General features: G+C 42.6%; 1 protein-coding gene across 1 annotated transcript; it reads right to left on the minus strand.

Annotated features, from left to right (window-relative positions):
• Window positions 1–5567: 5567 nt before the first annotated feature.
• On the minus strand, window positions 5568–74690 carry qsox2 (quiescin Q6 sulfhydryl oxidase 2). The gene is made up of 12 exons (XM_029638547.2): window positions 74271–74690; window positions 35496–35596; window positions 35359–35407; window positions 26044–26149; window positions 25754–25844; window positions 25464–25609; window positions 25029–25178; window positions 24621–24750; window positions 24386–24508; window positions 9926–10076; window positions 9517–9705; window positions 5568–9291 (listed from the first exon to the last, which is right to left on the minus strand). The coding sequence occupies exons 1-12, from the start codon at window positions 74542–74544 to the stop codon at window positions 8786–8788; spliced, it is 2016 nt and encodes a 671-aa protein (XP_029494407.1). The 5' UTR covers window positions 74545–74690; the 3' UTR covers window positions 5568–8785.
• Between the last annotated feature and the right edge of the window lie 27991 nt (window positions 74691–102681).

The following is a 102681-nucleotide window of genomic DNA, read 5'->3' on the forward strand; positions in this document are numbered from 1 at the left end:
ACTGTACCTGGATATTGAAGAGGCTCCCATTAAAAGAACACCCTCTGCGTTCTGTTAGACAGGTAACTCTATCCACAACATAGGACAGGGTGTAAAGCCATAACATCTACGTTTTTCAATTGAGAGACTATGATCAATAATATAAAAAGCCGCACCGCAGTCTAACAAAACAGCTCCCATAATCTTTTTATCATCAATTTCACTCTTCAGTCAATCTTCAGCCAATCTTCAGTCATTTGTCTGAGTGCTGTGCTTGAATGTCCTTCTATAATCTATAAGCGTGCTGAAAGTCTGGCAATTTGTTTACAGTAAAAAAGCATTGTATTTGGTCACACGCATTTTTTCCCAGAAGATTACTAAGGGTTCTTAATAGGCTGATAGGTCGGCTATTTGAGGCAGTAAAGGGGGCTTTACTATTCTTGCTTAGCGGAAAAACTTTTGCTTCCCTCCAGGCCTGAGGGTACACACTTTCAAGTAGGCTTAAATTGAAGATGGGGAAAAATTGGTGTGGCAATACCATCTGCTATTATCCTCAGTAACTTTCCATCCAAGTTGTCAGACCCCAGTGGCTTGTCATTGTTACAGACAATTTTTTCCACTTCTTTCACACTCACAATTGACAAAATTCAAATTTCATAATTTGATCAGTTATACTTATGCATGTCATGCCTAAATTTGATAATCTTGCCAATGGAAAATAATCATTAAGTAGTTGGCAATATCAGTGGGTTTTGTGAAGAATGAGCCATCTGATTTAATGAAAGGAGATGAATTTGCATTTTGCCAAAATTTTAAGGTGTTCCAAATCTTTTTATCATTTTTTATGTAATGTCTTTGTTTCATAGCGTAGTTTCTTCTTTTAATTCAGTTTAGTGACATGATTTCTCAATTTGCAGTACATTTGCCAATCGGTACTGCAGCCACACTTATTTGCCATTCCTTCTGTTATTTACAGTTGAAGTGGGAAGATTACATACACGTAGTTTGGAGTCATTAAAACTCATTTTCCAACCACTCCACAAAATTCTTGTTAACAAACTATAGTTTTGGCAAGTCCGTTAGGACATCTACAATGTGCATGAAAAGTAATTTTTCCAACAAATTGTTTATAGACAGATTATTTCACTTAGAATTAATTCACTGTATCACAATTCCAGAAGGTCAGAAGTTTACATAGACTAAGTTGACTGTGCCTTTAAACAATTTGGAAAATCTTGTGTCATGGCTTTAGAAGCTTCTGATTGGCTAATTGTCCTGTACTCAAGCTCCTGGATAGCACAACATTTTTGCTCCAGGATCTGAGACATTTCTCACCATTGAGCTGCCCAATACAACGGCCAGAGAAAGGAGTGGAGAAATCCTCCTATTCCCACCCCTTAGACAATTTGTTGAACCTTTCACCAGCCCACGAGAAGCAGGATAGCGCACGCTCGCTGCTCCCGGCGATAGGTCCAGACCTCCCATAGCAGGCAGTGCGCTGTCAGCTCCAGAGAGAGGAGCGAAACTCGACAACGAAGCCGCTGCCGGAGTCAATATACACTGCTCAAAAAAATAAAGGGAACACTAAATTAACACATCCTAGATCTGAATGAATGAAATATTCTTATTAAAAACTTTTTTTCTTTATATAGTTGAATGTGCTGACAACAAAATCACACAAAAATTATCAATGGAAATCAAATTGATCAACCCATGGAGGTCTGGATTTGGAGTCACACTCAAAATTAAAGTGGAAAACCACACTACAGGCTGATCCAACTTTGATGTAATGTCCTTAAAACAAGTCAAAATGAGGCTCAGTAGTGTGTGTGGCCTCCACGTGCTTGTATGACTTCCCTACAACTCCTGGGCATGCTCCTGATGAGGTGGCGGATGGTCTCCTGAGGGATCTCCTCCCAGACCTGGACTAAAGCATCTGCCAACTCCTGGACAGTCTGTGGTGCAACGTAGCGTTGGTGGATGGAGCGAGACATGATGTCCCAGATGTGCTCAATTGGATTCAGGTCTGGGGAACGGGCAGGCCAGTCCATAGCATCAATGCCTTCCTCTTGCAGGAACTGCTGACACACTCCAGCCACATGAGGTCTAGCATCGTCTTGCATTAGGAGGAACCCAGGGCCAACCGCACCAGCATATGATCTCACAAGGGGTCTGAGGATCTCATTTTGGTACCTAATGGCAGTCAGGCTACCTCTGGCGAGCACATGGAGGGCTGTGCGGCCCCCCAAAGAAATGCCACCCCACACCATGACTGACCCACCGCCAAACCGGTCATGCTGGAGGATGTTGCAGGCAGCAGAACGTTCTCCACGGCGTCTCCAGACTCTGTCACGTCTGTCACGTGCTCAGTGTGAACCTGCTTTCATCTGTGAAGGGCACAGGGCGCCAGTGGCAAATTTGCCAATCTGGGTGTTCTCTGGCAAATGCCAAACGTCCTGCACGGTGTTGGGCTGTAAGCACAACCCCCACCTGTGGACGTTAGGCCCTCATACCACCCTCATGGAGTCTGTTTTGGACCGTTTCAGCAGACATGCACATTTGTGGCCTGCTGGAGGTCATTTTGCAGGGCTCTGTCAGTGCTCCTCCTGCTCCTCCTTGCACAAAGGCGGAGGTAGCGGTCCTGCTGCTGGGTTGTTGCCCTCCTCCACGTCTCCTGATGTACTGGCCTGTCTCCTGATAGCGCCTCCATGCTCTGGACACTACGCTGACAGACACAGTAAACCTTCTTGCCACAGCTCGCATTGATGTGCCATCCTGGATGAGCTGCACTACCTGAGCCACTTGTGTGGGTTGTAGACTCATGCTACCACTAGAGTAAAAGCACCGCCAGCATCCTCTCCGAGTTGGGCATCTCCGGCGCGGCCCACGCTTGGATTGCGTCCTACCTGACAGGTCGCTCCTACCAGGTGGCGTGGCGAGAATCTGTCTCCTCACCACGCGCTCTCACCACTGGCGTCCCCCAGGGCTCTGTTCTAGGCCCTCTCCTATTCTCGCTATACACCAAGTCACTTGGCTCTGTCATAACCTCACATGGTCTCTCCTATCATTGCTATGCAGACGACACACAATTAATCTTCTCCTTTCCCCCTTCTGATGACCAGGTGGCGAATCGCATCTCTGCATGTCTGGCAGACATATCAGTGTGGATGACGGATCACCACCTCAAGCTGAACCTCGGCAAGACGGAGCTGCTCTTCCTCCCGGGAAGGACTGCCCGTTCCATGATCTCGCCATCACGGTTGACAACTCCATTGTGTCCTCCTCCCAGAGCGCTAAGAACCTTGGCGTGATCCTGGACAACACCCTGTCGTTCTCAACTAACATCAAGGCGGTGGCCCGTTCTTGTAGGTACATGCTCTACAACATCCGCAGAGTACGACCCTGCCTCACACAGGAAGCAGCGCAGGTCCTAATCCAGGCACTTGTCATCTCCCGTCTGGATTACTGCAACTCGCTGTTGGCTGGGCTCCCTGCCTGTGCCATTAAACCCCTACAACTCATCCAGAACGCCGCAGCCCGTCTGGTGTTCAACCTTCCCAAGTTCTCTCACGTCACCCCGCTCCTCCGCTCTCTCCACTGGCTTCCAGTTGAAGCTCGCATCCGCTACAAGACCATGGTGCTTGCCTACGGAGCTGTGAGGGGAACGGCACCTCAGTACCTCCAGGCTCTGATCAGGCCCTACACCCAAACAAGGGCACTGCGTTCATCCACCTCTGGCCTGCTCGCCTCCCTACCACTGAGGAAGTACAGTTCCCGCGCAGCCCAGTCAAAACTGTTCGCTGCTCTGGCCCCCCAATGGTGGAACAAACTCCCTCACGACGCCAGGACAGCGGAGTCAATCACCACCTTCCGGAGACACCTGAAACCCCACCTCTTTCAGGAATACCTAGGATAGGATAAAGTAATCCTTCTCACCCCCCTTAAAAGATTTAGATGCACTATTGTAAAGTGGCTGTTCCACTGGATGTCTTAAGGTGAACGCACCAATTTGTAAGTCGCTCTGGATAAGAGCGTCTGCTAAATGACTTAAATGTAAATTCAAAAGTGACCAAAACATCAGCCAGGAAGCATAGGAACTGAGAAGTGGTCTGTGGTTATCACCTGCAGAACCACTCCTTTATTGGGGGTGTCTTGCGAATTGCCTATAATTTTCACCTGTTGTCTATTCCATTTGCACAACAGCATGTGAAATGTATTGTCAATCAGTGTTGCTTCCTAAGTTTGATTTCACAGAAGTGTGATTGACTTGGAGTTACATTGTGTTGTTTAAGTGTTCCCTTTATTTTTTTGAGCAGTGTAGTTGGAGTCAGCATAACCAGGAGATGGTGAGGCAATTGTAACCTGTGACAGATTGTAAGGTGCCTATCAAGGTTGCTACAATATTAAAGATCCTGAGTATTAAAAGATTTCAAGTTTTTTTGCCGCCACCTCGTTCTATTTTTCAGCATTTCCTTGTACAGTAACTAATCACGGCCTATCTCACGTTGATGATAGATTGAACTGCACTCAAAAAAAAAGACAGACAATCGCATCCGACATTCTGTAGGGTGAATGTGAGGCAATATTACAGTCAGGCAACAGTCCTTCTCCAATCTTCTAATATTACTGTAATGTACACAATTAAATAAAAAGCTATTTACTCAAAAGGAAATGTGTTTTTACAGAAAAATGTACGCACTCAAAGTAAATCATAACTAGAAATATTTTTAACTCGAATAGGGCATAAGGTAAAGATTAACACAACAACTATCTACTTGGGGCTGTTCCAGGAAGTAGGATTAATGAGACAGCCAGTGAACTGTACCAAATCATCTTAAATAACTTATTTTCGAGAAATATACTTGAAATTGGCATGGTATAATTGACTCGTCAAAACAACAATGCATATTCAAGTTTAGCTTAAATCAGAAAATCAAGAGTTAATTTGACTGCATATCAAAGTTAGCTGGCTTTATGGAACACTCCACCAGCGTTGTGGTTGTTTGCAGGTAGGCCTAAATGCTTGCTGGACAACAACCTCTTCTCACGTCTAAACGGGATCCTGGGACGTCACACCATTGACATAAAAAATGTCAACAGTTAATGTAAGGGAATGTAAGGGTTAAGGTTAGGTAAGGGTAGTAGTTATGGTAGGGACGTCCCACGGATCCCTGATAGCACTAACCATTCTCAATCTGGGTTGGTCCGGAATACGTGAATATTTACCCTGTGTTAAATTATACTTAACAGTGGTTGGGCCAGTATCACTAGAGTTTCAGAGTTATTATAATGCCAGATCTTTTATTATTCAAACAAAGTACAATTTCAAATGATCTATTATCAACTCTTGAAAATAAATGACAAAATAAGAATGCACAGAGACCAAAAATAAATGAAATAGTAAGAAATGTAAATTAAATGCAATGATTTCCAGCAGCTCAAAAGTAGTATGTGCCAAAACGGTTTGTGCAACTTGTCCATCACTTTTTCAACATGAAGTAGCAGTGACAAGTCTTGACACATTTAAATGCATTTTCTCCACATTAAGCGAGAACACACACGAGAAGTAACAAACAAATTAACACATATTTACATAATTTGTTTTTATTTTCCAGTTCGATCAGATCCTGGTGACAATCTGACCGAGCTACATTGTGTAGCAAATTGTACAATTAATTGAGTTGCAAGTCTTCAAGTAAGCTTTGTCTTGGTTTATGTGTCATAATATTATTTATTTCACAGAATTGATCAGGGAAGTCAATTTACATTTAAAATGTTCAAGTATACCACCAATCTATTGTGAATTCAAAGTTCCAATACAGTTACTGTTGGCAAAAAAACTAACAAAAAACATTATCAAGGACCAGCACCTGGAACAAAACATATATGTTCTATTCACAATATTGTAGAGCATTCTATTTTGAGAAGCACTAAGTCTAACTTGGTTCAGAGCTACAGTAAGTGGTTCCATTCCTACCTGCATATCACATGCATTGCATTAAGTCTCAAATTAGAGGAACATTGCAGTTAGCTGAAGAATGTGCCCAATTTCAGATATAGAAACACACAACATTTCATAAAACCAGAATGCAGATTAGCAATATTGTGACTCAATCCTATTTACTCAATCATGTCACCATCGGACAAGTTTCTATCCAATGTTTCTGTCATTTTATGCATCAAATAAATCCATTTTAAGTAGAGAAATAAGCTTTTCAAAGACAATGAACAATAATGTACGGGCAGATGAACCATCAGATCACCTTTTATTAACACAAGGGTATTTGAGTAATATTGGGTGTCAGTTTTGTTCGTGTAATGTACTATGACCTATACATTCTGAAGATAACTGGCTACCGCCCTATTTGTAGTACATTACATGGCCAAAAGTATGCTCGTCGAACATCTCATTCTAAAATCATGGGCATTAATATGGAGTTGGTCCCTCCTTTGCTGCTATAACAGTCTCCACTCTCCTGGGAAGGCTTTCCACTTTGTTGCCACAAAGTTGGAAGCACAGAATCATCTAGAATGTCATTGGCCGCTGTATCATAAAAGATTTCCCTTCATTGGAACTAAGGGGCCTAGCCCAAACCATGAAGAACAGCCCCAAGCTATTATTCCTCCCCCACCAAACTTTACAATTGGCACTATGCATTGGGGGAGGTAGCATTCTCCTGGCAACCGCCAAACCCAGATTCATCCGTCGGATTGACAGCCGGTGAAGCGTGATCCATCACTCCAGAGAACTGCACCAGAGTCCAATGGAGGCGAGCTTTACACCACTCCAGCCGATGCTTGGCTTTGCGCATGGTGATCTTAGGCTTGTGTGCGGCTGCTTGGCCATGGAAACCCATTTCATGAAGCATCCGACGAACAGTTCTTGTGCTGACGTTGCTTACAGAGGCAGTTTTGAACTCGGTAGTGAGTGTTGCAACCGAGGACATTAGATTTTTACAAACCTACATCACTCGGCGGTCCAGTTCTGTGTGCTTGTGTAGCCTACCACTTTGCGGCTGAGCCGTTGTTCCTCTTAGACATTTCCACCTCAGAATAACAGCACTTACAGTTGACCGGGGCAGCTCCAGCAGGGCAGACATTTGATGAACTGACTTGTTGGAAAGGTGGCATCCTATGATGGTGCAACATTGAAAGTCACTGAGCTCTTCAGTAAGGCCATTCCACTGCCAATGTTTGTCTATGGAGATTACATGGCTGTGTGCTCGATTTTATACACCTGTCAGAAACAAGTGTGGATGAAATAACCGAATCCACACATTTTAAGGGATGTCCACATACTTTTGTATATACACTACTGTTAAAGTTTGTCCATTAAAATAACATAAAATTGATCCGAAATATTGTAAATGAGAATTGTAGCTGGAAACAGCTGCCTAGAAGACCAGCATCCTGGAGTCGCCTCTTCACTGTTGTACTATTTAATGAAGCTGTCAGTTGAGGACTTGTGAGGCGTCTGTTTCTCAAACTAGACACTAACGTACTTGTCCTCTTGCTCAGTTGTGCACCGTGGCCTCCCACTCCTCTTTCTATTCTAGTTAGAGACAGTTTGCACTGTTCTGTGAAGGGAATAGTACACAGCGTTGTACGAGATTTTCAGTTTCTTGGCAATTTCTCGCATGGAATAACCTTAATTTCTCAGAACAAGAGTAGACTGACGAGTTTCAGAAGTTTTTTGTTTCTGGCCATTTTGAGCCTGTAATCAAACCCACAAATGCTGATGCGTCAGATACTCAACTAGTCTAAAGTCCAGTTTTATTGCTTCTTTAAATCAGCACAACAGTTTTCAGCTGTGCTAACATAATTACAAAAGGGTTTTCTAATGATCAATTAGCCCTTTAAAATTATAAACTTGATTAGCTAATACAACATGAATTTGGAACACAGGAGTGATGGTTGCTGATAACGGGCTTCTGTACGCCTATGTAGATATTCCATATAAAAAAAAAGCTGTTTCCAGCTACAATTAGTCATTTACAATATTAACAATGTCGAAACTGTATTTACGATCAATTTGATCTTATTTTAAATGGACAAAAAAATATATATTTTCTTTCAAAAACAAGGACATTTCTAAGTGACCCCAAACATTTTAACGGTAGTGTATAGTGTATCATACCACATACTATCTGGACTAGAATGAATGATGAAATCACGTTAAGGCCACCTAGGGTCTGGGAGAATACAGAGGACTTCAAATGCACACCAAGTATTTAAACAACAAGCACTTGGGTAAAATAAGGCTGTACTTGCTCCTCTCTTTCTCAAGGTTATGGATCGACATTAATAGGTTGTAATAAGTGATCGCCTTGATACGTCTGGAAAATAATACATTGAGGTTGAAAATCATAAATTCACACAGTAAGATTTTAGTAGTAGTCAATACAAATATTCCAGAGGTTCACCGTAGTCCATTAAAACATGACCAATACCGTTGAATTAGATAGAAAGATATAAAAAACACTTTAATTGGACTCTGCCATGGTTTTATACTAAAAACAATTCCTTACCATCATAGCTAAGAGACATTGTATTGGGAATGAATTGTGTACAGTCAAGTCCTTCCCAAGACAATGTTATGGGGTTCTGTTATGGGACTAGAACGGTTTTAACCAGTCACTATTGTAAAATACTTCATCTGAAGACTGTTGCTTCACAGCAAATATTATACAGAACATAAACAAATAAATAAAAAATGTGACCTTCTAATCTAACTTAAAAAAGAAAACTCAATTCCAAAAAAAACCTCTTTGCTCAGTCAAATGTGCAGACCTGGACCAGTAGACTGCTATACATATGGACGATTGTAGCGGATCTTCCACCTTTTGGAGCGGACTCGGAAAAAGAAGAACATGACCATGAGAAAGACACAGGAGAAAGCGTAGAGCACAACGCACAGACTCATGTCCACACTGGAGAAGCCCAGACCCAGGAAGCTCACCCCCGGCCTGGTCTCCCTGTGAGCCCCTGTGCCCGCCTGCCCTGCTCCCTCCACTTCACTCTGCTTGGCATGGTTGGCATGGACTAGGGAGCTCTCAGTGGCCACTGTCTTTACCTGTGTGGCTTTAATGGGCATGCTGTCAGGAGATCCGACAGCCTCCTGGTTTGGCTCATGCCGACTGCTGTACATGTGTTTGGGGGAGATGTTGGCGGCCCCGTAGTGCTGCTTGAGGAACATGAGCACCTTGTCTTCGTTCCACACGTGGATGCCATCCTGCTCCTCGTGGCAGATGGGGCAGAGGTCCGGGCTGGGCCACTGGGTCTTGGGGAAGTGAGGGTCTTCACTCATTGTTCCTACAGAGAGGACACAGGGTCAATAGCACAGGTATAACACCAGGTCAAGTTATTGTTGGCCCCACCAGTCATTTTGACCGGCCAACTCAATTCTAACAGACGTTGCTTACTAACCTATACCACAGTATATATCTACTATACGGATTATATACTTCTAATGACAGTATATTCTCCAGGTTAGGTTTGAGATCTCAAACGATGCCGATATAGATGTAGGTTCCCCACCTGCGAGGCGTCCATTGACCTGGTTGTGTTTCCTCCAGAGCCACAGTACCGCCTGGTCCACAGACTTCACCTGGGGCAGAGACGCCACGGCCATCTCCTCAAAGTGCTTCCCACACTCCTGGCAGCCGAAGAAGTTCACAATGTACTTGCGCATTGTCTGCAGCACTGCCTTGGGATTCTCCTCCAGGCCTGATGGGACAGAAGGGAGGTGGTCAGGGGAACGAGAGAGAGAAGCACAGTCGATTTCTTGACAAGGCACACATTTCATAATCAACCCACAGTTGAGATATTCATGATGGTACCAATCATGATGTTGTAATCTATTTTCAAAGGTGTGCAGTGTCGCTATGACATGGATGTTTCTTAATTACACAAGTATTTCGCTGCATGTATGTGCATGCATACATACCGGTGTTGGCCAATACGTCAGGCCGGCTGGCTGCCTGCACAGTCAGCACATGGAACAGGGTCCACAGTGAACAGGGGTAGCCCCTCAGTCCGACTCTGCTTCCCTGGCAACCCACCCATTGCAGCTGGTCACTCAGGAACATCCCTGAAATCTGAAGGTGGTCAGGTTCATGGTTCACTGGACTAAACAAAACTGGTCTGTCACAAGCTGCCAGTTTCGGTAATGCAGTTTGCGAAAAGTGGACCGAGGTGTTTCCATCTACTTCATACTGTATTATTAAGGCTGTAATGACATGTGTATTTGAACAGGACCGTCGAGTATGGGCCATCGGTTCACAGGATGTGCTATGCATGAGGTGAACCAAATGACAATTTTAAACACAATGTGCCAAATAGGAACATGGGAGAAAAAAAATTCTGCCACGGCGCATGTACTACAGCTGTCCACATTAAATTTCTCAGCCAGCAATATGAGTGACGTTACAGAACAGCAAAATCAGATATCCCCAGAGTGGTAGGCTAAACCATTCCACTGGTATTCCTCCGGAGGCACTTTCAAGTTGCTAGTCCCACATGGAGAGAAACTTGCATTCTGATAAGCCCAGTCATTGCGAAACATTTCTAAATGCAAACATGGTAAAAACACAGTTGAAAAAAAAGAGGCCGCCCGTCAATTTATGGGGAGTTTCTCCCATTCGTCTCAAGCTCTATCAGGTTGGATGGGGAGTGTCGCTCCACAGCTATTTTCAGGTCTCTCCAGAGATGTTCGATCTGGTTCAAGTCCGGGCTTTGGCTGGGCCACTCAAGGACATTCAGAGACCTGTCCTGATGCCACTCCTGCGTTGTCTTGGCTGTGTGTTTAGGGTAACTGTCCTGTTAGAAGGTGACCCTTGACCCAGTCTGGGCTCCTGAGTGCTCTGGAGCAGGTTTTCATCAAGGAACCTTCTGTTCTTTGCTCCGTTCATCTTTCCCTCGATCCTGACTAGTCTCCCAGTCCCTGCCAATGAAAAACATCCCCACAGCATGAACCTGCCACCACCATGCTTCACAGTAGGGATGGTGCTAGGCTTCCTCCAGACGTGACACTTAGCATTCAGGCCAAAGAGTTCAATCTTGGTTTCATCAGACCAGAGAATCTTGTTTCTCATGGTCCGATAGTCCTTTAGGCAAACTCCAAGCGGGCTGTCATGTGCCTTTTCCCGAGGAGTGGCTTCCTTTCTGGCCACTTTACCATTATGGCTTGATTGGTGAAGTGCTGCAGAGATGGTTGTCCTTCTGGGGGGTTTTCCCATCTCCACAGAGGAACTGGAGCTCTGTCAGAGTGGCCATCGGGTTTCTTGGTCACCTCCCTGACAAAGGCCCTTCTCCCCAATTTGCTCAGTTTTGCCTTGGTGAAGTCTTTGTGGTTCCAAACTTCTTCCATTTAAGAATGATGGAGACAACTGTGTTTTTGGGGACATTCAATGCTGCAGAAATGTTTTCGTACCCTTCCCCAGATCTGTGCATCCTCAAAATCCTGCCTCTGAGCTCTACGGACAATTCCTTTGACCTCATGGCTTGGTTTTTGCTCTGACATGCACTGTCAACTGTGGGACCTTATATAGACAGCTGTGTGCCTTTCCAAATCATGTCCAATCAATTGAATTTACCACAGGTGCTCCAATGAAGTTGTAGAAACATCAAGGATGATAAATGGAAACAGGATGCACCCGAGCTCAATTTTGAGTCTCATAGCAAAGGGTCTGAATATTTCTGTAAATAAGTTTTTATTTTTAAATTTTGTAATACATTTGTAAAAGATAAAAATATTTTCAGTGTCATTATGGGGTATTGTGTTTAGATTGATGAGATTATAATTGATTTAATCCATTTTAGAATAAGGCTGTCACGTAACAAAATGTGGAAAAGTGAAGGGGTCTGAATACCTTCAAAATGCACGGAATCTCGACGATTTGGTTCTACCGTACCTACCTACACGTAAGACTCTGTCTTTACCTTCAAGTCTTTATTGATGATTGAGTGTAGTCTGGCCCCACAGTGCGAAGGCAAACGGCAAGGCACTGGAGTGACAAACCACCCTTGCTGTCTCTGCCTGGCCAGCTACCCTATCTTCACTGGGCTCTGCTGCCTCTGACCCTATTATCGGGGCTGAGTCACTGGCCTGATGGTGCTCCTCTTCCATCCAGCCTTCCTTCCTTCCTTCCTTTCCTCGGGCTTGTGCGGTGGGGAAATCTTTGTGGGCTATACTCAGCCATGTCTCAGGGTTGTAAGTTAGTGGCCAGTTGATTTCCCTTTAGTGGTGTGGGGGCTGTGCTCTGCCAAAGTGTTATATCCTGCCTGGTTGTCCCTGTCTGGGGGTAACTTTGGTCTGGGCCACGGTTTCCCCGACCCCCCGTCTCGGTCTTCTGTATCTATACTACAATAGTCTATGTTCCCGGGGGGCTAGGGTCAGTCTGACATATCTGGTGTAATTCTCCGGTCTTATTTGGTGTCCTGTGTGATCCCAGATATGCTTCCTCTAATTCTCCCAACTCTCTCTCCCCTACCGAAGGACTTGAACCCTCGGATCATGTCTCTGGACTACCTGGCAGTCCCCCCAAAAAACCCTCCCCCACACATGCGGTCTCAACGTGACAGCATGTGATTACTATTTGAACATTTTATTTGACTCTTCTATGAACTTTTGAAAAACAATCTGGCCATATACTCAATTTAATGGCCATATACTCAATCTCTACCTGGCACAGTCAGAAGAGGACTGGCCACTCCTTAGAGCCTGGATGCTCTCTAAGTTTCGTCCTAGGTTCCTGCATTTCTAGGGAGTGTTTCCTAGCCACCGTGCATTCTACATCTGCATTGCTTGCTGTCTGGGGTGTTAGGCTCGGTTTCTGTATAAACACTTTGTGACAACTTCTGTTGTAAAAAGGGCTCTATAAATTCAATAGATTGATTGATTAAATTATTGAAACGGGGAGCCAGATACTTTCATAGCAGGAATCAACAATGTATAGGCTATTACTGTTGACCAAATTAAATCTACAGGAAACATGCAAAACCACAGAAAATTACTGACATAAACAAAATGCGTCAGTAAGAGGGAGGCAATGCAATGTCTGTCAGTAATTTTCTGTTGATCGTCCCAGCTCTACACTGAGGCCTGATACAGTAGCCTATAGGCTTGGGCTGTATGCCGTACAGTGCATTCGGAAAGTATTCAGACACATTCCAGTTTTCCACATTTTGTTACGTTACAGCCTTATTATAAAATGTATTAAATGAAAGGTTTTCATAATCTACAACCAATACCCAATTATGACAAAGCGTAAACAGGTCTTAGAAATTGTTGCAAAAGTATAACAAAATAAAAGAAAACAAATACCTTAGACCCTTTCTAACAAGACTCGAAATTGAGCTCAGGTGCATCCTGTTTCCATTGATCATCCTTGAGATGTGGAGTCCACCTGTTGTAAATTTAATTGATTGGACATTATTTGGAAAGGCACACACCTGTCCATATAAGGTCCCACAGTTGACAGTGCATGTCAGAGCAAAAATCAAGCCATGAGGTGGAAGGAATTGTTCGTAAAGCTCAGAGACAGGATTACGTCGAGGCACAGATCTGGGGAAGGGTACCAAACATTGAAGGTCCCCAAGAACACAGTGGCCTCCATCATTCCACTTAAATGGAAGAAGTTTGGAACCACCAAGACTCTTCCTAGAGCTGGCCGTACGGCCAAACAGAGCAATCGGGGTAAAAGGGCCTTGGTCAGGGAGATAGCCAAGAACCCGATGGTCGCTGACAGAGCTCCAGAGATCCTCTGTGGAGATAGGAGAACCGTTCAGAAGGACAACCATCTCTGCAGCACTCCACTAATCAGTCCTTTATGGTAGTTTATAGACGGAAGCCACTCCTCAGTAAACGGCACATGACAGCCCGCTTAGAGTTTGCCAAAAGGCACCTGAAGGACTCTCAGACCATGAGAAACAAGATTCTCTGGTCTGATTAAAGTCACTGGAGGAAACCGGTCACGATCCCTACGGTGAAGTATGGTGGTGGCAGCATCATGCTGTGGGGATGTTTTTCAGAGGCAGGCACTGGGAGACAAGTCAGGATAGAGGGAAAGATGAATGGCGCAAAGTACAGAAAGATCATTGATAAAAACCTTCTCCGGAATGCTCAGGACCTCTGGATGGGGGAATGGTTTACCTTCCAACAGGACAATGACCCAAAGCACACATCCAAGACAATGCAGGAGTGGGTTCGGGACACGTCTCTGAATGTCCTTGAGTGGCCCTTCCAGAGCCCGTACCTGAACCCAATAGAACATCTCTGGAGAGACCTGAAAACAGCTGTGCCGTGACGCTCCCCATCCAACCTGACAGAGCTTGAGAGGATCTACAGAGAAGAATGGGAGAAACTCCCCAAATACAGGAGTGCCAAGCTTGTAGCGTCGTACCCAAGAAGACTCGAAGCTGTAATCGCTGTCAAAGGTGCTTCAACAAAGTACTGAGTAAAGTGTCTGAATACTAATGTAAATGTATATTTCAGTTTATTTTTGATAAATTTGCAAAAACATATTGTGTGTTGGTTAGAATAAGGCTGTAACATAACAAAATATGGAAAAAGTCAAGGGGTCTGAATACTTTCCAAATGTACTGTTTCAATACCGTTGAAACTATTTGAAATATTTTCATGAATTTAAATATTTGTAAATACCTGCAGTCAACTTGCACAATACGTTAGGAGATAAAGAACATTGTTTTCTTCACAACATTGTTTACCTGTCACATTATTATGAAACTTACGGTAGTCCCCAGTTACGTTGGGTCTGTTTACAAGCACACAACAAGAGACAGGAGCCTTGTGAGTCACTTACTGTTGTGCAGCATGCGCCAGGTGATCGAATTACAGTATGGAATTCACAACTAAATGTTTGCCAGCTAGATATCTTCTAACTATTAAGTTTACTGTCTAAAATGTGCCAAATGCTCTGCAGTTGTGCATTTGGTTTGCTAATTTAGTAGCTAGTTTAGTGGTTAGATTCTTCCGTAATCAAGCCTTTGCTTGATAACAGCAGAGAATCCCCTCCTGGATCAAGAGCCTTGCTGGCTAATATTTATTTAGTGCAAGTAGCATTTGCGTTACTTGTATAGTTTACGTGAAACTGTACAATATGTTCGGAATGCGCTCGTTAGCATTTAGTTATCATTCTCTATGGGATTTGACATGAGGTTGTTACCATTGCTAATTTGAAAAATTGTCCCTCCTTTTGGACTGAAACCCCCCGACAGAACAGTGGCCCAAGAACAGAGGTACATAACAAACCATTGATTTAGTGAACCATTCTGTGATCTTCAACAAATCACAGAACGGCCCGTCTTCGCCAAAGTACGTGAGGTCACATGATATCACAAAATAGTTTCAATAATGCTAGCTATCTGCTTAAGGTGGGGTTTTACCAAGTGTTTTTTCTCTTAATTTATGCTTTGGCTACAACTACAAGTTGATAATGTATGTGATATCAACAGGGTGATTTAAATATTGACTGGCTCTCATAAAGCTGCCCACTCAAGAAAAAACTGCACTTGACACTTGTGAAATTGCTTATTCCAGTTACTAATAAGTATGCACCCATTAAGAAAATGATTGTAAAAACTGTAAATCCCCTTGGATTGATGAGGAATTGAAAAATAGTATGATTGAGAGGAAGGAGGCAAAAGGTATGGCAAATAAGTCTGGCAGCCCAACTGATTGGCAAATGTACTGCAAATTGAGAAATCATGTAACTAAACAAAAAAAACAAAAAAATATGAAAAAAAAATACTATGAAACAAAAATAAATCAAAAGTAAAAAGCTTTGGAGCACATTAAATTACATTTTTGGAAAAAGGGTAACTCGGCTCCATCATCACAAAACCCACTGATATTGCCAACTACTTTATTCATTGGCAAAATAAGCAAACTTATGTATGAAATGTCAGCAACAAAACGCTGACACTATACATTCAAGTATATCTGACCAAATTATACTTTTGAATGACATAAAGTCAATGTGGAAGAGGTGAAAAAAAGTATTGTTGTCTATCAACAATGACAAGCCGCCGGGGTCTGACAATCTGGATGCAAAATTACTGAGGATAATAGCGGACGATATTGCCACATCTTCAATCTTCAATTCCTACTATAAAAGTGTGTGCCCTCAGGCCTGGTTGGAAGCCAAAGTCATTCCGGTACCCAAGAAAAGTAAAGCCCCTTTTACTGGCTCAAATAGCCGACCAATCAGCCTGTTACCAACCCTTAATAAACATCTGGAAAAAATGGTGTTTGACCAGATACCATGCTATTCACAGTAAACAAATATACAGACTTTCACCACGCTTACAGGGAAGGTCACTCAACAAGCATAGCACTTACACAAATGACTGATGATTGGCTCAGAGAAATTGATGATAAAATGATTGTGGGGGCTGTCCTGTTATACTTCAGTGCAGCATTTAACATTATCGATCATAATGTGCTGCTGGAAAAACTTGTGTTTTATGGCTTTACACTCCCTGCTATAATGTGGATAAAGAATTACTTGTCTAATAGAACACAGAGGGTGTTCTTTAATGGAAGCCTCAAACATAATCCAGGTATAATCAGGAATTCCCCAGGGTAGCTGTTTAGGCCCATTACTTTTTTCAGTCTTTACTAATGACATGCCACTGGCCTTGAGTAAAGCCAGTGTGTATGTATGTGGATGTCAACACTATACACATCAGAAACACTCAGACGTTTCTAAAACTGGTTAAATCACGACTGTGGCTATAACATAACGTGCGTTTCATTCGAAAGCGCAGGAAAACCTGATCACTGAAAATGGAAAAATATATTGCTGCGCGGCTTGAACCCATTGATAAAGGTGAACCACAATTAATGAGGCTGAGGTTGCAGTACCTACAGCTTCCACACGGTGTCTAGAGTCTTGTCATTTGCCTACGAGTTGTTTCTTGGTCAAACACATGCAAGGCAGCGCATTTCTTCAGGTCTAGGACCGGATATTTTGGTTGAGTTTCTAGCCGGACATTTTTCCAGACGGACAGCTATAGAATATACTTCGTCTTGTGATTAATTTGATCGCTTATTAACGTTTACTAATACCTAAAGTTGCATTACAAAAGTATTTCGAAGTGTTTTGTGAAAGTTTATCGTCGACTTTTTGAATTTAAAAAAATGACGTTACGTTATGAAACGCTGTTTTTTTTTCGTTTATCACACAGTCTACATAGAACGATATCTAGGCTTTATATGGACCGATTTAATCGAAAAAAAGACCCAATAGTGATTATGGGACATCAAGGAGTGCCAACAAAGAAGATGGTCAAAGGTAATGAATGTTTTCTATTTTATTGTGCGGTTTGTGTAGCGCCGAATATGCTAATTATTTTGTTTACGTCCCCTGCGGGTCTTTTGTGGTGTTACATGCTATCAGATAATAGCTTCTCATGCTTTCGCCGAAAAGCATTTTAAAAATCTGACTTGTTGCCTGGATTCACAACGAGTGTAGCTTTAATTCAATACACTGCATGTGTATTTTAATGAACGTTTGAGTTTTAACTAATACTATTAGCATTTAGCGTAGCGCATTTGCATTTCCAGAGCTCTGGATGGGACGCAAGCGGATCAGGAGCAAGAGGTTAACTGCCTGTTCAGGGGCAGAACGGTGGTTTGAACTCGCAACCTTCCGGTTACTAGTCCAACGCTCTAACCACTAGGCTACCCTGCCGCCCCTTAAAAGTACAGAGAGCTAACATTAATGACATGCATGTCAATCTCTCATGGCTCAAAGTGGAAGAGAGATAGACTTCACTAATTGTTTTTGTAAGGGGTGTAAGCTGAATGTACCGAGCTGTCTGTTTAAAATACAGTACTACATAGAGCCATGACTACATGGAACTATTCCACATCAGGTAACTGATGCAAGCAGTAGAATCAGATATAACATTAAAAAAAAGGTAATAATACACCTTATGGAACAACAGGGACTGTGAAAAGACACACAAAGGTACAGACACATGCATACATTGTGATATTGTTGCATTGTGGTATTACATTTTATATTGCAGATATGTAGTGGTGTTTCTGTATAGCAGTGGTAAATGACAACAGCATGATTTGGGTATGAGTTGACAGTATGACTATTTCGAAATGCTTTTATTTTTCAGTTTACGAGTGGCCAGTGCAAATTTTTCTTCATGTCTATCCCTGCTATACAGAAACACTTTGTTTACAAACGATGGAGTAAAACGTTAACACATTTTTGTGGTCGTTTTGGGCTCCCAGGTGGTGCAGCGGTCTAACGCACTGCATCTCAGTGCTAGAGGCATCACTACAGACCCTGGTTCGATTCCAGGCCGCATCACAACCGGCCGCGATTGTGAGTCCCATAGGGCGGCACACAATTGGCCCAGCGTCGTTAGGGTTTGGCCGGGGTAGGCCATCATTGTAAATAAGAATTTGTTCTTAACCTCTTGGATTTTGGGGGCGATATTTTAATTTTTGGATGAAAAACGTTCCTGTTTTAAACAAGATATTTTGTCACGAAAAGATGCTCGACTATGCATATAATTGACAGCTTTGGAAAGAAGACACTGACGTTTCCAAAACTGCAAGGATATTGTCTGTGAGTGCCACAGAACTGATGTTACAGGCGAAACCCAGATAAAAAGTGGAAGTGCCGCATTTTTTGAAACCGCCTCATGCCAATGACTCCTTATATGGCTGTGAATGAGCTACGAATGAGCTTACGTTTTCCCCAAGGTGTCTACAGCATTGTCTTTTTAGGCATTTCCATTGAAGAATGGCTGTAAGGGACCATATATGGCATGTGGTCACATGGTGTCTCCCACAGAAAACCTTGTGTAAAATACTGAGGTAGCCATTTTTCCAATCGCTTCTTATGAGAAACCAACTGCCTCGACGGATATATTATCAAATATATTTGTTAAAAACACCTTGAGGATGGATCCTAAACAACGTTTGCAGTGTTTCTGTCGATATTATGTAGCTAATTTTGAAAAAAGTTTGGCGTTATAGTTGAAGTACTTTTCGGTCGATTTCTCAGCCAAGCATGATGAAGAAACGGGAGCTTTTTCGCCTACAAAAATAATATTTTTGGAAAAAAGGAACATTTGCTATTTAACTGGGAGTCTCCTGAGTGAAAGCATCCGAAGTTCTTCAAAGGTAAATGATTTAATTTGGTTGCTTTTCTTATTTTCGTGAAAATGTTGCCTGCTGCCAAGCAGAGCATAGCATTATGCCATGATAAACTTACACAAATACTTGTCTAGCGTTGGCTGTAACACATATTTAGAAAATCTGAGATGACAGTGTTGTTAACAAAAGGCTAAGCTTGTGTTTGAATATATTTATTTCATTTCATTTGCGATTTTCATGAATAGGAAAAGTTGCGTTATGCTAATGCACTTGAGGCTATGATTACGCTCCCGGATACGGGTTTGCTCGTCGCAAGAGGTTTTAACAGACTTGCCTAGTTAAATAAATAAAATAAAACCGAACAAGAACCAAAAATCAAGGGACTTAACTGAAAGTGTTGTGAACCGTTTGTTACATCGGTTGTTTAAAAGGATAGTTTAACTAATTTGACTTCCTTGGGCTGTGGTTGTTTCCTCTAAACTGTTTCTACATTTGATTACTGGTTACTTAGCAATGTTAAGTGTTATGTTCTGTTAATTACTGATGTCCCCTTTAAGGCGGGAGCACCCTTGGTCATGCGCAGTGTTGTTCTATGTTATTCTGGTACTAACTCGTTTGAGTAAATGTGAAGCTCCAGTTCAATTGCTTGTATTCCGAGTCTTTCTTATTACATAAATAAGTACTAAGTGTTAAGACACTACAATGGCGACGAGGATGATTACCTGCAGTGTGCATCACGAATACAGATGGAGTTCGTAGGAAGAGAGGAAGATTTTGGCCCTGTAGCACAACAGCTAGCAAGCAGTGAAGACGAGGGGAGAACTGACGAGAACAAGGCGGCAGATCAAAGACCCGTGGAGCCGGAGGTAAAGAGAATGGCTAGCATCGGGAAAATAGATGTGTTTGATGACACGCAAGAAAACTGGGCAACTTACATTGAACGACTGGAACAGTACTTCATTGCAAACGACATTGCTGATAACAAAAGAGTACCAGCGTTGTTGAGTTTAATTGGCCCAAAAACATACAGTTTGCTAAGAGATCTGACTGCCCCTCTGAAGCCCTCAAATAAAACATTCACAGAGGTTGTGGAGATATTGCAAAATCACTTATCACCTAAACCACTCCTCATCGCGGAACGTTTTAGTTTCCACAAGAGAGATCAGAATGAGGGGGAGGGTGTTAGTACATATGTAGCAGTGTTGAAGAAACTGTCCGAAGAGAGAACCTAAATGACACATTAAGGGATAGATTTGTTTGTGGACTGAAACATGAACACATTCAAAAACGTTTGCTCACAGAATCAGAGCTCACGTTTGCAAAGGCTGTTGAAATTGCTGTGGCTATGGAAATCGCGACTAAAGATGCATTTGAGTTGCAAAGTAAAAGAGGTACTGACCTGTCACAAATTTCCCTGCACAAGTTTTCACGCAGTCGACAACGCCCCCGTGTGGCCGAAAAATGCAACAGGTGTGACAGAGATGGTCACAGAGCAGAGGACTGCCGTTTCAAAGACGAAATTTGTCACAAATGCAGTAGAAGGGGGCACATTCAAAGAGAATGCAAAGCAACATTCAGTCACAACAGGAAAACTGAGAAAATTAAAGGGTCTGTGAATGCACTAGCAGAGAACAGTGGCAGTGATTCAGATGAACGATTAATTGGTACAATGGAGTTAAACACAGTGACTTCTCCCAGCAGTAGCATAATATGGGTGACACCAGATATCGAAGGCAAACCCCTCAAAATGGAGCTGGAGGCTATTAAGCTGAAGAACACAAATGTGTTGCTGAAGACATACTCAGGAGAGAGATTGAGCCCAATGGGGGCGTTGCAGGTCAGAGTGCATTATGGGGGGCAAACACAGCAGTTACAGCTGTATGTGGTGCCTGGAACTGGCCCCCCATTATTTGGCGGGGAATGGCTTTCAAAAATAAAGCTGAACTGGTGTGACTTGAAAATGCTCCACACGTTCCAGTCCAAAGAGAATGGTACAGACCAAACACTGGAACACTTGCGGAAGAAATACAACACAGTTTTCAGTGATCAGATGGGAACAGTAAAAGGCTTCACAGCAAAACATGTACTAAGAGATGATGCAACCCCCAAATTCTGCAAAGCCAGATCTGTTCCATACTCCCTGAGACCAAAGGTGGAAGCGGAAATTGATCGCTTGCAGGATACAGGGATCCTGACGAAAGTGGACAGAAGCGAATGGGCCACACCCATAGTTCCTATTGTGAAGAAAGACGGGTCTGTTAGAATGTGTGGGGACTTCAAGGTAACTGTGAATTCAATGTTGCATGTGGACAATACCCCCTTCCACGCCTGGATGACATCTTTGCTGCACTAGCTGGTGGGAAACACTTCAGTAAAATCGATCTGAAACAGGCTTACCTGCAGCTACCGGTTGAAGAGAGCTCCAAACAGTATCTGACAATAAACACACACAAAGGTCTATACAGGTATAACCGCCTGGTTTTTGGCATTGCATCGGCCCCAGCCATTTGGCAACGAACTATTGACCAGATTTTGCAAGGAATCCCAGGAACCCAGTGTATCCTGGTAGACATGATCATAACAGGACGCACCGACAAAGAGCACCTGGCTAACCTGGAAGAGGTCCTGAAAAGACTGAAAGAGTATGGTCTACAGGCAAACTTAAAGAAGTGTGAGTTCTTCAAAGACAATATTGTCTTCTGTGGACATGATTGACTGAAATGGATTGCACAAAACACAGGACAAAATCGAGGCAGTGGTACAGGCACCACGACCACAAAATATCACCGAAGTGAGATCTTTCACGGGACTGATCAATTACTACAGAAGATTCCTCCCAAACCTTTCAGCAGTACTCCAGCCTCTAAATCAGCTCCTGGAAAAGAATAGGACATGGCGGTGGACAGAGCAGTGTGAAAATGCATTTTTGGAGGCAAAATGGCTCATAACATCTGAACAGGTCCTGATGCATTTACGACCCTGAAATGCCAGTGAAGTTGGCTTGTGATGCGTCCCCTTATGGCTTAGGTGCCGTCCTTTCACACACACTGAAAGATGGGTCAGAGAGGCCAGTTGCATTCGCGTCACGAACATTGAATGATGCAGAGAAAAACTACTCACAAATCGACAAAGAAGCACTGGCACTAGTGTGGGGCGTCAAGAAATTCCACCCATACCTATATGGCAAGCGTTTCACACTGGTTACAGATCACCAGCCGTTGCTTTCCATTTTCAGTCCAAAGAAAGGCATTCCGGCAATGACAACAGCCAGGTTACAGCGATATGCCCTGTTCCTTGCCAGTCATATGTATGACATTGAGTTTAAGCCGTCATCCCTCCACACAAATGCAGATGGATTATCCAGACTGCCCTGTACAAGAGAAAGACAAAGGAGGGTGGATGCAGTGGACATGTTCCACACCGCTCAGCTCGAGGCCCTACCAGTCACAAGCACAGTTATCAAACAGGAGACAAGGAAAGATGTGACCTTGTCAAAAGTGTACACCGACACCATGTCAGGATGGCCAGCTACTGGCAGAAAGGAGCTGACTCCGTATTTCCAGATGAGAAACGAAATTACAACGTACCAAGGATGTTTGATGTGGGGAATGAGAGTCATGATACCCCAGAAATGCCAACATCTAGTCTTGCAGCAACTACATGAAGGTCATGTTGGAATTGTCAAAATGAAGGAGCCACTTCTGGTGGCCAGGTCTGGATCAACAGATAGAAAACATGGCGAAGAACTGTAGCGGACGTTTGGAAACCCTTCACATGCCTGCTCCTGTCCCAGTCCACCCATGGGAATGGCCTGCAGAGTCATGGCAGAGAATTCATGTGAACTACGCTGGTCCCTTTGAAAAGCACATGTTTCTGGTTATAGTGGATGCCCTTTCCAAATGGCCAGAGGTGTTTTGCACCGACTCCTCCACCTCAGCTCAGACAATAGAGTGTCTCAGAACAACGTTTGCACGCTTCGGTTTGCCACTGCAGCTGGTAAGTGACAACGCGCAAGTTTTTGTAAGTGACGAGTTTACAAGATTCATGTCAGTAAACGGAATCAAATACTCAACCTCAGCTCCGTACCACCCTGCCACCAATGGGTTGGCAGAACACTTTGTGCAAACCCTAAAGCAAGGACTCCGTGCAGCAAAACGAGACGAAGGGACTTTGCAAACAAAACTGGCCAAGTTCCTGGCCTCCAACGACAAATGAAAGCCCAACCGCACTGATGTTCGGGAGGCCTCTCCCCACACAGCTGGACATCATGAAGCCAAACAGGCGTAATGAAGTGCTGAACAAACAAGCCAAGATGCTCTCCGGTGGCCGAGAGCGCCATCTCCAAACAGGACAGGAAGTGCTGGTGCGAGACTACAGAAGAGGAGGGAAATGGACAAGAGGGACCGTACACACACAAACGGGACCCAGAACTTACCAGGTTCAAGTGAGCCCAGACATAATGTGGCGGCGTCACATTAACCAAATGCATTCCACGGAAAACAGCACAACAATCGAGAGAGAACAGGCACAGAGAGATCCTGAGAGTGACACACAGGGAACTGTAGAGGACAGTGGGGCAGTAAAGAGACCCCAGGCTGAAAGAAGGGAACGTGTTGATGAAGTTGCTGCTATAGCAGAAGCTATAATGGAACAAGCACACACTGAGGATGTTCAGGAGCCTCCAGACAATCCGAGGCGCTACCCAGAACGAAGGCACCGTCCACCAGACAGACTAGACTTATAAACAAACATACAAAAACTAACTGTTCAAGTTCAAATTAAAAGATGCAAAATAACTACAACAAGTTCTGGGAAATGTTTCAGTTGTGGTTTGGTAAAAGTAACTCTGATTGTATAAGAGAAGGAATGTTATGTTCTGTTAATTACTGATGTCCCCTTTAAGGCGGGAGCACCCTTGGTCATGCGCAGTGTTGTTCTATGTTATTCTGGTACTAACTCGTTTGAGTAAATGTGAAGCTCCAGTTCAATTGCTTGTATTCCGAGTCTTTCTTATTACATAAATAAGTACTAAGTGTTAAGACACTACATTAAGAATAATCTGGCTAGCATTTTTGGTAAAAGTACCAGTGCTAGTGGAAATGGATCGTTTCCATTAGAAATGCATTCAAGTACACCCCTTCTGCAAAAAAGGACACCCTCCCCCACTTTACCAATTATTCCTGAAGGGCCCTTTAAACTATGCCAAAAAGCTATTTTATTTGAGCACTTGATAATGAAATATAACACAAATGCCTTCCTTACCCGCATCTTGTTGTTGACCAAGTCGAGGATAGCATCAAAGGGTATTTTCTCCAGGGGAAGACTGACCAGCCATTCCAGAAGAGTCTCTAAGAGTTTTACCACAGACTGGCGACCCGGGAAGAGCTGGGATTCAAGAATCAAAGAAAAGATAAATGTTACTTCTCTAATAGAAACAAGAGGGTAAATATTGTTTACTTGTTTGTGCGGACCCACAACAGCCTTAGGGCACTTATACCTTAGCAACCACTGTCACAAAGTCTTTGAAGGTCTTGAGCTCTTCTCCCTCCAGGGTTTGATGGGTAGCCAGCTCTACTCTCAGCAGGTAGTGCAACCCTGACTCAAGGTCCGCCATGTACACCTTGGACCTGGAGAAAATCAGGGAGACAGGTAGCCTAGCGGTTAAAAGCATGGACCAAGCAGACTAGGTGAAAAATCTGTTGATTTGCCCTTGAGCAAGGCACTTAACCCTACTTGCACCTGTAAGTTTCTCTGGATAAGAGCGTCTGCTAAAATGACAAAACTTTTAAAATCAGTGATGGGGCCTCGAATCAGACATGGTGACACACAAAGAACGCACGTGCGCACCCACACATACCCACTCGTATCATGCATATATAAGATACTGTGTTAGCATCAGACTCACTTCTCAAAGTCCTTCAAGGCCTCAGCCGTCCCGGGACCTCGTGGCCCCTCCAGTAGGGGCTCCTGGGGTGCTCCAGAGGTGATTAGCTTTCTGTGGACCCCTAGGAGAAGCTTGAGGAACGAGGAGAAGAAGAAGCGCAGTCTTTTCTGCCTGGTGAAATATCAGAGGAACATTTCAAATGCCTGGATTTATAAAACAGACTACATAAAGAAGTCAAACATTTCACTGACAATTGGGATGAAATATTATTTTTTAAATAATAATTACAAGTTTGTAAAAAAAATATATAAAATAATAACAACAACACTATATTCTGTTCACATACAACCCACTAAAAGGGGATGCTATGCCAACTACAACAACACATTTGTTGAGTCTCCAACATTTGAACCAGAACTCCTGGGGAAGTAAATATAGTAGAGGTTGCCAACTTACACATGCAGAATGGCATGTGTTCCATTAGGGTAGAGAAGGTATGCTGAGGGGAAAGAGTTGATGCCAAGCTTCTCTGTGAGGCTCCTTTCTGAACTCAATGCCCTCTTCACTGTTAGCCCCTGATACATCATCAGGTCCAAGATAACCTATAGAACAGTTGACGTTACATTATATATATTTAAACCCCCCTATAAAGCAGCATTTAAGTTAAATTACTTTGATGTTTTGAAGTCTGATAGTATAAGAATGCCATGAAAGGTACAGTTCAGTTTAATTTGAAATCATCATACCTCTCTGCCAACATAGGAGTCCTCGTTCTCAACAATGACAGCTGTATATTGGTTGGATTTCTGACCAATCAAAGGCAATATATCTGCAGAGCTGAAAAGAGGAAATGAGACACTCGATTTAATATGATAATCACCCGTATTGTGTGCCACTCACTTTTCATTGAGCGATTCAAAAATCAACCTGACAGTGGCCGATATTAGCAGACATAAGGCAGTAGCAAACCATGGATTTGGCTAATTGTTCTGGTCGCAAGACTGTGTTGAAGGCCAAGATGTGCCACTGGACAAACCTATAAGGCTCAAGTGGAGGACAGCTGACAGGCCAGTCCTGTCTTGTGTGGTTCTGGAGGAAGTTGACCATCAGCTGTCGCACTGTCTGTAGCTCCCTATCTGCACCTAGGGAGAGAGATGAGAATTGAGCATGGCGATATTGATAAAAACCCATATCTCGATAAATGGACCCGATAAATTGACCCATAAATATATTCATCCACAATCTGCTCTGGATAAGTCCAGTCCTCCTGGACTGTCTTAACAAAATGAAACCAAAATATTTAGACTGACTTCATCCAGTGTCCAGAAAAATGTATTTGCACTATATAAAATACATCATTAATTATGCACCTATAGCCTAATATTTTTGACAATTTTATACAAAAAAAACTATTCGATTTTAGTCTACCTTCAACTGATAAAAGGTTGATTGTGATATGATTAAGGGAAAACAATTACCCTGAGGATGTGGTGCCTGGCCTTAAGATATGAGAAATAAATGACATACTCACAGAAATGTGTGACTCTCCCCTCTGTAACTAAAAACAACCATAGTTGCTTTGAAAACTATTTTACAGCAATTGCATTTTGACCAACGGCCATATGCTTGTGCTTCTCAGAATGCATCTGTGAGAGTGGCACGCTCACACAGCAGCTGCTAGTGAAACGGGGACAGCCAGTTACTTTCATAGCAGGAATCAACATAACGAACAGACATTACTGTTGAGATGCATTGTTTTACAACAATCTACAGAAACTTTGTGTAGCAAAAATCACGAAAATTCCCAACGCAAGCTAAATCAGTCATTTTCAGGTTTAATGTCCCAGCTTTAGATGAGAGGTTGACATCTGCACACACTCTGGTCCTTTATACAGGAGAGAACACAGTAGGCAGGGCTGTGAAGGTCATGGAATTCTTTGGATGACGGTAATTGGCCAGCCATATGACCGCGGTCACCGTAATAACTGTTCAAATGTATATATACACTCTACATGGCCATAAGTATGTGGACAAACTATCAAATTTGTAGATTTGGCTATTTCAGCAACACCCGTTGCTGACAGGTGTATACAATCGAGCACACACCCATACAATCTCCATAGGTAAACATTGGCAGTAGAATGCTCTTACTGAAGAGCTCAGTGACTTTCAACATGGCACCGTCATAGGATGCCACCTTTCCAATAAGTCAGTTCGTCAAATTTCTGTCCTGCTAGAGCTGCCCCGGACAACTGTAAGTGCTGTTATTATGAAGTGGAAAACTCTATGAGCAACAACGGCTCAGCCGCAAAGTGGTAGGCCACACAAGCTCACATAACGTAACCACCGAGTGCTAAAGCTCATAAAGAGTCTCTGGGAACAACGTCACCACATGGGTTTCCATTGCCGAGCAGCTGCACACAAGTCTAACATCACCATGCGCAATGCCAAGCGTCAGCTGGAGTGCTGCAAAGCTCACTGCCATTGGACTCTGGAGCAGTGGAAACGGGCTCTCCAAGAGTGGTGAAGTGATGAATCATGTTTTACCATCTTGCAGTCGAACGGCTGAATCTGGGTTTGGCGGATGCCAGGGGAACGCTACCTGCTTGAGGTGCCGACTGTAAAGTTTGGTGGAGGAGGAATAATGGTCTGGGGATGTTTTTCATGGTCAGCATCCTTAGTTCTAGTGAAGGGAAATCTTAACGTTACAGCATACAATGACAGTCTAGATGGTTCTGTGCTTCCAACTTTGTGGCAACAGTTTGGGAAGGGCACTTTCTGATTTCAAGTTGCTTGAAAAGGTATGAGCTCTGCTTTGTCTTTTGCGCAGCTGTACACACTTCAGTCATTCACAATTTGACAAGCACTTGATAATGTCTTGAATTTCTCCGCGGCATCCCATTTGTGCGGCCATAATGCACCCTAAAAAAATACATGCCTTTCGCGACCAGTGGCCGTTGTGCCCTTCTCCTTGAGTGCTGCACGCTCTGAAGCACCTCTCACCCACATGGCTCTCTCTCACGTGATCGGGTATTTCTCAAAGGCTACAAGTGAAGACAGACACATCGGGGACGCAACTGCACGCTTCCTTATCCAATTCCGATTGCATTTTGAAGATAGAGGACTGTCCACTTTTACTTTTCGTCAGCCAACAAGATGAGTAGGCCAAACGAACAGCAAAAGCCTCCAGCCTATCTCAATATATTATCCACCATAGTACAAAAGTTGAGCTATTCTATTCTTGGCTAGAAATAAATACACCAAACAGTCTGGGACTGTTTTGGGATGTGATAGAACCCCCCTCCCTCCCTCTTTTTACGCTGCTACTACTCTGTTTATCATATATGCATCGTCACTTTAACTATACATTCATGTACATACTACCTCAATTGGGCCGACCAACCAGTGCTCCCGCACAGTGGCTAACCGGGCTATCTGCATTGTGTCCCGCCAACCCCTCTTTTACGCTACTGCTACTCTCTGTTCATCATATATGCATAGTCACTTTAACCATATCTAAATGTACCTACTACCTCAATCAGCCTGACTAACCGGTGTCTGTATGTAGCCTCACTACTTTTATAGCCTACTGTATAAAGCCTGTCTTTTTACTGTTGTTTTATTTCTTTACCTACCTATTGTTCACCAAATACCTTCTTTGCACTATTGGTTAGAGCCTGTAAGTAAGCATTTCACTGTAAGGTTGTATTCAGCGCACGTGACAAACTTTGATTTGAAATACCATTATCAAGTGACCTCAAATGCGATTATGCATGTAATGCTTTTATTATATGCCAGTTAGGCTCTACACCCATCGTAAAGCGGATTAATTTGCTTAATTTGAAGAAGTTATTTGGCCACTTTAGTTGTGATACAAACCTCATCAAAACATATATGCCTATAGGCAGGCCTACATGAGGTGTGCAACTATGATTAAAAAAAGTCCTTGTTTCTTGCTTTACGCTGGGCATCATTCATAAGTGACGAAACATAATTCACAAGTGATAAGCTAATATTGTCACCCACCAGACTACTCTTGATTTAATCTGGTCTTTATATAAACTTTGTTTTGATTTAGAATGGACCATTATCATGCACCTGTCTCAAAACAGGGGCAATGGGAAAAAATACATGTCATCTATGCACTTAAATGGAGGACACTTTTTCTGTCGTTAAATGTCATGCCAGCCAGGTGGGCTATACTCCTGTTGTAAAGACAAGCAATGTGCTTAACATTAGGAAAGTCATGAAATTAATATAGTAGGCCTAGCCAATAGAAAGCTGATTGGATCCTGTTGTGGAAATTTAGTACTGAGAAAGACTTAATTTCTTCAAACAATCATATTTAATATTGCAATAATGAAACAGTCAGCCCAACAGTCTTGACTAATAATGAAAAAACAGACATCTTATATAGGACGACTAAAATGCTTTGTCATGCAGATCAAGGGGCATCATAAGCCACACTGGACTTATCCTGTTTTTATCTGTACCTGGCATTATCTTAACCCTGGCCTAATTTACCAGATGCCAGGATGTCTAAGAACCATTGAGGCCTTTGTTCTACTCCTCTCTACCAGCTGTAGGTTTTTATCATCAAGTCAATCAATTGTCAGCTCAAACCACACAGGCCCAACTCGAACCACAGACACAGATGAGAGAGTACTCATCAACCCTTCTAAACTTGTAATTTTCTGTCACAATGCTTCTCTTTTTAAGAAACTGTTTTCTTGCGCAATTGACTAGCCTAAAGAAATGTTGTCCAACATGACTCTCATGAAGTGTTTGATTTGATTTTTGATTATATTTGCATTGATGTCAGAGTGATTAGAGGGATAATAGAGTGCTGAGTACCAGGCAGTTAGCAAGTTTGGTAGGCTACTAATGACCATCAGCAGCATCAGAGCTTGGGCTCCCAAATGGCACTGCATCTCTGTCAGTGCTAGAGGCGTTACCACAGACCTTGGCTCGATTCCCAATCGGCCATGATTGGGAGTCCCATAGGGCGGAGGAGAATTTGCCCAGCATCGTCTGTTAGGGTCTGGCCAGGGTAGACCGTCAATGTAAATAATAATTTGTTCATAACTGACTTGCCTAGTTAAATAAAAGGTAAAATATTAAATAAATAACAATAATTAGTGACTAAATTGTCATGTGGAGTTTGACTGCCTTGACAGGTGTGGCGGTAACACGGTCACCGCAACAGCCCTACTCCAGACGTGACACTTGGCATTCTGGCCACGGAATTTAATATTGGTTTCATAAGACCAGAGAATCTTGTTTCTCATGGTCTGAGTTATTTAGGTGTCTTTTGGCAAACTCTAAGCCGGCTGTCACGTGCCTTTTACTGAGGAGTGGCTTCTGTCTGGCCACTTTACCATAAAGGCCTGATTGGTGGAGCGCTGCAGAGATGGTTGTCCTTCTGGAAGGTTCTCCCATTTCCACAGAGGAACTCTAGCGCTCTGTCAGAGTGACCATCAGATTCTTGGTCACCTCCCTTACCAGTGCCCTTCTCACCCGATTGGTTCCAAACTCCTTCCATTTAAGAACGATGGAGGCCAGTGTTCTTGGGGACCTTCTATGCTGCAGAAATGTTTTGGTACCCTTCCCCAGATCTGTGCCTCGACCCAATCTTGTCACAGAGCTCTACGGAAAATTACTTCGAACTCATGGTCATCATCAACCGGATGCACCTGAGCTCAATTTCGAGTCTCTGAATACCTATGTAAATACATGTTCCGCTTTCTCACTATGAGCCTATTATTGTGTGTAGATTGGTGAGGGGGAAAAAAACACTTAAATCCATTTTAGAATAAGGCTGTAATGTCACAGAATGTGGAAAAAGTGAAGGGATGTGAATACTTTCCGGATGCACTGTATGTATTGAACTTGTCTGATGTTTTAAGCACACTGTTGGATTAAGTTAAGACATACAAATGACTCAAGCAGGAGCAATAGATCAAGATAGCCTAACCAGAAGAAGAAAAAAAATCCCGAACCACCTCCTCCCACTGCTGCTTGCCTTTGCAGAATCTGCCATTATGCTCCTGAAGTTGCTGGTGGTAGGCTACACCAGCGGTCGTCAACCTTTCCCATTTGGAGTGCCAATTTATCTTACAATTTCTACCAATAATTCCACATTCACTTCCAGCATTGAGTTTTTTTATCTTTTTTTTTTACACACTGTGTCACGTTTATTTTGTGTTAATATGCCTCCATTTAAAAACGTAAAAATCCTTAATTATTCACAATAATTATTCTCCTCTGACTGTGCAATTGTTTTTTGTTTTCACCACTAGTGGGCGACAAGACGATTTCCGGGGGTCTGTACTCCCGAAGTTGACGACTGTTTTTGTGCTTGCCAGTTAGCTAGCAGTTCTCAGCTGTCAACAGCTAATGGCTAGCAGCTTCTTACTGGGCATAAAAACAGATGATTGCCATAATTTCTTCATGACATTATGGAATTATTTAATGTAACAAATCAAACATTAAACCTTGTAACAATTCATGATAACCTCGTAAATATTTAATTTAGACGCGACACTTACTTGAAACGGGTGTTTATTTGCTGAAATGTGTGCCATTGCCCGGCTATTAAGAGAGATAGGCGGCTATTTGAGACTCAGCGTTTAATTATAGTTTCACGATATTGTACAAAACATTACGAACACCTACCTGCTCATTCCAGAACATTGACGGTTCTGTTCAGATGAATCCAACATGTAAAGTGTTGCTCCTATGTTTAATGAGATTAAATAAAAGATCTCAGAAATGTTCCATATGCACACAAAAAATTATGCTGAGGAGTATTTCTGTCTGTAATAAAGCCTTTTTTTGGGGAAAACTTTATTATATATTATATATATTATAAACACACACACCAAAAAAATTAAGCTGCACATTTTCTACTCTCCTCTGCCTCTGACCGCATATGCTGCCATTCAAACAATGATGGCATAATGGAAACCGACATTACAAAAAAACACATTCTATTGCATGAGCCACATCAGTTAACAACATTTGAATGAATATGCTATATTACCTTGAAAATGATTGCATCAAAATTCCCGGGCAGCCATACAAAGTGTACCCATGAGTTTAGGGTTGTGACTAGAGAGAGTACAGCTACGACCGAAAGTTACTTATCGTAGCAGGTTAGGAGAGCATTTTAGCTAACCCTAACCCTTTTCTTAACCCAAGTCTCATAACTTGCTGTGTAAATTCTCCTGTAAATTCTGCTACGTCACTTCCGGTTGTAGCTGTAGTCCCTCTAGTCAGAACCTGAGTTTTCCAGTCAAATTGCCAGGGTTAGAGGTTCCAAGCCTATTCTATTGATTCTACTTCCATGTAGGCGACAGAAAGGCGACAGAAACACTATTTTGCTTGTTTCAGCAAGGAGTACAAAAGTTTCATGTTAAGAGACCATGTTACGGCCGAAACGGAATCAACCGCACGAATGCCTGGCCTTCCTGTCCTCAGTCAGCTATTCATTTCACCCAAAAATAAAAATAATAATAATAATAATTATTATTATTATTAAAATGGTACACGTACTTGGGGACCCCGGTTCGGTCCACACTAAACCTGAATTAATACATTTTTTAAATTATATAAAATAGAACCGAGGCCTCTTGGCTTCTTGAATAAATATCAGCTTTAAAAAACATTTCAGGCTATTCCGTTAAAACTAGAGCCTTCGCACAAGTTGTAATAAAAATGTATACCTTAATTGGCACATTTTCTGAGGCGCAGCAAGGAACTATTTCTGTATGATGGCGAGTGGCGAGGTCAATAAACCAGGAGGATTCTCCATTGTCGAAATCTCCAGTTTGGGAACATTTTGGCTTCCCATTGGATTACAACAGTGACACACAGAGAGAGAATAGCCTATGCAGCTGCCAACATCTAAAACATGTTGACACATTTATACCAAGATCACCCCAGTATTCCTACCAAAAAACTTTGTCTCCCCTCTGCATTCAAGCAGCCCTTTGCAGCAGACTTTGACCGGGCCAAATAATTTAGAAGACCGATAAGTATGTTTATAGCCGCGTATATGCGCCGATTCTCTGTGGAGAAGAAAAGTGCCCGAGCCACGTTACAAACATCGCCCTCTTGCACCCATTTCAGCAAACAAGTAGCACCCTGTTTATATAAGCAAGCTAAAGCTGAAGTTGTCAATTAATTGGCAACTTACTACAGATGGATGGACCCTCCAGGGCTACAGAGAGCTACTTTTAACAGTGAAAGCCCATCACATTATCCCAGAGTGGGAAATGAGAAGTACTGTGCGAAAGACACACTGCCTTTATGAGAGTCACAAAAGTGTGCATATGTTTCTTTATGTACAGTACCAGTCAAAGGTTTGGACACACCTACGCATTCAAGGGTTTTTCTTTATTTTTACTATTTTCTACAATGTAGAGTGACAGTGAAGACATCAACCACTTGAAATAAAACATAAGGAATCAAGTAGTACAAGGGTTTAACAATTCCCCCCAGAATTATATTTGAGATTCTTCACAGTAGCCACCCTTTGCCTTGATGACAGCTTTGCACACTCTTGGCATTCTCTCAGCCAGGATTCATGAGGTAGTCACCTGGAATGCAACTCAATTAACAGGTGTGCCTTCTTAAAAGCTAATTTGTGGAATTTCTTTCCTTCTTAATGCTTTTGAGTCAATCAGTTGTGGTGTGACAAGGTAGGGGTGGTATATAGAAGATAGCCCTATTTGGTAAAAGACCAAGTCTATATTAAAGCAGAAACAGCTCAAATAAGCAAAGAGAAATTACAATCCATCATTACTTTAAGACATGAAGGTCAGTCAATCCGGAAAATTTCAAGAACTTTGAAAGTTTCTTCAAGTGCAGTCGCAAAAACCATCAAGCGCTATGACAAAACTGGCTCACATGAGGACCGCCACAGGAAAAGGAAGACCCAGAGTTAACTCTGCTGTAGAGGATAAGTTCATTAAAGTTACCAGCCTCTGAAATTGCAGGCCACATAAATGCTTCAGAGTTCAAGTAACAGACACATATCAACATCAATTGTTCTACGTGAATCAGGCCTTCATGGTCGAATTGCTGCAAAGAAACCACTACTAAAGGACCAATAAGAATAAGAGACTTGCTTGGGCCAAGAAACACGAGCAATGGACATTAGAGACCGGTGGAAATCTGTAATTTGGTCTAATGAGTCCAAATTTGAGATTTTTGGTTCCAACCACCATGTCTTTATGAGATGCAGAGTAGGTGAATGGATGATCTCTGCATGTGTGGTTCCCACTGTGAAGCATGGAGGAGGTGTGATGGTGCTTTGCTGGTGACACTGTGATTTATTTAGAATTCAAGGTACACTTAACCAGCATTACTACCACAGCATTCTGCAGCGATACGCCATCCCATCTGGTTTGCGCTGCTGGGTTCTGACTTATTAACTTTAAAATATGAAATATTCTCATTCATGACACTGAGGGAGAGAGGGTAATGTAAAACATTTACATTCTGTCAGAATATGTTATTGTTAGACATCAGGGATCTTATAGGGAGGAGTAAGGAATTTGGGCAGAGGTCAGGTCAGATGACGTGAGGAAGAACAGATATCACTAAGGTTCTGTCAAGCAACAGAGATGTATTGGCTTTTCAGATGTGTAGGAGGAGACTCAGCATAGGAGAAAGGGTTACATACCAGAACTTATGTGAATATGTTCTGTCTTGTGCAGCTGTATGACCCAGTGGGTGAATAAACTTCGTTTGAGCTTTACTAAGCGTTCGTACGTTTTTTTTACTCTGTTTATTTAGAGCCTAACAGTTGGCGCTGCAAGCAGGGTTCACCGCAATTTACAGTCGAACTAGAGATTCCGAATCAGTGAAACAAGAGCGGGTACCAAAAACAGGATTGGCACAGATCCTACACCTGTTACCACTCATTCATAAATCTTGGGAAGATTTGTAGCATACGGACCTAGAAAGCCTGAACTTATTCAGTAGTCCCATTGTATTCCGACTGGTCCCAGCTTTATTGTAAGTCCCGGAGGGTAAGCCTGAGCAGCCTGGTACCTGCAGAGGGTAACTCCTAGGGCATAAATCCCAGCCCTAACAGTAGGTCTTTATGGAAACAACTTCAGGAGAATGTCGAATTTGAAAACAACTGTCTTGAGATGGATATATTATTCTAGAATGCAGCGGTGGTACGGGTCTGTCTACATTTGGCAGTATGGCACAACATTTACAAACTGCATAACCTTGTCAGACAAACAATATCGTGAACATTTAAGTTCATCCAAATCAAAACTACTTATTTTGTTCCAAAAACAATCCCGAAATGCACCTACAAGTACCAAAATCTTACCTCTGTATGTTTTTCCAACATCAAATGTGGGGCCACGTGCTTTAAAGTACTGAGGGAGAAAAGAACAAGCGGCAGAACTGTAAAACAATAGTGGCATACTAGGAGCCTACATGATTCAAATCTTGGCTGGCACATACTCTGAAGGTGGGGTAGAAGTGAATGCCAAACTCCTTGCAGATGTCAAAGTTATTCTCTTGAGCACAGTCCAGGACTCCAATCCGTATGGCATGCTCCCAATCTGTGAGAGAGAGAAAATGGATGTCAGTTGTTGTTACAGGGACAAAGGCAAAGTAAAGTCATCAGCATGCTTCAGTTCGGCTGTGGCTTAGCGTAACGTGTGCACTTAACCTCCCTTAACCTCTTGAACCTATGGGGGTGCTGTGTCATTATTGGATAAAAAGACGTGCCCGTTTTAAGCGCAATATTTTGTCACGAAAAGATGCTCGACTATGCATGGAATTGACAGCCTTGGAAAGACAACTCTGACGTCTCCAAAACTGCAAAGATATTATCTGTGAGTGCCCCAGAACTAATGCAACAGGCGAAACCAAGATGAAGTTTCATACAGGAAATGCCCCAGATTCTGAAGGCGCTGTGTTCCAATGTCTCCTTATATGGCTGTGAATGCGCCAGGAATGAGCCCGCGCTTTCTGTCTATTCCCCGAGGTGTCTGCAGCATTGTGACGTGTTTGTAGGCATATCATTGGAAGATTGACCATAAGAGACTACATTTACCTGGTGTCCCGCCCGGTGTCCTGTGTGCGTAATCTGTAGGTCCATGCGCGTTCCATTTCTTCAGAACAGAAAGTAAAATGCCACGATGGATTTTATCGTCGATAGATATGTGAAAAACACTAGGAGGATTGATTCTAAACATCGGTTTGCCATGTTTCTGTCGATATTATGGAGTTAATTTGGAAAAAAGTTCGCGTTTTAATTACTTATTATTATTTATTTTTCCTTACCCAAACGCGATGAACAAAACGGAGCGATTAGTCAACACAAATAATATTTTTTTGTAAAAACGGAACATTTGCTATCTAACAGAGTCTCCCTCATTGAAAACATCTGAAGTTCTTCAAAGGTAAATTATTTTATTTGAATGCTTTTATGGTTTTTGTGGAAAATGTTGCATGCTGAATGTAAACGCTAAATGGTACGTTAGCCATCAATACTGTTACACAAATGCTTGTTTTGCAATGGTTGAGAAGCATATTTTGAAAATCTGAGATGACAGTGTTGTTAACCTCTTCAGTCGACCCTCTACTTTTTTGAACATTTTGTTAAAAATCGCGCAACATTTCAGCGCCCTGCTACTCATGCCAGGAATATAGTACGTTCATATGGTTAGAATGTGTGGATAGGAAACCCTCGGACGTTTTTAAAACTGGTTAAATCACGACTGTGGCTATTACATAACGTGCGTTACATCGGAAAGCGCAGGAAAACCTGATCACAGAAAATGGAAATAAATATCCTTGCGCCACTTCAAGCAATTGTTAACAGTGAGCCGAATTAGATAAGACCGAGCATTCAACTCCCACAGCATCCCCATGTTGTCTAGAGTCTTGTGAATTGAATCATCATTGATTCTTGGTTGTACCGAAAGAGGGGCACGACTTACCTCCGGTCTCCGCCCAGATCATTCCGGAAGAGCTCTCTCCTGAAATTTTTTCCAAGACGACAGCTAATGATATTTACATCGCCTACGGATGATTTTTATCGCTTATTAATGTTTACTAATACCTAAAGTAGCATTACAAACGTATTTCGAAGTGTTTTGTGAAAGTTTATCGTCTACTTTTTGAATTTTAAAAGATGACTTTACGTTGTGAAATCGCTGTTTTTTTTCGTTTATCACACAGTCTACATATAACGATATCTTGGCTTTATATTGCCCGATTTAATCGAAATAAAGACCCAATAGTGTTTATGGGACATCTAGGAGTGCCAACAAAGAAGATGGTGAAAGGTAATGACTGTTTTCTATTTTATTGTGCGGTTTGTGTAACGCCGAAATGCTAATTATTTTGTTTACGTCCCCTGCTGTGCTTTTCTGTTGTAGTGTATTGGTGCATGCTATCAGATAATAGCTTCTCATGCTGTCGCCGAAAAGCATTTTAAAAATCTGACTTGTTGCCTGGATTCACAACGAGTGTAGCTTTAATTTGATACCCTGCATGTGTATTTTAATGAACTTTTGAGTTTTAACTAATACTATTAGCATTTAGCGTAGCACATTTGCATTTCCAGAGCTCTAGTTGGGACGCAAGCGTCCCAAGTAGAGGCAAGAGGTTAACAAAAGGCTAAACTTGAGAGCAAATAGATTAATTTAATTTAATTTACGATTTTCATGAATAGTTAACGTTGCGTTATGGTAATGAGCTTGAGGCTGTAGTCACGATACCGGATCCGGGATGGCTCGACGCAAGAAGTTAAAAGACCTTCGCTTGAAAAACGAGAAGAAAGCGGCAATACCGTTTGTCCATTTTGAGATGCCATGACCAGTATACACTCTCAAAAATAGTCAGAATTAATCTAAAGTAACTCAAGAAATGTCATTATTTTTTACATTTTTGCAGAGTCGTGCAATTTTACATCTAGAATGTAAAATCTGTTTGGTGCAGTATTTGTTAATGAAAAAATGTGCATGAAAATGAGTCGTCTCGCATTGGATTACAACAAAGACTTTATTGAAGAATCCCTAGAGTTGACCAATCACTGACGAAGGGGCATAGACTTCGGCTCCGAAATTCGGTTTGCCTCTAGAAAAAAATTTTGCCCGAACAGCCGGAAAAACTCACCAATGTAAAGAATTAACAAAATGTCACAAAATATCCAAATATATGCACAAACTCATCTGAACTGTTATTTGGAAAGCATGTGGATGCCTTATAAGGCAGTGGTACAAATCCTAATTAAGCAGTTAATGAATTTAGTGAAACTAAAAAGGCAAAAAGTACAGTCGTGGCCAAAAGTTTTGAGAATGATACAAATATTAATTTCCAAAGAGTCTGCTGCTTCAGTGTCTTTAGATATTTTTGTCAGATATTACTATGGAATACTGAAGTATAATAACAAAAATTTCATAAGTGTCAAAGGCTTTTATTGACAATTACATGAAGTTGATGCAGTGTCAATATTTGCAGTGTTGACCCTTTTTCAAGACCTCTGCAATGCAGCTATTCCCTCCGCAAGGCTATTAAACAAGCTAAGCGTCAGTACAGAGACAAAGTGGAATCTCAATTCAATGGCTCAGACACAAGAGGCATGTGGCAGGGTCTACAGTCAATCACGGACTACAAGAAGAAACCCAGCCCAGTCACGGACCAGGATGTCTTGCTCCCAGGCAGACTAAATAACTTTTTTGCCCGCTTTGAGGACAATACAGTGCCACTGACACGGCCTGCAACGAAAACATGCGGTCTCTCCTTCACTGCAGCCGAGGTGAGTAAGACATTTAAACGTGTTAACCCTCGCAAGGCTGCAGGCCCAGACGGCATCCCCAGCCGCGCCCTCAGAGCATGCGCAGACCAGCTGGCCGGTGTGTTTACGGACATATTCAATCAATCCCTATACCAGTCTGCTGTTCCCACATGCTTCAAGAGGGCCACCATTGTTCCTGTTCCCAAGAAAGCTAAGGTAACTGAGCTAAACGACTACCGCCCGTAGCACTCACTTCCGTCATCATGAAGTGCTTTGAGAGACTAGTCAAGGACCATATCACCTCCACCCTACCTGACACCCTAGACCCACTCCAATTTGCTTACCGCCCAAATAGGTCCACAGACGATGCAATCTCAACCACACTGCACACTGCCCTAACCCACCTGGACAAGAGGAATACCTATGTGAGAATGCTGTTCATCGACTACAGCTCGGCATTCAACACCATAGTACCCTCCAAGCTCGTCATCAAGCTCGAGACCCTGGGTCTCGACCCCGCCCTGTGCAACTGGGTACTGGACTTCCTGACGGGCCGCCCCCAGGTGGTGAGGGTAGGCAACAACATCTCCTCCCCGCTGATCCTCAACACGGGGGCCCCACAAGGGTGCGTTCTGAGCCCTCTCCTGTACCTCCTGTTCACCCACGACTGCGTGGCCACGCACGCCTCCAACTCAATCATCAAGTTTGCGGACGACACAACAGTGGTAGGCTTGATTACCAACAACGACGAGACGGCCTACAGGGAGGAGGTGAGGGCCCTCGGAGTGTGGTGTCAGGAAAATAACCTCACACTCAACGTCAACAAAACTAAGGAGATGATTGTGGACTTCAGGAAACAGCAGAGGGAACACCCCCTATCCACATCGATGGATCAGTAGTGGAGAGGGTAGCAAGTTTTAAGTTCCTCGGCATACACATCACAGACAAACTGAATTGGTCCACTCACACTGACAGCGTCGTGAAGAAGGCGCAGCAGCGCCTCTTCAACCTCAGGAGGCTGAAGAAATTCGGCTTGTCACCAAAAGCACTCACAAACTTCTACAGATGCACAATCGAGAGCATCCTGGCGGGCTGTATCACCGCCTGGTACGGCAACTGCTCCGCCCTCAACCGTAAGGCTCTCCAGAGGGTAGTGAGGTCTGCACAACGCATCACCGGGCAAACTACCTGCCCTCCAGGACACCTACACCACCCGATGTTACAGGAAGGCCATAAAGATCATCAAGGACATCAACCACCCGAACCACTGCCTGTTCACCCTGCTATCATCCAGAAGGCGAGGTCAGTACAGGTGCATCAAAGCTGGGACCGAGAGACTGAAAAACAGCTTCTATCTCAAGGCCATCAGACTGTTAAACAGCCACCACTAACATTGAGTGGCTGCTGCCAACACACTGTCATTGACACTGACCCAACTCCAGCCACTTTAATAATGGGAATTGATGGGAAATTATGTAAATATATCACTAGCCACTTTAAACAATGCTACCTTATATAATGTTACTTACCCTACATTATTCATCTCATATGCATACGTATATACTGTACTCTAGATCATCGACTGCATCCTTATGTCACTAGCCACTTTAACTATGCCACTTTGTTTACTTTGTCTACATACTCATCTCATATGTATATACTGTACTCGATACCATCTACTGTATGCTGCTCTGTACCATCACTCATTCATATATCCTTATGTACATATTCCTTATCCCCTTACACTGTGTATAAGACAGTAGTTTTGGAATTGTTAGTTAGATTACTTGTTGGTTATCACTGCATTGTCGGAACTAGAAGCACAAGCATTTCGCTACACTCGCATTAACATCTGCTAACCATGTGTATGTGACAAATACAATTTGATTTGATTTGATTTGATCCATGCTTGGAGTTTGTCAGAATTTGTGGGTTGTTTGTACACCCGGCGCTTGAGGATTGACCACAAGTTCTCAATGGGATTAAGGTCTGGGGAGTTTCCTGGCCATGGACCCAAAATATCAATGTTTTGTTCCCTGAGTCACTTAGTTATCACTTTTGCCTTATGGCAAGGTGCTCCATCATGCTGGAAAAGGCATTGTTCGTCACCAAACTGTTCCTGGATGGTTGGGAGAAGTTTCTCTCGGAGGATGTGTTGGTACCATTCTTTATTCATGGCTGTGTTCTAAGGCAAAATTGTGAGTGAGCCCACTCCCTTGGCTGAGAAGCAACCCCAAACATGAATGGTCTCAGGCATGACACAGGACTGATGGTAGCGCCCACCTTGTCTTCGTCAGACAAGCTTTTCTCCGGATGCCCCAAACAATCGGAAAGGGGATTCAGAGAAAATTATTTTACTCCAGTCCTCAGCAGTCCAATCCCTGTACCGTTTGCAGAATATCAGTCTGTCCCTGATGTTTTTCCTAGAGAGAAGTGGCTTCGCTGCCCTTCTTGACACCAGGCCATCCTCCAAAAGTCTCCACTTCACTGTGCGTGCAGATGCACTCACACCTGCCTGCAGATGCACTCACACCTGCCTGCAGATGCACTCACACCTGCCTGCTGCCATTCCTGAGCAAGCTCTGTACTGGTGGTGCCCCGATCCCGCAGCTGAATAAACTTTTGGAGATGGTCCTGGCACTTGCTGGACTTTCTTGGGCGCCCTGAAGCCTTCTTCACAACCATGGAAAACGCTCTGCTTGAAGTTCTTGATGATCAAATAAATGGTTGATTTAGGTGAAATCTTACTGGCAGCAAAATCCTTGCCTGTGAAGCCCTTTTTGTGCAAATTAATGATGACGGCACGTGTTCCCTTGCAGGTAACCATGTTTGACAGAGGAAGAACAATGATTCCATGCACCACCCTCCTTTTGAAGCTTCTAGTCTTTTATTTGATCAGCATGACAGAGTGATCTCCAGCCTTGTCCTCATCAACACTGACACCTGTGTTAACGAGAGAATCACTGACATGATGTCAGCTGGTCCTTTTGTGGCAGGGCTGAAATTCAGTGGAAATGTTTTTGGGGATTTAGTTCATTTGCATGACAAAGAGGGACTTTGCAATTAATTGCAATTCATCTGATCACTCTTCAAAACATTCTGGAGTATATGCAAATTACCATCATACAAACTGAGGCAGCAGACTTTGTGAAAATGTAATTCTCAAAACTTTTGGCCACGACTGTACATTCTGATACGGAAAACACCAACGTTCACAGGTCAGTCTTACCACCAATAAATAAGGATTTCGGGGCTGTATAGAAAAAGTCAAGTAGCCAGCCAGGCACCCCACTATTTCCAAAAACCAATGAGCAACTCCAATCTACAAACAATACCCCATAATGACAAAGTGAAAACAGGTTTGTAGATTTTTTTTGCACATGTATTTACAAAAACATTATTTACATAAGTATTCAGACCCTTTGCTATGAGACTCAAAATTGAGCTCAGGTGCATCCTGTTTCCATTGACCATCCTTGAGATGATTCTACAACAAGGGGGGCAAAGTACAGCCCGTGGGCCGTATCAAGCCCGCCGGGCACTCCAATCTGGCCCGCGAGACATAAAAATGTAACCCCTTTTTTCTCCCCAATTTCGTGGAATCCAAATTGATAGTTACAGTCTTGTCCCATCGCTGCAACTCCCGTTTGGACTTGGGAGAGACGAACGTCCCCGGAAAACATGACCCAGCCAAGCCGCACTGCTTCTTGACACAATGCTTGCTTAATGCGGAAGCCAGCTGCACCAATGTGTCGGAGGAAACACAGCACACCTGGCAACCATGTCAGCGTGCATGCGCCCGGCCCACCACAGAAGTCGCTGGATCACGATGGGACAAGGAAATCTCAGCCTGCCAAAACATTTCCTAACCCGGACGTTGCTGGGCTAATTGTGCGCCACCTCATGCGTCTCCCAGTTACAGCCAGCTGTGACACAGGCTGGGATTGAACCCGGGTCTGTAGTGACGCCTCAAGCACTGCAATGCAGTACCTTAGACCATTGTGCAACCCGGGAGGCCCCAGCAAATTGATTATGAAAAATGCGGCCCTCCGTTGAATTTCAGTTTGCCCACCCCTGTTCTACAACTTGGAGTCCACCTGTGGTAAATTCAATTCATTGGACATGATTTGGAAACGCACACAGCTGTCTATATAAGGTCCCACAAATGGCAGTGCATGTCAGAGCAAAAGCCAAGCCATGAGGTTGAAGGAACTGTCTGCAGAGCTCTGAGACAGGATTGTGTTGAGGCACCGATCTGGGGAAGGGTACCAAAAAATGTCTGCAGCATTGAAGGTCCCCACAGTCACCTTTATCATTCTTTAATGGAATGAGTTTGGCACCACCAAGACTTCCTAGAACAGGCCGCCCGGCCAAAGTGAGCAATCAGGGGGAGAAGGGCCTTGGTTAGGGAGGTGACCAAGAACCCAATGGTCACTCTGACAGAGCTCCAGAATTCCTCTGTGGAGATGGGATAAACTTCCAGTAGGACAAACATCTCTGCAGCAATCCACCAATGAGGCCTTTATGGTAGAGTGGCCAGACGGATGTCACTGCTCAGTTAAAAAGGCACATGACAGCCTGCTTGGAGTTTGCCAAAAGACTCCCAGATCAGGAGAAACAAGATTCTCTGGTTTGATGAAACGAAGATTGAACTCTTTGGCCTGAATGCCAAGTGTCACATCTGGAGGAAACCAGATGAAGTAGCAGCAGGTGGGGGATGTTATTCAGCAGCAGGGACTAGTCAGGATCGAGGGAAAGATGAACGGAGCAAAGTACAGAGAGATCCTTGATGAAAACCTTCTCCAGAACGCCGAGAACCCCAGACTGGGGCGAAGGGTCACCTTACAACAAGACAATGACCCTAAGCACACAGCCAAGACAACACAGGAGTGGCTTCAGGACAAGTCCAGCCAGAGGCCGGACTTGAACCCGATCGAACATCTCTGGAGAGACCTGAAAATAGCTGTACAGCGACGTTCCCCATCCAACCTGACAGAGCTTGAGAGGATCTGCGGAGAAGAATGGGGGAGAAACTCCCCAAATACAGGTGGGCCAAGCTTGTAGCGTCATAACCAAGAAGACTTGATGCTGTAAGCAACAAAGTGCTGAGTAAAGGGCACATGTGATACATTCGCATTTTTCTTTTTTAAAAACCTGATTTTGCTTTGTCATTATAGGGTATTGGGTGTAGATTGATGAGGAAAAAAACCTACTGAACCAATTTTAGAATAAGGCTGTAACGTAACAAAATGTGAAAAAAGTGAAGGGATGTGAATATGTACTGTATGTACTGAACTTGTCTGATGTTTTAAGCACACGGTTGTATTAAATAAGACACACAACTGACTCAAGCAGGAGTGACAGCCTAACCAGAATATTTTTTTATTCTTTATTTTTTATTTTTTTAACTGTTCCCGACCCTCCTCCTCCTCCTGCTGCTGGCCTTCGCAGAATCTGCCATTATTCTCCCGAAGTTAATGGTAATAGGCTACACCAGCTGTCGGCAACCTTTTCCATTTGGAGCGCCAATTTATCTTACCGTTTCTACCGATCTGCGTGCCAGTTGTGATTTGTCACGCGCAAATTTTCATGGAACAGATTTATTTAATTTATTTATAATAGTCTTTGTATCGCTAAACACAGACAATGATTTTATCTCAAAGAAAATTATATACATCGAAAGTCATTTTTATTGCCATTGCCAACTATGTAAAAATTGCCTACATAAAGCCAACAAATAACATTGCAGCCTGCATGTAGAAAATATCCTGATAAAAATAAAACACATTGTTGCAGACAGGCCATGCATAGTCAAACTTGAAACATTGTATCAACTGTCAACTGGGTCAACCCGAAACTCACTAGCAAACTTGCAACATTGTATAAAATATTCTGGGCCCTCAAGAGTTATCCACACCAGTAAGCTTTGGACAGACACAGCTGTAGGCTATTTGTGCAAGGGATAAGAAGTAATATGGTATTTTATGACGTTTCCGCTGGATAAGAACATTACATTTCTCCCTTCCTTTCTTGCCGAGTGGTTATCGACTTTTCAAATATTTTTGATTCTAAAACACAGACTTAATTTTACTTGGTGTTTGAGGTGAATAAAAAAATGACTGAGAAGCTCCACATCTCCTTAGCGGTGGTGAGTTATGATAATCAGAAATACTAAAATCAGACATCCCCAAATGGGCACATTTTATAAGCCTACATTTGTGCGCAGGCCAGGTAGATTAGTCCTACTTCTATATTTGTAAATCAGGTGTGTCCTTACTCAACATTGACAGGGGCATTTCAAACTAAACTAATAAATGGGGAATTGATAGACACAGCAAACCATGCACACACTATGAAGTTATGAAACAATGAATATTAGCGGGAGAGCGCACAATCTGGAGAGAGCCGTGCCTTGTACTGCTGACCCCTACTTTTCTTAGACCGTGGCATCCGCGCGCTCTCAATGGATTATTCCACCGAGACCGGGGCGTGTGCCATGAGGGAAAAAAATCTATTTGCCATGAGGGAAAAAAATCTATTTGCCACTGCTCGACTAAAAAGAATCTCGGTCGACCAAACAACCGACCAGTCGACTAAATGGGGTCAGCCCTAATGCATGGTTTATGTTCCTGTTGTAAACAATGGAGTAATGCAACCTTATATTTTGGGTTATGATGGGGTAAGACAGTTAAGCTATGCTCTAGACATTTGTTAGTTATAATATTTAAAGGAAAGGCGTCACCACAGATTCAAAAGTGGTGTGGCTAAATTCGTACGTGTCTTTTCTGGCCTGGAGTTTTTCCTGATCTCATGGCCTCATCAGGTAAAAAAAATATGGGTCCTATTTGTAGGCTGACAGGATCCAACGGTAACATTTTTTCTTAACTGGCACGACCAGGCCAGTTGGCCGGACACGGTGTAGTTTTTAATGCATTGGGGTCATGCAGTGCCCATAGGTTGGCATTCTTTATCTCTATATGGAGCTATTAACAGGTTACATTTAAAATAAATAAATTGGTGGATACTTATTCTGTCCTATTTCACACATGTACACGTGTATATTAATATGCGTGATTTGAAATTTTTTTTTTGCATATCCCAAATTGCAGAGTGGGGTCACAGCCAAGGTCTGCCACTACTTTAATACATATTTTTATTTTTGTTGGAGTTGTTAGAGTTGGTGTTCGTGATTTTTTAAATATATTTTTTTATGTTTAGGCAGTAGATCAGCTTTAATATTGCAGATAGAATGTAGCTCCATCAATGTAATTGTCAGCATAATTTCCAATTCCCCATATATATATATATATATTTGTTTGTAAATACAGTACCAGTCAAACACTTGGACACCTACTCATTCCAGGGTGTTTATTTATATTTACTGTATTGTAAAATAATAATAGTGAGGACAAAACTATGAAATCATGCAATAACCAAAGTGTTAAACAAATCAAAATATATTTTATATTTGAGATACTTCAAAGTAGCCACCCTTTGCCTTGATTTCCACGAGCGTGCAAAGCTGTCTCAACTAACTTCATGAGGAATGCTTTTCCAACAGCTTTTCCTTCATTCTGCGGTCCAACTCATCCCAAACCATCTCAATTGGGTTGAGGTCGGGTGATTGTGGAGGTCAGGTCATCTGATGTAGCACTCCATTACTCTCCTTGGTCAAATAGCCCTTACACAGCCTAGAGGTGCGTTTTGGGTCACTGTCATTGTCCTGAAAAACAAATGATCGGTGGGACTAAGCGCAAAAAAAGATGGGATTGCGTATCGCTGCAGAATGCTGTGGTAGCCATGCTGGTTAAGTGTGCCTTGAATTCTAAATAAAATCAGTGTCACCAGCAAAGCATGCCCACACCATAACACATCCTCCTCCATGCTTCACGGTGGGAACCACACATGCAGATACCATCCTTTCACCTACTCTGCGTCTCACAAAGACAGAAGATGGAACCAAAAATCTCAATTTGGACTCAGACAGATTTCCACCAGTCTAATATCCATTGCTTGTGTTTCCTGGCACAAGCAAGTCTCTTCCTCTTATTGGTGTCCTTATACATAAATTCAACCATGAAGACCTGGTCTGAACAGTTGATGTTGAGATGTGTCTGTTACTTGAACTCTGAAATATTTATTTGGGCTGCAATCAGAGATGCATTTAACTGGAATGAACTTATCCTCTGCAGCAGAGTTAACTCTGGGTCTTCCTTTCCTGTGGCGGTCCTCATGAGTCGGTTTCGTCATAGCGCTTGATGGTTTTTGCGACTGCACTTGAAGAAACTTGACATTTTCATGGATTTTCATGACCATGTCTTAAAGTAATCATGGACGCATTAAGGAAAGAAATTCCACAAATAACTAAGAAGGCACACCTGTTAATTAAAATGCATTCCAGACGACTACCCCATGAAGCTGGTTGAGAGAATGCTAAGAGTATGCAAAGCTCTCAAGGCAAAGGGTGCTACTTTGAAGAATCTCAAATATAAAATATATTTTGATTTGTTTAACATCTCTGAGCTAGGGGGGCAGTATTTTGACACCCAAAGTAAACTGCCTGTTACTCAGGCATGGAAGCTAGGATATGCATATAATTGGTAGATTTGGATAAAAAAACATTCTAAAGTTTCTAAAACCTTTAAAATGTATCTGTGAGTATAACAGAACTGATATGGCAGGCGAAACCCTGAAGACAAACCATCCAAAAAAATAATAATATCAGCTTACCACTGTTTCCAATGGCTGTCATGTTTATTATGAGGCGAAAACCTCCCAGATTGCAGTTCCTAGGGCTTCCACTAGATGTCAAGTCTTTAGAAAGAGCTTCAGGCTTGTTTTGGGGAAAATTTGTGGCTCCCATTTTGGCTGTAGTGTTTTCATGTGGATGAGAGCTCGTTCTTTGTTGTTTATCTCCGGTAAAGACAATAACGATTCTCAGTCTTACATTTTATTGTTTATTTACGTATTAGGGTACCTGAAGTTTGATTATAAACGTTGTTTGACTTGTTTGGAGAAGTTTATTGGTAACGTTTGGGATTCATTTTGTATGTGTTTTGAAGGAGGTGAAACCGGTGGATTATTGAATGAAGCGCGCAAGCTAAACTGAGTTTTTGGGGATATAAAGGACTTAATCGAACAAAAGGACCATTTGTGATGTAGCTGGAACCTTTTGGAGTGCCAACAGAAGAAGATCTTCAAAGGTAAGGCATTTATTTTATCGCTATTTCAGACTTTCATGGCGTACCTGCCTGGTTGAAAAATGTTTATGCTTTTGTATGCGGGGTACTGTCCTCAGATAATCGCATGCTTTCGCCATAAAGCCTTTTTGAAATCGGACACAGTGGCTGGATTAACAAGAAGTTACGCTTTATTTTGATTTATGACACTTGTATTTTCATGAATGTTAAATATTTATATAATTTGAATTTCGCGCTCTGCAATTTCACCGGAAGTTGTCGAGATGGGACGCTACCGTCCCACCTGCCCGTAAGAAGTTAACACTTTTTTTGGTTACTAAATAATTCCATGTGTTATTTCCTAGTTGTGATGTCTTCACTACTATTCTACAATGTAGAAAATAGTAAAAATAAAGAAAAATCCTTGAATGAGTAGGTATGGCCAAACTGTTGACTGGTACTGGATTTCATGAATAGGAACATTGAACAGATTCCCAGATGGCAGAATGCATCCGTCTTACATGAATAAACATGTTTACATTACCAAGTTACATTACATTAATGACCGTTCCACAGGTGGATATTCATTAATTCAAATAATAACAACAAAAAATATCTAGTTAACAGAAGAAAGGAAGACAAAATAAGGACAGAAGAAAAAGGAAAAGAAAAAGGACAACAAAGTGAAACCTCTAAAGAAACAAGAGACCATAATACAAGAAACAGCACTATAGAGAGATAGAACAACAACAACGCAGCCACTGCCAGCTAGCCTACTTCAGCAGTACTGTATCATTTGAATTATTTTAGTCAATAAGATTCCTGCTACGTAAGCTTAACTTTCTGAACATTCGAGACGTGTAGTCCACTTGTCATTCCAATCTCCTTTGCATTAGCGTAGCCTCTTCTGTAGCCTGTCAACTATGTGTCTGTCTATCCCTGTTCTCTCCTCTCTGCACAGACCATACAAACGCTCCACACCGCGTGGCCGCGGCCACTCTAATCTGGTGGTCCCAGCGCGCACGACCCACGTGGAGTTCCAGGTCTCCGGTAGCCTCTGGAACTGCCGATCTGCGGCCAACAAGGCAGAGTTCATCTCAGCCTATGCCTCCCTCCAGTCCCTCGACTTCTTGGCACTGACGGAAACATGGATCACCACAGATAACACTGCTACTCCTACTGCTCTCTCTTCGTCCGCCCACGTGTTCTCGCACACCCCGAGAGCTTCTGGTCAGCGGGGTGGTGGCACCGGGATCCTCATCTCTCCCAAGTGGTCATTCTCTCTTTCTCCCCTTACCCATCTGTCTATCGCCTCCTTTGAATTCCATGCTGTCACAGTTACCAGCCCTTTCAAGCTTAACATCCTTATCATTTATCGCCCTCCAGGTTCCCTCGGAGAGTTCATCAATGAGCTTGATGCCTTGATAAGCTCCTTTCCTGAGGACGGCTCACCTCTCACAGTTCTGGGCGACTTTAACCTCCCCACGTCTACCTTTGACTCATTCCTCTCTGCCTCCTTCTTTCCACTCCTCTCCTCTTTTGACCTCACCCTCTCACCTTCCCCTCTACTCACAAGGCAGGCAATACGCTCGACCTCATCTTTACTAGATGCTGTTCTTCCACTAACCTCACTGCAACTCCCCTCCAAGTCTCCGACCACTACCTTGTATCCTTTTCCCTCTTGCTCTCATCCAACACTTCCCACACTGCCCCTACTCGGATGGTATCGCGCCGTCCCAATCTTCGCTCTCTCTCCCCCGCTACGCTCTCCTCTTCCATCCTATCATCTCTTCCCTCTGCTCAAACCTTCTCCAACCTATCTCCTGATTCTGCCTCCTCAACCCTCCTCTCCTCCCTTTCTGCATCCCTTGATTCTCTATGTCCCCTATCCTCCAGGCCGGCTCGGTCCTCCCCTCCTGCTCCGTGGCTCGACGACTCATTGCGAGCTCACAGAACAGGGCTCCGGGCAGCCGAGCGGAAATGGAGGAAAACTCGCCTCCCTGCGGACCTGGCATCCTTTCACTCCCTCCTCTCTACATTTTCCTCTTCTGTCTCTGCTGCTAAAGCCACTTTCTACCACTCTAAATTCCAAGCATCTGCCTCTAACCCTAGGAAGCTCTTTGCCACCTTCTCCTCCCTCCTGAATCCTCCTCCCCCTTCCCCCTCCTCCTCTCTGCAGATGACTTCGTCAACCATTTTGAAAAGAAGGTCGACGACATCCGATCCTCGTTTGCTAAGTCAAACGACACCGCTGGTTCTGCTCACACTGCCCTACCCTGTGCTCTGACCTCTTTCTCCCCTCTCTCTCCAGATGAAATCTCGCGTCTTGTGACGGCCGGCCGCCCAACAACCTGCCCGCTTGACCCTATTCCCTCCTCTCTTCTCCAGACCATTTCCGGAGACCTTCTCCCTTACCTCACCTCACTCATCAACTCATCCCTGACCGCTGGCTACGTCCCTTCTGTCTTAAAGAGAGCGAGAGTTGCACCCCTTCTGAAAAAACCTACACTCGATCCCTCCGATGTCAACAACTACAGACCAGTATCCCTTCTTTCTTTTCTCTCCAAAACTCTTGAACGTGCCGTCCTTGGCCAGCTCTCCCGCTATCTCTCTCAGAATGACCTTCTTGATCCAAATCAGTCAGGTTTCAAGACTAGTCATTCAACTGAGACTGCTCTTCTCTGTATCACGGAGGCCCTCCGCACTGCTAAAGCTAACTCTCTCTCCTCTGCTCTCATCCTTCTAGACCTATCGGCTGCCTTCGATACTGTGAACCATCAGATCCTCCTCTCCACCCTCTCCGAGTTGGGCATCTCCGGCGCGGCCCACGCTTGGATTGCGTCCTACCTGACAGGTCGCTCCTACCAGGTGGCGTGGCGAGAATCTGTCTCCTCACCACGCGCTCTCACCACTGGCGTCCCCAGGGCTCTGTTCTAGGCCCTCTCCTATTCTCGCTATACACCAAGTCACTTGGCTCTGTCATAACCTCACATGGTCTCTCCTATCATTGCTATGCAGACGACACACAATTAATCTTCTCCTTTCCCCCTTCTGATGACCAGGTGGCGAATCGCATCTCTGCATGTCTGGCAGACATATCAGTGTGGATGACGGATCACCACCTCAAGCTGAACCTCGGCAAGACGGAGCTGCGCTTCCTCCCGGGGAAGGACTGCCCATTCCATGATCTCGCCATCACGGTTGACAACTCCATTGTGTCCTCCTCCCAGAGCGCTAAGAACCTTGGCGTGATCCTGGACAACACCCTGTCGTTCTCAACTAACATCAAGGCGGTGGCCCGTTCTTGTAGGTTCATGCTCTACAACATCCGCAGAGTACGACCCTGCCTCACACAGGAAGCAGCGCAGGTCCTAATCCAGGCACTTGTCATCTCCCGTCTGGATTACTGCAACTCGCTGTTGGCTGGGCTCCCTGCCTGTGCCATTAAACCCCTACAACTCATCCAGAACGCCGCAGCCCGTCTGGTGTTCAACCTTCCCAAGTTCTCTCACGTCACCCCGCTCCTCCGCTCTCTCCACTGGCTTCCAGTTGAAGCTCGCATCCGCTACAAGACCATGGTGCTTGCCTACGGAGCTGTGAGGGGAACGGCACCTCAGTACCTCCAGGCTCTGATCAGGCCCTACACCCAAACAAGGGCACTGCGTTCATCCACCTCTGGCCTGCTCGCCTCCCTACCACTGAGGAAGTACAGTTCCTGCGCAGCCCAGTCAAAACTGTTCGCTGCTCTGGCCCCCCAATGGTGGAACAAACTCCCTCACGACGCCAGGACAGCGTGTAGGATCGTTAAGGGCCAAGTAGTGGGATGGGGTGGTGGGTTAGATGGTGGTGCAATTCAATAAGTTGTTCCCCATTCCCTATTCTGTTTTTTGGGGGTGACCAAAATGTGCAATTCGCACTTCGACCTGTGACAGGTAGCAATATGACACACGAAGAAGAAGGCCCACGGCTTAGAAGTAAGATGGTTAAAGACTTTAATGCATGACTCGGAGATCCGTTATCAAACGTAACATCACTACTAACTAGCTTTGTTTGTTGAAACAGTCTCTGGGCAGTGACTGTTGTTAACGTTAGCTTGCTAGCTAGCTAACGTTAGTTAAAAAAGACCAAAGGGTGTTAGTTAGCCAACAGACCTTGCTTGGTTGCCCTTTTATGCAGATCATTCTATGCATTGTTCTGTTTGTGTCTAGCTAACAATGTTAAATGTTGAACATAGCTAGGTGGCTAGCTAGTACTGCTAACGTTAGCAATGATAGATAGGTTAGGTAACATTTGAACATTTTCATGCCAAGGCAGCAGCTACTCTTCCTGGGGTCCAGCAAAATTAAGGCAGTTTATACCATTTTAAAACATTACAATACATTCACTGATTTCACAACACGCTGTGTGCTCTCAGGCCCCTTCTCCACCACTACCACATATCTACAGTACAAAATCCATGTGTACAGTGTGTATGTTATCATGTGTGTTTAAGTGCCTGTTTGTGTTGCTTCACAGTCCCTGCTATTCCATAAGGTGTATTTGAATCGTTTTTTTAGCTATAATTTTACTGCTTGCATCGGTTACTTGATATGGAATATAGTTCAATGTAGTCATGGATCTATGTAGTACTGTGCACCTCCTCCCATAGTCTGTTCTGGACTTGGGGACTGAAGAGACCTCTTGTGGCATGTCTTGTGAGATATGCATGGGTGTCTGAGCTGTGCGCCAATAGTTCAAACAGACAGCTCGGTGTATTCAACATGTCAATGCCTCTCAGAAATACAAGTATTGATGAAGTTAAATCTCTCCTCCACTTTGAGGTAGTAGTTCAAACAGAAAGCTTTGAGCCAGGAGAGATTGACATGCATATTATTAATGTTAGAGGGACGCAATTGCAGAGCCTCCAGAGACATGCAGAGGCAAAATTGAGCTCTGTACCGCAGGGTTCTGTATAGCTCCGCATTGACATGATTGGTTGACGGTAGGCGGGGGCGGTACATCCCGTATGAACACAATCTCACTTCTTGACAACAGCTCTGCACTGCTCCGAGAAACGTAAACACTTTAACTAGGCAAATGAATGCTCTGACTTCTGCTGAGGCCATATCACCGTAAATACTGTATGGCCAATACAGATGTCAGAATGACCAAGCATCCAGATGCACAATGCACTTCTCTCCCCAGAATGCGCTCTCTCCCGCCAATTCATTGTTTCATAACGTCATTGTGTTTGTTTGCATTTGATTGTTAGTGTATATCAATTCCCCATTACATAAATTAACCCTTAATTCCTAATCTACAATGTTTGTTACTTGTTACCACGTCTACGCAGAAGACACCATTCTGTATACTTCTGGCCCTTCTTTGGACACTGTGTTAACTAACCTCCAGACGGGCTTCAATGCCATACAACTTGCCTTCCGTAGCCTACAACTGCTCTTAAATGCAAGTAAAACTAAATGCATGTTCTTCAACTGATCGCACCTGACCGTCCGTCCAGCATCACTACTCTGGATGGTTCTGATTTAGAATGTGTGGACAACTACAAATACCTAGGTGTCTGATTAGACTGTAAACTCTCCTTCCAGACTCACATTAAGCATCTCCAATCCAAAATTAAATCTAGAATTGGCTTCCTATTTTGCAACAAAGCATCCTTCACTCTTGCCGCCAAACATACCCTCATGAAACTGACTATCCTATTGATCCTAGACTACGGCGATGTCATTTAAAAAAATAGCCACCAACACTCTACTCAGCAAACTGGATGTAGTCTATCACAGTGCCATCCGTTTTGTCACCAAAGCCCCATATACCTGCCACCACTGTGACCTGTATGCTCTCTTTGGCTGGCCCTCACTACATATCTGTCGCCAAACCCACTGGCTCCAGGTCATCTATAAGTCTCTGCTAGGTAAAGCCCCGCCTTATCTCAGCTCACTTGTCACCATAGCAGCACCCACCCGTAGCACAAGCTTCAGCAGGTATATTTCACTGGTCACCCCCAAAGCCAATTCACCCTTTGGCCACCTTTACTTCCTGTTCTCTGCTGCCAATGACTGGAACGAATTGCAAAAATCACTGAAGCTGGAGATTCATATTTCCCTCACTAACTTTAAGCACCAGCTGTCAGAGCAGCTCACAGATTATTGCACCTGTAAATAGCCCATCCAACTACCTCATCCCCATACTGTTATTTATTTTTGCACCTTTGCACCCCAGTATCTCTACTTGCACATTCATCTTCTGCACATCCATCACTCCAGTGTTGAATTGCTAAATTGTAATTATTTCGCCACTATGGCCAAATTATTGCCTTGCCTCCCTTATCTTGCCTCATTTGCACACACTGTATATATACTTTTTCTATTGTGTTATAGACAGTATGTTTGTTTATTCCATGTGTAACTCTGTGTTGTTGTTTGTGTCACACTGCTTTGCTTTATCTTGGCCAGGTCGCAGTTGTAAATAAGAACTTGTTCTCAACTAGCCTACCTGGTTAAATAAATGTGAAATAAATTACTGTAACCAAAGTTTATTTTATTGCATTCAATATTATTCCAGCATTCCCGTTCTCATTGGAATGGACACACTGTTTGCAAAGTGCACAACCTATGCTACACTTGTGAGAAACAAGTTTTGGTTAATTTCATTCCATTTATGAGTTGTCAACTTCGTCTTTTGTTTAGAGCGCAGAAGAAAATTTGAAGTGCTGGTACTCAGCTCCGGTGAGCTCCTGCCCAAGTCAAGCACTGCCTCTTCTTATCCCTTCCGCAAATAGCCTATAGTTGTGTCTGTCCCGATCTCACTGGTGCAGATCTCATACAATGTTGCAAGTTCACCAGCACAAGCTTTGGGCTGGATCCAAGTTAATAGTTGATACAATGTTTCAAGTTCGTTGCAGACAGGCCATGGGTAGCCAATGTGATTTATAGGATATTTCAAATCAGGTACATTTTCTACCTGCAGGCTGCAATGTTTTTATTTGTTGGCTTTATGTAGGTTATTTTTAATGTAGTTGGCTATGGCAACATAAGTTACTTTTTTGGTTTGTGTCTTTTTTATGTCATTGATAGAATTTTGATTAACCACATGATTGCGATATGAAGACGTTATTGTAAACTAGATGAAACTGTTTACATTAGCATCACTAACGGCTATACAAAGTGTTAGACGCGCACCACACAGACGGGCATAGTTGTTGCCTCTTCAGAAAGTTAAAGAAATACGAATCAATAATATATTCTGTTCATGTCTTATGATAAACTTGGGCAAATTAATACATTTTCAATACAGTTAGTTGATTCTCTACTAACATCAATAAAACATTTTATATTGTTGAATTGCGTTTTAATGCCCCGATTCTGATATTTGGACTACCTATTCACCATCTTCATAAAATGTTTTCATAATTTATCTGCAGCAAATCGACAAAAAGCCTAGGCCTACCAGTAGCCTATGCAAATTAGTGAGGCAAATTAAAGGCTCTCACCTCAGTGATGTGCGGTCAGGGAGATAGAAGCCTGTCTCTAATAAGAACCTATTGTGTTCAGTGATTTAAGCAAATAAAAACATCCGGTAAGCTGATCAGGATGGCTAACACGTTTCATCTGAAATGGTAGGCTCCACTGACTGACACACACTTTAGCGTCACTGTCTGCCAAGCCCCGACATCCTAGGAAAGGAAACCATTGGTACCAATGCAATACCATGGACATATAACCACGTTGCATTATTTTAGAATGGCAAAAGGATGTAGAAGATCGACTTTATTTCATCAGTTCAACACCTTTTATAAACTAGTCAACACTTGCTGTTCAGTTGTCAATCAAAACACAGTAAATAGCCTATGCGCCACGACTATGTGGTTGGCTATGTGAAACACGCGAAAGAAAATAAATCTTCCAGAAAACAATAATTAGGCTAAGTGGATTTTGACTCATTGTTCCCAGCTATATTACATGGGACGTGCAAATTCATAAGCATCATGCTCTCTCCCTCCTCTGTGTAACGAAATTTGACAGCAACCAACCACTGCACACAACGGAAAGTGGGACTGACAGCAGACTGAAAATCCCTGTCATCAATTGCTTTGTGAGTGACAGGCACCTATATACTATCAATAGATCACTAAAATATGCACAATGTTCATTCTAGTGGGAGAGGGCTCGACGGACTAGCAAATTGAAAAGTAGCCTAGTTAAGACGAAGTGGAAAAAGTAGCCAGCTGAAACTGAGTCTGTAACCGGCTGATTAGCCGACAGGCCGGCACTAATGGAAAAAAAGTTAAAGGACAGGCAAAATAGATTGTTGGTGGAGAAAGCAACAGATTGATTATTTAAATTGTGCCTGAAGGCAATACAAAACAACTGTTGGTTAACCCCCCGCAACTGCATGGAAAGAAAAGGCTGTGCGTGGAGCCAGTGGTGTCCATGGGCTATTCCTATTCTCCATCTTCCTACGATCCTTAATGTGTCTGGGCTCATGTGGAGAAATGCAAGCCCATGGGTCAATAGGAAACAATGAGCCCTGAATGACCCCCATTGAGAGAGTAACAGCTGGTAGGCGCCCATTCACGAGCCAGCCAGCTGACAGCATGTGCCAACAAAGAGAAGTATAATGTATTAATTAAACAGCTCTCTCTGATGTGATCCTTCCTCGTCTTCTCAAGAACGCAGTCTGCCTCCCTAAAAAACATGCAATTCGGCAGAATGCTTCTTAGTGAGAATTTAGGCCAACATGATCAATCTTGTCTATTGTATACATCTTAGTGCTGAGCGAATAACGGGGGGAAAATGAAAAATATTCACATCCAACTTATCAGGTGCAGGATAGAAAAACATTTTAAATAAAAAAGTAAATATCTGCAACTCTGGTATGGTGATTTAATCAGACGCACAAAGACGACAACATTTCGTCCTAGCGAAGATACAACTCGGACCGAAACCTGACGAGGATCCAACTTGGATTGAAACATTGTCTTTTTCGTGCGTCTGATTAAAATAAGTACTATGTGCTACACCGGTTCATACTTCCTGATGTGATGAGCATAATACTATAGCTAAACTGCTGCTTGTTAGAGAGAATAAAAAGAAACTACTGGAAAATGAAAGAATTGGCTAGGTGGTCACAGAGGACAAACGAGATTAAGAAAAAAAAAAGGTAGGCCCACCTTGCCCATGTATCTACTACTAGGATAAAGCATTTCCAAGAAAATGTAAGCATTGAAACCAATGACTGTATATATGAATGGAAAAAGCCATCGATCAGGTGATACAATTCATTCCTATGTAAAGACTCATCAGCGCATTGAAGCCAAATTAAGGATTTGCACTAGTTACCACAACGTCAAAATTGTCTATATCGTAAAAATGTATGAAAAGAAAAATGTGCTTTTTGGTCTTAATTTATGTTTAGGCGGGTTAAGCATAATGTTAACCGTGTGGTTAAGGTTAAGTTTAAAATCAGATTTTAAAAGGCAAAATTGTACTAACAGGCAGGGTTTATGACATTTGAGGCTGTGGTAAATAATGTTTGTGAACCTTGTATGACCGAGTAGCCAGCTCTAGGAAGAGTCTTGGTGGTTCCAAACTTCTTCCATTTAAGAATGATGGAGGCAACTGTGTTCTTGGGGAACTTCAATGCTGCAGACATTTTTTGGTACCCTTCCCCATATCTGTGCCTCAAAATAATCCTGTCTCTGAGCTCCACGGACAATTCCTTCGACCTCATGGCTTGGCTTTTGCTCTGACATGCACTGTCAACTGTGGAACCTTATATAGACAGGTGTGCGCCTTTCCAAATCATGTCCAATCAATTGAATGTACCACAGGTGGACTCCAATCAAGTTGTAAAAACATCAAGGATGATCAATGGAAACAGGATGCACCGGAGCTCAATTTTGAGTCTCATAGCAAAAGGGTCTGAATACTTATGTAAATAAGGTACAGTGGCAAGAAAAAGTATGTGAACCTTTATGAATTACCTGGATTTCTGCATAAAATGGTCATCAAATTTGATCTATCTTCATCTAAGTCACAACAATAGACAAACAGTCTGCTTAAACTAATAACACACAAATGATTGTTTATGTCTTGTCTATATTGAATACATAATTTAAACATTCACAGTGTAGGCTGGGAAAAGTATGTGAACCCCTAGGCTAATGACTTCTTGGAGTCATGAGTCAGCTAACCCAGAGTACAATCATTGAGACAAGATTGGAGATATTGGTTAGAGCTGCTTTGCCCAATAAATAACACTCACAAGTTTGAGTTTGCTATTCACAAGAAGCATTGCCTGATGTGAACCATGCCCCGAACAAAAGAGATCTCAGAAGACCTAAGATTAAGAATTGTTGACTTGCATAATGCTGGAAAGGGTTACAAAAGTATATCTAAAAGCCTTGATGTTCATCAGTCCAAGGCAGGACAAATTGTCTATAAATGGAGAAAGTTCAGCACTGTTGCTACTCTCCTTAGGAGTGGCCGTCCTGCAAAGATGACTGCAAGAGCACAGCACAGAATGCTCAATGAGGTTAAGAAAAATTCTCGTGTCAACTCAAGATTTATAGAAACCTCTGGAACATACTAATATCTCTGACGAGTCTACGATACGTAAAACACTAAACAAGAATGGTGTTCATGGGAGGACACCACAGAAGAAGCCACTGCTGTCCAAAAGAACATTGCTACACATCTGAAGTTTGCAAAAGTGCACCTGGATGTTATACAGCGTTACTAGCAAAATATTCTGTGGACGAGATGAAACTACAGTTGAGTTGTTTGGAAGGAACACACTACGTGTGGGGAAAAAAAGGCGCAGCACACCAACATCAAAACGTCTTCCCAACTGTAAAGTATGGTGGAGGGAGCATCATGGTTTGGGCTTGCTTTGCTGCCTCAGGGCCTGGCCAGCTTGCTATCATTGATGGAAAAATAAATTCAAGTTTCTCAAGACATTTTGCAAGAGAATGTTGGGCTATCTGTTCCCCAATTGAAGGTCAACAGAAGTTGGGTGATGCAACAGGACAACGACCCAAAACACAGAAGTAAATCAACAACAGAATAGCTTCAACTGAAGAAAATACGACTTCTACAGTGCCCCAGTAAGTGTCCTGACCTCAACCCGATGGTTCACACCAGACATCCCAAGAATATCGCTGAACTGAAACAGTTTTGTAAAGGGGAATGGTCCAAAATTCCGCCTGACCGTTGTGCTGATCTGATCCGCAACTACAGAAAACATTTGGTTGAGGTTATTGCTGCCAAAGGAGGGTCAACCAGTTATTAAATCCAAGGGTTCACATACTTTTTCCACCCTGCACTGTGAATGTTTACACGGTGTGTTCAATAAAGACATGAAAACGCATAATTGTTTGTGTGTTATTAGTTATTAGAATAAACACTCCTTTTTTTTCTGACTGTTTATTGTTCTGACCTAGATGAAGATCAGATCAAATTTTATGACCAATTTATGCAGAAATCCAGGCATTTCCAAAGGGTTCACATACAGTGGCAAGAAAGTATCTGTTTATTTTTTATAAATTTGCAAAAATGTCTAAAAACCTGTTTTTTATTGTGTGTAGATTTTTATTTAAATCAAATGTAAAATAAGGCTGTATCGTAACAAAATGTGGAAAAGGTCAAGGTTGTCCGAATACTTTCCGAATGCACTGTATGTATTGCGCTCCTTCATCAAGTTGTAAAATAAAGCAGATCAGAAACTGTCTACTCTTTACTCGACTGATTTAGCTGGCAAGGTAACTGCTGTTTAACTTAAAAAAGGAGTGTTTATTCGCAGTGCTGAGCTCGTATTGTAACTGAAATGTACAGTTAGCTAATGTCTAATCACCTCTCGACTGAGATGAATGAATAACCTACACTAGCAGCTACCACAGACAGGTATCTGTGTGACCACCATTTGCCTCATGCAGTACGACATATCCTTCACATAGAGTTGATCAGGCTATTGATTGTGGCCTGTGGAATGTTGTCCCATTCCTCTTCAATGGCTGTGCGAAGATGCAGGATATTGGCGGGAACTGGAACACACTGTTCCAGAGCATCCCAAACGTGCTCAATGTTTGACGTGGCTGGTGAATATGCAAAACTGGGACATTTTGAGCTTCCAGGAATTGTGTACAGTTCCTTGTGACATGGGGCCGTGGATTATCATGCTGAAACATGAGGTGATGGCAACGGATGAATGGTACCATAACAGACCTCAAGATCTTGTCACAGTATCTCCGTGCATTCAAATTGCAATTGATAAAATGCAATTGCTTTCATTGTCCGAAGCTCATGCCTGCCCATACCATAACCCCACCTGTCTGCAGTTCTGAGGCCGGTTGGACTTACTGCCAAACACCTTACATGTTTTACCAAAAGTTCCGTATCGCATTTCCATGCGCCTCCCAAATTTTGTAACAATGCTGAGGGCTCTGTATAGCTTCTCCGCATTGACATAATTGGTTGACGGTAGGTGGGGGTGGTACATGTTGTATAAACAAACTTACTTCCTTGACAACAGCTCTGCTCTGCACTGCTCAGCGAAGCGCAAGGAGTATGAATGCCCTGTCTTCTGCTGAGGCCGTACACCGTAAATGCTGCATGGCCAATGTAGACGTCACCAGTTGTACATTTACCATTAATTCTTAATCTACAATGATTGTTTCAGTCATTTCTGTTAATGCATAAAATATTATTATTCCAGTCTTACCATTCTCATTGTCAAAGTGGACAAATTGTTTGCAGAGCGCACCAACTATGCTACACTTGTGAGAAACCAATTTTGGTTTATTTCTTATGAGTTTCGTCCATTTAGTCATTGTCTTTTGTTTAGAGTGCTCATGTGAATGTTGAGTAGGGATGCGCAAGCACATAAGTAGGCCTATAGGCTACCTGGCCTGCGCCCAAATGAAGGAATATTAAACGTGCCCATTTGGGGATCTGATAGTATTTCTGATTGGCTTAACGCACCACCACTAACAAGCTGTGGAGCTTCTCAAAGAAATGTTTTCTTCACCTCAAAACAGGCAAACAAAAAAAAGTGTGTTTTTACAACCATTGAGAATGACAATAGAGTTCAACGTATTTGAAAAATCTTTCCATCTTTCTCCCTTACGATAATGAATCAGCGTGAAATGCAAAAATGTCATGCTCTGATCCAGTGGAAACGTCAAGAAATAGGCCTACCTGATTACTTCTTATCAGTGCTTGACTGAAATAGGTTCCGGTAATCATTTTGGGTGCTGGTACTGTTTATATTAGGTGTAGGAGCTCCATAATACTTTTGAGCTAATATTCTATGGGAGGACCAGGAGCTCAAGCAGTACAACATTTCAGATGCCGGTACTCAGCTCCGGTGAGCTCCTGCCCAAGTCAAGCATTGCTTCTTATGCCTTGCGCAAATAGCCTACAACGGTGTCTGTCCCAAACTCACTGGCCTGGGAAACTGAGGACCTGTCATGCCAAAGTGTCCCCATCTACGTCACAATGGGATTCGATGAGTTCAAGCTTCTGTTGCTAGGGCTGTTGCTACAACTTGCAACATTCTGACTGGATTAATGAACCCAAGTGTCCGTTGCTACGCTGGTTGTTTGGCTCTATTTTACCTCATAGCAGTCGTGAAGGAAGGAGGACGCAGGCAGTTCTAGTTCTATTTCACCACATAAACGCATGCTCAGTCCGCACAAAATTATTACCTCAGAATTGCTCTCCAAGGTCGGTGTTTTTGACTGTGACAACCTGCCTACTACCTACTGCTTCAGAGGACCGAAAATACTGGAAAGAGAAAACTTTATTTACCATGTATTTGTCGTTATATAAGTACATATTGTTAAATAGGAATAAATAATTTAAGCTGTTTTAAGATTGACGTTGCTAGCTAATGTACTTATCATTTTATACCTCAACCTGCCTAGTCAGCTAACCAGCTACAGTAGCTGGCTAGCTAGCCAGACAGTATTATTTAGCTAACGTTAGCTAGCTAGCAAGTAAGCTACTGTAACTGTTATTGCAGCTTTCTGTTTGTATGTAGCTTGCACTTCAAAGGCATCCCTCAAGATTTTCTTTTGTCTCTCCAAACCAGGCGAAGTATTATGAAGACTGATCGCAACATTGAGAATTTCACAATTCAAGGTAATGTTAAGCAGTTAACTTCAATTAGATAACTGGACTGTTTTACAACCCTTTTCAACAAACATTTTCCATCTAACGTTAGCTAGTTGCGAGCTATACATGTAGTTCAGTGGAGGCTGCTGAAGGGAGGATGGCTCATAATGTCAGAAATGGAGTAAATGGAATGGTATCAAATACGTGGTTCCCATGTGGTTAATACATTCAATTGACTCCATTCCAGCCATTATTATGAGCTGTCCTCCCCTCAGTAGCCTCCACTGATAGTTATATCTCTGTCATATTGAGGTGTCTAGCTATAAGTTAAACCTGATCAATCAAATGGATAGGTGTAAGCAATTATGGTAATTCCAAATACCCTTAACCAGGGGGAAGGATGGTCAGCCACACAGGAGGGTGACTTTTACTAAAGAGGAGGCCGTGCTGACAGATGCATGCTGGCCATTTCGGAGTGAGACACATGATTGCCAAAATCAACCTACACTTATTCTGACAGGGAATTGTCAAGGACGTGGACAGCTGGGTAAGTGAAATAATAATAGAATGTACATAATAAAGAAAAGGTTAAGTACATTCTATTATATCTGAAATTAGTATTATTTCAATGAAGTAATGTTTCAATTTGTCACCGTTTGCTTAAAAGGTCAGTACCCTGTCTAGCATGCAGAAGTTTGAGAGGTTGAAGACTGTGGTTGAAGCCCATCAGTTGTTTCACCATGGCACATGATCGGTAAGTGTCCCAATTAAAATGTTATAATGGTTTCTTTATTTGACCACAGCAGAGTGCAATATCAAAGAATGTGTGTGTGTGTCCTTACAAATATGAAAATCTGCATTCTGTATGACACAATAGATGTAAGAAAAAAGTATATCTCTAACACGGTACAGATGTTACAGGTTATATTCTGTCACCAAAGGTTAGTTTTATTTATTTTTTACCATTTGTTTTTGTTTTTCCATTGTACATAAATCAGACATTTTAGTATCTTACATTGTCAATAGATAACACTTTCCTACCCCCTCCAGGTTTGGTGAAAGGACCAACACCGAACCTCTTGCCATGGGCAAGTTCCTTGATTGGTACCAGGAAGGGTGGGAGAACAACCTGAAGGTAATTCTCTTTGCACACAACAGTAGCATCTAGGCCGAGTACGGGCGGGAGCCGCAGCTGTTGAATGAGGCAAACAACACAATTGTATATACAATTATTGCATATACTGTAGTCTTATAAATTTGTGATCGACTTAGTGTTGTTTGACTATTGCTATTTTGTATAACGTACTTTTAGATCACTGAAACTCCACCTGATGTGGTGGAAGTTGTCGAACCAGATCAGAACACCTTCGAAGACTACCTTCAGGCACGGACTGAGAACGATGTGGAGATTTTTGACCAGGTAAAAATGATAGTCAGCTGTTAATTTATTTTCTTGCCCTCCAAGAGATATGTAAGAAATGTATTTGTAATATGAAATATAATTGCATGTAATTCCTGTCATCAATCAAGGTGAGACTGAACCTGCACCTACCCGCCTGTCCAACATCACTACTCTGGACGGCTCTGACTTAGAATACGTGGACAACTACAAATACTTAGGTGTCTGGTTAGACTGTAAACTCTCCTTCAAGACCCATATCAAACATATCCAATCCAAAGTTAAATCTAGAATTGGCTTCCTATTTCGCAACAAAGCATCCTTCACTCATGCTGCCAAACATACCCTTGTAAAACTGACCATCCTATCAATCCTCGACTTTGGCGATGTCATTTACAAAATAGCCTCCAATACCCTACTCAACAAATTGGATGCAGTCTATCACAGTGCAATCCGTTTTGTCACCAAAGCCCCATATACTACCCACCATTGCGACCTGTACGCTCTCGTTGGCTGGCCCTCGCTTCATACTCGTCGCCAAACCCACTGGCTCCATGTCATCTACAAGACCCTGCTAGGTAAAGTCCCCCCTTATCTCAGCTCGCTGGTCACCATAGCATCTCCCACCTGTAGCACACGCTCCAGCAGGTATATCTCTCTAGTCACCCCCAAAACCAATTCTTTCTTTGGCCGCCTCTCCTTCCAGTTCTCTGCTGCCAATGACTGGAACGAACTACAAAAATGTCTGAAACTGGAAACACTTATCTCCCTCACTAGCTTTAAGCACAAACTGTCAGAGCAGCTCACAGATTACTGCACCTGTACATAGCCCGCCTATAATTTAGCACAAACAACTACCTCTTTCCCTACTGTATTTTATTTATTTTGCTCCTTTGCACCCCATTATTTGTATTTCTACATTGCACATTCTTCCACTGCAAATCTACCATTACAGTGTTTTACTTGCTATATTGTATTTACTTTGCCACCATGGCCTTTTTTTGCCTTTACCTCCCTTCTCACCTCATTTGCTCACATCGTATATAGACTTGTTTATACTGTATTATTGACTATATGTTTGTTTTACTCCATGTGTAACTCTGTGTCGTTGTATCTGTCGAACTGCTTTGCTTTATCTTGGCCAGGTCGCAATTGTAAATGAGAACTTGTTCTCAACTTGCCTACCTGGTTAAATAAAGGTGAAATTTAAAAAAATAAAATAAAATATTTCTCTCTTCCTAGGGTTACCTCGGTGGAAGCCAACAATCTTCTACAGTTGGAGAAGTTGGACGGTCGACCACTGGAAGCACTGACGCCCTACACTTCAGTGAAGCCCAAAAGACAAAGTATGTTAAGCTTTGGTTGCCATTTGAGATAGCAAGAAATGGTAGTTCTGCTAAACTTATAAAAATGTACCTCTTCAAATGACTTTAGGACCATCGACTGTCCGAGCCCCCCAGGAGGTATCCCATCCACCAGAACCAGTGAGTCCAAATCAGTCTGATTCTCTGTGCTCTGAATCGGAGGGGGACCAGCTTGAGTTAGGCTATACCTTCCAAGTGTTGAAAAGTACATATCTCCCGTTTCTAACACTACACTAATCGATCTATTTTTTTCACAGTAAAGTGTAACCTGTGTGTTTGCTTGTTTAAGTCTCTGTCTCCTACCCTGTTCCCTTTAACTCTGCTCCTGTTCTCCAGGAGCTAGGGGTTCTGCCCAACACCCAGACACGTATTCACCCGATGTCCTCCATTACCAACCACCCTCCAACTTTTCATTACATCATCTACAGCCACTGTCATGATCTGCTAAGAAAGTTATCTTGCTCGATCATACTGAGCACATAATATTTGAGATACAAAGATTAACTAAAAACACTAGCACTGCACACACTCAGACCAAAGAGAGCAGCATTGCCTGGACTTTGCAGTCTCCCTCTTCAAGTCCCCCTTCTGAGACTGGCTGCCTGTTGAGAACAAGTGACACCCACACAGCAACCACCTCCTCTATATTCCACACAGCAGAATATTTCAATCCATGATTGCCATGTGAGTGCACAACAATTCTGTGAGAAATTAATGGCCCAAAACTCTCAACATTTGTGTTAAAATCTTAAATATAACAGGGTTGGTTTTTGCAGCTGTTTCACAAGGTGTTAATTATTGTAAGCTGTATGGTATCCTTTGATGCTATTTATTTGATCCACATTATTCATTGTTGGAGCCTAGTTACCTACATATTAAACCACAAGGGTGTACTATGCGAAATAGAAAAGAAAGAAAAAAGAGGACTACTGAAATTAAATTATTTTAATGTAGATAAGGGAAGAGCACTTTTCACTTTTTATTTATTATATTTTATTCAAACATTAAGGTCAGTCAATACGGAACATTTCAAGAACGTTGAAAGTTATCTGCGGTCGCAAAAACCATCGCTATGATGAAACTGGCTCTTACGAGGACCTCCACAGGAAAGGAAGAACGAGAGTTACCTCTGCTGCAGAGGATACGTTCATTAGAGAGTGAGCAGCCTCAAAAATTGATCACAAATAAATGCCACAGAGTTCAAGTAACAGACACATCTCAACATCAACTGTTCAGAGGAGACTGCATGAAACAGGCTTCCATGGTCGAATTGCTGCAAAGAAACCATTACTAAAGGACACCAATAATAAGAAGAGACTTGCTTGGGCCAAGAAACACAAGCAATGGACCTTAGACTGGTGGAAATCTGTCCTTTGGTCTGATGAGTCCAAATTTGAGATTTTTTGTTCCAATCACCGTGTCTTTGCGAGACGCAGAGTAGGTGAACGGATGATCTCCGCATGTGTGGTTCCTGCCGTGAAACATGGAGGAGGTGGTGTAATGGTGTTGGGATGCTTTGCTGTTGACACGGTCTGTGATTTATTTAGAAGTCAAGGCACACTTAACCAGCATGGCTACCACAGCATTCTGCGGCGATAAGCCATGCCATCTGGTTTGCGCTTAGTGGGACTATAATTTGTTTTTCAACAGGACAATGACCCAAAACACACCTCCAGGCTGTGTACGGGTTTTTTGACCAAGGAGAGTTGATGGACAATGCTGCATCAGATGACCTGGCCTCCAATCACCCAACCTCAACCCAATTGAGATGGTTTGGGATGAGTTGGACAACAAAGTGAAGGAAAAGCAGCCAGCAAGTGCTCTGTATATGTGGGAACTCCTTCAAGACTGTTTAGATTTTTTTAAACACTTTTTGGGGTACCGCATGATTCCATATGTAATTTCTTAGTGTTGATGTCTTCACTAATATTCAACAATGTAAGAAAATAGTAAAAATAAAGAAAACCCCTTGAATGAGTAGGTATGTCCAAATGTTTGACTGGTACTGTACATGGATGAGTATCTGAAAATGGCCTGAGGGGATGTAATTGTAAATTATGTAAATAATGCTGCTGTTGTCTTCAAGGCCAGATGGTGTGATTTATCTTTAGCCACCCAGCACATAGCAACAAAGACAAGAACAGGCAGCTTTACACTTAATGCTGGAACTGTGTGTGCGTCAAATTTTTCAAAAATATTTAGAAAAACTCAATTTACGGGTGTAAAAAAACATTGCAATGTTCAAAACATTGCTCTGCATTACTGATAGAGCTCTGTGTGTGCCTACAAGATAACTGTTTATGGTATTTATTTTAAAACATTAGCTCTATTTTAAACAACGTTTGACCATTTTGAAGAGTGTGCAACTGAAGGGATTTGAAGTGTCATCAACTTTATTTACCAGGTGGGGTCTACAATGCAGTCTCCCCAAACAAATTCCAGAATAGAACTGATTGTCACAGGGCGGCAGGGTAGCCTAGTGGTTAGAGCGTTGGTCCTAGTAACCGGAAGGTTGCAAGTTCATACCCCCGAGCTGACAAGGTACAAATCTGTCGTTCTGCCCCTGAAGGGCAGAACCCACCGTTCCTAGGCCGTCATTGAAAATAAGAATTTGTTCTTAACTGACTTGCCTAGTTAAATAAAGGTAAAATAAAAATAAACAGGGAATGCCATAAGATGACTGACTTACAATGGTGATTGAAAATGACTGTCATAAAAAAAGTGTACCAAAAAGAAATAACATATTTACTAAAACTAATTTACACAACAGTCAGTCACTGATTTCATCTAAACTTCTTATGGCTCAGGGGCAGTATTGAGTAGCTTGGATGAAAAGGTGCCCATATCAAATGGCCTGCTCCTCAGTCATAGTTGCTAATATTTGTATATTATTATTAATTATTGGATAGAAAACACCATGAAGTTTCTAAAACTGTTTGAATTATGTCTGAGTATAACAGAACTCATATAGCAGGCAAAAACCTGAGAAATTCCACTTCCTGTTTCTTTTTCCTGGAGGTGGCATATTTTCAACCAAGGTCTCATTGAAATTACAGCGAGATATGGATGAGTTTTCACTTCCTACACCTTCCACTAGATGTCAGCAGTCAATAGAACTTTGTCTGATGACTATAATGTGAAGGGGGGTCGATTGACACAGGAAATAGTCACCACAGCCATGAGTGGACCATGCTTTCACCAGGGGAAGGACTTGCGTTCCACCGCTCATCTGAAGTAATTCTAATTCTCCGGTTGGAACGTTATTCAAGATATATGTAAACAACATTCTAAAGATTTATTCAGTACATCGTTTGACATTTCGTCATGTTATAGTGGACGCACTTTGTGACTTTGGAATTGTTTACCAAACTCGCTAACCAAAGTAGCTAATTGGACATAAATAACGGACATTTTTGAACAAATCAAGAATTTATTGTGGACCTGGGATTCCTAGGACTGCATTCTGATGAAGTTCATCAAAGGTAAGAAAACATTTATCATGTATTTTCTGGTTTCTGTTGACTCCAACATGGAGGATAACTTGGCTACTGTTCTGAGCGCCGTCTCAGATTATTGCATGGGTTGCTTTTTCCGTAAACTTTTTTTGAAATCTGACACAGCGCTTGCATTAAGGAGAGGTATGTCTACAATTCCATGTGTATAACTTGTATTATCATCTATATTTATGATGAGTATTTCTGTTGAAACGATGTGGCTATGCAAAATCACTTGATGTTTTTGGAACTAGTGAATCTAACGCGCCAATGTAAACTCAGATTTTTTTATATAAATATGAACTTTATCAAACAAAACATGCATGTATTGTGTAACATGAAGTCCTATGAGTGTCATCTGATGAAGATAATTCAAGGTTAGTGATCAATTTTATCTTTATTTATGCTTTTTGTGAATGGTATATTTTGCTGGAAAATGGCTGTGCTTATTGTGGTTTGGTGGAGACCATACATAATCGTTTGTAGTGCTTTCGCTGAAAAGCCTATTTGAAATTGGACACTTGGGTGGGATTAACAACAAGAATAGCTTTAAAATGATATAAAACACATGTATGTTTTAGGAATTGTAATTATGAGATTTCTGTGGTTTGAATTTGGCACCCTCTATTTTCACTGGTAGTTGTCATATTGATCCCGATATCGGGATTGCAGCCATAACAAGTTAAGGATTCGGGCAGAGCTGAACAGGAAGAGTGTAGGACAGTAGAAGGTGGGTTTGAAGGGCTAATAATGGATCATACTAGTCCTCAGATGAGCTATGGCCTGCATACTTTGTGTCCTCATTGCTGTTCTCTTCAACGGGGGAATGATTAGCTTTGCCCCAACATCAGCCAACATCCCCTCGATGGTGAATCCCTTGTCAGCCATGATACCATCTCCAGGCTCCAGTAACTCCACAATTCCTGACAGCCTTTTGAGGTCTCGGTCAGAGAGTAGTTACGGTTCGGTGTAGAGCTCAGAGACAAAGGTAACTGCTGCACATGGGGCAATCCCGATTAGCCCTTTGAAGGTGTTAGTGTTCTTATAAAAGGAGAATATCTCAGATTGAAGAGTAAGGATGTTGAATTCTCACATCTTATTTCTGTGCATTCAATGATAACTCTGACGTCTGGACTGTGCTGTTGGAACTTGTTAGGCATCATCACAATCGCATGCTCTCTGGTCATCCAGATGGGCAATGAACCCAGGACTAGGAAAAGATAGTTGGCTCATGTGATGACTACACGGTTGACAGTAGGGACACTTATTCTAGAGATTAGAGGTCGACCGATTAAATCGTAATGGCCGATTAATTGGGGCAGATTTCAAGTTATCATAATCGCAAATTTTTGGACACTGATTTTAAAAAAAAAAACTTTATTTAATCTTTATTTAACTAGGCAATTCAGTTAAGAACACATTCTTATTTTCAATGACGGCCTAGGAACGGTGGGTTCTGCCCTTCAGGGGCAGAACGACAGATTTTCACCTTGTCAGCTCGGGGGATACAACCTGAAGGTTAACTAGTCCAACGCAATAACGACCTGCCTCTTGTTGCACTCCACAAGGAGACTGCCTGTTACGCGAATGCAGTAAGCCAAGGTAAGTTGCTAGCTAGCATTAAAAACATATCTTATAAAAAACAATCAATCATAATCACTAGTTAACTATACATGGTTGATGATATTACTAGATATTATCTAGCGTGTCCTGCGTTGCGTATAATCTGACTGAGCATACAGGCAGCTGACTGAGCAGTGGTAGGCAGAAGCAGGCACGTAAACATTCATTCAAACAGCACTTTTGTGCGTTTTGCCAGCAGCTCTTCGTTGTGCGTCAAGCATTGCGCTGTTTATGACTTCAAGCCTATCAACTCCCGAGATTAGGCTGGTGTAACCGAAGTGAAATGGCTGGCTAGTTAGCGCACGCTAATAGCGTTTCAAATGTCACTCGCTCTGAGCCTGTGGTTGTTTCCTTTGCTCTGCATGGGTAACGCTGCTTCGAGGGTGGCTGTTATCGTTGTGTTTCTGGTCCGAGCCCAGGGAGGAGCGAGGAGAGGGACGGAATCTATACTGTTAAACTTGCAATACTAAAGTGCCAATAAGAACATCCAATAGTCAAAGGTTAATGAAATACAAAAGGTATAGAGGGAAATAGTCCTATAATAACTACAACCTAAAACTTCTTACCTGGGAATATTGAAGACTCATGTTAAAAGGAACCACCAGCTTTCATATGTTCTCATGTTCTGAGCAAGGAACTTAAACGTTAGCTTTCTTACATGGCACATATTGCACTTTTACTTTCTTCTTCAACACTTTGTTTTTGCATTATTTAAATAAAATTGAACATGTTTTATTATTTATTTGAGGCTAAATTGATTTTATTGATGTATTATATTAAGTTAAAATAAGTGTTAATTCAGTATTGTTGTAATTGTCATAATTACACATTTTAAAAAATATATTTAAAAAATGTAATTGTCCGATTAATCACTATAGGCTTTAGGTCCTATAGGTCCTCCACTATAGGTCCTCCAATAATCGGTATCGGCGTTGAAAAATCATAATCGGTCGACCTCTACTAGAGATGTCAGACAAGACCTTCACCTTGTCAATGATTTGCAACTTGCGGTTAGGACTGGCGGTTGTTTCCTGTCCAATTAGCAATCCCATTCTCTGTCCATTGGACCAGCTTAGATGCAGTGAAAATCTTTGACTGGAAATGGGTATAGAATCGGCTTATTCTCCGTTTCTGGACATGATGTTCGAGCTCTCTGATCCTTTCTGCTGCAGCATCGAGTGCACCTGTTGTTAAAAGTGACTTGACTAGATTACCCTGATTTAGATCATATTTAATTTATGGTTGGACATTGTTCATAATGTCTACATCAGGGACAGTGGTAAAATCAATAGGTGACCCCATTAAAGCCTAAGCACTGTGGATAAGTAGGATGGTAAACACTAATGAAAATGACACTATTCTTGTAAAATAGGTAGATAAACTCTCCCCAAAAAATGAAAATGTGGGTTAGCTGACTTTACTTGAGTTACACAATGCCCAAACCTGACGCGCGTGTGCTCTACTTGATTTTGTCCCCCCACACCAAACGCAAATATGACAAGCAGGTTGAAATATCAAAACAGACTCTGAACCAATTATATTAATTTGGGGACAGGTCGAAAAGCATTCATTTGTGCTATTTAGCTAGCTAGCTTGCTGTTGCTAGCTAATTTGTCCGGATATAAACAAGGAGTTGTTATTTCACTTGAAATGCACAAGGTCCTCTACTCCGACAATTAATCCACACATAAAAAGGTCAACCGAATCGTTTCAAGACATCTCTCCTCCTTCCAGGCTTCTTTTACATGGCGATTGGCAACTAATAATGTGCATTACCAATGAGGAAATGGGAGAAGCAGGACTTGCAGAGCGCAGGACTTGCAGAGCGTTCTGCATTACAAATATAATCAATTTCTATTTTAGCACCTGGCAATGCAGACGCTCGTTGGCGCGCACGAGCAGTGTGGGTGCAATGATTGAAAAACATGTACATTTATTTTGCAACACTATGGTACGCGATGCGACCGGTGTGGTCAGCATGTTAGGCTAATCACTGGTCTACCTTTAATAGAACTAGTGTAACGTTAACCTAGCTCCTATTTTCATAATGTTTGAATGTTGCTAGTAATGGCAGCATTCTTTACATAGCTGATGTGTATTGACATAGAATTACATTAATATTATAATGCTGAATGTTAGACATAGGACGTAATGTGTATGTACATGGAGGAGTCGTCGTGTAGTTGTAGTCTGCTGCTGCAACCTCTAGAGAGACGTCCTCGTCCAGCTCTTCATCAGAAGAAGGGATGGGATGAATATCATCTCCGAGATGAGCTCGTCCTTTCATATACTGATTCCCGTTGTGGCAGATCTTCCCCACAGTTATTCCAATGAAACCGGGACAGGACAACTCTGATCTTCAGCAGTTTGCGACCAGCCGCAATGGTGTAGTCCGTTTGTGTTGAAATGTAGGCTACATACAAAGGCGGTACCACAGAGTATTAAACGTAGGGCATTAAACTCTTTTCACAAGCATGAACCAATTTTTTGCTCTCTTCCAAGTTTCTTGGAAAAGCATGGAAACTTATATGTACGGGTGCTTTTGCCTGTTATTAGTACAGAGAAGTAAGATAGAGCCCATAATGCAATTCTTCAGAAAATGGAAATAGCTTCAAAATGTTATCAGATTTGAAGTAAATGGCAGAAAATATTTAGCCGAAGTCCGACAAATTCATTGCTTAAAATAATTATGACATGTTAAAAAAAATGAGCAATGTAATAAAGTAATGACTTTTCAAACAAGTTACACGTTACGTTGGCAGACAATTTGTTAGCTACGCTATCCTTACGAACTGCATATCATTACAGCGGTATGTGCCTGTATGTTAGCTAGCTACCTAATGTTAGTTGCCTACTAATACATCAAACTTGCCAGTACATTAATTATATGCTATTCAACTAACTACCCAACATTTATTGACTTGATTATTCACGTCATGCTTTGCTTAGCTAAAGTGGTACAGTCGTTGTGCGTTCTCAATGGACATTGTTAATGAAGGGTACGTTTTCATAAATTCACACTGGATATCTACACCAATTTCAGAGCACTCTCGTCTAAGTGTGCCAGAACGCAGAATAACTGATGCATTTATGAAAGCTCAACACCCGTTGAATATGGCCGGTGTCTGTAAATATCTGCAAAAAGCGTACTTAAATTGGTGCCAGCAGCAGTTACAGACACCAACGCTATAGACAACATGAAAACAGCTTAATCAGCTCTGCTAGGGAGAGTGAAATGGTCAGAGTGAGGAGTTCTCTAATTTGTGTATGGAAGTAGCTAAAAAGATAGCCAACATTAGCCAGTTAGCTTGGGTGCTTGACTGCCGTTGTGAGGTCAGATCAACCCTACTCCTCGACCAGTGCCCAGTGTGCACTTTGAATGCTCGGAATTTACAAAACGCCAAGAGAGCACTCTGGCACTACAAATTGAATTTAGAAACACACCCGTAGTCGTAAAATGTCTAGCTAGTAATTTGTTATGCTAACAAGCTAGTAATTTGTTATGCTAACAAGCTAGTAAGAGGTTGCATAGCAACAGCATCAACTTCCAGTAGACAAGCGAAGAGCTAGTACACTCAACTGAAAGGATACCGTTCGTTTACAGTATACTAAAATTAACTAATAGTGTATAGTATTATATACACTCATTAAGTGTGCAGTATACAGTATGTTAAAACTGTTATTCAAACAACAAATGAGGTTGCCAAGTCACGTGGTGTAAGAGCTATTGAAATTTGAATATTGTGATCATGCACTTTGTTGACTGTCTTTAACTAGTGTCAGTGCGCAAGGCTGTCTAAAAATAAGACCCCTGCAATGTTGTATAGCTTTTTTACTTCATAAAAGAGCCTCATCTGGTGTATATAACGTTAGATCAAATCGTTCGCGACCTATTGAAGATTTAAGGTCCGAATATTCGGCAAATATCTAATCTCAAACCAACTTTAACCACGGTGTTAAACCGTACCATATGTTGACTGACTAGAAGAGCAGATGAGGGAGAAAAAAACATCGAGATCCAAATAGCTACCGTTAGCTAAGAAAACATGCACGCAATAGCTAACATCATGATGATGCTTACCGTTATTGTTATTTGTAATGTGAGCTAACTAGTGTATCACATTTTAATCCCAACTCAATTAAGGTAGCTACCAAACTAGCTAGTTATCAACCAGCTAATAATATTAGCCAGCTAACGTTGTTAGCTATCCGCTAAGAAGATAGCAGAAACACAACAGGGAGAGATAATTTAGAAAAGGCTAGCAAACATTTTCTTTGACCGTGCTAGCTAGCTAAATATCCATAAGACTCACCTTTTACATCGCCAGCTAGTGCCTTCCAGGTAGGAGAGTACTGGATGCAGTGACCACACCATGATGAGTAGAACTGGACCAGCCAAGCTGTGGAAGAGTTGACCAAAGTCTGCTTGACAGTCGCGCTTGTCAGTATAACCACGGGGTCCTTCTCAGAATACAGCCGAGTGGTTAGAGACGGATTAAATAGAAACACAAAAATAATGCTCGTTTTGAACAATAAAAAAACTGTTTTTCGGAGCGAAGGGCAGCCATCAACACACAGAGTCGCCATATCGTAAAGACAATGTGGAGATGGAAAGCGACAGGCTACGGACGGACACGCCTGGTGCCAAAATTGATGACGTATATCGATTGGAGACAAACGGATTCGGTTCAGTCAAAGATTTGTTAAACTAAAACAAGATATACCACAGCCTGTCATCTCCAATGGGAACGAATGAGCAATAGCGGGCAGAACAAGCAAGGTGGGCACTAGCTAGCGAGATCCTATTGGCGCGTTCTAGCAGACGTCTGCATATTTCCGTTAGGGAACGCCTCCTCTGTGAAGTGCGCGTGTGCAATAACCCAATTCGCCTTTGTACTCATTCTAAACAACACGATTTAAAACAAATAACATATTGTAGGGAATATGAAACTGTATTGAGATCAAATGTTTCATCGATGAGAAAATGTGCAGAATGTCAGCCAAAATCCATCTCGTTCCTGCTTCCCCCACTGCCGGCCAGTGGGCTTCCTCTCTCAAAGCGGATGATTTATACATCCGTTAAAATATCTGTGATTGTGTTATCTGTGATAAAATATTGTGATTGCGGCTAGAATCTTCAGCGAGACTGAAATGTGTCTGCCGAAGTTGGGACTTGGGAATGTTCAGAGTGGTTCCGTTTTTATCCGAGTGAATTGTTCGTTGTTGTTTTGGGATTTATTAAAACAAAAAGTCAATGCCGTAGGTGTACATTTTCGGTGCAATAAATGTGCTTCAGCGGTCACCCTGGTCTGATGTTGGATACACCATGTCGCTACCTTCCACTAACGCTTCGATCACACCAACGATGATTACGCAGCATCATCTGGATATGTGTGCAACAAAAGTTCATAAATCACCTTCTGCTTGCTACCATTTCTGTCAAGCGGCCTGCGTATACAGTTTGAAGAATATATTCGATAAATCCAACATAAGAGACACACAGAATGCACGTCAACTGCCTCTGCAACGCAATGTTGCAAGGCAAGTGCAATGTTCCATTGGAAATTAATGTACTTCTGTTGTACCAAAATGCAAAAGTGCAAAAACATTGTCGCTGTAATCGAGGCGTAACATGCTGACCACATCGCCTGCGATTTGCGTACAAGCATTGTAAAATAAATGTACACATACTTGTTATTCAATCACACATGTTACACATACCTGCTCACGTGCATGCTAAAATATATATTTTTTTATATATTTTTTTTTTTGTGGGGGGGGGTCAGCTTTAATATTGCAGGTAGATCAATGTAATTGACTGAATCACTTCCAATCCCCCATATATTTTTTTTATCAAATATATATATTTATATACATACACAGACCTGTATTTCCATCTTATACATACTATATACATTTTATGGACACACTATTTTACAATAGTTTTATTTTGTTTGTTTTTAACTCTTGTCCTTCCTCCACCCTCAACCTCTCCCATATATGGATGATATCCATCCGGTTCTATTTGCCATATATTTCAAACTGTGCTCTTTCAAAAAGTTCTTAAGCTATATACGTTTTACGGGCACATTATGTATGTTTTACATTCGTTATCTTGTTGTTATTAGTCCCAACCTTCAGCTCCATTCAATCCCTCCCATCTATCTCTTAACACCATCCATATTGGATTTCTATTTGCTATGCATTTTTCAACTGTGCTGTGAGGTTTCACAAAAGTTCTGAACATTTCTATTCTCATTGTTCCTACAGATTGTAAATTGAAAATATATATTTTTGCTAAAAGTATTATTATATTACTGATCGACTGACTATGACTTTTCAGATCGCCCAGTAGTGCTGTCCGCAGGGTTAGCTCCAGATAAATATTGCAATTCTTCAACCGTTCCTGGACCTGTGACCAAAAACAAGCTACATAATGGACAGTACCAAAACAAATGATCTAATGATTCTGCCTCTTCGCAGTAAAATCTGCAGTGCTGGGAAGGTTGTATCCCCCATATAAATAACATTCTGTTGGTTGCAAGAATTCTGTATAATAATTTAAATGGAAAAATTCAACATTTCGAATAGGGTGTCGTTTTGCGTATCAGTTCATAAACCATGTGCCATGGAATCGGTACATCAAAAATCTCTTCCCAACTATTTTGCAATCTATATGGCACGGCTGTACATTTTTTGGGTCCTAAATTAAATGAAACTAGTATAGACAAATTCCTTACTTTTTTCCCCCTTCCACTTTCCTCTTCCATTTTTTGCGGTAATGCTGCAATTAGTTGGATGTAATTTTGGGTAGAACTTGGTTCTATTTTTGATGCATGATGTGCTTCAATTCCAGCCTCTCTCATCTCCTCATTGGTTTTTAAGAGCACATACCCACGTGGGTGATTGAAAGCTGAACTGAGGTCCACAATCCAGTCGGTTGTAGTAATGCACCTTAATATTGGTTGCTAACCTCCATATGAAGTCCACAGAAGAAGAAGAGATTACTAGAAACTAACTAAGTTTACCCTTTTATCTGTGGATTAATTATCGGAGTAGAGAACACACAATTTTTTGTGACTCAGAAAGTGTAAAAATTCAGCAAAAATCCAGGAAAAAATGCACCTTGTGCATTTAATGTAAAATAACAACCCAGTGTTTATATTCCAGGACAACAGCAAGCAAGCTAACTAAATGTCCATAAATGTTTCACGTGTTTCCACCTGTCCCCAAATTAATATAGTTAGTTCAGAGTTCGTTTTGATATTTCAACCTGCGTGTCCTGATTGTGTCTGGTGTGGATGGACAAAATCAACCTTGCGCATGCGCGTGCCTGGTGTAGTCAGCATGTTACATGCTGACCATACCGCCCCGTGTTGCATATGTGAGTATTGCAAAATAAATGTACATATGCATGTTATTTAATAATTTCATCCAAACTGCTCACGAGCATCTGCATAGCCAGGCGCTAAAATAGAACTTGGTTCTATTTGTGGTAATGCACCTTATTAAAAGTTGGTTGCCAATCGCCATATAAAGTCCACAAAAGAAGAAGAAGACTGGAGGAGGAGAAATAACTATCTAGGTTTCCCCTTTTATTAATTGTCAGAGTAGAGAACACACTATTTTGTGTGACTCAAAATTGGTTAAAATTCTACAAAGATCCAGAAAAAGGACCTTGTGCATTTCAGGTAAAATAACAACCCAATGTTTATATCCCAGGACAAATTAGCTAGCAACAGCAAGCTAGCTAGCTAAATGTCCATGAATGTTTCATGTGTTTCGACCTGTCCCCAAATTAATTTAGCGTATAGATGCCCCCTATCAGACGCTATTTCCGTTTTTTTTTAATGGAAAATAAACTATATATATATATATATGTGTGTTTCTGTTAAAACGAATTAGGGTTAAAACAAAGTATGTATAATCTGTGTATGATCTACTTTACCCAATTTTTGGGGGGGTCAAAAGTCTGAACGAGGGCGTCGTCCGGTGAAAACAAATTCTCAGATGCGGTTTCCGCTTAAAGGTCACATGATCAATGCATTGGCAAACACTCTGGTTGCAGTCAACACTTAAAAGACACACCCAATCCCCTCAGCCCTCAAATTAGGTGGACACTGCTGATGATGTAAAATTATGTCTGATGAGTTTACACTTGCAGGGCAAGGGGCAAGGGAGGAAGGAATTATTTTTAAATTGACCACCCTTGGCCAGAAATTCATCACTCGTTCATCCCTCAATGATTGTGTTTTCAGCCACCTGTAGCTTATGGGTGCTTTATATGCTCTACAGTTAATTATGAGTGCATGTCTACTTATATTAAATATATATTTATTAATATACGCCTACTGTATGATAGATAGTAAATTCATTAGCTAACTAACATTAGCCTGCCTAGCTGGAACTTCTGAAGAAGGAATATGTTTCATTTCTAAAAGATAACCAAACAAAAACATATTTACTTTTTACGGGATGTGCAGTTGTCGGAAGTTTACATACACCTTAGCCAAATACATTTAAACTCAGTTTTTCACAAGTCCTGACATTTAATCCTAGTAAAAATTCCATGTTTTAGGTCAGTTAGGGTCACTATTTTAAGAATGTGAAATGTCAGAATAATAGTAGAGAGAATAATTTATTTCATCACATTCCCAGTCGGTCAGAAATGTACATACACTCAATTACTATTTGGTAGCATTGCCTGGCGCAGGCATTCCACTAGCGACCCACCTCGACAACATCCGGTGAAATTGCAAAGCGCCAAATTCAAAATACAGAAATAGTCATAATAAACATTCATAAACAATACAAGTGTTATACATCGGCTTAAAGATGAACTTCTTGTTAATCAGGCCACTTTGTCAGATTTCAAAAAGGCTTTACTGTTAAAGCATTCCATGTGATTATCTGAGGACAAAAGCATACACACATTTTACGACCAAGTAATGGAATTACAAATGTCAGAAATAGCGCTAAAATGAATCACTTACCTTTGAAGATCTTCATATGGTTGCAGTCACAAGAGTCCCAGCTACGGAATAAATGTTTGTTTTGTTCGATAAAGTCCCTCTTTATATCTCAAAAACTCAGTTTTGTTGGCGGGTTTTGTTCAGTAATCCACTGGCTCAAAGGCGGTAAAAACATGCAGACGAATACATCCTAATAGTACCGGTAAAGTTCGTCGAAACATGTCAAACGATGTTTATAATTAATCCTCAGGTTTTCAATTGTCTAAATAATCGATAATATTTCAACCGGACAATAGCATATTCATGATTCTACAGTCCACAGACAGAAAGGTCTCATTCTTCTGAAAAAAACAAGCCTGAAACAATGTCTAAAGACTGTTGAAATCTAGTGGAAGCCATATGAACTGCAATCTGGGTTCTAACCCATTAGATTCTCTATATGCATTCAATTGAAAACTACCCACATTTAAAAAAATCCCACTTCCTGGATGGATTTTCCTCAGATTTTCACCTGCCATATTAGTTATGTTATAATCACATACATTATTTTAACAGTTTTGGTAACTCTAGAGTGTTTTCTATCCAAATCTACCAATTATATGCATATCCTAGCTTCTGGGCCCGAGTAACAGGCAGTTTACTTTGGGCACTCTTCTCATCCAGAAGTTGAAATACTGCCCCCAAGCCATAAGAAGTTAAATTGTTTAACTTGGGTCAAATGTTTGGGTAGCCTTCCACAAGCTTCCCACAATAAGTTGGGGAAATTTTGGCCCATTCCTCCTGACAGAGCTGGTGTAACTGAGTCAGGTTTGTAGGCCTCCTTGCTCGCGCACACTTTTTCAGTTCTTCCCACACATTTTCTATAGGATTGAGGACAGTGCTTTGTGCAGGCCACTTCAATATCTTGACTTAGTTGTCCTTAAGCCATTTTGCCACAACTTTGGGAATATGTTTGGGGTCATTGTCCATATGGAAGACCCATTTGCGACCAAGCTTTAAGACTTGAGATTTTCCACCCCCATGATGCTATCTATTTTGTGAAGTGCACCAGTCCCTCCTGCAGCAAATCACACTCACAACCTGATGCTGCCACCCCCGTTCTTCACGGTTGGGATGGAGTTCTTCGGCTTGCAAGCCTCCCCCTTTTTCCTCCAAACACAACGATGGTCATTAAGGCCAAACAGTTCTATTTTTGTTTCATCAGACCAGAGGACATTTCTCCAAAAAGTATGTTCTTTGTCCCCATGTGCAGTTGCAAACCATAGTCTGGCTTTTTCTATGGTGGTTTTGGAGCAGTGGCTTCTTCCTTGCTGAGTGACCTTTCAGGTTATGTCGATATAGGACTCGTTTTACTGTGGATAAAGATACTTTATACCTGTTTCCTCCAGCATCTTCACAAGGTCCTTTGCTGTTTTTCTGGGATTGATTTGCACTTTTCGCACCAAAGTATGTTCATCTCTAGGAGACAGAACGCGTCTCCTTCCTGAGCGGTTTGACGGCTGCGTGGTCCCATGGTGTTTATTCTTGCATACTATTGTTTGTACAGATGGATGTGGTACCTTCAGGCGTTTTGAAATGGCTCCCAAGGATGAACCAGAATTATGGAGGCCTACAATGTTTTTTTCTGAGGTCTTGGCTGATTTCTTTTGATTTTCTCATGATGTCACGCAAAGAGGCACTGAGTTTGGAGGTAGGCCTTGAAATACATCCACAGGTACACCTCCAATTGACTCAAATGATGGGAATTAGCCTATTAGAAGCTTCTAAAGCCATGACATCATTTGCGGGAATTTTCCAAGCTGTTTAAAGGCACAGTCAACTTAGTGTATGTAAACTTCTGACCCACTGGAATTGTGATACCGTGAATTATAAGTGAAATAATCTGTCTGTAAACAATTGTTGGAAAATGTACTTGTGTCATGCACAAAGTAGATGTCCTAACTGACTTGCCAAAACTTTAGTTTGTTAACAAGAAATGTGTGGAGTGTGTAACAATACAGAGGCGGATGCAAGATGCAAGCAACGATGGTTTAATGAATACAGGTTACAGCAGCAACAGGACAGACAGACTGTACTCAGACGGAATCCGACCCAGGGACTAGGGCGCATCCTCCTATGTGAGCGTGCTGAGAAACCCAGGGGAGAGTGTCCGGATGGGTAGGAAGGAGCACAGCAGATAATCCACACAAGGGCGGCGAGAGATGAGCACGGACACACGACACAACCTCAGGGAAGTAACAACGATCTGACAACAAGAAACACTGGTTACAGAACATATAAAGGGAAGATAAGTGATTCCAGCTGGCGCAGACAATCAGGCCGAGATTGGGAACCACGCCCACACAAACACGGGAGAGAGAGAGAGAGAGAGAAAAGGAAAAGGAGGCAGTGGATTCATGAACCGTGACAATACCCCCCCCCCCCAGGAACGCCTCTTGGCGTTCCCAAGCGAATTTACCTGTCGATTGAAATCATCGATAAGGGAGTGATCCAGAATGTCCCTAGCAGGTACCCAACTTCTCTCCTCCGGGCCGTAACCCTCCCAGTCCACCAGGTACTGGAATCCGCGTCCCCTCCTTCTAGAGTCCAAAATACGATTGACAGAAAAGGTGGGTTCCCCATCAACAAGTCGTGGCGGCGGGGGAACCGGGACCGGTGGGTTAATGCGTGCCTGAAACACAGGTTTTATTTTAGACACATGAAAGGTAGGATGAATTCTCCTATACGCCGGAGGAAGCTGGAGCCGGACCGTCACCGGACTAATGATCCTGGTGACTTTGAACGGGCCGATAAATTTGGGGGCAAGCTTGTTCGAAACGGATCGGAGTGGAATGTTCTTAGTAGAAAGCCACACTCTTTGGCCAACGACGTATACCGGAGGCTTCGACCGGTGGCGATCGGCCTTAGCCTTGGTGCGCGCCCCCACCCGGAGAAGAGTCTCACGGGCTCTGCTCCATGCGTGACGGCACCTCTGGATGAAAGCGTGAGCGGAGGGAACAGACACCTCGGACTCTGTACTGGGAAAGATAGGTGGCTGGTAACCTAAACTACACTCAAACGGAGAGAGACCCGTGGCTGCCACTGGCAACGAATTGTGAGCGTACTCAACCATAGATAGTTGTTGACTCCAGGAAGAGGGATTCTTAGAAACCAAACATCGCAACACTCTCTCCAAATCTTGGTTGGCCCTCTCCGCTTGACCGTTGCTCTGGGGATGAAACCCTGAAGACAGGCTGACACTCGCTCCCAGTAACATACAAAACTCTTGCCAAAACTTGGACACAAATTGGGGCCCCCTGTCAGAAACTACGTCCATCGGCAGACCATGTAAGCGAAAGACGTGATCCACGACAGTTACCGCTGTCTCCTTGGCAGATGGTAATTTAGGCAAGGGAATAAAATGAGCCGCCTTCGAGAACCGGTCCACCGCGGTCAAAACAACCGTCTTGCCCTGGGAGGGCGGGAGGGCGGTAACAAAATCTAGCGCGATGTGGGACCAGGGTCTCGAAGGGACCGACAGCGGTTGGAGTAACCCATCTGGGGTCGATTAGAAGTCTTCCCAGTGGCACAAACCGAGCAAGCCAAGACAAAACTGTGAATGTCACGAGCCATCAGTGGCCACCAAAAGCGTTGCTTAACCAAAAGCTAGTGCGACTGACTCCTGGATGACACGCTACGTTGGAGCAATGCCCCCACCGAATAACATCGGACCGACACCCTCCGGCACAAACAACCGATTAGGCGGGCAACCGGGCGGAGGCGTTACCCCTTCTAAGGCCGTTTTGACCCTCGATTCAACCTCCCATGTGAGTGTGGAGACCACTAGGGTCCCGGGTAGGATGCACTCGGGAGTGGATGGGCGTTCGGAATGGTAAAAATGCGAGAAAGGGAATCGGGTTTGACATTCTTGGAACCCGGGCGATACGAGAGAGAGAAGTCAAAACGTCCGAAAAAGAGTGCCCACCGCGCCTGCCTGGAGTTGAGTCGCTTGGCGGTTCTGATATATTCCAAATTTTTGTGATCGGTCCAAACTATAAAAGGTACCCCGAACCCTCTAACCAATGGCGCCACTCCTCCAGTGCTAACTTCACTGCCAACAACTCTCTGTTGCCAATGTCGTAGTTGCGTTCCGCAGGTGATAACCGATGGGAAAGGAACGCGCAAGGGTGCATCTTGTCGTCAGAAGAGGAACGTTGGGAAAGTACCGCACCTACCCCCACCTCTGAAGCGTCCACCTCCACCACGAACTGACGCGAGGGATCGGGAGCTATGAGGATGGGAGCCGAAACAAAGCGGCTCTTGAGTTTGACGAATGCAGCCTCGGCTGTATCGGACCACCTGAACGTCACTCTGGGGAGGTTAAGGCGGTAAGAGGAGCGACTATCTGGCTAAAGTTGCGAACGAAACGCCGGTAGAAATTGGCGAATCCCAGAAACCTCTGTAGGGCCTTACGGGAATCTGGGCTTGGCCAATCCACCACAGCCTTAACCTTGTCAGGATCCATGCGAATACCTTCAGTCGAGACGATGTAACCTAGGAATGGAACGGATTGTGCATGAAAAATGCATTTCTCCGCCTTGACAAAAAGTCCATTCTCCAACAACCTCTGAAGCACTCGTCTGACGTGCTGAACGTGTTCCTGGAGAGAAGAAGAAAAATCAGTATGTCATCCAGGTAAACATATATGAACTGATCAATCATATCTCTCAGCACGTCATTTACGAGTGCCTGGAAAACCGCTGGGGAGTTGGATAGCCCAAAAGGCATGACCAAATATTCGAAGTGCCCTCTGGGGGTGTTAAACGCGGTCTTCCATTCGTCCCCCTTATGCGAACCAAATGATATGCATTACGTAAATCCAACTTAGTGAACACGGATGCTCCCTGTAACCTTTGAAAGGCTGAGGACATCAACGGTAAGGGATAGGTATTCTTCACTGTGATGTTATTCAACCCACGGTAATCAATGCAAGGACGCAGAGATCCGTCCTTCTTCTCCACAAAGAAGAACCCCGCCCCGCTGGAGAAGAGGAAGGACGAATGAATCCAGATGCCAGAGAACCAGAGATGTATCTCTCCATAGCCTCCCTCTCAGGAACAGAGAGTGAATATAACTTGCCTTTAGGCGGAGACTCACCTGGCAATAATTCTATTGCACAGTCATAGGGACGATGCGGAGGAAGAGAAGCAGCACGGGACTTACTGAACACCTCCTTCAGGTCGAGGTATTCAACGGGCACGTTAGACAAATCCACTGCCTCCTCTAGAAACACAGAATCAGACACAGACGAACAAGCAGACACTAAACAGGACTCAAGACATTTGTTACTCCACATGGATATAGAGTTATGACCCCAGTCAACTCTGGGGTTGTGTTGGGTGAGCCAAGGGTGGCCGAGAACTAATGGTGCAAGGGGTGAGTCCATGAGTAGAAATGATAGTGTCTCAGTGTGATTGCCAGAAGTGATGAGTGTGATAGGTTCAGTGGTGTGAGAAATGTTGGGTAGTTCTTGACCATTGAGAGCGTTGACGGATATCTTGTGCGTGAGTGAGGTGATAGGAATCTGGAGTTTGTGAGCGAGCTTGAAGTCCATGAAATTACCCTCTGCTCCTGAGTCCAGTAAGGCTTGGGTGTCGTGCGTGTGGTTGGCCCATCTTAGTCTTACCGGGAGGAGAGTAGATGATGAGGTCTTCTCTGTGGTGACACCACCCGATAGTAGCCTCATTCTTACTACCGGGCCTAATCTTTTACCAGGCAGGAGTGGATAAAGTGGCCCGCTCTACCACAGTAGAGACAGAGTCCTTGGGATCTCCGCCTCTCCCTCTCTTCCCGGGAGAGGCGAGCTCTCCCAGCTGCATGGGTTCGTGAGCGGAGGCTGAACTGGCCGTGTTCCCGCCGCTGGCATGCCAGCCCTCCGTGTCGTTATACGGTCTGTTAGGGCATGCTCGGCGGCCAACACGACTCAGACGAGCGTCCGACCCTCAAGGCTAGTTCCACTAGTCCATTTAAACTCCTGGGAAGGTCCAGAACATAAATCTCCTTCTGGATCCGGTCCTCCAGCCCATGCAGGAACATGTCCCACTGCGCCTCCTCATTCCACTGACACTCTGCGGCCAGAGTGCGGAATTGGATGGAGTATTCCGATACTGAACGGTCTCCTTGGCGAAGGTCAGCGAGTAGTCTGGCCGCCTCCCTACCCGCCACGGCCCGATCGAAGACCCTTCTCATCTCCTCAGAGAGTGTCTGGAAAGAGGTGCAGCATGGGTCCTGGTTCGCCCACACCGCCGTTCCCCAAAGAGCCGCTTTGCCTGATAGCAGTGTGAGTACGAATGCTACCTTAGACTGTTCACTGTTGAAGGTCCGTGGCTGCAACGAGAAATGCATGGAACATCTCGTAAGAAAAGCTCTGCAATAGTCAGGATCACCTGAATAACCCTCTGGTGTCGGTAGCCGTGGCTCTAGCTGGGAATCCGGCTCTGGCGGGGCGGGTTGAACTGCCGGTGTAGGTGGCGCAGCGAGACCCCTCAGATGTTGTAATTGTTGGGTCAGCTGGGATACCTGCGTCGCAATGGCTTGTACTGCCCGACCTGTGCTGGAGATGTTCTCCTCTTGTTGATCCATTCTCGTGATACTACGGGAAATGAATTCGGTCAGACTCGTTGAACTCGCTGCATCCATGGTCTGGTCAGATCGTTCTGTAACAATACAGAGGCGGATGCAAGATGCAAGCAACGATGGTTTAATGAATACAGGTTACAGCAGCAACAGGACAGACAGACTGTACTCAGACGGAATCCGACCCAGGGACTAGGGCGCATCCTCCTATGTGAGCGTGCTGAGAAACCCAGGGGAGAGTGTCCGGATGGGTAGGAAGGAGCACAGCAGATAATCCACACAAGGGCGGCGAGAGATGAGCACGGACACACGACACAACCTCAGGGAAGTAACAACGATCTGACAACAAGAAACACTGGTTACAGAACATATAAAGGGAAGATAAGTGATTCCAGCTGGCGCAGACAATCAGGCCGAGATTGGGAACCACGCCCACACAAACACGGGAGAGAGAGAGAGAGAGAGAAAAGGAAAAGGAGGCAGTGGATTCATGAACCGTGACAGAGTGGTTGTGAAACGAGTTTAACACGGAACCCAAACCGGCTGCGCGCGTGCGCCATCTTGCGCTATCGTGCATAAATTCATTTTGTGCCCCTACACGTAACGCGATCACGACACGCAGGTTAAAATATCAAAACAAACTCTGAACCAATGACATTAATTTGGGGACAGGTCGAAAAGCATTAAACATGTATGGCAATTTAGCTAGTTAGCTTGCACTTGCTAGCTAATTTGTCCTATTTAGCTAGCTTGCTGTTGCTAGCTTATTTGTCCTGGGATATAAACATTGAGTTGTTATTTTACCTGAAATGCACAAGGACCTCTACTCCGACAATTAATCCACACATGAAACGGCCAACCGAATCTCTCCTCCTTCCAGGCTTTTTCATCTTTGAACTTATATGGTGATCGCATCTAAACGTTCATAGTATTACCACAACAACAGGAAACAAAGTTCGTCTTTCAATCACAAACGTGGGTAGAACCAATGAGGAGATGGCATGTGGGTACCTGCTTCTATAAACCAATGAGGAGATGGGAGAGGCAGGACTTGCAACGCGATCTGCGTCAGAAATAGGAATGCCTTCTATTTTAGCCCTTGGCATCGCAGATGCTCGTTGGCGCGCGCTCGCATTTTTGGTGCAATAATTGAATAGCATGGATTTCTACATTTATTTGGCGACACGACGTGACGACGCGACGTGTCTGGTCTGGTCAGCATGTAAGTGTGTGTAAACTTCCGACTTCAACTGTATTTGTGCCGTCATGTGCATTAGTAGCACAATTTCTAAATTATTTGCATTCATTTTTACTAACACCTGTATGTTGACTTCTCCATTGATGTTGTTTTTACGTTTTCACAGACTTTTCTTAGTGGATGTACAATCGTTCCAAATTTAATCATGTGGAGTTTCAGGCCCCGTAGTGAACATTCTGTAATTGTTCACTCGCAAGCCGACTAAAAACGAGGGCTGAGGGGCTTACGTTGCAAACTTTCCTTGGTTGGCTAATCATTTGGACCGCCCTCCATGAGGGTGACGGGGATTCCCCCAAGGGCATAAGGTGAGGTGGATGAGGAAGTGGATGAGGAAGTATGTCTTTTAAGTGTTTGGACCACAGCCTATGAATTTACTTCGTCTAATTCTATTGATCAACAATGTAAATATCAAAGCCTGCCACTTCATGGCACTCAACCCTCATTAAAGAATATGGCCGCCCTGTGAATATTTATTTGTGCACTATTCTCAAGAACAAGACAACAAAAGCATAACAATCAAATCTCAGAATTTGCTCCCTAAAAGCTTGATTATATTTAAACCATCTTTGATTAGTAATTCATTGCAATAGTATAAACATAAAAATTGTAATTATGAAAATAATAAATCTAACCTGTCTTTTGCTTTTTTTAAAGATTTCATTAGCATTAAACAAACATTCTACTAGGAGCATTTTACTGTTGAGCATTTTCACTTGAACACAGTGTTTTTTGTTCTAATGGCTATAACTTTTATTAGAATAACACATAACTAAACCCTCCACATCCCACCCACCTTAGACTTTACTTTAACGATCGTCGTTGGTGGAATTAGACCAAGATGCCGCGTGGGGTAGGTTAATCATATTCTTTGATGATAACCCGCAAAACAAGAAAAAGAGAACCAGCCTTCTGGGGCTCAACAGCAACAATACAAGGACAAGATCCCACAACATATGGTGGGAAAAAAGGCTACCTAAGTATGATTCCCAATCAGAGACAACTTCCTCTGCTTGGAAACCACATTCGGCCAAACACAAAGAAATACAACACAGAATGCCCACCCAAATCACACCCTGACCAAACCAAATAGAGACATAAACAGGCTCTCTAAGGTTAGGGCGTGACCTTTACAAAAAAATATTTTTACTGTTTTGTTTTTCAAGAGCTACACCAAATTTGGTTACGTTAAAGCCTCATTCTAAAATGGATTTAAAAAATCATCAATCTACACACAATACACCATAATCATCAAGCAAAAAGAGTTCAGATATTTTTGCAAATGTATTACAAATAAAACGTTTAAAAAAAACATTTATTCAGACCCTTTACTCAGTACTTTGAAGCACCTTTGCCAGTGATTACAGTCTTGAGTCTTCTTGGGTATGACGCTACAAGTTACACCTGTATTTGGAGAGTTTCTCCCATTCTTCTCTGCAAATCCTCTCAAGCTCTGTCAGGTTGTAAGGGGAGTGTCGCTGCACAGCTATTTTCAGGTCTCTCCCAAGACGTTCGATTGGGCACAAGTCCAGGCTCTGGCTGGGCCACTCAAGGACATTCAGAGACTTGTCCCGAATCCACTCCAGTGTTGTCTTGGCTGTGTGCTTAGGGTTGTTGTCCTGTTGGAAGGTGAACCTTCACCCCAGTCTGAGGTCATGAGTGCTGTGGAGCAGGTTATCATCAAGTATCTTTCTGTACTTTGCTCTGTTCATCTTTCCCTCAATCCCGACCAGTCTCCCAGTCCCTGCCGCTGAAAAACATCTCCACAGCATGATGATGCCACCACCAGGCTTCACCATATGGATGGTGCCAGGTTTCCTCCAGACGTAATGCTTGGCATTCAGGCCAAGCCAAATAGTTGGCTTCATCAGACCAGAGAATCTTGTCTTACTTTTACTGAGGAGCGGCTTCCGCTTAGCCACTCTACCATAAAGGCCTGATTGGTGGAGTGCTGCAGAGTGCTGGTTGTCCTTCTGGAAGGTTCTCCCATCTCCCCAGAGGAACTCTGGAACTCTGTCAGTTTGACCATCAGGTTCTTGGTTTCCTTCCTGACCCTTCTCCCCCGATTTCTTAGTTTGGCAGGACGGCCAGCTCTAGGAAGAATCTTGATAGTTTCCAACTTCTTCCAGTTAAGAATGATGGAGGCCACTGGGATCTTGGGGACCTTCAATGCTGCAGAAATGTTTTTGTACCCTTCCACAGCTCTGTGCCTCGACACAATCCTGCCTTACAGCTCTCCAGACAACTCCTTCGACCTCATGGCTTGGTTTTTGCTCTGACATGCACTGTCAACTGTGAGACCTTATATAGACAGCTGTGTTCCTTTCCAAATCATGTCCAATCAATTGAATTTACCACAGCTGGACTGCAATCAAGTTTTAGAAACATCTAAAGGATGATCAATGGATGATACACCTGAGCTCAATTTGGAGTCTCATATTAAAGGGTCTGAATATGCACTGTACATACACAATCCATGTCTCAAGGCTTAAAAATCTTTCTTTAACCTGTCTCCTCCCCGTCATCTACACTGATTGAAGTGGATTTAACAAGTGACATTAATAAGGTATCATAGCTTTCACCTGGATTCACCTGGTCAGTCTATGTCATGGAAAGAGCAGGTGTTCATAATGTTTTGTACACTCAGTGTATGTTCTCTACACACACACACTGACCAGTCTCCTGAGAACAACTGCAGTGAGAGAGAATACAAATAAAAAAGTTCAAAAGTTTCAACATCTGAGTATTGCATTCACGGTAGCAGCCCATTTTACAACTGATGCTGCATCAAGAGGCAACTATAGATAATAATTTAGTAAAATAAGATTTAACATTCTATGGTACTGAGCTGAGCTGTACCAATCCACACCACTCGTCAGTCAGTATGGCTCACTATTGAACAGCTTGCTGTAATTATTTTGCCCAACCCTCTTCATGGAGAGCTATCTTCCTAAAGGTTTTCACTTCATTCCTTACCTAACCTACTTGTACACATTCAGTACAGAACAATCCACTGTACACAACCATCTTTTTAACCAATAAAGTCAATAACGTCACCCTCTCTACGTGAACAAATGTCCTGATAACAATGCCTCCATGCAGAGTCAAAGCTGTATTAGAGGAACTCTCAGTACCACTAATGATTAAGTTATGGGGGTGATTGATAGAAGTCATGGTTACCTGCAGGAAGTCCCCAGTGTGCTGGGCATAGAGAAGAGCCATGTACTTGGAACAGAGTGGACTCCTGTAGCTCCTATCTCTGTCAGCTAAGCAGTTAAAGAACTTCCCCACCACATAAATCAAACTAAATCCAAATGTTATTGGTCACATAAACATATAGCAGATATTATTGTGCGTGTAGCAAAATGCTTGTGTTCCTAGCTACAGTAGTTCACAACAATACACACAAATCTCAAAGTAAAATACTGAAGAAATATACATTTTAGGACGAGTAATGTCAGAGTGGCATTGACCAGAATACAGTTTATACTGTACATATGAAATGAGTAAAACAGTATGTGTCACGGCTGATTTCCTCCTCTTCGTCTGAAGAGGAGGTGTAGCAGGGATCGGACCAAAATGCAGCGTGGTAAGTGTCCATAGGAGATTTTAATGAATAAACCGAAACAGTACAAAACAATAAACGAACCGTGAAAAAACCGAACCAGTACCGTGTGGTGAAACAAACACAGACACGGAAACAATCACCCACAAAGCACCCACAGAATATGGCTGCCTAAATATGGTTCCCAATCAGAGACAACGATAGACAGCTGCCTCTAATTGAGAACCAATCTTGGCAACCATAGACAGACAATATACCTAGAAAGGAAACAGCCCCATAAACATACAAAACCCCTAGACAAGACAAAAACACATACATCACCCATGTCACACCCTGACCTTAACCAAAATAACAAGGAAAACAAAAATACTATGGTCAGTATGTAAACATTATTTTAGTGACCAGTGTTTCGTTATTAAAGTGACCAGTGATTCCATGTCTATGTACATAGGGCAGCAGCCTCTAAGGGTTGAGTAACCAGGAGGTAGCTGGCTAGTGACAGTGACTAAGTTCAGGAGAGGGTACTGGGTGGAGGTCGGCTAGTGATGGCTATTTAACAGTCTGATGACCTTGAGATAAAAGCTATTTTTCAGTCTTTCGGTCCCAGCTTTGATGCACCTGTACTGACCTTGCCTTCTGGATGATAGGCCGTGGCTCGGGTGGTTGATGTCCTTGATGATCTTTTTGGCCTTCCTGTGACATCGGGTGTTGTAGGTGTCCTGGAAAGTGGGCCTTCATGGAAGAGGGATGGAGAGAGAGAGATGGTTAGAGGTCATTCTCTTTTATTGTAACTGCACAAAAACTGCCAGAGTAAAAGTAATCAATTCGGTATTTCAAAAAGACTGGCTCTAGTAATTAGTTAGCGGTGTACAATATTCACTATTTAGCTGTGTACTATATTCACCTAATCAATAGCTTGCTTTAATAACAGAAGACTAAATAATAACCTACTTCAAATTCAATATTGAAATCATAGTTGATTAGTTGGTGTCGGGAATAATGATTTGCTCAAGGAGTGGAACATGCTGAGCCCAAGGATAAGGCAAACAACTTCTAAATTTAAAGGTTTAATTGACAAACAATTGACAGACATAATGAAGACCGACACTTTCCTCTGAGAGGTTTGTAGTAATCTGCTCATCGCTCACCAACTGCCTCCCTGGTCAAAACACAAGTCAACTTGCAAGGCCAGTGTGAACAATGGAGTAGACGTCTCTAACACTTTAAAGTGCTTAGCTGAATTACAGCCATTGGCCCTAGCCCCAGGAATGTCACTTAGGGCATTAAATGCTGTTTTATGGTGACCCCACTTGCTGTTTTATGGTGACCACTACCCTCCACCTAATAAAGCATTAAAATGGATTAGTAAATAGTGTAGTCATAATTGATTAATCATTACTCCCACATTTGTAAATGTTAGTAACCTAGTTATTCACAAATGTATAAACAACAAGTATTTAATAATCATTCATCAATTAATTCATTACATTTTAAATATAGGTCCTTATAAACCATTTATGAATCATTAGTTCAATATTTTTGCGTGGCCTCATCTAAAGTGTGGGCTATTTATACTTTCTAAATACTAAATAAGTGTTTTGTGTGACCAGTGTAGTTTCTCACAAAAAGATGGACATGCCATTGGCAGACAACACACCTAGAAGACATCCTTAAACAATAAGCACATAATACAGAGGATGTTTAAAGGTCCAATGAAGCTGTTTTTCTTCTCAATATGAAATCATTCAAGGGTAACAGTTTCTTCTTCTTTCTGTGATTGTTTTCAATTAAAATCGTCAAAAAGAAACAAAAATAGCTTCTTAGCAAAGTGTAATTTCTCAAGTAAGAATTTAGCTAGGACTGTCTGTCAGTGGTCTGAGTGGGGAAGGGGAAACTGAAAATGAGCTGTTATTGGCAGAGAGGTTTGAAACTCTTTCGTATTTGTCCGTTTACTAATTTACTGCATGGTGATGTCACTATGGAAGGCCAAAACTCCATCCTACCAAAACAGGCAGAAATATTTCAAACAGCTCTTACACTAAGAGGGCATAATCACAATTTTCACAATTTCACAGTATTATTCCAACTTTATAGTGTGGAAATATACAATGAGATCCAAAAGTATTGGGACAGTGACACTTTTTTTGTTTTGCTCAGTACTGCAGCACTTTGTACGATACAATGACTATGAGGTTAAGGCGCAGACTGTCAGCTTTAATTTGAGGATATTTCCATCCATATCGGGTGAACTGTCTGTAAATTACAGCACTTTTTGTACACAGTCCCCTCATTTAGAGAATCAAAAGTAATGGGAGGAATTCACTTATGTGTATTAAAGTGGTGAAAAGTTAAGTATTTAGTCTCATATTCATAGTATGCAATGACTACATCAAGCTTGGGACTACACATTTGTTGAATGCGTTTGCTGTTGGTGTTGGTTGTGTTTCAGATCATTTTGTGCCTATAACACATGAATGGTAAATAATGTATTGTCTCAATTTGGAGTCACTTTCATTGTAAATAAGAATAATTGTGAATAATGATGAGTGAGAAAGTTACAGATATCATACCCCCAAAAATGCTAACCTCCCCTGTTATTGTAATGGTGAGAGGTTAGCATCTCTTGGGGTATCACTTTTTGTGCATCCGTAACTTTCTCAGTCATCATTATTCACGATTCATTCAGGATTAGCCGTAATCATGGTAGCATCCACATTAATGTAGAAATGTTTAGGAACATATTCTATTCTTATTTACAATATAAGTGATTCCAAAATGAGTCAATACATTATTCCAAACTAATTTTGCTCACTGGGTAGTCACCTGTTGCATCCCAAATGGCTCCCTATCCCTTTATATTGCACTACTTTAGACCACAGCCGTATTTTTTTATTTTATTTATTGAACCTTTATTTTATCAGGGAGTCCCATTGAGACCAAGGCCTCTTTTTAAAGGGAACCCTGCATGAACACAATTTATTAGATTTACAACATTCAAACATACAATATAAGACATATAAGACACAAGACATGAAATAAGACATATGGAATCATGTAGTGACCAAAAAACAAATAAAAAAATATTTAATTTTGAGAGTTTTCAAAGTATCCACCCTTTGCCTTGATGACAGCTTTGCACACTCTTGGCATTCTCTCAATTAGCTTCATGAGGTAGTCACCTGGAATGCATTTCAATTAACAGGTGTACATTGTTAAAATGTCTTTCCTTCTTAATGCGTTTGAGCCAATCAGTTGTGTTGTGACAAGGTAGGGGTGGTGTACAGAAGATAGCCCTATTTCGTAAAAGACCAAGTCCGCATTATGGCAAAAACCATCAAGAGCTATGATGAAACTGGCTCTCATGAGCACCGCCACAGGAAAGAAAGACCCAGAGTTAACTCTGCTGCAGAGGATAAATTCATTAGAGTTAACTGCACCTCAGATTGCAGCCCAAATAAATGCTTCATGGAGTTCAAGTATCAGACACATCTCAACATCAACTGTTCAGAGGAGACTGCGTGAATCAGGCCTTCTGCAAAGATAGCATTAATAAAGGACACCAATAATAAGAAAATACTTGTTTGGGCCAAGAAACACGAGGAATGGGCATTTGACTTGTGGAACTTTGTTTCAACAAGTCAAAATACATTTCTTTTCACTCCTCAGATACCCTAAAATGTGATCAAACTATAATTAACATTTAACATTTAAGTCATTTAGCAGACGCTCTTATCCAGAGCGACTTACAAATTGGTGCTTTCACCTTATGACATCCAGTGGAACAGCCACTTTACAATAGTGCATCTAGGTCTTTTAAGGGGGGTGGTGAGAAGGATTACTTTATCCTATCCTAGGTATTCCTTAAAGAGGTGGGGTTTCAGGTGTCTCCGGAAGGTGGTGATTGACTCCGCTGTCCTGGCGTCGTGAGGGAGTTTGTTCCACCATTGGGAGGCCAGTAATATTTATTATGGAAAGAAGTATGTTCAATAGGAAATAGGATTTTAGCAGGTGCGTCATGTCTTCATGGCTTGCGCAAACACACATTTCCAAGACTATGTCCCTGTACTAAAACTGATATTTATTATTCGTTTTTGAAGTTACAAACCTGAAACCTTGAACATAGACTGCTGACAGCCTGTGGAAGCCATAGGAATGCATCCAGGGAGCTAATTTTCAATATGACCTTACACTTGCCATTTTAAGAGGATGGTCTCTCAAAACAAATTCATCCTACCATATCTATTATGTTATATTCTCCTACATTATCTTAACATTTCTACAAACTCCAAAGTGTTTTCTTTCCAATGGTACTAATTATATGCATATCCTGGCTTCAGGGCCTGAGCAACAGGCAGTTTACTTTGGTGGAAATTGAGAAAAAAGGGGCCTAGCCCTAAGAAGATGTATTAATTACTTTTTCATTGGCAAGATAAGCAAACTTAGGGATGACATGCCAGCAACAAACGCTGACACAACATATCCAAGTATATCGGACCAAATTATGAAAGACAAGAATTGTACTTTGAATTCCGTAAAGTCAGTGTGGAAGAGGTGAAAAAAATATTGTTGTCTATCAACAATGACAAGCCAATGGGGTCTGACAATCTAGATGGAAAATTACTGAGGATAATAGCAGACGATATTGCCACTCCTATTTGCCACATCTTCAATTTAAGCCACCTAGAGAGCCTGTCTTGTTAGAGTTCAGTGCAGCTTTTGACATTATTGATCAGAGTCTGCTGCTGGAAAAACTTATGAGTTAGGGCTTTACATCTCCTGCTATAATGTGGATAAAGAGTTACTTGTCAAACAGAACACATAGGATGTTCTTTAATAACCTCTTTGGGATAGGGGGCAGCATTTTCACTTTTGGATAAATAGCGTGCCCAATTTCAACTTCCTGCTACTCATGCCAAGAATATAAGATAGGCATATTATTAGTAGATTTGGATAGAAAACACCCTGAAGTTTCTAAAACTGTTTGAATCATGTCTGTTAGTATAACAGAACTTATGTTGCAGGCAAAACCCCGAGGACTAACCGTTCAGATTTTTTTTTTTTAGGTCTGTGTCTGTTCAGTGAGTCTCGTTGGCAAACAATATTTCTTAGGAACTGGTTTTCAGTTCCTACCGCTTCCACTGGATGTCACCAGTCTTTGGAATTTGGTTGAGGTTATTCCTTTGTGCAATGAAGAAGTAGGCCATCTAGGAACTGGGTAACACTGTTGAGAGTGTGCAAGATGTGAAAAGTAGCATGGTTTGTTGTCTTCCTGTATTGAACACAGATAGACCCGTCTACAATTTGATCGATTATTAACGTTTAAAAATACCTAAAGTTGCATTACAAAAGTAGTTTGAAATATTTTAGCAAAGATTATAGGCAACTTTTTAAATATTTTTTAGTGACGTTGCGTTTTTTGGAAGCTGTTTTTTTGGGGATCAAACGCGCTTTATAAATTGACATTGGGATATATATGGACGGAATTAATCGAACAAAAGGACCAATTGTGATGTTTATGGGACATATTGGAGTGCCAACAAAAGAATCCCGTCAAATTTAACCTTTATTTAACCAGGCAAGTCAGTTAAGAACACATTCTTATTTTCAATGACGGCCTGGGAAAGGTGGGTTAACTGCCTGTTCAGGGGAAGAACGACAGATTTGTACCTTGTCAGCTCGGGGGTTTGAACTCGCAACCTTCCGGTTACTAGTCCAACGCTCTAACCACTAGGCTACCCTGCCGCCCCAAAGGTAATGCATGTTTCATATTTTATTTCTGCGTTTTGTGTAGCACCTGCAGGGTTGAAATATGCTACCCTCTTTGTTTACTATTGTGCTATCATCAGATAATAGCTTCTTATGCTTTCGCCGAAAAGCCTTTTTAAAATCTGACATGTTATCTTACATGTGTGATATAATGAGTTTGATTTTTATATAATTTTTAAAAATTTGCCGTGCTGCATTTTCCCGTGTTTTTTGCCCAAGTGGGACGCAACCGTCCCCTATACCATAAGAAGGTCATGGAAGCCTATCAAATATTATCCTGTTAGAATCAGGAATTCCCCAGGATAGCTGTTTAGGCCCCTTACTTTTTTATTTTTTTTATTTTTATTTTTACTAATTACATGCAACTGATTTTGAGTAAAGCCAGAGTTTCTATGTATGCGGATGACTCAACACTATACACGTCAACTACTACCATGACTGAAATGACTGCAACACTCAACAAAGAGCTGCAGTTGGTTTCAAAGTGGGTGGCAATTTATACTTTAGTCCTAAATTAGAGGTCGACCGATTATAATTTTTCAACGCCTATACCGATACCGATTATTGGAGGACCAAAAAAAAAAGCTGATACCGATTAATCAGCCGATTTTTCAAATGTATTTGTAATAATGACAATTACAACAATACTGAATTAACACTTATTTTAACTTAATATAATACATCAATAAAAATCCATTTAGCCTCAAATAAATAATGAAACATGTTCAATTTGGTTTAAATAATGCAAAAACAAAGTGTTGAAGAAGAAAGTAAAAGTGCAATATGTGCCATGTAATAAAGCTAACGTTTAAGTTCCTTGCTCAGAACATGAGAACATATGAAAGTTGGTGGTTCCTTTTAACATAAGACTTCAATATTCCAAGGTAAGAGGTTTTAGGTTGTAGTTAATATAGTATTTAAAGGACTGTTTCTCTTTATACCATTTGTATTTCATATACCTTTGACTATTGTATGTTCTTAAAGGCACTTTAGTATTACCAGTGTAACAGTATAGCTTCCGTCCCTCTCCTCGCCCCTACCTGGGCTCGAACCAGGAACACATCGACAACAGCCACCCTCGAAAGCAGCGTTACCCATGCAGAGCAAGGGGAACAACTACTCCAAGTCTCAGAGCGAGTGACGTTTGAAACGCTATTAGCGTGCACCCCGCTAACTAGCTAGCCATTTCACATCAGTTACACTAGCATAATTTCGGGAATTGATAGGCTTAAACAGCTCAATGCTTGAAGCATTGCAAAGAGCTGTTGGCAAAACACATGAAAGTGCTGATTGAATGAATGCTTACGAGCCTGCTGCTGCCTACCATTGCTCAGTCAGACTGCTCTATCAAATATCAAATCATAGACTTAATTATAACATAATAACACACAGAAATACGAGCTTTTGGTCATTAATATGGTCGAATCCGGAAACTATCATTTCGAAAACAAAACGTTTATTATTTCAGTAAAATTCTGGCAAATTAGTTCGCAATGAGCCAGGCTGCCCAAACTGTTGCATATACCCTGACTCTACATGCAATGAACGCAAGAGAAGTGACACAATTTTACCTGGTTAATATTGCCTGCTAACCTGGATTTTTTTTAGCTAAAGTTTAAAAATATATACTTCTGTGTATTGATTTTAAGAAAAGCATGGGTGTTTATGGTTAGGTACAGTTGTGCAACGATTGTGCTTTTTCATCCCCCTGCGTTGCATCAAATCATCAAAGAATGTGCTTCCGGCGCCGACAGAGATGGCCGCCTCGCTTCGCGTTCCTAGGAATCTATGCAGTTTTTAGTTTTTTTTACGTTATTTCTTACATTAGTACCCCAGGTCATCTTAGGTTTCATTACATACAGTCCAGAAGAACTACTGAATATAAGATCAGCGTCAACTCACCATCAGTACGACCAAGAATATGTTTTTCGCGACGCGGATCCTGTGTTCTGCCTTACAAACAGGACAACGGAATGGATCGCATGCAGCGACCCAAAAAAACGACTCCGAAAAAGAGGGAAACGAGGCAATCTTCTGGTCAGACTCCGGAGACGGGCACACCGTGCACCACTCCCTAGCATTCTTCTTGCCAATGTCCAGTCTCTTGACAACAAGGTTGATGAAATCCGAGCAAGGGTAGCATTCCAGAGGGACATCAGAGACTGTAACGTTCTGTGCTTCACGGAAACATGGCTCACTGGAGAGACGCTATCCGAGGCAGTGCAGCCAACGGGTTTCTCCACGCATTGCGCCGACAGAAACAAACACCTTTCTGGTAAGAAGAGGGGCGGGGGCGTATGCCTTATGGCTAACGAGACATGGTGTGATGAAAGAAACATACAGGAACTCAAATCCTTCTGTTCACCTGATTTAGAATTCCTCACAATCAAATGTAGACCGCATTATCTACCAAGAGAATTCTCTTCGATTATAATCACAGCCGTATATATCCCCCCCAAGCAGACACATCGATGGCTCTGAACGAACTTTATTTAACTCTTTGCAAACTGGAAACGCGCCCTCAGAGCATGCGCAGACCAGCTGGCCGGTGTGTTTACGGACATATTCAATCAATCCCTATACCAGTCTGCTGTTCCCACATGCTTCAAGAGGGCCACCATTGTTCCTGTTCCCAAGAAAGCTAAGGTAACTGAGCTAAAGACTACTAGCACTCACTTCCGTCATCATCATCAAGGACCATATCACCTCCACCCTACCTGACACCCTAGACCCACTCCAATTCGCTTACCGCCCAAATAGGTCCACAGACGATGCTATCTCAACCACACTGCACACTGCCCTAACCCATCTGGACAAGAGGAATACCTATGTGAGAATGCTGTTCATCGACTACGCTACGGTCACAAGACGCAGGCCTCCTAATTGTCCCTAGAATTTCTAAGCAAACAGCTGGAGGCAGGGCTTTCTCCTATAGAGCTCCATTTTTATGGAACGGTCTGCCTACCCATGTCAGAGACGCAAACTCGGTCTCAACCTTTAAGTCTTTACTGAAGACTCATCTCTTCAGTGGGTCATATGATTGAGTGTAGTCTGGCCCAGGAGTGGGAAGGTGAACGGAAAGGCTCTGGAGCAGCGTCACCTGGGTGGGTTGATTCACTGTTGTGGTCATCCTTTCTGGGTTGGCGCCCCCCTTGGGTTGTGCCGTGGCGGAGATCTTTGTGGGCTATACTCGGCCTTGTCTCAGGATGGTAAGTTGGTGGTTGAAGATATCCCTCTAGTGGTGTGGGGGCTGTGCTTTGGCAAAGTGGGTGGGGTTATATCCTTCCTGTTTGGCCCTGTCCGGGGGTGTCCTCGGATGGGGCCACAGTGTCTCCTGACCCCTCCTGTCTCAGCCTCCAGTATTTATGCTGCAGTAGTTTATGTGTCGGGGGGCTAGGATCAGTTTGTTATATCTGGAGTACTTCTCCTGTCCTATTCGGTGTCCTGTGTGAATCTAAGTGTGCGTTCTCTAATTCTCTCCTTCTCTCTTTCTTTCTCTCTCTCGGAGGACCTGAGCCCTAGGACCATGCCCCAGGACTACCTGACATGATGACTCCTTGCTGTCCCCAGTCCACCTGGCCATGCTGCTGCTCCAGTTTCAACTGGCCTGGGCCCTAGGACCATGTCCCAGGACTACCTGACATGATGACTCCTTGCTGTCCCCAGTCCACCTGGCCATGCTGCTGCTCCAGTTTCAACTGTTCTGCCTTACTATTATTCAACCATGCTGGTCATTTATGAACATTTGAACATCTTGGCCGCGTTCTGTTATAATCTCTACCCGGCACAGCCAGAAGAGGACTGGCCACCCCACATATGCTCTCTCTAATTCTCTCTTTCTTTCTCTCTCTCGGAGGACCTGAGCCCTAGGACCGTGCCCCAGGACTACCTGACATGATGACTCCTTGCTGTCCCCAGTCCACCTGACTGTGCTGCTGCTCCAGTTTCAACTGTTCTGCCTTATTATTATTCGACCATGCTGGTCATTTATGAACATTTGAACATCTTGGTCATGTTCTGTTATAATCTCTACCCGGCACAGCCAGAAGTGGACTGGCCACCCCACATAGCCTGGTTCCTCTCTAGGTTTCTTCCTAGGTTTTGGCCTTTCTAGGGAGTTTTTCCTAGCCACCGTGCTTTTACACCTGCATTGTTTGCTGTTTGGGGTTTTAGGCTGGGTTTCTGTACAGCACTTTGAGATATCAGCTGATGTACGAAGGGCTATATAAATAAATTTGATTTGATTTGATTTGGTTTGACTACAGCTCGGCATTCAACACCATAGTACCCTCCAAGCTCGTCATCAAGCTCGAGACCCTGGGTCTCGACCCCGCCCTGTGCAACTGGGTACTGGACTTCCTGACGGGCCGCACCCAGGTGGTGAGGGTAGGCAACAACATCTCCTCCCCGCTGATCCTCAACACTGGGGCCCCACAAGGGTGCGTTCTGAGCCCTCTCCTGTACTCCCTGTTCACCCACGACTGCGTGGCCACGCACGCCTCCAACTCAATCATCAAGTTTGCGGACGACACAACAGTGGTAGGCTTGATTACCAACAACGACGAGACGGCCAACAGGGAAGAGGTGAGGGCCCTCGGAGTGTGGTGTCAGGAAAATAACCTCACACTCAACGTCAACAAAACTAAGGAGATGATTGTGGACTTCAGGAAACAGCAGAGGGAACACCCCCCTATCCACATCGATGGAACAGTAGTGGAGAGGGTAGCAAGTTTTAAGTTCCTCGGCATACACATCACAGACAAACTGAATTGGTCCACTCACACAGACAGCATCGTGAAGAAGGCGCAGCAGCGCCTCTTCAACCTCAGGAGGCTGAAGAAATTCGGCTTGTCACCAAAAGCACTCACAAACTTCTACAGATGCACAATCGAGAGCATCCTGGCGGGCTGTATCACCGCCTGGTACGGCAACTGCTCCGCTCTCAACCGTAAGGCTCTCCAGAGGGTAGTGAGGTCTGCACAACGCATCACCGGGGGCAAACTACCTGCCCTCCAGGACACCTACACCACCCGATGTTACAGGAAGGCCATAAAGATCATCAAGGACATCAACCACCCGAGCTACTGCCTGTTCACCCCGCTATCATCCAGAAGGCGAGGTCAGTACAGGTGCATCAAAGCTGGGACCGAGAGACTGAAAAACAGCTTCTATCTCAAGGCCATCAGACTGTTAAACAGCCACCACTTACATTGAGTGGCTGCTGGCAACACACTGACACTGACACTGTCTCAACTCCAGCCACTTTAATAATGGGAATTGATGGGAATTGATGTAAATATATCACTAGCCACTTTAAACAATGCTACCTTATATAATGTTACTTACCCTACATTATTCATCTCATATGCATACGTATATACTGTACTCTATATCATCGACTGCATCCTTATGTAATACATGTATTACTAGCCACTTTAACTATGCCACTTTGTTTACATACTCATCTCATATGTATATACTGTACTCGATACCATCTACTGTATCTTGCCTATGCTGCTCTGTACCATCACTCATTCATATATCCCTATGTACATATTCTTTATCCCCTTACACTGTGTATAAGACAGTAGTTTTGGAATTGTTAGTTAGATTACTTGTTGGTTATTACTGCATTGTCGGAACTAGAAGCACAAGCATTTCGCTACACTCGCATTAACATCTGCTAACCATGTGTATGTGACAAATAAAATTTGATTTGATTTGATTTTTGATTTTGATTTGAAATCATCCCCCTGCGTTGCATCAATTATATGCAACACAGGACATGCTAGATAAACTAGTAATATCATCAACCATGTGTAGTTAACTAGTGATTATGATTGATTGATTGATTGTTTTTTATAAGATAAGTTTAATGCTAGCTAGCAACTTACCTTGGCTTCTACTGCATTCGCGTAACAGGCAGGCTCCTCGTGGAGTGCAATGTGAGGCAGGTGGTTAGAGCGTTGGACTAGTTAACTGTAAGGTTGCAAGATTGAATCCCGTAAAAATGTGTCATTCTGCCCCTGAACAAGGCAGTTAACCCACCGTTCCTAGGCCGTCATTGAAAATAAGAATGTTAAATAAAGGTTTAAAACAAAAAACAAAAATCTGCCAAATTGGTGTTCCAAAATACAGATTTCCGATTGTTATGAAAACTTGAAATCGGCCCTAATTAATCGGCCATTCCGATTAATCGGCCGACCTCTATCCTAAATATTTTTACAACTAAAAGCACTGTATTTGTAACAGAACACTCACTAAACCCTAAACCTCAACCAAATCTTGTAATAACTCATGTGGAAATTGAGTAACACTAGATTAGAGTAACACTAGATTAACACTAGATTGTAAACTGTCATGGTCAAAACATATTGATGTAAGGACTTATGAAAATTGCAATTGGCTCAGAACAGGGCAGCACGGCTGGCCCTTGGATGTACACAGAGAGCTAATATTTATAATGTCAATCTCTCCTGGTGGAAAGTGGAGGAGATACCCACTTCATCACTACTCCTTATTCATGAGAGGAATTGACATGTTAAATGCAC

Source organism: Oncorhynchus nerka, linkage group LG27 (genome assembly GCF_034236695.1).
Source record: "Oncorhynchus nerka isolate Pitt River linkage group LG27, Oner_Uvic_2.0, whole genome shotgun sequence".
Classification (NCBI taxonomy): Eukaryota; Metazoa; Chordata; class Actinopteri; order Salmoniformes; family Salmonidae; genus Oncorhynchus; species Oncorhynchus nerka.

Coding starts and splice junctions, on each gene's coding strand:
- qsox2 (XM_029638547.2), bottom strand. CDS start 74,544: ATGGCGACTCTGTGTGTTGATGGCTGCCCTTCGCTCCGAAAAACAGTT. Junction 35,408..35,495: donor ACTTCTACCCCACCTTCAGA/GTATGTGCCAGC, acceptor TTTCTCCCTCAG/TACTTTAAAGCACGTGGCCC. Junction 25,179..25,463: donor ACACATGCCATTCTGCATGT/GTAAGTTGGCAA, acceptor ATATTTCACCAG/GCAGAAAAGACTGCGCTTCT.